At 44.0% G+C, this 144,179-nt stretch overlaps 1 protein-coding gene across 1 annotated transcript; it reads left to right on the top strand.

Annotated features, from left to right (window-relative positions):
• Positions 1–35,328: 35,328 nt before the first annotated feature.
• TSPAN33 (tetraspanin 33) lies at positions 35,329–109,077 on the top strand. Its single transcript, XM_069765417.1, has 8 exons — positions 35,329–35,625; positions 52,634–52,691; positions 56,717–56,844; positions 83,778–83,852; positions 95,619–95,714; positions 96,871–96,999; positions 98,525–98,686; positions 106,172–109,077. Exons 1-8 carry the CDS (start codon positions 35,536–35,538, stop codon positions 106,271–106,273), a joined length of 840 nt encoding a protein of 279 aa, XP_069621518.1. The 5' UTR covers positions 35,329–35,535; the 3' UTR covers positions 106,274–109,077.
• The last annotated feature ends 35,102 nt before the right edge of the window (positions 109,078–144,179 follow it).

Raw genomic sequence — 144,179 nt, 5'->3', positions numbered from 1 at the left:
AGGGTTAGGGCTAGGGTTAGGTTAGGGGTAGGGTTACGGCTAGGGTTAGGTTAGGGGTAGGGTTAGGTTAGGGTTAGGGGTAGGGTTACGGCTAGGGTTAGGTTAGGGGTAGGGTTAGGTTAGGGTTAGGTTAGGGTTAGGGTTAGGGGTAGGGTTAGGTTAGGGGTAGGGTTAGGTTAGGGGTAGGGGTAGGGCTAGGGGTAGGGTTAGGGCTAGGGTTGGGGCTAAATTTAGGGTTAGGGTTGGGGCTAAATTTAGGGTTAGGGTTGGGGCTAAATTTAGGGTTAGGCTTCTTTCACACTTACGTCGGTACGGGGCCGTCGCAATGCGTCGGCCCGACATACCGACGCACGTTGTGAAAATTGTGCACAACGTGGGCAGCAGCTGTAGTTTTTCAACGCATCCGCTGCCCAATCTATGTCCTGGGGAGGAGGGGGCGGAGTTACGGCCACGCATGCGCGGTCAGAAATGGCGGATGCGACGTACAAAAAAACGTTTCATTGAACGTTTTTTTGTGCCGACGCTCCGCCAAAACACAACTGATCCAGTGCACGACGGACGCGACGTGTGGCCATCCGTCACGATCCGTCGGCAATACTATGGGCAAAAAACGCATCTTGCGGGCACATTTGCAGGATCCGTTTCTTGTCCAAAACGACGGATTGCGACGGAATGCCAAACAACGCAAGTGTGAAAGTAGCCTTAGGGCTAGGGTTAGGGTTGGGGCTAAAGTTAGGGCTAGGGTTGGGGCTAAAGTTAGGGTTAGAGCTGGGATTAGGTTTAGGGTTTGGATTAGGGTTGGTATTAGGGTTAGGGTTGGCATTAGGGTTACGCTTGGGATTAGGGTTAGGTTTGGGATTAGGGTTAAGGTTAGGGTTGTGATTAGGGGTGTATTGGGATTAGGGTTAGGTTTGAGGTTAGGGTTGAGATTAGGATTAGGGGTGTGTTGGATTTAGGGTTTTGATTAGGGTTATGGTTAGGGTTGACATTAGGGTTGTTTTGGGGTAAGGGTTGTGATTATGGTTAGGGTTAGTGATTAGGATTATGGATCAGGTTGGGATTAGGGTTAGGGGTTGGAGCTAGAATTGGGGGGTTTCCACTGTTTAGGTACATCAGGGGGTCTCCAAACACGACAGCCAATTTTGCGCTCAAAAAGTCAAATGGTGCTCCCTCCCTTCTGAGCTCTGCCGTGCGCCCAAACAGTGGGTTACCCCCACATATGGGGCATCAGCGTACTCGGGATAAATTGGACAACAACTTCTGGGGTCCAATTTCTCTTGTTACCCTTGTGAAAATAAAAACTTGGGGGCTACAAAATCTTTTTTGTGAAAAAAAAAAATATTTTTTATTTTCACGACTCTGCATTCTAAACTTCTGTGAAGCACTTGGGCATTCAAAGTTCTCACCACACATCTAGATAAGTTCCTTGGGGGGTCTAGTTTCCAAAATGGGGTCACTTGTGGGGGGTTACTACAGTTTAGGTATATCAGGGGCTCTGCAATCGCAACATAATGCCCACAGACCATTCTATCAAAGTCTGCATTCCAAAAAGGCGCTCCTTCCCTTCCGAGCTCTGCCGTGCGCCCAAACAGTGGTTTACCCCCACATATGGCACATTAGCGTACTCGGGATAAATTGGACAACAACTATTGCAGTCCAATTTCTCCTGTTACCCTTGTGAAAATAAAAACTTGGGGGCTACAAAATCTTTTTTGTGAAAAAAAAAATATTTTTTATTTTCACGACTCTGCATTCTAAACTTCTGTGAAGCACTTGGGCATTCAAAGTTCTCACCACACATCTAGATAAGTTCCTTGGGGGTCTAGTTTCCAAAATGGGGTCACTTGTGGAGGGTTTCTACTGGTTAGGTACATCATGGGCTCTGCAAATGCAACATAATACCCGCAGACCATTCTATCAAAGTCTGCATTCCAAAACGGCGCTCCTTCCTTCCGAGCTCTGCCGTGCGCCCAAACAGTGGTTTACCCCCACATATGGGGTACCAGCATACTCAAGACAAATTGGACAACAACTTTTGGGGTCCAATTTCTCTTGTTACCCTTGTAAAAATAAAAACTTGGGGGCTACAATATCTTTTTTGTGGAAAAAAAAAATATTTTTTATTTTCACGGCTCTGCATTATAAACTTCTGTGAAGCACTTGGGCATTCAAGGTTCTCACCACACATCTAGATAAGTTCCATGGGGGGTCTAGTTTCCAAAATGGGGTCACTTGTGGGGGATTTCTACTGTTTAGGCACATTAGGGGCTCTCCAAACGCGACATGGCGTCCGATCTCAATTCCAGCCAATTCTACATTGAAAAAGTAAAACGGCACTCCTTCTCTTCCAAGCTCTGCGGTGCGCCCTAATAGTGGTTTACCCCCACATATTGGGTATCAGCATACTCAGGAGAAATTGCACAACAACTTTTGTGGTCTAATTTCTCCTGTTACCCTTGTGAAAATAAAAATTTGTGGGCAAAAAGATCATTTTTGTAGAAAAAATGCGATTTTTTTTTTTCACGGCTCTACGTTATAAACTTCTGTGAAGCACATGGGGGTTCAAAGTGCTCGCCACACATCTAGATAAGTTCCTTAAGGGGTCTAGTTTCCAAAATGGTGTCACTTGTGGGGGGTTTCCACTGTTTAGGCACATCAGGGGCTCTCCAAACGCGACATGGCGTCCAATCTCAATTCCAGCCAATTCTACATTGAAAAAGTAAAACGGCGCTCCTTCACTTCCAAGCTCTGCGGTGCGCCCAAACAGTGGTTTACCCTCACATATGGGGTATCGACGTATTCAGGAGAAATCGCACAACAACTTTTGTGGTCTAATTTCTCCTGTTACCCTTGTGAAAATAAGAATTTGTGGGCAAAAAGATCATTTTTGTGTAAACAAAAGCGATTTTTTTATTTTCACGGCTCTACGTTATAAACTTCTGTGAAGCACTTGGGGGTTCAAAGTGCTCACCACACATCTAGATAAGTTCCTTAAGGGGTCTAGTTTCCAAAATGGTGTCACTTGTGGGGGGTTTCCACTGTTTAGGCACATCAGGGGCTCTCCAAACGCGACATGGCATCCAATCTCATTTCCAGCCAATTCAACATTGAAAAAGTAAAACGGCGCTCCTTCACTTCTAAGTTCTGCGGTGCGCCCTAACAGTGGTTTACCCCCACATATGGGGTATTGGAGTATTCAGGAGAAATTGCATAACAAAATTTATGGTTACATTTCTGTTTTTACACTTGTGAAAATAAAAAAAATGGTTCTGAATTAAGATGTTTGCAAAAAAAAGTTAAATGTTCATTTTTTCCTTCCACATTGCTTCAGTTCCTGTGAAGCACGTAAAGGGTTAATAAACTTCTTGAATGTGGTTTTGAGAACCTTGAGGGGTGTAGTTTTTAGAATGGTGTCACACTTCATTATTTTCTATCATATAGACCCCTCAAAATGACTTCAAATGTGATGTGGTCCCTAAAAAAAAATGGTGTTGTAAAAATGAGAAATTGCTGGTCAACTTTTAACCCTTATAACTCCCTAACAAAAAAAAATTTTGTTTCCAAAATTGTGCTGATGTAAAGTAGACATGTGGGAAATGTTATTTATTAACTATTTTTCGTGACATATCTCTCTGATTTAAGGGCATAAAAATACAAAGTTTGAAAATTGCAAAATTTTAAAAATTTTCGCCATATTTCCGTTTTTTTCATAAATAATCGCAAGTAATATCGAAGAAATGTTACCACTAACATGAAGTACAATATGTCACGAAAAAACAATCTCAGAATCAGCGGGATCCGTTGAAGCGTTCCAGAGTTATAACCTCATAAAGTGACAGTGGTCAGAATTGCAAAAATTGGCTCGGTCATTAAGTACCAAATTGGCTCTGTCACTAAGGGGTTAAATGAAAAAACACAAACAAGAATGAAGCAAAAAGCAAAACATTGATCATTTCACACAAAATTCCAAAAATGGGCCAGACAAAAGTATTGCACCCTCAGCCTAATACTTGGTTGCAGAACGTTTAGCCAAAATAACTGCGACCAACCTCTTCCGGTAACCATCAATGAGTTTCTTACAATGCTCTGCTGGAATTTTAGACCATTCTTCTTTGGCAAACTGCTCCAGCGCCCTGATATTTGAAGGGGGCCTTCTCCAAACTGCGATTTTTAGATCTCTCCACAGGTGTTCTATGGGATTCAGGTCTGGACTCAATGCTGGCCACCTTAGAAGTCTCCAGTGCTTTCTCTCAAACCATTTTCTAGTGCTTTTTGAAGGGTGTTTTGGGTCATTGTGCTGGAAGACCCATGACCTCTGAGGGAGACCCAGCTTTTTCACACTGGGCCCTACATTATGCTGCAAAATTTGTTGGTAGTCTTCAGACTTCATAATGCCATGCACACGGTCAAGCAGTCCAGTGCCAGAGGCAGCAAAGCAACCCCAAAACATCAGGGAACCTCCGCCATGTTTGACTGTAGGGACTGTGTTCTTTTCTTTGAATGCCTCTTTTTTTCTCATGTAAACTCTATGTTGATGCCTTTGCCCAAAAAGCTCTACTTTTGTCTCATCTGACCAGAGAACATTCTTCCAAAACGTTTTAGGCTTTTTCAGGTAAGTTTTGGCAAACTTCAGCCTGGCTTTTTTATGTCTCGGGGTAAGAAGTGGGGTCTTCCTGGGTCTCCTACCATACAGTCCCTTTTCATTCAGACGCCGACGGATAGTACGGGTTGACACCGTTGTACCCTCGGACTGCAGGGCAGCTTGAACTTGTTTAGATGTTAGTCGAGGTTCTTTATCCAACATCCACACAATCTTGCGTTGAAATCTCTTGTCAATTTTTCTTTTCCATCCACATCTAGGGAGGTTAGCCACAGTGCCATGTTCTTTAAACTTCTTGATGACACTGCGCATGGTAGACACAGGAACATTCAGGTCTTTGGAGATGGACTTGTAGCCTCGAGATTGCTCATGCTTCCTCACAATTTGGTTTCTCAAGTCCTCAGACAGTTCTTTGGTCTTCTTTCTTTTCTCCATGCTCAATGTGGTACACACAAGGACACAGGACAGAGGTTGAGTCAACTTTAATCCATGTCAACTGGCTGCAAGTGTGATTTAGTTACTGCCAACACCTCTTAGGTGCCACAGGTAAGTTACAGGTGCTGTTAATTACACAAATTAGAGAAGCATCACATGATTTTTCGAACAGTGCCAATACTTTTGTCCACCCCTTTTTTATGTTTGGTGTTGAATTATATCCAATTTGGCTTTAGGACAATTCTTTTTGTGTTTTTTCATTTAAGACAAATTAAATGAAGATAATAATGCCAAACAGTTTGTGTTTGCAATCATTTTCAGGAAGAAAATGAGTATTATCTGACAGAATTGCAGGGGTGTCAATACTTTTGGCCATGACTGTAGAATACATAGCTATATAGATGTCAGTGACACACACATAAATATATATATGTGTATATATTACATAGATAGCTAGCTAGAAGAAAAGCCGGCAATTTAGCAGCCACATAGTGTAAAAGAACAGCAGGAGCTGACAGGATAGAAGCCATTAACATCCAGAAACTTATGTAGAAGTTGCAGTTATCACTGGCCCCTATCTCCTCCCTCTCATGTCCTGATTCTGCACTGAAGCATTACAATGAAACACTGCAACGTGCCCTGGATGAAAGTGCACCTCCTATACATAGATCAACACGGCACAGATGGTGGCAACCATGGCACACGCTGCCAACATGTTTCCTGAAGCGGTACGGCAGATGCGCCGAGCGTCTGTGGGGAAAATCCAATCTACCTGAAGATTTCATCCATTATAAGTTTATGCTTAAAACATACAATACTGCCCTTCACCTCTCCTAGTTCAACACCCTCATCACCTCACTACCCAAGAACCCAAAACGTCTCTTTGACACTTTTCATTCCCTACTCAACCCAAGAGTGCAGGCCCCAACCACGGTTCTCCACGCTGACAATCTGGCCAATTATTTCAAAGAAATAATTGATCATATCCGACAGGAAATTATCTCCCAATCCCCTCATACTATGCACTATCCTCCCTCCTCCATTGCAACTAGCTCACTCTCTGACTTTGAACCAGTCACAGAAGAAGTAATCAGGCTCCTTGCATCTTCTCGCCCGACCACTTGCACCAGTGACCCCATTCCGTCACATCTCCTCCAGTCCCTTTCCCCTGCTACCACCACTCACCTAACAAAAATATTCAACCTCTCTCTTCTGGTATCTTTCCCTCCTCATTTAAGTATGCCATCATAAATCCATTACTTAAAAACCCATCCCTCGATCAAAAGTGTGCCGCTAACTATAGACCTGTTTCTAATCTTCCCTTCATCTCTAAACTCCTGGAATGCCTGGTCCACTCCCTTCTTATCCGCTATCTCTCAGATAACTCTCTTCTCTACCCTCTACAATCTGGTTACCGCTCTTTACACTCTACCGAAACTGCCCTTACTAAAGTCTCTAATGATCTACTAACAGCTAAATCTAATGGTCACTGCTCCCTGCTAATTTTCTTGGATCTCTCTGCAGCATTCGACACTGTGGATCATCAGCTCCTCCTCACTATGCCCGCTCCATTGGCCTCAAAGACATCGTTCTCTCCTGGTTATTATCCTATCTTTCTGACCGCTCCTTCATTTTATCTTTTGCTGGCTCCTTCTCCTCTCCCCCTTACTGTTGGGGTTCCTCCAGGATCGGTCCTAGACCCCTTCCCCTTCTCTTTGTATACTGCCCCTATTGGTCAAACAATCAGTAAATTTGACTTCCAGTACCTTCTCTATGCTGATGACACCCAATTATACACTCCTCCTGATATCACGCCTGCCTTTTTAGAAAACACCACTAATTGTCTTACCGCTGTCTCTAACATCATGTCCTTCCTCTATCTGAAACTAGACCTGTCAAAAACTGAACTCATTGTGTTTCCTCCCTTTACTAATGCACCTATGCCCGACATTTCCATTTCCGTGTGTTGTTCCACCATTACTCCCCAGCAACATGCCCGCTGACTTGGGGTCATACTTGATTCCGAGCTTTCATTCACCTCCCACATCTGATCACGGGCTCGCTCTTGTTATCTGCACCTCAAAAACATTTCTAGAATTCGACCCTTTCTTACTTTCGACTCTGCAAAAACTCTCACTGTTTCCTTTATTCTTTCTTGTCTGGACTATTGTAACTCTCTACTAATCGGTCTCCCTCTTACCAAACCTTCCCCTCTCCAAACTGTCTTAAATGCAGGAGCCAGGATCATATTGCTCACCAATCATTACACCGATGCCTCTACCTTCTGCCAGTCATTACACTGGTTACCCATCCACTCCAGAATCCAGTAAAAATGTATTACCCTCACCCACAAAGCACTCCATGGCTCAGCACCACCCTACATCTCCTCCCTCGTCTCAGTCTACCACCCTACCTGTGCCCTCTATTCTGCTAATGACCTGAGGTTAGCATCCTCAATAATTAGAACCTGTCACTCCCGTCTCAAAGACTTTTCACGTGCTGCGCCAATTCTTTGCAATGCAATACCCAGGTGCATACGATTAATCCCCACTCCCCACAGTTTTAAGCGTGCCCTAAAAACATACTTGTTCAGACAGGCCTACCATCTCAACGCATTAACCTAACTATCCCTGTGTTGCCCATTCAAAAATGTTACCATAACCAGGTTCCTCGCATCATGTTTTCACATGCTTTATGCATTTAGTAGCCCTTTGTGTCTGTACTGTTGCATACTTAAGCTGATAATCGGTTCATGCAGCTTTACATGAACACCCGATTCTTACACTTTGGCTGGTCCGAACAACAAAAGCAATTGTTACCATCCACCTTTTGTGTCTCCCTTTTTCCTCATTTACTATATAATTGTCTAAGGGTCACTTCCGTCTGTCTGTCCTTCTGTCACGGTTATTCATTTGCTGATTGGTCTCGCCAGCTGCCTGTCATGGCTGCCGCGACCAATCAGCGACGGGCACAGTCTAGAAGAAAATGGCCGCTCCTTACTCCCCGCAGTCAGTGTCCCCGGCGATCCGTTCCATACTCCCCGCAGTCAGTGTCCCTGGCGCTCCGCTCCATACTCCCCGCAGTGTCCCCGGCGCTCCGCTTTATACTCCCCGCAGTTAGTGTCCCCGGCGTTCCGCTCTATACTCCCCGCAGGGTCCCCGGTGCTCTGCTCCATGCTTCCCGCAGTCATTGTCCCCGGCGCTCCGCTCCATACTCCCCGCAATCAGTGTCCCTGGCACTCCGGTACATACTCCCCGCAGTGTCCCCGGCGCTCCGCTCCATACTCCCCGCAGTCAGTGTCCCCGGCGCTCCAGTCCATACTCCCCGCAGTGTCCCCGGCGCTCCGCTCAATGCTCCCCGCAGTCACTGTCCCTGGCGCCCGCTCCATACTCCCCTCTGGTCACCGCTAACACAGGGTTAATGCCGGCGGTAATGGACCGCGTTATGCCGCAGGTAACGCACTCCATTACCGCCGCTATTAACCCTTTGTGTCCCCAACCTTTTACTATTGATGCTGCCTATGCGGCATCAATATTAAAAAAAGTAATGTTAAAAATAGTAAAAAAACAAAAAACCTGCTATACTCACCCTCCGTTGTCTGCTCGCACCTGCCGCCATCTTCCTTTCCCAGCGATGCATTGCGAAATTACCCAGAAGACCTAGCGGTCTTGTGAGACCGCTAAGTCAACTGGGTAATTTCGCAAAGCATCCTGGGAACTGAAGATGGCAGCAGCCGCGCGCCCATTGGCACAGCGCCGTTGGATCCCAGGAGGCAGAGAGACGGGACGCTGAGGAGCAGCGACAAGAATGGTGAGTATGTTAAACTATAAGGGGCCCTCGTATCGTTAGGTGAGAATGTTTATTTTTTATTTTTTAACCTGTGACATACGTGACTGGGTAATATACTACGTCGCTGGGCAATATACTACGTCACTGGGCAATATACTACGTGGCTCTGTGCTGTATACTACGTCGCTGTGCAATATACTACGTGGCTCTGTGCTGTATACTACATCGCTGTGCAATATACTATGTGGCTCTGTGCTGTATACTACGTGACTGGGCAATATACTACGTGACTGGGCAATATACTATGTCACTGGGCAATATACTACGTGGCTGGACAATATACTACGTGGCTGGGCAATATACTACGTGGCTGGGCAATATACTATGTCACTGGGCAACATACTACGTCACTGGGCAATATACTACGTGGGCTGGGCAATATACTACGTCGCTGGGCAATATACTACGTCGCAGGGCAATATACTATGTGGACATGCATATTCTAGAATACCCGATGCGTTAGAATCGGGCCACCATCTAGTAGATTATAAGCTTGCGAGCAGGGCCCTCATTCCTCTTGGCATCTGTTTTGATCTATGTGTTTATTGTTATGCTGTAATGTCTATTGTATGTACCCTCTAAAATGTAAAGTGCTGCGGAATATGTTGGTGCTATATAAAATTATTATTATTATTATTAATAAGAGATTAATTACATACAGTAAATACATATACGGCTCTGGCAAAAATTAAGAGACCACTGCAAAATGTTCAGTTTGTCTGATTTTTCTCTTTATAAGTATATTTTTGAGTAAAATGTAAATTGTTCATTTCTAATATATAATTGCCTAGAATACTACTTCCTGCAATTTGTGCCAACTTCCGTGGCTTTGTCCGGAGCTAATGTCCGGAGCTAATGTCCGGAGATAAGTGACGTCAACAGTGTCCAGTGTCTGATTGGTTGCCGCCTGCTGCGAGCGACCAATCAGAAACGTGCCGTACTGTGACACACTCCGCCCGCCATTTTGGTGTGATTTTTGAATTTTTACCTCACAGCAAGTTTCTACTGCGTGGAGGCGGGCCCAGTGACGTTGCTCTTCAAGCTCCTGCCGAATTTCGTAAAAAAAATGATACCATTTACCAAAACTATATATATTTAGTTGTGAAGTGGTTCAGTGACATTTTCACACCAATTTTGAACTTTTGTTTGGTGTTTTCTCCATATACTGCCTCCCCTCATAAGCATGTTCATGGATCCTGTGTAACTGTACCTTAAATAACAAGAATTGTCAAGAGCTGGTGAGTGCAGCCATTTTTTGTTCTTTCTTACTATTATTTATTAATTGTATTATTCTTACATTTGAATAAATAAAGTATATATGGATTCTAGACTCCCGATTCTTTAGAATCGGGCTGCCATCTAGTATTCTATAAACTTCTGACAGCATGTCTCCGAATTTCTAAGCAATACATTTTGTATTTTTTCCGAAAAGGAGAAATGGTCAAAATAAAAAAAAAAACAGTGCTTTCAGACCTCAAATAATGCAAAGAAAACAAGTTCATAATCATTTAGAAACAACAATACTAATGTTTTAACTCAGGAAGAGTTCAGAAATCAATATTTTGTGAAATAACCATGATTTTTAATCACAGATTTCATGCGTTTGGGCATGCTTTCCACCAGTCTTTCACACTTCTCCTGGCGCAAAGCAGTTCTTCTTTGTTTGATAGCTTGTGACTATCCATCATCCTCTTGATTACATTACAGAGGTTTTCAATGGGGTTCAGGTCTGGAGATTGATTTGCCCATGACAGGGTTTTGATGATAATTTTTGCCAGAGCTGTAGAATAGATATATATATATATATATATATATATATATATATATATATATATATATATATATATATATATATATATACAGATAGATATACAGGGGTCAGTGACAAATACAATTAGTACAGTGTGTGTGCAAATTACTGTACATGTATTTAACTCATTAGTGACAGAGACAATTTTGTACTTAATGACCAAGCGAGTTTTTACAATTCTGACCACTGTCACTTTATGTGGTTATAACTCTGGAATGATTTAACGGATCCCACTGATTCTGAGACTATTTTTTTCGTGACATATTGTACTTCATGTTAGTGGAAAAATTTCTTCGATATTACTTGCATTTATTTAGGAAAAAAATGGAAATATGGTGAAAATTTAGCAATTTTCAAATTTTGAATTTTTATGTCCTTAAATAAGAGAGCGATGTCACACAAAATGTAATATATAAAGCTGAATGTGTGTATGTGTGTATGTATGTGTGCATGTCCGGGATTGGCATCTGCACCGTCGCAGCTACAGCCACAAAATTTTGCACAGTCACATGTCTGGACCCTGAGAGCGTCATAGGCTATGTTGTGAGGCGAAATTTTAACCCCGTGCATTACAATTCACCAAACAATTTTGCCCCTATCTACATAATGGGGAAAAAGTGAAAGGAAAAGTGTTGGAGGCAAATTGACAGCTGTCAGATGTGAACAAGGGGGACTTAAAGAGTGAGAGTGATGGCGCCAAAGAGTATATACCGTACAGTTGCTAAGGTGGGACCCCGACATGGGATACTCACCACACACGGGGATATGAACACACACACAAAATGCGCCACACACTACCACGTGCTTGAACACATATACCACCTTCAGCACACATTTTACCACACATACACCAACCTCGCCACATAAAAGTCGAAACACAAAAGTCGGCGCTCAAAACTCCCCACGTGCAAAACCTGCCACATGGAAAACTTGCCACACGCGAAATTTCCACACGCGGAAAAATTGCCACATGCACAAAAGTTGCAAAACATGCAAAAGTTGCCTCACACAAAACTTGCACATACTCAAAACGCACCACACATAAAACTCGCCACGAGCAAATCTCACCATGCGCAAAACTTGCTGCACACAACTTGCTACACTAACCTGTCACATGCAACTCGACACACAAAAAGTTGCTACACACATGTCGCCACACAAAACTCATCTCACAAAAGTCGGTACATGCATGTCGCCACACACAACTCAACACACACAACTTGACACATGAAACTCGTCCTAAAACACACACAAGTCTGGTATTATCCTTCAAAAATTTAAATCTGATTAATAAGCAGACAAACTACAAGAGCAACAAATGTACCATATAGGAAATACGGCAGCTGTCAGTCACATGACCTGTCTATTAAGTGTATGTGTGAGCTAATATATTCTGCCAGGGGGGAGGGCTTCCTGTTGGCTGGGGATTTATCAGGCTGCCAATTTAGCTTACAAATACTGAGGTAAAAATACTGACCAAGTAACGTGTGAACGAGGTCTAATACAGGAGGAGATGACATACAGGTACATACTATATACAGGGGAGATGATACACAGATATATACTACATACAGGAGAGATGACACACAGGTATATACTATATACAGGAGGAGATGACATACAGATATATACTATATACAGGGGAGATGACACACAGGTATATACTATATACAAGAGGAGATGACGTACAGGTACATACTATATACAGGAGGAGATCACACACACACATATACTATATACAGGGGAGATGACACACAGGTGTATACTATATACAGGAGGAGATGACATACAGGTATATACTATATACAGGGGAGATGACACACAGGTATATACTAAATACAGGAGGAGATGACATACAGGTATATACTATATAAACAGGAGGAGATGACACACATATATATTATATACAGGGGAGATGACACACAGGTATATACTATATACAGGAGGAGATGACACACAGGTATATACTATATACAGGGGAGATGACACACGTATATACTATATACAGGAGCAGATGACACACAGGTATATACTACAGGAGATGACACACAGGTATATACTACAGTTAGGGCCAGAAATATTTGGACAGTGATACAAGTTTTGTTATTTTAGCTGTTTACAAAAACATGTTCAGAAATACAATTATATATATAATATGGGCTGAAAGTGCACACTCCCAGCTGCAATATGATAGTTTCCACATCCAAATCAGAGAAAGGGTTTAGGAATCATAGCTCTGTAATGCATAGCGTCCTCTTTTTCAAGGGACCAAAAGTAATTGGACAATGGACTCTAAGGGCTGCAATTAACTCAGAAGGCGTCTCCCTCGTTAACCTGTAATCAATGAAGTAGTTAAAAGGTCAGGGGTGGATTCTAGATGTGTGGTTTTGCATTTGGAAGCTGTTGCTGTGAGCAGACAACATGCGGTCAAAGGAACTCTCAATTGAGGTGAAGCAGAACATCCTGAGGCTGAAAAAAAAGAAAAAATCCATCAGAGAGATAGCAGACATGCTTGGAGTAGCAAAATCAACAGTTGGGTACATTCTGAGAAAAAAGGAATTGACTGGTGAGCTTGGGAACTCAAAAAGGCCTGTGCGTCCACGGATGACAACAGTGGTGGATGATCGCCGCATACTTAATTTGGTGAAGAAGAACCCGTTCACAACATCAACTGAAGTCCAGAACACTCTCAGTGAAGTAGGTGTATCTGTCTCTAAGTCAACAGTAAAGAGAAGACTCCATGACAGTAAATACAAAGGGTTCACATCTAGATGCAAACCATTCATCAATACCAAAAATAGACAGGAGACAGGCCAGAGTTAAATTTGCAGAAAAACACCTCAAGAAGCCAGCTCAGTTCTGGAAAAGTATTCTATGGACAGATGAGACAAAGATCAACCTGTACCAGAATGATGGGAAGAAAAATGTTTGGAGAAGAAAGGGAACGGCACATGATCCAAGGCACACCACATCCTCTGTAAAACATGGTGGAGGCAACGTGATGGCATGGGCATGCATGGCTTTCAATGGCACTGGGTCACTTGTGTTTATTGATGACATAAGAGCAGACAAGAGTAGCCGGATGAATTCTGAAGTGTACCGGGATATACTTTCAGCCCAGATTCAGCCAAATGCTGCAAAGTTGATTGGACGGCGCTTCATAGTACAGATGGACAATGACCCCAAGCATACAGCCAAAGCTACCCAGGAGTTCATGAGTGCCAAAAAGTGGAACATTCTGCAATGGCCAAGTCAATCTCCAGATCTAAACCCAATTGAGCATGCATTTCACTTGCTCAAATCCAGACTTAAGACGGAAAGACCCACAAACAAGCAAGACCTGAAGGCTGCGGCTGTAAAGGCCTGGCAAAGCATTAAGAAGGAGGAAACCCAGCGTTTGGTGATGTCCATGGGTTCCAGACTTAAGGCAGTGATTGCCTCCAAAGGATTTGCAACAAAATATTGAAAATAAAAATATTTTGTTTGGGTTATGTTTATTTGTCCAATTACTTTTGACCTCCTAAAATGTGGAGTGTTTGTAAAGAAATGTGTACAATTCCTACATTTTCGATCAGATATTTTTGTTCAACCCTTCAAATTAAACGTTACAATCTGCACTTGAATTCTGTTGTAGAGGTTTCATTTCAAATCCAATGTGGTGGCATGCAGAGCCCAACTCGCGAAAATTGTGTCACTGTCCAAATATTTCTGGCCCTAACTGTATATACAGGAGGAGATGACACACAGGTATATACTATATACAGGAGCAGATGACACACAGGTATATACTATATACAGGAGGAGATGACTTACAGGTATATACTATATACAGGAGAAGATGACACACGTATATACTATATACAGGAGGAGATGACATACAGGTATATACAATATAAAAGAGATGACACATAGGTATATAGAGGAGGAGATGACACAGCAGGTATATACTATATACAGGAGATGACATACAGGTATATACTATATATAGGAGGAGATGACACAAAGCTCCTGAGTCCTATAGTATCTATGGAGTCTGAATCGCTCTTCATGTGTTGGGCTTCTACTTAGTACCCTCACTCAATGGCATCTATTATGCACCTGGGTTCGTTTGTATACATATGTGTATATATATAGGAGGAGATGACATACAGGTATATAGTATATACAGAAGAGATGACATACAGGTATATACTATATACAGGAGGAGATGACACATAGGTATATACAATATACAGGAGATGACATACAGCAGGTATATACTATTTAGAGGGGAGATGACATACAGGTATATACTATATAGAGATGACATACTACTATATACAGGAGATGACATACAGGTGTACACTATATATAAGGGAAATGACAAACGTGTATATACTGAGGGGAAAATGAGAGGTGTGAGGTGAAAATGAGGGGTGTGAGGTGAAAATGAATAGGTGTGAGTGCAAAATGAGAGGAGTGAGGGAAAATAGTGGAGTGATCGGAAAATGAGAGATGTGAGGTCGAAATGACAAGTGTTAGGGGGGAATGAGAGGAGTGAGGGGGAAAATAAGAGGTGTGAGGTGGAAAATGAGAGGTGTAAGGGAGAAAATGAGAGATGTGAGGGGGAAAATGAGAGGCGTGATGGGAAAATAAGAGAACTGAGGTGCTATAACTAACCACAGATATTTACTATGCCCAGGCAACGCCGGGCTCTTCAGCTAGTACTTAATAAATAACATTTCCCACATGTCTACTTTACATTAGCCCAATTTTGGAAAGAAATTTTTTTTGTTAGGATGTTATAAGGGTTAAAAGTTGACCAGCGATTTCTCATTTTTCCAATAAAATTTAATAACCACTTTTCTTAGGGACCACCTCACATTTGAAGTGACTTTGAGGGGTCAATATAACAGAAAATACCCAAAAGTGACACCATTCTAAAAACTGCACCCCTCAAGGTGCGTAAAACCGCATTCAAGAAGTCTATTAACCCTTCAGGTGCTTCACAAGAACTAAAGCAATGTGGAAGGAAAAAATGAACATTCTACTTTTTTTTCACAAAAAATTAATTTTAGACTAAATTTTTTTAATTTTCATAAGGGTATCAGGAGAAAATGGACCACAAAATTTGTTGGGTAATTTTTTTTTTTTTTTGCTGTCCCTGTTATACCGTTAATAACTGCGATCACAACACCGGGGTTGGTGTCTCAGCTACCCCCAGTAGCCAAGACCAGGAGAAATTCCGACTCTGGGGGGCACTCAGGGCTGCCACTAGAAATTTCGGGGCCCCATACTGGCAAAATTTTCGGGGCCCCCTTGAAACTCCGCCCAGGTTCCACCCCAGCCCCGCCTCCAGGCTCCACCCCACGAACTGTCCACAGTACCACCGCTCTCTCTTGGAAAATCTCCACTTCTCACCTATCACACATTGACAGTTCCCATCACCAGATCACACATATAGCCGGCAGCATTTGTTTTGGCCAAAAGATTTTTTAAGCCGCCACCACAACAAGGTAGACACTTTTGGCCGGGCCCTACTCTACTGTAACCTACTAAATATTTGTTAAAATATGCAATACAATTTAGGTATATTTTTATTTATTTTTCAATTTTTAAAATGACCTATAATACTACATACAAGGAACAAATACCGCTACACCATGACCAGACCACATATTACCACCAATGACTGAATACTACAATACTGATCAGTAATTAAAAAAAAACCCACAATACTATCACCATCAGTGCCATTATACACAGGAGATCTGTAATTAGTAAGCAGTGTCTGTGTACAGGTAATACAGTGATCACCGGTGACATTACACACAGGAGCTCTGTATATAATGTATAGGTAATACAGTGATCACTGGTGACATTGTACACAGGACCTCTGTATATAGTATACAGTGTATAGTGTCAGTGTATAGGTAACACTGACTCACCAGTGACGTCTCTAGGTGAAGTCCTTCATCTTTCATCCAGCACAGACCGCCATCACTTCATCCAGCCAGGACTCGTCTCTGCAGGAAATAAAACAGTTATCTCGAGTTCCGCTTGTAGAACACATTACTTAATTCTCCCAACTTCTACATTACACCACATGAAGAAGGCAACATAGTATCACTCTACACAGTAACAGGACCGCCCCCCCATTTAAAACAGTATACTCAAAAAATAAAATAAATACATCACTGCAATAATAATATCCCTTAATTAGCCCCTATGGTAATATTCGCCATCCTAGCCCCCGTGTGTCTCATTCCAGGCTCCAGCCATATGTTCTCCCATCCTGCCCTCATGAGTATCCATTCTGCCCCATATGATCTCCCCATCCTGCCCCATCTGTCTCCATCGTATCCATCCTGCCCCATCTGTCTCCAATCTTGCCCCATCTGTCTCCATTCTGCCCCATCTGTTTCCAATCCTGCCCCATTTATGTCCAGCACTCTGCCCCATCTGTGTCCAGCACTCTGCCCCATCTCTGTCCAGCACTCTGCCCCATCTCTGTCCAGCACTCTGCCCCATCTCTGTCCAGCACTCTGCCCCATCTCTGTCCAGCACTCTGCCCCATCTCTGTCCAGCACTCTGCCCCATCTCTGTCCAGTACTCTGCCCCATCTCTGTCCAGCTTTCTGCCCCCCATGTGTCCAGCTTTCTGCCCCCCATGTGTCCAGCTTTCTGCCCCCCCCCCTGTGTCCAGCTTTCTGCCCCCCCCCTGTGTCCAGCTTTCTGCCCCCCCTGTGTCCAGCTTTACTGCCCCCTCTGTGTCCAGCCTTCTGCCCCCCTGTGTCCAGCTTTACTGCCCCCTCTGTGTCCAGCCTTCTGCCGCCCCTGTGTCCAGCTTTACTGCCCCGTGTCCAGCCTTCTGCCCCCCGTGTCCAGCTTTACTGCCCCCCTGTGTCCAGCGGCCTTCTGCCCCCCCTGTGTCCAGCTTTACTGCCCCCTCTGTGTCCAGCTTTACTGCCCCCTCTGTGTCCAGCCTTCTGCCCCCCCTGTGTCCAGCTTTACTGCCCCCTCTGTGTCCAGCCTTCTGCCCCCCGTGTCCAGCTTTACTGCCCCCCTGTGTCCAGCGGCCTTCTGCCCCCCGTGTCCAGCTTTACTGCCCCCCTTGTGTCCAGCTTTACTGCCCCCTCTGTGTCCAGCCTTCTGCCCCCCGTGTCCAGCGGCCTTCTGCCCCCTCTGTGTCCAGCTTTACTGCCCCCTCTGTGTCCAGCGGCCTTCTGCCCCCTCTGTGTCCAGCTTTACTGCCCCCTCTGTGTCCAGCCTTCTGCCCCCCGTGTCCAGCTTTACTGCCCCCCTGTGTCCAGCAGCCTTCTGCCCCCCGTGTCCAGCTTTACTGCCCCCTCTGTGTCCAGCCTTATCCCCCCCTGTGTCCAGCTTTACTGCCCCCGTGTCCAGCCTTCTGCCCCCCGTGTCCAGCTTTACTGCCCCCCTGTGTCCAGCGGCCTTCTGCCCCCCCTGTGTCCAGCTTTACTGCCCCCTCTGTGTCCAGCTTTACTGCCCCCTCTGTGTCCAGCCTTCTGCCCCCTGTTGTAAATTCTGTGGCTGAGTTCACTTCTGTGGTCACAAGTGGTATTGCAGTCTCTGGGCTTCCTCCCTCAGGTGTTTTGGTGAGCTCGTTGGCTGCCTTGCTATTTAGCTCCACCTGAGTCTGTCTTCCTTGCTCCTTGTCAATGTTCCAGTGTTGGATCTGAGCTACTGCATCTTTCCTTGGGCCTGCTGCTCTGCTAGATAAGTGCTTCTAGTTTGTTTTCTGTTTTTTCTGTCCAGCTTGCTATTAACTTTTGCTGGAAGCTCTGAGAAGCAAAGGGGTGCACCGCCGTGCTGTTAGTTCGGCACGGTGGGTCTTTTTGCCCCTTTGCGTGGTTTTCGTTTTAGGGTTTTTTGTAGACTGCATAGTTCTCTTTGCTATCCTCGCTCTGTCTAGAATATCGGGCCTCACTTTGCTGAATCTATTTCATTCCTACGTTTGTCTTTTCATCTTGCTAACAGTCATTATATGTGGGGGGCTGCCTATTCCTTTGGGGTATTTCTCTGAGGTAAGTCAGGCTTGTATTTCTATCTTCAGGCTAGTCAGCTCCTCAGGCAGTGCCGAGTTGCATAGGTAGTGATAGGCGCAATCCACTGCTGCTTATAGTTGTGTGAGGATAGATCAGGTACTGCAGTCTACAGAGATTCCACGTCTCAGAGCTCGTCTTATTGTTTTTGGTTATTGCCAGATCTCTGTATGTGCGCTGATTACTGCACGCTGTGTTGCCTGATTGCCAGCCATAACAGTACAAGGAGCCACACCAATGATTCCCAATAGAGGGAAAAAAGAAATCCTGACATCATTTTTTTTTTCTTAGCTCTGTCTTCAGTCTTTTTTTTCCCCTAGACATTAGAGTGCTTCAGGACACAGCTGTGGACATGGATATTCAGGCTCTGTGCTCCTCAATGGATAATCTCGTTGTAAATGTACAAAAGATTCAAGATACTATTGATCAGAAATCGATGCTAGAACCAAGAATTCCGATTCCTGATTTGTTTTTTGGTGACAGAACTAAGTTCCTGAGCTTCAGAAATAATTGTAAGCTATTTTTGGCCTTGAAACCTCATTCTTCTGGTAATCCTATTCAACAGGTTTTGATTATTATTTCTTTTTTGCGCGGCGACCCACAGGACTGGGCGTTTTCTCTTGCACCAGGAGATTCTGCATTGAGTAATGTTGATGCATTTTTCCAGGCGCTGGGATTGCTTTACGATGAGCCTAATTCAGTGGATCAGGCTGAGAAAAATCTGCTGGCTTTATGCCAGGGTCAGGATGATGTAGAAGTATATTGTCAGAAATTTAGGAAGTGGTCAGTACTCACTCTGTGGAATGAATCTGCACTAGCGGCTTTGTTCAGAAAGGGTCTCTCTGAAGCTCTTAAGGATGTAATGGTGGGATTTCCTATGCCTGCTGGTTTGAATGAGTCTATGTCCTTGGCCATTCAGATCGGTCGTCGCTTGCGCGAGCGTAAATCTGTGCACCATCTGGCGGTATTGTCTGAGAGTAAACCTGAGCCTATGCAGTGCGACAGGACTATGACTAAAGTAGAACGGTAAGAACACAGACGTCTGAACAGACTGTGTTTCTATTGTGGTGATTCTACTCATGCTATTTCTAATTGTCCTAAACGCACTAGGCGGTTCGATAGCTCTGCCGTTATTGGTACTGTACAGTCCAAATTCCTTTTGTCCATTACCTTAATGTGCTCTTTGTCATCGTATTCTGTCATGGCGTTTGTGGATTCAGGCGCTGCCCTGAATCTGATGGATTTGGATTATGCTAAACGTTGTGGATTTTTCTTGGAGCCTTTGCGGTGTCCTATTCCGTTGAGAGGAATTGATGCTACACCTTTGGCCAAGAATAAGCCTCAGTACTGGGCCCAGCTGACCATGTGCATGGCTCCTGCACATCAGGAAGTTATTCGCTTTCTGGTACTGCATAATTTGCATGATGTGGTCGTGTTGGGGTTGCCATGGCTACAAACCCATAATCCAGTATTGGATTGGAACTCTATGTCGGTGACCAGCTGGGGTTGTCAGGGAGTACATGGTGATGTTCCATTTTTGTCTATTTCGTCATCCATTCCTTCTGACATCCCAGAGTTCTTGTCTGACTTTCAGGATGTATTTGAAGAGTCCAAGTCTGATGCCCTACCTCCGCATAGGAATTGTGATTGTGCTATCGATTTGATTCCTGGTAGTAAATTCCCTAAGGGTCGTTTATTTAATTTGTCCGTACCTGAACACACCGCTATGCGCAGTTATGTGAAGGAGTCCCTGGAGAAGGGACATATTCGCCCATCGTCGTCACCATTGGGAGCAGGGTTCTTTTTTGTAGCCAAGAAGGATGGTTCGCTAAGACCGTGTATTGATTACCGCCTTCTTAATAAGATCACTGTTAAGTTTCAGTATCCCTTGCCATTGATTTCTGACTTGTTTGCTCGGATTAAGGGGGCTAGTTGGTTTACTAAGATTGATCTTCGTGGTGCGTATAATCTGGTGAGAATCAGGCAGGGAGATGAATGGAAAACGGCATTTAATACGCCCGAGGGTCATTTTGAGTATCTGGTGATGCCGTTCGGACTTGCCAATGCTCCATCTGTTTTTCAGTCTTTTATGCATGACATTTTCCGTGAGTATCTGGATAAATTCTTGATTGTTTACTTGGATGACATATTGATCTTTTCAGATGATTGGGAGTCTCATGTGAAGCAAGTCAGAATGGTTTTCCAGGTACTGCGTGCTAATTCCTTGTTCGTGAAGGGATCAAAGTGTCTCTTCGGTGTGCAGAAAGTTTCATTTTTGGGGTTCATCTTTTCCCCTTCTACTATCGAGATGGATCCGGTTAAGGTTCAGGCCATCCAGGATTGGACTCAGCCGACATCTCTAAAAAGTCTGCAGAAATTCCTGGGCTTTGCTAATTTTTATCGTCGCTTCATCTGTAATTTTTCTAGCATTGCCAGACCATTGACCGATTTGACCAAGAAGGGTGCTGATTTGGTTAATTGGTCTTCTGCTGCCGTGGAAGCTTTTCAGGAGTTGAAGCGTCGTTTTTGCTGTGTCCCTGTGTTGTGTCAACCTGATGTTTCTCTTCCGTTCCAGGTCGAGGTTGATGCTTCTGAGATTGGTGCAGGGGCGGTTTTGTCACAGAGAGGTTCTGGTTGCTCAGTGTTCAAACCATGTGCTTTCTTTTCCAGGAAATTTTCTGCTGCTGAGCGTAATTATGATGTGGGCAACCGAGAGTTGCTGGCCATGAAGTGGGCATTCGAGGAGTGGCGTCATTGGCTTGAGGGTGCTAAGCATCGCGTGGTGGTATTGACTGATCATAAGAACCTTACTTATCTTGAGTCTGCCAAGCGCTTGAATCCTAGACAGGCCCGTTGGTCGTTATTTTTTGCTCGTTTTGATTTTGTGATTTCATACCTTCCGGGCTCTAAAAATGTGAAGGCGGATGCTCTGTCTAGGAGTTTTGTGCCCGACTCTCCGGGGTTATCTGAGCCGGCGAGTATCCTCAAGGAAGGAGTCATTGTGTCTGCCATCTCCCCTGATTTGCGGAGAGTGTTGCAGAAATTTCAGGCTAATAAACCTGATCGTTGTCCGGCCGAGAAACTGTTCGTCCCTGATAGGTGGACTAGTAAAGTTATCTCTGAACTTCATTGTTCGGTGCTGGCCGGTCATCCAGGAATCTTTGGTACCAGGGAGTTGGTTGCTAGATCCTTCTGGTGGCCATCTCTGTCACGGGATGTGCGTGCTTTTGTGCAGTCCTGTGGAATTTGTGCTAGGGCTAAGCCCTGCTGTTCACGTGCCAGTGGGTTGCTTTTGCCCTTGCCGGTCCTGAAGAGGCCTTGGACACATATTTCGATGGATTTCATTTCTGACCTTCCCGTTTCTCAAAAAATGTCGGTCATTTGGGTGGTCTGTGATCGCTTTTCTAAAATGGTCCATCTGGTGCCCTTGGTTAAATTGCCTTCCTCCTCTGATTTGGTGCCTTTGTTCTTCCAGCATGTGGTTCGTTTACATGGCATTCCTGAGAATATTGTTTCTGACAGAGGTTCCCAGTTTGTCTCGAGGTTCTGGCGAGCCTTTTGTGGTAGGATGGGCATTGACCTATCTTTCTCCTCGGCCTTCCATCCTCAGACTAATGGCCAGACCGAACGAACCAATCAGACCTTGGAAACATATCTGAGATGTTTTGTTTCCGCTGACCAGGATGATTGGGTGTCATTTTTGCCGTTGGCTGAGTTCGCCCTTAATAATCGGGCCAGCTCGGCTACCTTGGTCTCTCCATTTTTCTGCAATTCTGGGTTCCATCCTCGTTTCTCTTCAGGACAGGTTGAGTCTTCGGACTGTCCTGGTGTGGATTCTGTGGTGGACAGGTTGCAGCAGATCTGGACTCAGGTAGTGGACAATTTGACCTTGTCCCAGGAGAAGGCTCAGCTTTTCGCTAATCGCAGACGCCGTGTGGGACCCCGACTTCGTGTTGGGGATCTGGTTTGGTTATCTTCTCGTTATATTCCTATGAAGGTTTCCTCTCCTAAATTTAAACCTCGTTTTATTGGTCCGTATAGGATTTCTGAGATTCTCAATCCGGTGTCTTTTCGTCTGACCCTCCCAGACTCCTTTTCCATACATAATGTATTCCATAGGTCGTTGTTGAGGAGATACGTGGCACCTATGGTTCCATCTGTGGAGCCTCCTGCCCCTGTTTTGGTGGAGGGGGAATTGGAGTATATTGTGGAGAAGATTTTGGATTCTCGTGTCTCTAGACGGAAACTCCAGTATCTGGTCAAATGGAAGGGTTATGCTCAGGAAGATAATTCCTGGGTTTTTGCCTCTGATGTCCATGCCCCAGATCTTGTTCGTGCCTTTCATGTGGCTCATCCTGGTCGGCCTGGGGGTTCTGGTGAGGGTTCGGTGACCCCTCCTCAAGGGGGGGGTACTGTTGTGAATTCTGTGGCTGAGTTCACTTCTGTGGTCACAAGTGGTATTGCAGTCTCTGGGCTTCCTCCCTCAGGTGTTTTGGTGAGCTCGTTGGCTGCCTTGCTATTTAGCTCCACCTGAGTCTGTCTTCCTTGCTCCTTGTCAATGTTCCAGTGTTGGATCTGAGCTACTGCATCTTTCCTTGGGCCTGCTGCTCTGCTAGATAAGTGCTTCTAGTTTGTTTTCTGTTTTTTCTGTCCAGCTTGCTATTAACTTTTGCTGGAAGCTCTGAGAAGCAAAGGGGTGCACCACCGTGCTGTTAGTTCGGCACGGTGGGTCTTTTTGCCCCTTTGCGTGGTTTTCGTTTTAGGGTTTTTTGTAGACTGCATAGTTCTCTTTGCTATCCTCGCTCTGTCTAGAATATCGGGCCTCACTTTGCTGAATCTATTTCATTCCTACGTTTGTCTTTTCATCTTCCTAACAGTCATTATATGTGGGGGGCTGCCTATTCCTTTGGGGTATTTCTCTGAGGTAAGTCAGGCTTGTATTTCTATCTTCAGGCTAGTCAGCTCCTCAGGCAGTGCCGAGTTGCATAGGTAGTGATAGGCGCAATCCACTGCTGCTTATAGTTGTGTGAGGATAGATCAGGTACTGCAGTCTACAGAGATTCCACGTCTCAGAGCTCGTCTTATTGTTTTTGGTTATTGCCAGATCTCTGTATGTGCGCTGATTACTGCACGCTGTGTTGCCTGATTGCCAGCCATAACAGCCCCCCCTGTGTCCAGCTTTACTGCCCCCTCTGTGTCCAGCCTTCTGCCCCCCGTGTCCAGCTTTACTGCCCCCCTGTGTCCAGCGGCCTTCTGCCCCCCGTGTCCAGCTTTACTGCCCCCCCTGTGTCCAGCTTTACTGCCCCCTCTGTGTCCAGCCTTCTGCCCCCCGTTTCCAGCGGCCTTCTGCCCCCTCTGTGTCCCGCTTTACTGCCCCCTCTGTGTCCAGCGGCCTTCTGCCCCCTCTGTGTCCAGCTTTACTGCCCCCTCTGTGTCCAGCCTTCTGCCCCCCGTGTCCAGCTTTACTGCCCCCCTGTGTCCAGCGGCCTTCTGCCCCCTCTGTGTCCAGCTTTACTGCCCCCTCTGTGTCCAGCCTTCTGCCCCCCGTGTCCAGCGGCCTTCTGCCCCCTCTGTGTCCAGCTTTACTGCCCCCTCTGTGTCCAGCCTTCTGCCCCCCCCCCCCCCCCCGTGTCCAGCTTTACTGCCCCCCTGTGTCCAGCGGCCTTCTGCCCCCTCTGTGTCCAGCTTTACTGCCCCCTCTGTGTCCAGCCTTCTGCCCCCCGTGTCCAGCTTTACTGCCCCCCTGTGTCCAGCGGCCTTCTGCCCCCTCTGTGTCCAGCTTTACTGCCCCCTCTGTGTCCAGCCTTCTGTCCCCCCCCCTCGGATCGCCGCTCTCAATAGAAAAAAAAAAAAAGTTCTGCTTACCTGCCGCGCTCCTGATCTCTCCACGCAGCTGCACTGTGCACTCGCCGGCGACTGACAATGACGTCAGACGCCGGCGACCTGCACGCTGCGGCTGTTAACTATTGACGTGCGGGCGCGGGCCCGCATGTCAATAGCGTACAGCTGTAGCGCCGGCCGCCGCTAAGGGCCCGGTTTAGCCTGCGGCTGCCGGCAGGGGCCCGGTGAGCAGGTAAGAGGGGGCCCGATACGGGCCCCCTCTGCTCACCGGGCCCCATACGCCAGTCACGGCTGTAATGCCCTGATGGCGGCCCTGGGGGCACTATACCCTTAAACCTCAGTGCCGTTAAAAAGCGGCGCTGTGGTTTAAGTACCCTTAACTACCACCGTTAAAAGGCGTATTGGCAGTGGTTAATAAAATATTATTTTTCTGAAAAAAAAATGGTGTGGGATCCCGCATATTTTTAACCAGCAGAGGGAAAGCCGACGATTGGGGGCTGATGTTTATAGCAGGGGGTAATATCCATGCAGCTTCCCAGACTATTAACCCCTTAGTGACAGAGCCAATTTGGTACTTAATGACCAGGCCAATTTTTGCAATTCTGACCACTGTCACTTTATGAGGTTATAACTCTGGAACGCTTCAACGGATCCCGCTGATTCTGAGATTGTTTTTTCGTGACATATTGTACTTCATGTTAGTGGTAACATTTCTTCGATATTACTTGCGATTATTTATGAAAAAAACGGAAATATGGCGAAAATTTTTAAAATTTTGCAATTTTCAAACTTTGTATTTTTATGCCCTTAAATCAGAGAGATATGTCACGAAAAATAGTTAATAAATAACATTTCCCACATGTCTACTTTACATCAGCACAATTTTAGAAACAAAATTTTTTTTTGTTAGGGCGTTATAAGGGTTAAAAGTTGACCAGCAATTTCTCATTTTTACAACACCATTTTTTTTTAGGGACCACATCACATTTGAAGTCATTTTGAGGGGTCTATATGATAGAAAATAATGAAGTGTGACACCATTCTAAAAACTACACCCCTCAAGGTTCTCAAAACCACATTCAAGAAGTTTATTAACCCTTTACGTGCTTCACAGGAACTGAAACAATGTGGAAGGAAAAAATGAACATTTAACTTTTTTTTGCAAACATCTTAATTCAGAACCAACAGAAATGTAACCATAAATTTTGTTATGCAATTTCTCCTGAATACGCCAATACCCCATATGTGGGGGTAAACCACTGTTAGGGCGCACCGCAGAACTTAGAAGTGAAGGAGCGCCGTTTGACTTTTTCAATGCAGAATTGGCTGGAATTGAGATCGGACGCCATGTCACGTTTAGAGAGCCCCTGATGTGCCTAAACAGTGGAAACCCCCCACAAGTGACACCATTTTGGAAACTAGACCCCTTAAGAAACTTATCTAGATGTGTGGTGAGCACTTTGAACCCCCAAGTGCTTCACAGAAGTTTATAACGTAGAGCCGTGAAAATAAAAAATCGCTTTTGTTTACACAAAAATGATCTTTTCGCCCACAAATTCTTATTTTCACAAGGGTAACAGGAGAAATTAGACCACAAAAGTTGTTGTGCGATTTCTCCTGAATACGTCGATACCCCATATGTGAGGGTAAACCACTGTTTGGGCGCACCGCAGAGCTTGGAAGTGAAGGAGCCCCGTTTTACTTTTTCAATGTAGAATTGGCTGGAATTTAGATTGGACGCCATGTCGCGTTTGGAGAGCCTCTGATGTGCCTAAACAGTGGAAACCCCCCACAAGTGACCCCATTTTGGAAACTAGACCCCTTAAGGAACATATCTAGATGTGTGGTGAGCACTTTGAACCCCCATGTGCTTCACAGAAGTTTATAATGTAGAGCCGTGAAAAAAAAAATCGCATTTTTTCTACAAAAATGATCTTTTTGCCCACAAATTTTTATTTTCACAAGGGTAACAGGAGAAATTAGACCACAAAAGTTGTTGTGCAATTTCTCCTGAGTATGCTGATACCCAATATGTGGGGGTAAACCACTGTTAGGGCGCACCGCAGAGCTTGGAAGAGAAGGAGTGCCGTTTTACTTTTTCAATGTAGAATTGGCTGGAATTGAGATTGGACGCCATGTCGCGTTTGGAGAGCCCCTGATGTGCCTAAACAGTGGAAAACCCCCACAAGTGACACCATTTTGGAAACTAGACCCCTTAAGGAACTTATCTAGATGTGTGGCGAGCACTTTGAACCCCCATGTGCTTCACAGAAGTTTATAACGTAGAGCCGTGAAAAAAAAAATTGCATTTTTTCTACAAAAATGATCTTTTTGCCCACAAATTTTTATTTTCACAAGGGTAACAGGAGAAATTAGACAACTAAAGTTGTTGTGCAATTTCTCCTGAGTACGTCGATACCCAATATGTGGGGGTAAACCACTGTTTGGGCGCACCGCAGAGCTTGGAAGAGAAAGAGTGCCGTTTTACTTTTTCAATGTAGAATTGGCTGGAATTGAGATCGGACACCATGTCGCGTTTGGAGAGCCCCTGATGTGCCTAAACAGTAGAAATCCCCCAGAAGTGACCCCATTTTGGAAACTAGACCCCCCATGGAACTTATCTAGATGTGTGGTGAGAACCTTGAATGCCCAAGTGCTTCACAGAAGTTTATAATGCAGAGCCGTGAAAATAAAAAATATTTTTTTTTTCCACAAAAAAGATTTTTTAGCCCCCAAGTTTTTATTTTCACAAGGGTAACAAGAGAAATTGGACCCCAAAAGTTGTTGTCCAATTTGTCCTGAGTATGCTGGTACCCCATATGTGGGGGTAAACCACTGTTTGGGCGCACAGCAGAGCTCGGAAGGAAGGAGCGCTGTTTTGGAATGCAGACTTTGATAGAATGGTCTGCGGGTATTATGTTGCGTTTGCAGAGCCCCTGATGTACCTAACCAGTAGAAACCCTCCACAAGTGACCCCATTTTGGAAACTAGACCCCCCAAGGAACTTATCTAGATGTGTGGTGAGAACTTTGAATGCCCAAGTGCTTCACAGAAGTTTAGAATGCAGAGTCGTGAAAATAAAAAATATTTTTTTTTCCACAAAAAAGATATTGTAGCCCCCAAGTTTTTATTTTCACAAGGGAAACAGGAGAAATTGGACTGCAATAGTTGTTGTCCAATTTATCCCGAGTACGCTGATGCGCCATATGTGGGGGTAAACCACTGTTTGGGCGCACGGCAGAGCTCGGAAGGGAAGGAGCGCCTTTTTGGAATGCAGACTTTGATAGAATGGTCTGTGGGCATTATGTTGCGATTGCAGAGCTCCTGACAGGGGCTGACTGGCAAATTTTAGCCTGGGGGGCAAGCACATAGCAGTGGCCCATGAGTAGCGGCTCATCCTTAAAGGGGTTGTCGGATCTTATGCTACATGTCTACAGACACTATGTGTGAATCCTCATATCATGCGCTATGAAGATTCTCTGGTGCCGGCAACAGGTGGTCTTGTGACTGCAAGCATGCGATATATATATTCCCAGCCACATTTCGACTAGACTGTTTTGGGCCTTGTTCAATACAGTTGCATTAGGCCATGCAAGTCTGGTCGGCATGTGACCGCATTACAGCCACACACCCGCCAAATGACCACAGCACTGCCAGCAATGTGAGAAGCACAAGTCTGCAGTCCAAAGAATGACAGAGTGAATGCACCAATGGCACACACACACACACACACAGCCCCACTGTATAATGACAGACACATGCACAGCCCCACTGTATAATGACACACACACACAGCTACACTGTATAATGACACACAGCCCCACTGTATAATGACACACACACACAGCCACACTGTATAATGACACACACACACAGCCACACTGTATAATGACACACACACACAGCCACACTGTATAATGACACACAGCCCCACTGTATAATGACACACACACACAGCCACACTGTATAATGACACACACACACAGCCACACTGTATAATGACACACAGCCCCACTGTATAATGACACACACACACAGCCACACTGTATAATGACACACACACACAGCCACACTGTATAATGACACACAGCCCCACTGTATAATGACACACACACACAGCCACACTGTATAATGACACACACACACAGCCACACTGTATAATGACACACAGCCCCACTGTATAATGACACACACACACAGCTACACTGTATAATGACACACACACACAGCCACACTGTATAATGACACACACATAGCCCCACTGTATGACACACAGCCCCACTGTATAATGACACCCACAGCCCCACTGTATAATGACACCCACACAGCCCCACTGTATGACACACACAGCCCCACTGTATAATGACACCCACACACGCACAGCCCCACTGTATAATGTCACACACACAGCCCCACTGTATGACAGGCACATGCACAGCCTCACTGTATAATGACAGGCACACGCACAGCCCCACTGTATAATGACAGACACATGCACAGCCCCACTGTATAATGACACACACACACAGCTACACTGTATAATGACACACAGCCCCACTGTATAATGACACACACACACAGCCACACTGTATAATGACACACACACACAGCCACACTGTATAATGACACACACACACAGCCACACTGTATAATGACACACAGCCCCACTGTATAATGACACACACACACAGCCACACTGTATAATGACACACACACACAGCCACACTGTATAATGACACACAGCCCCACTGTATAATGACACACACACACAGCCACACTGTATAATGACACACACACACAGCCACACTGTATAATGACACACAGCCCCACTGTATAATGACACACACACACAGCCACACTGTATAATGACACACACACACAGCCACACTGTATAATGACACACAGCCCCACTGTATAATGACACACACACACAGCTACACTGTATAATGACACACACACACAGCCACACTGTATAATGACACACAGCCCCACTGTATAATGACACACACACACAGCTACACTGTATAATGACACACAGCCCCACTGTATAATGACACACACAGCCCCACTGTATAATGACACACACACACAGCCACACTGTATAATGACACACACATAGCCCCACTGTATGACACACAGCCCCACTGTATAATGACACCCACAGCCCCACTGTATAATGACACCCACAGCCCCACTGTATGACACACACAGCCCCACTGTATAATGACACCCACACACGCACAGCCCCACTGTATAATGTCACACACACAGCCCCACTGTATGACAGGCACATGCACAGCCTCACTGTATAATGACAGGCACACGCACAGCCCCACTGTATAATGACAGGCACACGCACAGCCCCACTGTATAATGACAGGCACACGCACAGCCCCACTGTATAATGACACACAGACAGCCCCACTGTATAATGACACACACACAGCCCCACTGTATGACACACACACGCACAGCCCCACTGTATGACACACACACGCACAGCCCCACTGTATAATGACACACACACGCACAGCCCCACTGTATAATGGCATACACACACAGCCCCACTGTATAATGGCATACACACACGCACAGCCCCACTGTATAATGACACACACGCACAACCCCACTGTATAATGACACACACACGCACAGCCCCACTGTATAATGACACATGCACAGCCCCACTGTATGACAGGCACACGCACAGCCCCACTGTATAATGACAAACACACACCCACAGCCCCACTGTATAATGACACACACGCACAACCCCACTATATAATGACAGGCACACGCACAGCCCTACTGTATGACACGCACAGCCCCACTCTATAATGACACACACACGCACAGCCCCACTGTATAATGACACACACACAGCCCCACTATATAATGACATACACACACACACATGTACAGCCCCACTGTATAATGACACACACACGCACAGCCCGACTGTATAATGACACACACACACACACGCGCAACAGCACCACTCTATAATGACAGGCACACGCACGGCCCCACTGTATGACAGGCACACGCACGGCCCCACTGTGTAATGACAGGCAAACGCACGGCCCCACTGTATAATGACAGGCACACGCACGGCCCCACTGTATAATGACACACATGCACAGCCCCACTGTATAATGACAAACACACACAGCCCCACTGTATAATGACAGGCACACGCACGGCCCCAATGTATAATGACAGGCACACGCACGGCCCCACTGTATAATGACACACACACACACAGCCCCCCTCTGTATAATGACAGGCACACGCACAGCCCCACTATATAATGACAGGCACACGCACGGCCCCACTATATAATGACAGGCACACGCACAGCCCCACTATATAATGACAGGCACACGCACAGCCCCACTATATAATGACAGGCACACGCACGGCCCCACTGTATAATGACACGCACACGCATGGCCCCACTGTATAATGACAGGCACATGCACGGCCCCACTGTATAATGACACACACACACACACCCATTGTATAATGACAGGCACACGCACGGCCCCACTATATAATGACAGGCACACGCACGGCCCCACTGTATAATGACACGCACACGCACGGCCCCACTGTATAATGACACACATGCAGCTCACAGATGCACGCAGCACACACACGCACGCAGCTCACACACACGCACGCAGCTCACACACACACATGCACGCAGCTCACACGCACACACGCACGCAGCTCACACACACACACACACACGCATGCACGCAGCCCACACACACGCACGCAGCTCACACACACACGCAGCTCACACACGCACGCACGCACGCACGCAGCTCACACACACACACACACTCTCCTCATACACACACACACTCTCTCCTCATACACACACAGACACTCTCCTCTGTGGTGCAGGGGCGGCTGATGTCCATGTGCAGCTCTTCAGTTTCTCCTGCTCACAGCTCTGCACTGTCCCGGCACCTCCCCCATCTCTTCTTCTCTGCCGGGATAGCAGATAAGAGCAGGAGAAGCCGGAGCTCCGTGCACACACAGGCCGGTATGCCGGTATTCTGACCTTTCATCTTGGCTGCTGGCTCTCTCCCTCAGAGTGGCAGTGGCGCATAGGAGCTTGCTCATCACATACCCCTGCAGCTTGCATGTTAGGGCTGCTGGCGGGATGACACCATCGCGCACTACAGGTGCGCTATGTATTAGTCACTGCCAGTCCTCCAGCGGCCCTGTGCAGCTGCTTAGACACCGGCCCGGGGGGCATATGCATTTCTGCCACCTGGGCCAGCCCGCGCCTGGCTCCTGATATACCTAAACTGTAGTAACCCCCAAGTGACCCCATTTTGGAAACTAGACCCCCCAAGGAACTTATATAGATGTGTGGTGAGAACTTTGAATGCCCAAGTGCTTCACAGAAGTTTAGAATGCAGAGTCGTGAAAATAAAAAATATTTTTTTTTTTCACAAAAAAGATTTTGTAGCCCCCAAGTTTTTATTTTCACAAGGGTAACAAGAGAAATTGGACCCCAGAAGTTGTTGTCCAATTTATCCCGAGTACGCTGATGCCCCATATGTGGGGGTAACCCACTGTTTGGGCGCACGGCAGAGCTCAGAAGGGAGGGAGCACCATTTGACTTTTTGAGCGCAAAATTGGCTGTCGTGTTTGGAGACCCCCTGATGTACCTAAACAGTGGAAACCCCCCAATTCTAGCTCCAACCCTAACCCCAACACACCCCTAACCCTAATCCCAACCTGATCCATAATCCTAATCACTAACCCTAACCATAATCACAACCCTTACCCCAAAACAACCCTAATGTCAACCCTAACCATAACCCTAATCAAAACCCTAAATCCAACACACCCCTAATCCTAATCTCAACCCTAACCTCAAACCTAACCCTAATCCCAATACACCCCTAATCACAACCCTAACCTTAACCCTAATCCCAAACCTAACCCTAATCCCAAGCGTAATCCTAATGCCAACCCTAACCCTAATACCAACCCTAATCCAAACCCTTACCCTAATCCCAGCTCTAACCCTAACTTTAGCCCCAACCCTAGCCCTAACTTTAGCCCCAACCCTAACCCTAGCCCTAAGGCTACTTTCACACTTGCGTCGTTTGGCATTCCGTCGCAATCCGTCGTTTTGGACAAGAAACGGATCCTGCAAATGTGCCCGCAGGATGCGTTTTTTGCCCATAGACTTGTATTGCCGACGGATTGTGACGGATGGCCACACGTCGCGTCCGTCGTGCACTGGATCAGTTGTGTTTTGGCGGAGCGTCGGCACAAAAAAACGTTCAATGAAACGTTTTTTTGTACGTCGCATCCGCCATTTCTGACTGCGCATGCGTGGCCGTAACTCCGCCCCCTCCTCCCCAGGACATAGATTGGGCAGCGGATGCGTTGAAAAACTACAGCTTTTCACACAATTTTCACAACGTGCGTCGGTATGTCGGGCCGACGCATTGCGACGGCCCCGTACCGACGTAAGTGTGAAAGAAGCCTAACCCTAAATTTAGCCCCAACCCTAACCCTAAATTTAGCCCCAACCCTAACCCTAAATTTAGCCCCAACCATAGCCCTAACCCTAGCCCTAACCCTACCCCTAACCCTACCCCTAACCCTACCCCTACCCCTAACCCTAATTTTAGCCCCAACTGCTGTTCTCCTGCCGGCCGGCAGATGGAGACAGATGGCGGGCGCACTGGGCATGCGTCCGCCGTGTTCTTCTGCCGGCGGCCAGGAGGAGCAGCAAGAGGATCCAGGGACCTAGGTGAGTATGCTAGGGTCCCCGAATCCCCCTATTTCTCTGTCGTCTGATGTGCGATCACATCAGAGGACAGAGAATTACACTTTACTTTTTTTTTTTTGCGGTCGCCGGTAAACAGTTAATTACCGGCGATCGCAAAACAGGGGTCAGTAATACCGACCCCGATCATGCTCTTTGGGGTCTCGGCTACCCCCGGCAGCCAAGACCCCAAAGATTCTCCCGGTGCCGGCCGGCGGGCGCACTGCGCATGCGCCCGCCATTTTGAAGATGGCGGCGCCCACCGGGAGACACGAGGAGCACCGGGGGAGATAGGTGAGTATTGGGGGGCCACCTGGGACCCCTTTTCTCTGTCCTCCGATGTGCGATCACATCGGAGGACAGAGAAATTAAAAAGAGATCGCTTTTTTTTTTTTTTGCGATCGCCGGTAAACGGTTAATTACCGGCGATCGCAAATGCGGGGTGGGTTAAAACCCCCCCGAATCATGTTCTCTGGGGTCTCGGCTACCCTCGGCAGCCGAGACCCCGGAGAAAATCGGCCTCTGGGGGGCGCTATGGACTTTTTCCACAGCGCCGTTAATTAACGGCGCTGTGGTTTAAGTACCCTTAGCGGCCGCCGTTAAAAGGCGTATCGGCGGTCGCTAAGGGGTTAATATCAGCTCACAGCTCTTTGGTCTTCACCATAGTGGAGTTTGGAGTGTGACTGGTTGAGGTTGTGGACAGGTGTCTTTTAGGCTATATTCACACTTAGCGGTTTTTACCGCGGAACCGCCGCGATTTTGATGCTGCGGGTCCGCAGCAGTTTCCATAGCGTTTACAGTAACATGTAAACCCTATGGAAACCGCAAACCGCTGTGCACATGCTGCGGGAAAAACCGCGCGGGAACGCAGCGGTTTACAACCCGCAGCATGTCACTTCTTTGTGCAGAATCGCTGCGATTCTGCACCCATAGGAATACATTGAACCGCTTACTTCCCGCATGGGGCTGTGCCCACGTTGCGGGAAGTAAGCGGATAATGTGCGGGTGGTACCCGGGGTGGAGGAGAGGAGACTCTCCTCCAGGCCCTGGGAACCATATTTGGGGTTAAAAAATAAAAAATCTGGTTATACTCACCCTCTGATGTCCGGAGCTCCTGGGCGCTGCACGCGGCCGTCCGGTCAGAGTTGCTGTGCGACCAGGACCTGCGGTGACGTCGCGGTCACATGACCGTGACGTCACGAAGGGTCCTTCTCCCACAGCATCTTAGGAACCGGACCGCCGGGTGCAGCGCCCAGGAGATCCGGACATCAGAGGGTGAGTATAACCAATTTTTATTATTTTTAACATTACTATTGATGCTGCATATTGCTGCATATGCAGCATCAATAGTATAGGCGGAAACCCGCAGCGGAAAACGCGGAACAAACCGCGATAAATCTGCAGGGAGAACCGCAGTTGTTTTGCCCTGCAGATTTATCAAATCCGCTGCGGGAGAACCCGCAGGGACCCGACGCAAGGTGTGCACATAGCCTTATACTGATAACAAGTTCAAACATGTGCCTCAAAAATGCGTAAAAACCGCAGGTGACTTGCGTCAAAGCCTGAACAAACACTGGGCCATTCCTGATCGTGTGCACATACCCTAAGGCTAGACAGCGAGTCTGGGACAGTTGCCCATGGCAACCAACAACAGCTGCTGTCATTTTCCAATAACAGCTGTGACAGCCCATTGGTTGTTATGGACAACGGCGCAGACGAGAACACAGAAAGTCTCTTCCCATGACCAGAGAGAAGCCTCCTCAGCTTTCACACCGTCACGTCTGACGTTATACACCCATGTTGTTGTTCGTCTCCGTCCCTGCTGCTCGCTCCTGACCAGCCACTACCTCATTCAGGTGTCCGTGTCTTCAGCTTGTGATAGACAGCTGAAAAGACCAATCAGCAGGCAGCTGGCAGAGCAGAGCGCCAATCAGCGACAGGTAAACGCTGTGGTGGAATGATAAGCCGCGGGAGCGGGTGGCTGCTGGCAGTGCGGGCGCGTTGTCCGACCGCGGATCATTCAGAAATACCTGCGTCTGATCAATGAGCCTGGCGACCGGCAACGCTAGGGGGCGCTGTGCCCTTATTTAATTAGCTCCCTCCCCGGTACTCGTGTGCTAGGGTCTCTGGTACAAGAAGCTGCAGAGAATACAGCCATGGCGAGGAGAGCGGGCACCGGGAAGGATTTCTCCTTCGTCAGTCCCGTGGTGAAGTATCTCCTCTTCTTCTTCAACACGCTCTTCTGGGTGAGTTGTTATTCTGCTCTGGACTTGTGTATGGCCCCACATGGGAGCACCCACATTCCTGGGCACAGCTCGGGCACTACAAGTCCTAGAAAAGCTCTGCCGTGTGACTGTGCCCAGGGGTGTGGGCAGTGGGGTGGCCACTGTCTATTCAGTGACACTGCTGCCAGTTCCCAGGAGAGCTGTCTATAATGTACGATCTGCCTGTAATCTACACTATCTCTACTGTACGATCTGCCTGTACTGTACGATCTGCCTGTAATCTACAATCTCTCTACTGTACAATCTACCTGTACTGTACGATCTGCCTGTAATCTACAATCTATCTCTACTGTACGATCTGCCTGTACTGTACGATCTGCCTGTACTAAATCTGCCTGTAATCTACAATATCTCTACTGTACGATCTGCCTGTACTAAATCTGCCTGTAATCTACAATCTCTCTACTGTACGATCTGCCTGTACTGTACGATCTGTCTGTAATCTGCAATATCTCTACTGTACGATCTGCCTGTACTGTACGATCTGCCTGTAATCTACAATCTATCTCTACTGTACAATCTACCTGTACTGTACGATCTGTCTGTAATCTACAATATCTCTACTGTACGATCTGCCTGTACTGTGCGATCTGCCTGTACTCTACAATCTCTCTACTGTACAATCTACCTGTACTGTACGATCTGCCTGTAATCTACAATCTCTCTACTGTACGATCTGCCTGTACTGTACAATCTGCCTGTAATCTACAATCTACCTCTACTGTACGATCTGCCTGTACTGTACGATCTGTCTGTAATCTACAATATCTCTACTGTACGATCTGCCTGTACTAAATCTGCCTGTAATCTACAATATCTCTACTGAACGATCTGCCTGTACTGTACGATCTGTCTGTAATCTACAATATCTCTACTGTACGATCTGCCTGTACTAAATCTGCCTGTAATCTACAATCTATCTCTACTGTATGATCTGCCTGTACTGTACGATCTGTCTGTAATCTACAATATCTCTACTGTACGATCTGCCTGTACTTAATCTGCTTGTAATCTACAATCTATCTCTACTGTACGATCTGCCTGTACTGTACGATCTGTCTGTAATCTACAATATCTTTACTGTACGATCTGCCTGTAATCTACAATATCTCTACTGTACGATCTGCCTGTACGATCTGCCTGTAATCTACAATATCTCTACTGTACGATCTGCCTGTACTAAATCTGCCTGTAATCTACAATCTATCTCTACTGTATGATCTGCCTTTACTGTACGATCTGTCTGTAATCTACAATATCTCTACTGTACGATCTGCCTGTACTGTACGATCTGCCTGTAATCTACAATATCTCTACTGTACGATCTGCCTGTACTAAATCTGCCTGTAATCTACAATCTCTCTACTGTACGATCTGCCTGTACTGTACGATCTGTCTGTAATCTACAATATCTCTACTGTACGATCTGCCTGTACTAAATCTGCCTGTAATCTACAATCTATCTCTACTGTACGATCTGCCTGTACTGTACGATCTGCCTGTAATCTACAATATCTCTACTGTACGATCTGCCTGTACTAAATCTGCCTGTAATCTACACTCTCTACTGTACGGTCTGCCTGTAATCTACAATATCTCTACTGTACGATCTGCCTGTACTAAATCTGCCTGTAATCTACAATCTATCTCTACTGTACGATCTGCCTGCACTGTACGATCTGTCTGTAATCTACAATCTATCTCTACTGTACAATCTACCTGTACTGTACGATCTGCCTGTAATCTACAATCTCTCTACTGTACAATCTACCTGTACTGTACGATCTGCCTGTAATCTACAATCTCTCTACTGTACAATCTACCTGTACTGTACGATCTGCCTGTAATCTACAATCTCTCTACTGTACAATCTACCTGTACTGTACGATCTGCCTGTAATCTACAATCTCTCTACTGTACAATCTACCTGTACTGTACGATCTGCCTGTAATCTACAATCTCTCTACTGTACAATCTACCTGTACTGTACGATCTGCCTGTAATCTACAATCTCTCTACTGTACAATCTACCTGTACTGTACGATCTGCCTGTAATCTACAATCTCTCTACTGTACAATCTACCTGTACTGTACGATCTGCCTGTAATCTACAATCTCTCTACTGTACAATCTACCTGTACTGTACGATCTGCCTGTAATCTACAATCTCTCTACTGTACAATCTACCTGTACTGTACGATCTGCCTGTAATCTACAATCTCTCTACTGTACAATCTACCTGTACTGTACGATCTGCATGTAATCTACAATCTCTCTACTGTACAATCTACCTGTACTGTACGATCTGCCTGTAATCTACAATCTCTCTACTGTACAATCTACCTGTACTGTACGATCTGCCTGTAATCTACAATCTCTCTACTGTACAATCTACCTGTACTGTACGATCTGCCTGTAATCTACAATCTCTCTACTGTACAATCTACCTGTACTGTACGATCTGCCTGTAATCTACAATCTCTCTACTGTACAATCTACCTGTACTGTACGATCTGCCTGTAATCTACAATCTCTCTACTGTACAATCTACCTGTACTGTACGATCTGTCTGTAATCTACAATCTATCTCTACTGTACAATCTGCCTGTACTGTACGATCTGTCTGTAATCACCCACTCCTGGTTTTGGCTACAAATACTGATGTAAAATACTGACCAAATCCTGCTAGTGTGACGGCAGCCTAAGATGGGAGGGCACCCACTGACCTCTCAGGGCTCCATCCTGTGGCGTGTGCCCCACTGCGCCCAGGGTCGCCGGTGATGAGCATGTGTGATAGATGGACTGCATGCAACTCTGACTATCCTTTCACAATGGAACCTGATGGACCTCAATGTAATCCAGCGGGTCTATTGGGCACTAGTTATATCTGTCATCCAAGTCTTACCTTACAATTCCTTTTGCAGATTCTCACAAGTATGCTTGTTGTAATTTTTCCAATCTTATTACTGGAAATCTTATATATAATTGCCTAGAATACTACTTCCTGCAATTTGTGCCAACTTCCGTGGCTTTGTCCGGAGCTAATGTCCGGAGATAATGTCCGGAGCTAATGTCCGGAGATAAGTGACGTCAACAGTGTCCAGTGTCTGATTGGTTGCCGCCTGCTGCGAGCGACCAATCAGAAACGTGCCGTACTGTGACACACTCCGCCCGCCATTTTGGTGTGATTTTTGAATTTTTACCTCACAGCAAGTTTCTACTGCGTGGAGGCGGGCCCAGTGACGTTGCTCTTCAAGCTCCTGCCGTATTTCAAGTATATATGGATTCTAGACTCCCGATTCTTTAGAATCGGGCTGCCATCTAGTATCATATAATATCCTTTAGTTATAAAGTGTGTAATATTACTATAGTGATCAACACTGACAAATAGCAATACTATGCTCTTCAGGGCATGAAGGAATGTGCAGAGACAGATTGTCGTTTTCAAACAGCCTTTACCTCTACTCCAGAGAGACAGCTCCTCTGCCCCTCATCATCCTTGGCACCCAGGATTAGTAGACCCAGTGTCACCGTTGTGGCATGACACACACATGACACTGTACCAGGCCTACTAACCAGAAGAGGCGCCAGGAAAGCTGGCCGGTAGTAGGAGGGCTATGGTCCAGCAGTCACGGACTATTGACATGGCCACTGAACTCAACTCTAGGGGTAAGTTCACACAGGGCGTTTTTGCTGCGTTTTTTATGCTAATTTTCAGCAGCTTTTTACAATACCAGCAAAGCCTATGAGATTTCAGAAATCTCATGCACACACATTGGATTTTTGTGTGATCAGTATTTTGTGCTTTGCTGCGTTTTTTGGACATAGAACATGTCACTTCTTTCAGCATTTTTGCTGCATTTTTTCACCCATTGACTTGAATGGGTGTTGAAAAAAAATGCAGCAAAAACGCAGGTATCATTATTTGCTGCATTTTTGCTGCTGAAAATCCAAGGACATTAGCATGGACAAAGAAAGAAATACGCATGTAAAAACGCATGCAAACGCCGCAGGTTTTTTGTCGTCATGCGTAAGCTGGTGCAGATAAAAAACCGCTGCGTTATCATGCGTTTGCAGTTGCGGACGATGACGATACGCTGCGGACTCAACCGCAAAGGTGAACATAGCCTAAGAACACCACTATTTTCATGAGCTATGTGACCCAATGTTTTCATATATTCTATGCTTAATGAACGTGTATAGTATGTACTCCTGATGAGCCAGTTGTGAAGAAAACCGCTTAGCACGCTTCGTATTTTTCTTGTGAGTTTAGTATCATTTGCTCATCTATTGTGGATCTATTGTGTTTTATTACGAGATGTCACTTTGTGATACCTATCTCACACAATATAGTTCTACCAGTGTTATTTATTCAGCACATATATTACTTTGCAACAAGATGATTTTGGTATTGTTACCTTAGTATAACTTGCTACATCATTGAATACTGAATAACCGGTATGTAGAAAAACCTATGGTTACCAGCCTTCTGGGGTATACCATTCAACGCTGTATATCAAATGTAGCTTTGTTGCAATTGTTTTACCATCAGCTGTATACATGCCGTACATTTTGTATAGTGGCATGATTTTGGTGCTGAATTTTAGTCTGTTTATCTAGATCATTGTCCAGAATCAATGTTTGGCTATTTAGCATCCTCGTATAACATGTATACAAGTGTTCTTTACTCTCCCTGATGTGTCATTCTAATAGGGTCTCATAGTATCCTTCAGGGAGCGGGGGTGCCATTTCCGTTTCAAGAGGGTACTAACCTCCGCTGACAGGTAGGGCGAGGTTAGTGGACAGTATAGGGTGACAGCCCCTCTCGAACTACCTGCCTTTTTTTATCATCGCTTTGCATATGGTCAAATTTTTGGGGGGAATTTTTTATTTCTGTATATTTTTATATTGATACCAATAAATATTGATTTTATGTGTATGATCTGTGAACATATCAGCGTTTCTCTATAACGGCCCCTGGATGGGTCCTAGCACTGTTGATTCTTCTTTCCATGGAGGTGAGAACAATATCAGATGACCATGTATTCCAGCTGTGTAAGTGATACACATGGGATCATTGGGTTATGGCCTCATTTTTTTTTCATTGCATTGTTCTTATGTACCAGTTGCTAAATATTTTAAATGAAGTTTACTCCATCATATTCCTAAGGCCGGTTTCACACGTCAGTGGCTCCGGTACGTGAGGTGCCCGTTTCCTCACGTACCGGAGCCACTGACACACGTAGACGCATTAAAATCAATGCATCTGTGCAGATGTCATTGATTTTTTGCGGACCGTGTCTCCGTGTGCCAAACACGGAGACATGTCAGTGTTCGTGGGAGCGCACATATTACACGGACCCATTAAAGTCAATGGGTCCGTGTAAAACATGTACCGCACACGGACGTTGTCCGTGTGCAGTCCGTGTGCCGTGCAGGAGACAGCGCTTCAGTAAGCGCTGTCCCCCCCCACATGGTGCTGAATCCGCGATTCATATCTTCTGTGCAGCAGCGTTTGCTGTAAAGAAGATATGAATAATCCATTTTTTTTTTTAAGTTTATCGTGTATAAAATAAAGGTCCATGTCCCCCACCCCCTGTGCACCCCCCCGCTGTTCTGAAAATACTCACCCAGCTCCCTCGTTGGCTGTCGCTGCTTCCTCTCCTGGCCGCACCTTCTACTGTATGCGGTCATGTGGGGCCGCCGATTAGTCATGAATATGCGGCTCCACCTCCCATAGGGGTTGAGCCGCATATTCATTACTGTAAATGAGCGGCCCCACGTGACCGCATACAGTAGAAGGTGCGGCCAGGAGAGGAAGCAGCGACAGCCAACGAGGGAGCTGGGTGAGTATTTTCAGAACAGCGGGGGGGGGGGGGGGCGCACAGGGGGTGGGGACATGGACCTTTATTTTATACACGATAAACTTTAAAAAAAATGGATTATTCATATCTTCTCTGCAGCAAACGCTGCTGCACAGAAGATATGAATCGCGGTTTCAGCACGATGCAGGGGACAGCACTAAACTTTAGCGCTGTCTCCTGCATGCTCCATGTGGTACCCAGTGGGCACACGGGCGGCACACGTGTGCCACACTGATGTGCCACATAAACGCAGGGGCACACGGACACGGATAATTCCGGTACCGATTTTTTTTTTTTTTTTATTTTTTTTTTTTTCCGGTACCGGAATTATCTAGACGTGTGGGACTGCCCTAAGAAGTAGCCTTAGGCCGGGGTCACATTGGCCTGTGTGAGAGAATCGGGGACGACTATGCAAATGACACTTGGCTCAAGCTCTGTCAGAGTCTGATCCGAGTGTCAGTGCTCTGTGCGCCGACCCTCTCGCATGAGAGAATCGCAACACAGGTGCGGAGGAGACGAAGAAAGTAATTTCTCCATCTCCTCCACTGTCGGCATCCACGGTAATCTGACTGTACTCAGATAACATCCAAGTGCAGTCCAATGTGTCACGCACACCCATGGACTTGCATGGGTGCCTGTGATCCAATTCTCAGAGGCAAGCGCAGCATGAGAAAATAATCGCAAATCTGAGCTTCCCCATAGAATAGCACTGGTCTGCGTGCGATCCAACAAAACATCTCATAGCACTCAGCGGTGTTATACTCTTATGTGAGCGAGTCCTCAAGGCCGGCATCACACTGGCGTATTGCATCCGATGCGAGATCATCGGATGCGATAGGCTAATGAAACTCTGCTCCTTCTCGCAGCAGAGGAGGAACCGAGTGTCATGCGTCTGTGCTCCGATTCTCTCGCACAGGGAGGATCGGAGCACAGCTGCGGAGGAGGCGGAGAAATGAATTTCTCCATCTCCTCCATTGCTGGTGTCCGCTTATAACGCACATCACTCGGATGATATCCGAGTGGTGTGCGCTGTCTCGCTCGCACCCATAGGCTTATATGGTTGCGAGTGAGCTGAAAGTTTTCCTCGGTCCGAGACAATCACAGCATGCTGCGATTGTCTCGGACTGAGGAAAACGGCCGACAAAAAGTCGGCTGCTGGGAGCTGCCCCATAGCTTCACATTGGTCCGAGTGCAATGCAATTTTTTTTTTTTTTCCATCGCATTGCACTCGGCCGTTTAAAACGCCAGTGTGACGCCGGTCTTAAACTGTAAACTATTTAAGGTAAATCCAGAGAGTTAAATTCCCCTAATTACAATGGCGATCTATATCTCTTGAATGTAATGGTGTTTCTGCAACAGGAAAAATCTGGGCAAATATTTGACCTCGTCACAAATCAAAAATAGATGCAACTTACAGTGTTTTGAAAAGTATTCATACTAGTGATGAGCGAGTGTACTCGTTGCTCAGGTTTTCCGGAGCACGCTTGGGTGATCTCCGAGTATTTATGACTACTCGGAGATTGTTTTTTATTGATTCAGCTGCTTGATTTACAGCTATTAGCCAGCCTGAGTACATGTGGGGGTTGCCTGGTTGCTAGGGAATCCCCACATGTAATCAAGCTGTCTATTAGTCGCAAATCATCTAGCTGAGGCAAGGAAAACAAAATCTCCAAACACTAACAAATACTCAGAGACCACCCGAGCGTGCTCGGGAAAACCCGAGCAACGAGTATATTCGCTCATCACTAATTCATACCCTTTGAACTTTTTCAATTTTTTTTTTCACTTTACACCCGCAAAGTTAAATGTATTTTATTGTGATTTTATGAGATATACCAACACAAAGGAGTGAGTATTTGTGAAGTGTAGAGGAAATGATACTGTACATGGGTTTTCTAATGCATTTGTATCTATCCCCTGTAGTTTGATACCCCTAAGTAGTGACCTGTTGCCTCCAGAAGTCACATAATTAGTAAATTGAGTCCAACTGTGTGTCATTTGTTCTCTGTATAACTACAGCTCGTCTGCGAAGGCCTACGAGGTTTGTTTAAGAACATTACTTATTGGTGTGTCCTACCAATACATGGCTATCCACCTAAACTTACATCCCAAGCAAGAAGAACACTAATTAGAGAAGCAAATGAGAGGTCCATGGTCACTCTGGAGGAGCTGCCGAGATCTACAGTTCGGGTTGTAGTATCTGGACAAGATAACTACTAGTCATGTTCCCCACAAATCTGACCTTCATGGAAGAATGGCAAAAAGAAAACTGATTTTAAAAGCATTTGCAGTTTGTAAAAAGCCAGCTAGCATGTGCAAGAAAGTGCTCTGGTCACATGAGACCAAAGTAGATCTTTTTGATCTAAATGCAAAATGCTGTATGTGTGTAGGAAAACTAACCATGGAAACAATATCCCCACAGTCAGACATGGTGGCAGCATCATGCTGTTGGGTGCTTTTCTACAAAAGGGACAGAGAAGCTGATATGAGGTAATGGGAAGATGGAGCAAAATACGGACAATCCTGGAAGAATACCTGTTAGAGGCTTCGAAAGACTTAAAGGGAACCTGTCACCCCTCCCAGGCATTTGTAACTAAAAGAGCCACCTTATGCAGCTCAAATGCTGCATTCTGACAAGGTGGCTCTTTTAGTTATGATGCCTGCACATGCTGAAATAGGCGTTTATAAAATGTGCCCCCTCATACCCTGAAATTGCCAGGGAGACAGGACTTTCCTTCCTAATCAGACGCAGCACAGCCGTCACTCCGAGCCTGTGGGCGCCGGGCCCGCCTCCTCTTGCTGTATTATCGTCCTTGGCGCCTGCGCTGTAAGTACAAAGGGCAGCGCAACTGCGCACGCCCCCCCAAAAAAAACTTAATGCACAGGCGCTGCGGACGATAATGATGCAAGAGGAGGCGGCGCGCACAGGCCCAGAGTGACGGCTGTGCTGCGTCTGATTTGGAAGGAAAGTCCCGTCTCCCTGGCGATTTCAGGGTATGAGGGGGTACATTTTATAAACGTTTATTTCAGCGTTTGCAGGCATCATAACTAAAAGAGCCACCTTGTCAGAAAGCATTTGTGCTGCACAAGGTGGCTCTTTTAGTTACAAACGCCTGGGGTAGGGGGGGGGGGGGAGTGACAGGTTCCCTTTAAGACTGGAGCATAGGTTCACTTTCCAGCATGACCCTAGATATACTGCCCGAGCTACAATGGAAGGGTTTGGATTAAGGCTGTGTGCACACGATGCAGATTTGGTGCAGAATTTTCTGCATAAAATCTGCATCTCCTGGCAGAATCCGCAGGTGCGTTTTTTGTGCATTTTTGATGCGTTTTTGATGCGTTTTTTTACCAATGGATTTCTATTATGGAGGGGTGCAGAAACGCTGCAGAACTGCACAAAAGAAGTGACATGCACTTCTTTGAAATCTGCAGCGTTTCTGCGCAGATTTTTCTGCACCATGTGCACAGATTTTTTTTCACATTGATTTACATTGTACTGTACATCACAGTGCAGTTCTGCAGCGTTTCTGCTGCAGAAAAATCTGCTGCAGTTCTGCACTAAATCTGCATCGTGTGCACATACCCTAAAGCATATTCATGTGTTTGAATGGGCCTGTCACAGTCTAGAACTAAATCCTGTTGAGAATCTGATATAAGATGGTCCAATAAAGTATTGACTCTGGAGAGGGGGAGTGGACAGAAGGGGGAACGGAATAAAAATGCATGTCACAATTTTCAGATATATATTTTAAAATTTAGAAAACCATGTATCATTTAATTTACACTTCACAAATACTTGGTACTTTGTGTTGGTTTATCACATAAAATCCCAATAAAATACCGTACATTTAAGTTTGTGGGTTTAACATGAAAAAAATGTGGAAAAGTTCACTGAATATGAATACTTTCTCAAAGCAATGTATTTGCACTGGTTCTTCTCAGAAATATTGAAGGTTACAAAAACATGGCAGTAGTTTTAGGTAACTTTTCAGAATAGGAGGGGATAGGGGTTTTGCATCCATGTCTGCTGAAACTAAAAACAGTGTCTGCAAATTGAGATTCTGGTGTGGCTTTTATCCTAAGTCATGTGACAAGGCTCGTTAAAGGGTCGACATTGACTGTTAGAATTGTTACTTCCAGTAGGTGGCACTGGAGTTCTAGTCCTCTTCCTCTTCTAGAGACAATTTGCATATTTCTGGCATATTTTAATGGCTAACAGAAAAGATGGTAATAAATAACAAAATTTCAAGACTCAAGGCTTAGTATAAACACCAAATCTGAAGTACCACATTTATACACAACAGGACCTCTATGACACTGCCACTCAGGAACATTATATAAACACTAGATGGTGGCCCGATTCTAACGCATCGAGTATTCTAGAATATGCATGTCCACGTAGTATATTGCACAGCCCACGTAGTATATTGCCCAGTGACGTAGTATATTGCCCAGTTACGTAGTATATTGCCCAGTGACGTAGTATATTGCACAGCGACGTAGTATACAGCACAGCGACGTAGTATACAGCACAGCGACGTAGTATATTGCCCAGCCACGTAGTATATTGCCCAGCCACGTAGTATATTGCACAGCGATGTAGTATACAGCACAGCGACGTAGTATACAGCACAGCCACGTAGTATATTGCCCAGTGACGTAGTATATTGCCCAGTGACGTAGTATATTGCCCAGTGACGTAGTATATTGCCCAGTGACGTAGTATATTGCCCAGTCACATAGTATACAGCACAGCCACGTAGTATATTGCCCAGTGACGTAGTATATTGCCCAGTGACGTAGTATATTGCCCAGCGACGTAGTATATTGCACAGCGACGTAGTATACAGCACAGTCACGTAGTATATTGCCCAGACACGTAGTGTATTGCCCAGTGACGTAGTATATTGCCCAGTGACGTAGTATATTGCCCAGTGACGTAGTATATTGCCCAGTCACGTAGCATATTGCCCAGTCACGTAGCATATTGCCCAGTCACGTAGTATATTGCCCAGTCACGTAGTATACTGCCCAGTCACGTAGTATACTGCCCAGTCACGTAGTATACTGCCCAGTCACGTAGTATATTGCCCAGTCACGTAGTATATTGCCCAGTCACGTAGTATATTGCCCAGTCACGTAGTATATAGCACAGCCCACGCATTATAGAACAGTGGCCTTGTAATATATAGCACAGCCCACGGAGTATATCACACAGCCCACATAGTATATAACACTGCCTATGTAGTATACAGCACAGAGCCACGCGGTATGTAACACAGCCCACGTAGTATACAGCAGTGTGGGCACCAGATCCCTGTTAATAAAAAATAGTTATATACTCACATCCTGGGATCCAGCGGAGCTCCGGCGATAGGCGCGCGGCTGCCGCCATCTTCCGTTCCCAGGATGCATTGCGAAATTACCCAGATGACTTAGCAGTCGCGAGACCGCTAAGTCTTCTGGGTAATTTCGCAATGCATCGCTGGGAACGGAAGATGGCGGCAGGCGCGAGCGGCTCAGCGGACAACAGAGGGTGAGTATAGCAGGTTTTTTTGTTATTTTTTTATTATTATTTTTAACATTACATTGTTTTTACTATTGATACCGCACAGGCAGCATCAATAGTAAACGGTTGGGGACACACAGGGTTAATAGCGGCGGTAACGGAGTGCGTTACCCGCGGCATCACACGGTCCGTTACCGCCGTCATTAACCCTGTGTGAGCGGTGAGGGGAGTATGCGGGCGCCGGGCACTGACTGCGGGGGAGTAAGGAGCGGCCACTTTCTTCCGGACTGTACTCGTTGCTGATTGGTCGTGGCTGTTTTGCCAGACAGAGGCCGCGACCAATGAATACGATATGATACGATACGATACACTTTATTGATCCCGTGGGAAATTATGGTATCACAGCAGCACAACTTAAATCATAAAAATCATAAAGGAATTACATAGTTGACATGACAGTTTGTTGACAGAAGAACATTATACATTATACATTAGAATAGGACATACACAACGAGTGAACTGAAATGTAGAGAAATAAGTAGACTTTCACCTTGGTGGTTTAACCCTAATGTTGTTATTGTACATTCCCATGGCAGTTGGCACAAACGATTTCCTATATTTTTCCTTCTTACACCTCAGAAGTATTAGCCGGTTACTGAAGGTGCTCTTCTGTCTCATGAATAGCTCATATAATGGATCTGCATTATTGTTCATAATTGCCATACACTTTCTCAGAGTTCTTCTCTCCACTACCTCCCCAAAAGAGTCCAGATTGCAGCCCACAGCAGAACTTGCCTTCTTGATAATCTTATTCAGCTTATTAGCATCAGAGGCCCGCACACTACTACCCCAGCACGTGATTGCAAAAAAGATGGCACTTGCCACCACAGATTGGTAGAACATTTCTAACATTTTGCTGCACACATTAAAAGACCTCAGTTTCCTTAGGAAATACAATCTGCTCATCCCCTTCTTGTAGACAAACTCTGAGTGGCATCTCCAGTCCAGTTTGCTATCCAAATGGACCCCCAAATATTTGTGAATATCCGTGACAGACAGAAAGACAGACAGACAGACAGACGGAAGTGACCCTTAGACAATTATATACTAGATTTCATCTTAAAAATATTTGTCTCAGAAAAGTCGAAAATGATCTTGCTCAATGTCACAGGATTAAAAAGAACTGGCTGTACCTTCAATAAGGACTAGAATTAATGCAGAGACCTCTGTGTACATGGGCTGAATGCTAATTAACTTTAGTAGTCACAGAGGGTTCTATCACATTTGGGAAGTAAGCTAAAGGTTTGGAAACATCCAGTCACAAGTCCCTGGTTAATGATTTGCAGCTTGGCCTGTGCTTTGGTGCATTGCTGAGCTCTGGATTTTGCACAAAAATCTATATTAAATGGGTATGCTGACGTTGTCCCTTGAGCTGCTCAGAGCCATCCAGTCTCCTTAGTGTTTTTTTAGGTTCTATAGCAGGGCGGGCACTCCTCCTCGAGTGACAGTTTTGGTGATTATTAATATTAGTAGAACTGTAAAGCTCCGTACAAGTTGTTCTGTAAGACATGCAGCTGGCAGTGGTTTGTTCTTAGTCTATCACTGCATTTCCATATGTAGCAGTGCAGGTAAACAAGCACCCATCTCCGGACAGTGAGAGCAGTGATGACGTAGGGTGCTGGGATCACAATTCTACACTGGATTGATAAGGGCAAGATTTATAAGAGCAGCTCAGTTAGCTGAGGGGGATGGAGGTGAGCAGCTAACTACTGTATAAATCCATGTCTTGGAGAGAGCTGACGGGGATATTAAAAGTTAATGGCAACCTGACAGCTGATACATACTCTGTGACCAACCTGCAGTGTGTATCAGACACTGTATGATTTCCACCAGATAGGTTTCACTCTGAAAAACATAATTAGCGGCTGAGGACCTAGCGGTCATATTGGATGGAAGGTCCTTGAAAGGATTTTAAGGATCTAAGCTGTTAGTTGAAGGACAGTTAAGTTAGTAGTCACTGAAATATTACCTTTGCTACACCAGAAAGAACGCAAGAGATAAGGGAGAGAAATAAGTGTCTCCGGAATCTGTGTGTATATAAATATAAAGAATAATACAATACTGATTGGGGCTTGATGTAAGTATCCAAATGTAATAGAAGTGGCAGAAAATATCCTCAGAAAGCAAATACTGTAGACGAGGGAGCAAATCAGGTAGAATCAATTATTATGGGGACTTAAACTACCATGCTATAAATTGAGAAGCAGAAACCTGCAGGTCCATCAAATGAAACAGGTTATTAATAATAATAGAACCTGTGCTCAATATACACCCTGTGGAAATAAGAAAAGCTAGAAATAGGAGGAAAATGATGTCTAAAAGTAGAGCTGTAAGGGGCGCAATAAATGACAGAAAGAAAGCATTTAGATAAGTATAGCAAGAGGTTAGTGGCGGAGTATTAAATAAGTATATAGACAAGAATAAATTGTGTATATATAAAAAAAAAAGTCAAGGCAGCAAATATTGAGACAGTGAGACTCATTGTCAAAGAAAGTAAAAAGAATTACAAAATATTCTTGAGGGGACTCAATAAGTATAGTGTTGTGGCCCCCTCAAAAATAATATGGGTAACATGGTGGAAGACGGAAAGACCATCTTCTAAATGACTTTTCTCTACAGTATTTGTACAAGAAAATTCCATGACAGATGAAATGATCAAGGGTACCATAATTTACCCATTGATTGTCATCTGCTTAACCCAACTGAAAGTACGTAAAGTACGACGTCGTATAAAAAAACACCAAAGTAGGAAAATCACCTGGAATTCATAATAGGTTCTGTACTACAGGACTGGCAAATTTGGTGCCAATATTCAAAAAGGGGTAAAAAAAATTGAACCGTAAACTGTAGACCTGTAAGTTTAACCTTTATTGTGGGCAAAATCTTTTGAGTTTTTGTTAAGAGATGCTATCCAGGAGTATCTCACTAAAAATAATTAAAAATAATAATTTTATTTATATAGCGCCAACATATTCCGCAGCGCTTTACAAATTCTATAGGGGACTTGTACAGACAATAGACGTTGCAGCATAACAAAAATCACAGTTCAAAATACCGTAGATACCAAGAGGAGTGAGGGCCCTGCTCGCAAGCTTACAAACTATGAGGAAAAGGGGAGACACGAGAGGTGGATGGTAACAATTGCTTTAGTTGTTCGGACCAGCCATAGTGTAAGGCTCGGGTGTTCATGTACAGCTGCATGAACCAGTTAACTGCCTAAGTATGTAGCAGTACAGACACAGAGGCTATTAATTGCATGAAGTGTATGAGAACATGATGCGAGGAACCTGATTATGGTTTAAGGTTTTTTTTGTTTGTCTTTTTTTTTTTTTTTTTTTTAATGGGCCACACAGGGATAGTTAGGTTAATGCGTCGAGGCGGTAGGCCAATCTGAACAAATGAGTTTTTAGGGCACGCTTAAAACTGGGGGGCCGCAGCAGAACACACGGGCGACTGCTGCATGTTCACTTCTTCAAAGTGGTCGCTGTTGCTGCTGCTGCTCTGACCGCGGAAGGTCGTCTGGGAAGCGAGGGACGCACCATGGTGGTCACTGACAAGGCGGTAAATCCGGGAGCCCCCGTGTGAGACGCTAATGAAGGCAGAGGAGGCGGAGCCCGACATGCAAAGGCCCTGAGTGACGGCTGGGAGGCGTTTCTGTCTGGGGGAAAAGACATGCCCCCAGGTCTATTTCAAGGCATCAGGGACAAATTATAAAAGCGATTATTTCAGCAGTGGCAGGGACCCGAACTAAAAGAGCCACCTTGACAAAATTCAGCATTAGTGCTGCACGAGGTGGCTCTTTTAGTTACAAAAGCCTGGGGGGTGACGGGTTCCCTTTAATGTAGATATATGTAAAGTTACGCACTAGGTGCAATTAAATAAAATACATAATCATGTAGTAAATTGTAAAACTCTGGGTAAAACTGACCCTGAAAAAGCCTAGGGTATACTGGTTTACAGTAAGCTCAACTTCAGTGACCAGTACCAGACCAGCATATGTAATCATGAGTCGTGTTAGAAGAGGCATAGATGCTACTGACAAAAATATAGTTTTATGGAGCTCTCTACCACATGAAGTTGTAATGATTGATGTACTGAAAAAGTACAAGTAGGGCTGGAAAATACCTTTGTCGAAAAGTAGAATATTAAGCGTTCTGGGTACTAGATTCTGTGATTGGACATTGATCTTAATCCAGGAAACTAGTCTGATTGCCACATGTACAGTCATGAAGTAATTTTCGCTTAATTTGGGGCAATTATCTTTCTCACAGGGCTTTTGCTTTCCTCTGGATCAATATGTTAGATATAGATTATACTCGATGGCCTTCTGTCTCATTTCAACCTTACAACTTTTAAATATACACACATTATTATTAATGACACACTCGCTTCATAAGAATACTCTTTGGAGCTTTTTATAATGAAAATGACTGTTTCTGTAGACAATGTACTGGCTGCCAGGAACTACAGGGTGGAGCGCGGTAATTTGCTGATTTGGGAATGAAATAAAAAAATTATGATCATTAGAAAAATTTATTTTATATTTTAATTATACTGAACAGTAATGGAATTTTTAAATTACATGGTTTTAAATAGTGTATCTGGCAAATGTCGACCTTCGCTATCCACACACTGCTGCATACGTTTTCTGAAGTTTTCATGAACTCTAACAAGCATGTCCACTGGTATTCTGCCAATTTCAGCTTCAATATTGTTCCTTAGGTCTTCCAAGGTGTTGGGACGGTTGATATACACCTTAGACTTCAGGTAACCCCAAAGGAAAAAATCCCATGGGGCTAAATCTGGTGAGCGTGCTGGCCAGTTCACATCTCCCCTCAAAGAGATAAGCCGTCCAGGAAACATTTGCCTCAAACAATTCATGGTAACCCTCGCTGTGTGTGCAGTGGCACCATCCTGTTGGGATATCGGGGTATCGTTGCTAACATGTCTTCACAAGAGGTCCGCCGTGTCAAATAGTCCCATGCTGACAAATGTTGGACCACGCACATTTTATACGGGTGAAAATTCAGTTCATCATGAAGAATCCGGTGGAGAGAACGTCTTGAAATGCCAAGAGCAAATGATTGCTTCCGAGTAGAGCGTTTCAGAGATTGCAGTACTGCTGCTCTAACTCTCTCGATGTTTTGTGGTGTTGTAATCCTTCTCTCGGGTCCCCTTCGTACACATGACACATTCCCTGCTGTTCTGAATGCATTCACCCAATTTACAATTGATTGCCGTCCAGGAACACGTCCGCGTGGAGGAACAGCGAATTGTAAACGAAAAGCACGCTGCACTGCAATGATCGAGTGGGCATTTGAAAAATACGTTTCAACACAAAATGACCTCTCCTCACGTGTCCACTGCATGATGGCAACTGAAAGGCAGAGGAATACAAATCTCCCATCAGCCACTGTAAGCCACACCCACTCTCCCCTCTCTTCGACCGACAGTGCCGCCACAGCATGCAGTGCAAAAAAGCAAATTACCGCGCTCCACCCTGTATATTTCATTAATCTATTTTATGTCTTTCCAGGTAATTTCCATGGTGATGGTGGCTATTGGAGTCTATGCACGGCTAATGAAACATGCCGGTAAGCTCATTATGTGCTCTTCCTTGCTTCCTAACAGAATGTGAAGAATAAAATACACATACTCTAAGACGGGAAACTAGCTAAAGACTGTTGAGCACTACTGACGTAAGATATATTAGATGGTGGCCCGATTCTAACGCATTGGGTATTCTAGAATATGTATGTACGTTTAGCTTAACACAGCCACGTAGTATATAGCACAGCCACGTAGTATATAGCACAGCCACGTAGTATATAGCACAGCCACATAGTATAAAGCACAACCACATAGTATATAGCACCGCGACGTAGTACATAGCAGCCACGTAGTATATAGCACAGCCACGTAGTATATAGCAGCCACGTAGTATATAGCACAGCCCATGCAGTATATAACACAGCCCATGCAGTATATAACACAGCCCATGCAGTATATAACACAGCCCATGCAGTATATAACACAGCCCACGTAGTATGTAGCACAGCCCACGTAGTATGTAGCACAGCCCACGTAGTATATAGCACAGCCAAGTAGTATATAGCACAGCCATGTAGTATATAACACAGCCCATGTAATATATAACGCAGGCCACGCAGTATATAACGCAGGCCACGCAGTATATAACGCAGGCCACGCAGTATATAACGCAGGCCACACAGTATATAACAGCCCACGCAGTATATAACACAGGCCACGTAGTATATAGCAGCCACGCAGTATATAACACAGCCCACGCAGTATATAACACAGCCCACATAGTACATAGCAGTGTGGGCACCATATCCCTGTTAAAAAAATTAAATAAAAAATAGTTATATACTCACCCTCCGGCGTCCAGCGAAGCTGTGCCGATGCGCGCGATGCTGCCGCCAGCTTCCACTCGCAGTGATGCATTGCAAAATTACCCAGATGACTTAGCAGTCTCGCGAGACCGCTAAGTCATCTGGGTAATTTCGTAATGCATCACTGGGAGCGGAAGCTGGCGACAGTATCGCGCGCATCGGTGGACTGCGGAAGGTGAGACTAGCACAATTTTTTAATTTTTTTTAATTATTTTTAACATTATATCTTTTTACTATTGATGCTGCATAGGCAGCATCAATAGTAAAAAGTTGGTCCAGGATGGGGCGACACACTGGCGCTGACTGGAGGAAAGTAGGAAGGGGGCACTGACTGGAGGAGAGTAGGGAGGGGCCAATTCGCGGCCGGACTAAGCCTGTTGATGCCGGATTTCCGTTACAGAAGTTGCAGACAGACAAACAGACAGAAGTACCCCTTGGAGTAGACAATTATATATATATAGTGGCTAACTATTGGCGCAAAACCAGCAATAAAAGGGAGAAAATCAAGTTAGGCTGGCCATAAACATGACATAGAAAATGAGAGGATGGCCAACAGCTGTCTGTACGGACTTCCCCATTCACATGAATATACGGCACAACTGGATATTCATGTGTTCTGAATGGAGAGAGGAGAGCGCCACTGTATACAGCTCTGGTGGATTATCTCCTCTGAAAATGAAAAGATTGGGCGTATAAATTTCACCTACCCGACCTTCACCTCGCCCAACAACATGCATTGAAGGACAGTCATTAGGCCTATTAGATGGTTGGCTGGTCCCTCTGAAGTTGGCAGGTTCAGACTACTTTAATCCAATGTGTACAGTTGTGCTCAAAAGTTTGCATACCCCGACAGAATTTTTGTTTTCTTGTCCTTTTTCAGGGAATCTACTATATAATTGTCTAAGGGTCACTTCCGTCTTTCTGTCTGTCTGTCATTCTGTCTGTCAAGGATATTCATTGGTCGCGGCCTCTGTCTGTCATGGAATCCAAGTCGCTGATTGGTCGTGGCAAAACGCCCACGACCATTGCCACGACCAATCAGCGACGGGCGCAGTCCGGTGGCAACATGGCCGCTCCATCCTCCCCGCAGTCAGTGCCCGCTCCGTACTCCCCTCCAGTCAGCGCTCACACAGGGTTAATGGCAGCGCTAATGGACCGCGTTATGCCGCGGTGTAATGTAACGCACTCCATTAACGCTGCTATTAACCCTGTGTGACCAACTTTTTTACTATTGAGGCTGCCTATGCACCATCATCGGCTAATGCTGTCACTGTAGCAAACATAGCCGGATGGGACAAGTAGTCCCATCGGACGATGCCTGCCTATGCACGAAACACACCAGCAGACCCCCCGCAGACACAGCACACACCAGCAGACCCCCTGCAGACACACACAGATGCATACAGACACCCGTACACTGACACACACATCTTTTCCCCTCACACATAGTCTCCGCCCACACACTCTTCCTCCTCCCTATCTGCAGCGTTATTTGCAAGCAACTCCGCAGTAAAACTGCAAATCTTTTTACACCTGCGGTTTTGCTGCGGATTTGACTGACTCAATGGAAGTCAAAGGGTGCAGAAACGCTGCAGATCCGCAAAAAGAATTGACATGCTGCGGAAAATAAAACGCTGCGAATCCGAACAGATTTTTCCGCAGCATGTGCACACCAATTCTTGATTTCCCATTGACTAACATTGGTAGTGCACTGCATTGCGGATTTGATGCAATTCCGCTGGTCCAAAAACACTGCGGATCCACATCAAAATCCGCAATTCGTGCACATAGCCTTATACTATCTAGCTGGTCAACTCTGTTATTTTAAAGAGTTGGTTAAGTGGTGACAATACGACTAAGGACTCCTTTTCACTTGCGAGAAATACGTCCGAGGCTCGCAGGTTAGAACCTTGCTCTGGCGCCGGCACTTCAGAGCGGAGCATGTGGCCGCATAGGAATACATGGAGCTGCACTCTCCACTCTGGAGTGCTGGCGCCTTTGCAGGGTTTTAATCTGCGAGACTCGGACGTATTTCTCGCAAGTGAGAAGGGGCCCTAATGGAGAAGCTTGTATTTTGTAGTTTTTGAATGGGAATTCAGTATAGGCAATACTGGAAGGGTCCTATAAACCACCACAAGGCTTATTGCTTGCGCATAGATTTGTGATACAGATTTGGAAGGAAAGTAAACATATTTTGACATTCACTGATCAATTAGGTGGGATAATCCCGAGCTTCCACACCTTAAAATATTACAAGATCCAACATTCTAGAAAAGTTATTACATAACAACATTTGATAAAGTTTTAGAAAATTAAACTTTATTAACATCCGATCAGATTCATACAAAATATGGTGTTCCTCACAGAGACTTTTATAGATGACTGCAAATGAGACATGCTATGACGTACCAGTTTCCACATCCTCGGATGCAAATATCGAGATACCCGCTAATAGGTGTACTCACTACCCAGGGCCCCGTAGGTGTGATATCAACACTTTACACCTTTTTACTGAACTCCAAAATTGCATCAACTCAACGTCCGGTGGAGGACAACTTGCAACAACTGATACCATCAATGACTGAAGAACACTGGAGTGATGCTTTGGAGGCCCACATGGTGGTATCACCAACCGCGGATAACAAATTAATATAATTATATATCTTTCACGAGTCTTACCTAACCCCATATAAATTATGTAAATATGGCAGATTAGCTTTTGATGGGTGTCACAGATGCTGAGAATAATTGGGACACTGATTGTGTGCCAGAGCTCTGTGTATTGGGAATTGTGGATGAGGAAATGTGGCCACACTACGATAGAATACTTCTCTGTGAGACTTTATTCCTTGCCAGGAAGGCAATATCACTGAGCTGGATGGGGGGGAATGGCACCTACTGGCAATCAATGGAGGAAACTTGTGAATAATATAATACCGTATGAAAACATAGTGTCACAACACAGCTGTCTGGTGACCTGGGACCAGGGGATCCTTCCCTGTCCCTAACACTAGGGGGCGCCCTATCTCACCCTGGGATACTTCTGAAGGTGAAGACGCTGGGCCTCCTCCCTTGCCTTATCTCCTGAGTTGACCCTCCATCTGTTCTCTTCCACCACCACCACCAGTTGTTATTTTTCAATAAAAAGAGTTTAAAAAAAATTATGTTCCTATGCTAATACTGTGTTTGTAACTCCTCTACAGAGGCTGCTATGGCATGTCTTGCTGTGGACCCTGCTTTACTCCTCATAGCGGTTGGCGTTTTAATGTTCCTTATTACATTTTGTGGATGCATTGGGTCTCTACGGGAAAACATCTGCCTTTTGCAAACGGTGAGTTACACTGACCAAGAATTTCATTTTAAAATGCACAGCCTATAAGAAGCAATCAACCTTCTATAGGCCACAGACTAGTGTGGTTTATTGCTTTTCTTTCTTTCTTTTTTTTTTTTGCTTCTATATTGTCAACCTTTCTTCTATAAGTAATGTTTTAAGAGGGATTTTCCTAAGGTTGCCAGTTATTCCCTATCCATAGAATGGCAAATAACTTACTGATTATGGGGGGTTTCGTCACTGCAATCCCAGTGATCCTGAAAATAGTGACTCGGCAGAACCTCAATTTAATGGAGCAGAGGCTGAGCATCCGTAGTACAGTTTTGGCTATTTCCAGCAGACACATGCAGTAGATAAAGAATTGAGCAGAGGCCGAGCATATGTAGAACAGTGTTGGCTATTTCCAGCAGACACATAAAGAATTGAGCAGAGGCCGAGCATGCATAGTACAATGTTGGGTATTTCCAGCAGACACATTGATAATTAATTGAGCAGAGGTGTGCATGCTTGACCTCCCTACATTCAGCCCAGCTTTCAAATCTCCGCTCGGGATTTCTGGGTCAGACCCCCAGCAAACAGAAAGTTATTCTAAGTTTACTCTGAAGCTTCATTTACGCTATTTTATACCTCTTATTAGAGACAAATTCTACAATTTAATGGGCCCTGTACTCCAGCGGTAGCACCCTATGCAGTGATGAGGCAGTGACCCAGCAAAGTTCCAACACAAAAGTCTCTTTAATGTTCAACTCTCAATAACACAGCACACGATATCCTCAGGATCACAGCCGGGAACCATATCCCCTGATTACAGTCACTAAACACGCCAGTCTACCTCTGACTAGTTACCGTGGGCGACTGCACCACTGTGTATGCTGTGGGTGCCAGGCTTCTCAGCTGCCTTGGCTGTTTGGCTCCCCTGGCCTGTGTTGCCTCACACAGGTGGAGCGCTTCAAAACCTTCAGCTCTGTACTCCTCCAAACACCAGACAGACACTTAACCTGACACACCCAAACCCTATACTGCAGAGTTTTTAACTAGCAACCTATGGCCTTCAGCCACATGGAAAATTCAGCCAGGAATGAAACGGACTACACAACTACCATCCTGTAGTCCGTTTCAAAACACAAAAGCCCAGAGCAGGTTTTCCCTACATCTGCCTTGGCCAAATAGCATGTCCAAGACCTATACTTACTTTATTTAGCCTGCTTTGCAACCTCTGCCTCACGTGCGACTACAATGCACTCTCATGGCCTCAATACGCCTCCTTGCGCATTCTGGGGGGAACACACAGCAAGCCCTACATGTAACACCAGTCATTGCCTCACAGCCCTTTAAATATATAACATGCACAAGGATCTTTAATCCTGTTTATAAATTCAATTTATATTAAATTAATAGTATCACCTATATTGTATTTAAAGGGGTTGTCCACTATTCTGATATGCCCACCTCAATCCCTACGTTTCTGACCAGTAAAGTAATAACTCTTATCTTTACCTCCAGTGCCACACTGTCACGCGATCCCTGAGGCCAAGTAGCGCTGGCTTCACTTTTCTCTCCTTCAGACAAATCTGACATCCGGAGGAAGTGATAGAGTATCCACAGCTACTAGCTAATAGTTTTTTTTCAGGTGACAGGTTCCCTTTTAGGTAAGTATATTGATGTCACATTATAGTAATGGACCCGTAGTGACAAACCCCAATACTATACAGACGTAGCTAAGTTAAACTTAAAACAGATAATACTGCAGTAGGTTATCACGGCGCAAAAAACATTATAATTTCACACCTAAACTGACACCATTCAATAACTTGTGCAATGTTGAATTATCTTAACCTTCTGTGACACGTTATGAAGATTATCTAACTCATCAAGATGGTGCACTATGTGTCAAGGTAAACTTTTCTACATCTCTATATAAAATAAATACAACAGATATCAAGAAAAACAAGATCATAATAATACTGCAGATATTCTTATTATGCAGACAGCCACCCCCACCTGAATCGCGTTTCGCATTTACTGCTTCATCTGGGGGAGGTTGCACCGATATACTTTTTTTTTTTTTTTTTTTTAAATAGATTTTTATTGAAAGCGAATATGAACAATACAATTTATGCATTTTCCAGTATATTACAAAATTTTACATTTTCCAAACCCCCAACAATCCCAACAAAACCCAAACCTCCCCCTCCCCTGACAGCTCATACCCAGTTATACTTTGTTACCAGTATTGATGGCTCTTTGAGCCATTTGAATCACTTATGTCCGCTTGTTCTTTAGCACTCTCTTCCTTTCAGAGGCCCTCATCCTCCCATTACCCATACCTACTATCCCAGCTCGAGCCACGGAGACCACATTTTATCAAACGTTTCTATTTTCCCACGTCTTTTGTATACCCCCTTTTCCAAATTGAGACCATGTTTAACATATTTCAGGAATTCACCCCTTGTAGGCGGCTCATCCTTGATCCAGTTCCTTGCTATTACCTTCCTTGCCATATATAATAGCCTAGCTATTGCTATCTTCCAGGTGTTATCCACTCTAATTTCCTCTACATGTCCCAGTATACACACTATCGGATCTCTCGGCACTCTGCATTTATACGCCCCTTCCACACGGCTCATTACCACCAACCAGAAAGCAACCAGTCTTGGACATGTCCACATCATGTGATATATTCCTGCATTCTCAGTCCTACATCTCGGGCATTCAGAGTCAGCACGCAACCCCGCTCTGTGCAACACTTCCGGTGATTTATAGACTCTGTGCAAGATGTACAGCTGCGATAGTCTATACGGCTCGCTCAGTGACACTCGTGGAACCCACTCCAACACCGACTCCCAGGTTTCATCCTCCATTGGGCCTAAATCTCTTTCCCATTTCGCTCTCGCTTTTAGAGGGAAGTCTAGTAAATATGCATGTAGAAGGTCCTTATAAAGGGTGGTAATGACTCCCCTTGTGGACCCTTCCCCACATACGTATTCCAGAACTATGTCCTCCTGGATCTCAATACCACCGCCCTTGTTTTGCGCTTTAAAGGCATGTTTCATCTGAGCATATTGATACTCCCCAGTCGGTCTCAATCCAAACTCCCCCTGCAGCTGCGAAAAGGACTTTAATCCTTGTTGTTGAATTATCTGAGCCACCAAGTGGATTCCTTTGGCCTGCCACTCCGCCAGCACTCCAAGAGCCGCAAACTCAACCAAATTATTATTAAGCCATATCGGTGTAAATTTAGTCAGCCCCGTAACCCCCCGAATATGTCGCAGTCTGGTCCATAATTTATGTATCAAAAACATAGTTGGGTATAATTTCCCCAATACTCCCAAGGAGCCATCCTCCAGACACTGCGCCACCGGTCTTCGGTTTGTCACCCTCTCCATCAAGTGTTGTACCGCACTGGTAGACGCTCCCCGCGCCCAGCCCTTCAAATGCTGGCTCTGGGCTGCAAGAAAATATAACTCAGGATTGGGTAAAGCCAATCCTCCATCTTCCTTGGGTCGCTGAAGCGTCTCCAGGCGAATACGTGGGTACCGCCTCCCCCATATCAGGCTTCTAAAAAGAGCATTAATCTGCCGGAATTTCCCACGTGGAATCCAAACTGGCGCATTATGTAGGACGTAAAGTAATTTGGGCATCAGAACCATTTTAATGAGATTAACCCTACCCACCACCGATAGGTGTAATTTATTCCACGCATCCACTTTTGCTTTAAGGGCGCCCATGAGAGGAGTCAAATTCCTATACAAAAACTCTGTAACTGGGATCGAGATCCATATTCCCAGGTATTTGAAAAGGGATGCCACCTTAAGCCGCCCCTCTCCCAATGGCTCACTTCTGCTCTCCTCCACCCCATCCACCTCGAAGAGGACCGATTTATCCCAATTTATCCTCAATCCCGACAAGGCTCCAAATTTCCCAATGATCTCGATAGCCCCATTCAAGGCTTCATCCGGGTCCGCCAGGAACAGTAAGATGTCATCTGCATATAACGCGATCTTCTCCTCAACACTCCCATATCTGAACCCAGGAACCTCATCCGATTGTCGGATCTTAGCGGCCAGTGGCTCCACAGCTAAGGCAAACAGAAGGGGCGACAGTGGGCAACCCTGCCTCGTACCTCTGGCCAACTTTATAGGCTGAGAAAGTTCCCCATTCACTCTAATTCTAGCTGTTGGTAGTGAATATAACAGTTGAGTCCATGCCACAAATTGCGGACCAATACCCATACACTTCAACACCCGCCAGAGATATCCCCACTCCACACTGTCAAACGCCTTATGGGCATCCAAGGATGCAATAACCCTTCGGCCACAGTTGTCAGACTTCAGCTGTAGGTTCATATGCAGCCTCCGCAGATTAACCGCTGTAGACCTGTCAGGCATAAAACCAGACTGATCCGGATGTACAAGGCTAGCAATGACGCTGGACAAACGGGTAGCTAACACCTTGGCCAAGAGCTTGACATCGATGGTTAACAGAGAGATTGGTCGATATGACTCAGGCTTCCCCAGATCCTTATCCTCCTTCGGAATAACCACTATAATAGCCTCCCTCATAGATGCTGGGAGATACCCTTGGCATCCAGCCTCCTCCAGTACTAACTTTAATCTGGGAATCAGCACTTCCTCCAAACTTTTATAGATTTCGGCTGGTAACCCATCAACCCCAGGTGCCTTCCCATTAGCCATAGACTTCAGCGCCCGACTCAGTTCCTCCTCGGTGATAGGGGCATCGAGGCTCACCCTATCCTCCTCACTCAATTTCGGAAGACCCAGACTCTCAAGGAAAGTCTCCGTATCTCCGGCTGACTCATTGACCCTGGAGGAATATAAGTCCGCGTAAAAGTCCGCAAAGACCTTTATAATTTCAGGTGTTTCAGATACCCTGCTCCCCCCATCTGAAACCAACGAATGTACATACGAGGTACCACGCTGAGCCGCGGCTACCACCGATAGCATGTGTCCCACTGTTTCTCCCTCCTGAAAATAAGCCACCCTCTGAAACTCCCGCTTCCTTTCAGCTTTTCCCAGCAGAATCTTTTCCATACAATTTTGCGCTGTTCTCAACCTTTTCTCTGCCTCAGAAGTCCCCAGCACTACCATCTCGTCCTCTGCGGCTTTCAGCTCCTCCATCGCCACTCTCTCCGCCTCCCTTGTCCTCCTCTTACACCTACTAATGTCTCTAAATAGTAACCCTCTCAGGTACGCTTTCATTGCATCCCAAACAGTTAGAGCATCTGTACTCCCATCATTTAAAGCAAAGAATTCCGTCACCTCCTTCCCTATACCGTCCAAATCAATACTCTGTAACCAGTTAGGATGGATCTTCCATTCTCTCCCACTTGCGGTCCGTGTCCCCAACAACCTAACCTCCACCTCAATTGGACTGTGATCCGAAAAGGCCCTCGGCAGATAACGCACCTCTCCCACCATTGTGTCCAACAGGCGGTTACCCAACGCCATATCAATTCTGGATAGCGTAGCATGAGCCGGCGAGTAGCACGAGTACCCTCTCTCCCCAACATGTCTAACTCTCCATAGATCAATCATGCCTATTTCACGCACATAGGTACCAAATGTTGTAGTGTGCCCCTCCGACCTGTTCTGGGTGTTCTTATTTTTATCCCAAAAGTCATCACAGATATTGTTCAAATCCCCAATAATTAAGAGTGGTAGTGGTTCCCATCGTTGCACCCTCTCCAACACCTCCCTGATCTTCTTACTTGAATATGGAGGTGGAATATACATTGCCGCCACACACAATCTCACTCCATACAATATACATTGTATCACCACATACTGACCCTCAGCATCCACGCATACTTTCACCTCTTCATACTGCACTCCCACCGGCACCAACACTGACACACCTCTTGAGTACGTCGAAAAGGTAGAATGATACCCTTTCTGTATCCAACGTCTATTCAGTACGTCCACTTTCTCCTGTATCAAGTGCGTCTCTAGCAAGCATATCATAGAAGCCCGCTGATCCTTCGCATACTGCAAGCTCGCAGCTCTCCTAGATTTATCCGCCAGACCTCTCACATTCCAACTCAAAATCTTAAAGCGGTCCCCTATTATGTGACTCATCATCCTTAGTTATGTCAATACTCCCGGTTCTGAGCTGTCTAACTTCCCTCCCCACCCTCACCCCTACCCCCCCTCCCCCACACCCCCCAATACTATACATTCTGCCTCTTATCAAGAGTGGGGCACCATCACCCATTGCGAACACTCTTGTTAACGTAACCTTCTCCTTCCGCCTCCCGCTACCGTTTATAACAGAATTCGGCGCAATTCTTAGAAGAACAATATAATTCAACCTGTATTAAATTACAACTGCAAGAAACTAAATAAACTTTTAGTACGCTGCACACCCTTCCTCCCTCGTACTTCTCCGCCGCATCAGCACACCCAGTACATTCCCTGAATAATACCCAGCTCCACCCTCCAACCTTCACATTTCAATTACCAATGTACTGTCAGTCCATCTCTTTTTCCCCTTTTTGAAAGAATTAAAATACCTCCCGACTAACCCACCCCACATTTTCAATCTCCTTTCCCTTTAAGCTTTTTAGCGTTAAGATCTATCCACTGGGTAGCGTCCTCCGGCGTCTGGAAAAAATGAATCTTATCCAGCGCTACCACTCTCAGTCGTGCCGGAAACATCATGGAGTATTGCACTCCCAGTTCTCTCAGCCGTCTCTTGATACCCGTGAACATCATCCGTTGTTTCTGTACCAGGGCGGAATAGTCAGGGTAAATAGCAACTCTTTGACCTCCAATTGTCAGATCCGTCATGTCTCTAGCTTTCCTCAGGATAATGTCTCTGTCTCTGTAGTTTAGGATTTTGGCAAGCATGGTACGGGGATTTGCTCCAGGGACAGGTGGTTTCGGTGGGACCCTGTGGGCTCTTTCTACCGCAAATACTTTTGTCAGTGCTGCATCACCAAAGGTCTCAAGGAGCCAGCTTTCAATATACTCCGTGGGATTCCTCCCCTCAATTTTTTCAGGGACACCCACTATACGAATGTTATTTCTTCTGGACCTATTCTCCAGATCCTCATTTTTTGCAGCCAGCTCCGATATTGCCTGAGTAAACTTCGTCTCCGCTTTCTGCAGCTGCACTATATGGTCTTCTGCCGTGCTCACTCTTTCCTCCACAGCCCCCACACGTTTGTCAATCTTCTGCAGGGCTGCATTTATCTGGGCTGTATCCCCCTTGACCTCCTGTAGCTGCTGGGTGAGGGATTGTTTGCATGCTGATACCAGTGCAAAAACATCTCTAAGAGTGGGCTCTGCTCCTGACTCCTTATCTTCAGATCCCCCTACTACCACTGCCATGTCACCATCCCTGCTCCCCTGTTGTACCTCCTGCTCCTCTGCTGGGCTTTCCTCCTCTCCTTCTGTGTCTGTGTCTGCTCCGGCATCCTCCTCTGCTTTTCCTGTGTTCCCTGCGGCCTCCACTCTAGCAAACTGCTGGAGCTTTGCCGCCGCCATTCTCTTCTGGCATGCCGCGTTGTCCTTCTCCGCCTTCTCTCTGGCGTCGGCGCCATCTTGGCTGATCCCAGCCTCGCCGGCTCCTGCATCTCTTTGCCTCCTCCTGGTCATATTTGTTGACCTCGAGGCCGCCTCTATTCACCGCCGCACTCCCGGGACTTTCCTGCAGCCGGTAAGCGCCTTGAATCGCCGCTCAGCTGCGGCTTATAAGGATAAATTGAGCGTTAGCAGCGGGAGCGCTCTGTCACACGTCCGCTCACATGGACGTTCAGGCCACGCCCCTTGCACCGATATACTTACCTACTTTACAATCCATATGTACAGTGCTCTCATTATTAATATACTCAAACTCACAAGAAAAATATGGGTCCTACGTAATGAGAAATAATATCGAAATGATTTCTTAAGTCTACCCATAAAGTAACCAGATAGTGAGTGTATACTCCTGATACACAATTTAAACACAGAAAAAAATTGGAGTTCCATACACATAGAATTGATTAAAAAAATTTATGTACGTTTTATTGCAAATACTGTTTACATAATAAATAACAAAATAGCACAATGATAGAACTAAAAAGAGACCCTAGTTTAGAGACAAATAAGTCCCGAGGCATGAGAAGTAATTCATATAGATCAACACCATGGTGCTAATATAACACACCGTAAGTAAAATTTAGCCATACTTATTTCTGGCACCCAATACAAATGTCATTCACACAACATCAGTGTTAATCTAAGTATTGGATACTAATCAAATAGTGCGTGCCACACAAATTGTCACAGTGACCAACAACCTCCACAGGGGAGAGAGAGGCAATTGCCGTGTATCTAATAGCCAAATAGCTTACCCATGGTGAGTATAGTCAGATGCCCAGGGACTGGATCCACCCCCACTCTCATTATGCAGGTAGGGGCTCTTTCTGACGTCTGTGTGATCAGTATGAGTGATGACAGTTTTCACACATACCGGAGACACATGCACACATAGACCCATTCAAGTGAATGGGTCTGTGCACATGTCAGTGTGTTTCCACGGACCGTGTTTTCGTGGGCAAAACACGCTGACTGTCAGTTTTTTAGTCAGCATGGGTCGTAAAACATCCTGCACATGTGCACACGGAGAACACAGACGGATGTAATCTGCGTGACGTGCCCTGGCACCAGGGAAGAAGCGCTACAGTAAGCACTGTTGACAGGCATCGGGTGCTGAAGACGGCGCTCATCATTCTCCCCTGCTCTGCCGGCGATCAGGGGAGAATGATGAGCGTTGTATTCAATGTGGTCACAATGACAGCAGGCAGCGGCTGATGGCACTATTACTCCCATCAGCCTACGCCTGCTGCCGCTAATAACAATGACAGTAGAAGCGGCTGATGGGAGAATTCATCAGTCGCAGCTTGCACGATAAATAAATAAATGGAAAACCCAGCGTGGCTTCCCCTCTATTTTCTATAACCAGCCAAGCAAAACTCACAGCTGGGGGCTGCAAGGCTAGTTATCAAGAATAGAGTGGTCCCCACGCTGTTTTTTTAAACTATTTATAGAAATTAAAAAAAACGCTGTGGGTCCCTCACCCATTTTTGACAACCAGCCTTGCTACAGCTGACAGTTGGGGGCTGGTATTCTTAGGCTGGTAAGGGGCCATTGTATAGGCCCCCCCCACCTAAAAATAGCAGTCTGCAGCTGCCCAGAAAAGGCACATCTACTGTTCCTACTTACCCTGTAGCGGTGGCAAGTGGGGTTCATATTTGTTGTTTGATGTCACCTTTGTATTGTCAGGTGACATCAAGCCCACGGTTTAGTAATGGAGAGGTGTCTGTAAGACACCTCTCCATTACTAATCCTATAGTTGTACGATAAATACACAGCCAGAATAAAGTCTTTCATTAGAAATGAGCCAAAACACACAGTTTTCCAGGTTTATTTAAAAATAATAAACAGTTATACTCACCTAACGCCTAATTCCACTGAAGCCCTCGTCTCCTGTAGTAAAACTAAAATAAAAAAACAGCAATATCCCTCACCTGTCCATTGTTTGTTCTGTCCCACATCGTAATCCATGTCTAGGGTATAAATAGTTTTCAACCTTGAAGGTGCCCAGATGCAACCGTCCAGGCTGAGAAGCTGCTGCAACACAGCATCATTGACTAGCGGTGACATCATCGAGGTTACCGCCGGTAAGTGAGGCTGCGTTCCCAGCAGGGCTGAGCTGTGGTGACCTCAGCACCGTGGGAAAAAGCCAGGGATGAGGTCACGGCAGTTCAAGCTCGGTGACTACGTAGCAGATCACCGTGGAAGGAGGGGTTGCTGGCGAAGATGAAAATCAAAACAACACTAGTTTGCTTCATTCTTTTTTTTTATGAAGATAAGATATGGAAAATTAGAAATGAATAAAAATTGTAAACAATAGCGTAAATAACAAAATAAAAACTGAAGTTAAACAATAGATTACAGACATTCTGGGATAATGATTTGTTTTACTTGGAGATTATTCAACCAAGCTCTATATCATAACAACATAGAGGATTACAGGAAGAACAAAACATTATCTTCTGCCTGCTAAAGATAGCCCCTCCACAGTATAAGACTGTTCTTGTATAGTGTTGAGCCACCCCCCTAGTGTTCGAGTTTGGTTCGATTCGTCGAACTGGGACGTGTTCGATAAATGTTTGTCGAACGTTCGACGAACACCGTCGAACCCCATTGAAACCAATGGCAGGCAAACACAAACACATAGAAAACACCTTAAACCCTTCAAGTCGCAGCCCTTTTTCGTTTTTGCGTTTTCATTTTTCACTTCCCTCCTTCTCAGAGCCATAACTTTTTTATTTTTCCGTCAATATGGTCATGTGAGGGCTTATTTTTTTGCGGGACGAGTTGTACTTTTGAACAACTCCATTGGTTTTACCATGTCTTTTACTAGAAAACGGGAAAAAAATTCCAAGTGTGGTGAAATTGCAAAAAAAGTGCAATCCCACACTTGTTTTTTGTTTGGCTTTTTTGCTAGGTTCATTAAATGCTAAAACTAACCTGCCATTGTGATTCTCTAGGTCATTACGAGTTCATAGACATCTAACATATCTAGGTTATTTTTTATCCAAGTGGTGAAAAAAAAATTCCAAACTTTGCTTAAAAAAAAAAAGTGCCATTTTTCGATAACCGAAGCGTCTCCATTTTTCGTGATCTGGGGTCAGGTGAGGGCTTATTTTTTGCGTGCCGAGCTGACGTTTTTAATGATACCATTTCGGTGCAGATGCGTTCTTTTGATCGCCTGTTATTGCATTTTAATGCAATGTCGCGGTGACCAAAAAAACGTTATTCTGGCGTGTCGGATTTTTCTCTCGCTACGCTGTTTAGCGATCAGGTTAATGCTTTTTTTTATTGATAGATCGGGTGATTCTGAACGCGACAATACCAAATACGTGTAGGTTTTTTTTTTTTTTTAATTGTTTTATTTAGGATGGGGCGAAAGGGGGGTGATTTAAACTTTTATATTTTTTTTCATATTTTTAAAAACATTTTTTTTTTTACTTGTGCCATGCTTCAATAGCCTCCATGGGAGGCTATAACTGGCATAGCCTGATCGGCTCTGATACATAGCAGCGATCATCAGATCGCTGCTATGTAGCAGAAATGCAGGTGTGCTGTGAGCGCCGACCACAGGGGGGCGCTCACAGCAGGCCTGCATCAGTAACCATAGAGGTCTCAAGGACCTCTATGGTTACCTTCCTGATGCATCGCCGACCCCCGATCCTGTGACGGGGGTCGGCGATGACATCATTTCCGGCTGCCCGGCCGGAAGCTCCGGTTAAATGCCGCTGTCTGCGTTTGACAGCGGCATTTAACAGGTTAATAGCGGCAGGTGAATAGCGATTTCACCCGCCGCTATTGCGCGCACATGTCAGCTGTACAAAACAGCTGACATGTCGCGACTTTGATGTGGGCTCACCGCCGGAGCCCACATCAAAGGGGGAGACACGACATGCGCCGTACTATTACTGCGCATGTCATGAAAGGGTTAAAAGGTGTCCAAAAGCTGACAAACTGCTCAGAAGACACAACAAACACATGGAAAAGTCACAACTACCTATAGTCATACGAAAAGAAAAGAGGTGGAGGAATAAAAGGAGGAGGGGACACCGATATAGGCATGTCATGCCCTTCTAAAATCAAGAAAGGCTGGAGTAAAAATCTAAAATCACCCTACCAACACCCAGACGTCGTTAAAAAAAACAAAACTTTAGATAGAATGGCGGCAGGTCCATTCAGAACACTTTCCTTAGAAGACGTAGTGGTACCCCTGTTGGGAGTTGTGCCCAAAAAGGAACCCAATACATTCAGACTAATCCACCATTTTTCATATCCAAGGGGCAGGTCAGTAAATGACAACATCGACGCGGAACCAAGTACAGTACTATGTACTGTACCTCCTTTGACGAGGCAATCAGGCGGATCAAGAAGTTGGGAAGGGGCACCCTAATGGCCAAAACAGACATTGAGGGGGCGTTCCGGTTATTACCTGTGCCTCCGAATAGTGTCCTTCCATTGGGCTGCTTCTGTGAAGGAGCATACTACATACATCGCTGTTTGCCCATGGGGTGCTCCATATCCTGCTCACTATTTGAGGCGTTTAGTTGCTTCCTCGAATGTGTCGTCATGGACGTTTGTAAGGCAGCACATATTATCCATTACCTCGACGACTTCTTATGCCTGGGCCCAAAAGATTCGCCACAGTGTGAATACACGCGGTAGTCCACCTGGGGGAAGGAGAGCTGGAGGGAGAGTGGACACCCCAGAGCCGAGGGGTTAGATTGAGAAAGGAAGAAGGCGGTGTAGCTTGCTTCATAAGTGAGGTACTCTTCTGAGTAGCAGAAATTGCTAGTAGGCCCAAAAGGATTTCCTGGGTCAGATGCTGTTAAAAAATAGAACTTAGGTAAACAGGCGGTGTAGCTTGCTTCATGGGTGGGGTACTCTGCTGAGTAGCACAAAATGCTATTGGGTACAAAATGATTTCCTGGGCTAGATGCAGTTAAAAATTAGTAATTAGATCAACAGGCGGTGTTGGTTGCTTCATGGGTGGGGTACTCTGCTGAGTAGCAGAAATTGCTACTAGGCCCAAAAGGATTTCCTGGGCTAGATGCCGTTAAAAAATAGTACTTAGGTAAACAGGAGGTGTAGCTTGCTTCATGGGTGGGGTACTCTGCTGAGTAGCAGAAATTGCTACTAGGCCCAAAAGGATTTCCTGGGCCAGATGCTGTTAATACTTAGGTGGTGTAGCTTGCTTCGTGGGTGGGGTACGCTGCTCAGTAGCACCAAATTTTACTAGGCCCCAAAATATTTCCTGGCCTAGATGCCGTTAAAAAATAGTACTTAGGTAAACAGGCGGTGTAGCTTGCTTCATGGGTGGGGTACGCTGTTGAGTAGCACCAAATTCTACTAGGCCCAAAAGGATTTCCTGGGCTAGATGCCGTTAAAAAATAGTACTTAGGTAAACAGGCAGTGGGTGGGTGGGCTACTCTGCTGACTAGCAGACACTGATGCTTTGGAGCAGACCTCTGAATCCCAGGCCATAGTATGAGTAAACAACTCTTCAGACGACCCCACCCACCTGGAATTGACGATGGCAACATCATGTAAAACACAGCAAGGGGACTCAATAAAGAGTCTCCATTTTTTCCAAAAATTCGGCCACAGACACCATTTAAGTGGCATCAATTTCGCCAGAGTTTTTTAAAACGGTTGGTGAGGTGATTTTCAAAAATCATCAAGCTTTTAGTCTCCCCAGGATGACACGGGTAGAAAAGTCCTTGCGGATCCAGGATTTGTTAATCTTGATGAACGTTAGTCTGTCTACATTGTCCCTGGACAGCCGCGTGCGCTTATCTGTCAGCACACCACCAGCAGCGCTGAACACACGTTCAGGGAGAACGCTGGTTGCGGGGCACGACAAGATCTCCAAGGCGTGAGTGGCGAGCTCAGGCCATTTTTCAAGATTGGAAGCCCAAAATGAGCAAGGATCCAGTTCCACAGTCATGGCATCGATGTTAACTTAGAGATACTCTTGTACCATCCTCTCTAGGCGTTGGCTGTGCGTCAGACTTCTTGTCTCCTGTGGCCTTGCAAAGATGGTCTAACAAAAATCTTGAAACGATTGAAAAAAATTGCTGTTACCACCAGATACGATGTTACTGTTACGGTTTGAGTGATGACTCGATAGTCCCACGGTTGGCAAGTTAGAACTCAGAGATTCACTTTGTGCACCACTGGTGTTTTGTGGAAAAGCAGATGTTAGATTCTGTAACAGTCTCTGCTGGTACTCCTGCATGCGAGAATCCCTTTCTATGGCAGGAATTATTTCGCCAAATTTACTTTTTTACCGGGGATCTAAGAGTGTGGCAACCCAGTAGTCGGCATTACTTTGGATTGTGACAATCCGAGGGTCATGTTGCAGGTAGTGCAGCAAGAAGGCACTCATGTGTCTTGCGCATCCAGGAGGACCAAGTACTTGTTGTCTTGGTGGCGGCGAGGTGAGAATCATGCTTCCTTCCTCTGCCCTCTCCCCCAACCTCGCACAACAGAAATTTGATCAAGGTCTCCCTCATCTGATGAGTCTTCCATGCCCAGCGCCAGTTCGTCCTCCACTTCTTCCTCACCTCTTGCACCTTCCTCAACAGTTTGGCTGCTACCATGTGCCCTCGGTAATCCCTCTCCCCCAGCCTCCAATGCCAGCCGCCTTGGTGCTGCCGACCGTCTGGACCTTGGAGATATTATCCCTTCCGCATACGACTCCTCCTGTTCCTCCTCCTCTTGTTCCACCACCTGACTCCTAATACTATATAAGGTGTGCTCCAGCATGTAAATGACCAGAATAGTCATGCTGATAATGGCATCATCAGCACTAAACATCTTTGTCGCTATTTCAATACTGTGCAGAAGGGTGCATAGCTCCCTGATCTGAGACCACTCCTGCAGCATGATTTGCCCCACCTCTGGAACTCGTTGGCCCAGGCTATACGTCATAACATATTGCACCAGGGCTTGTCGGTGCTGCCACAGTCGCTGCAACATGTGCAGAGTTGAATTCCACCGTGTGGGCACATCGCATTTCAGCCGGTGAAGTGGCAGGCCCAACAACTTCTGTAGAGATGTAAGTCGTTGAGCTGCGGGATGCGAACGGCGGAAGTGAGCACGCAGCGACCGTGCCCTCTGCAGAAGCGCATCTAGTCCGGGATAGTGGGATAAAAATTGCTGGACAACCAGGTTCAAAATGTGAGCCATACAAGGCACGTGTGTGACATTGCCCCGGCGAAGGGCCGCACCCAGGTTTGCAGCATTGCCGCACACGGCCTTCCCTGGCTGCAGGTTGAGTGGAGACAACCATTGATGGAACTCGGTCTCCAGAGCTGACCACAACTCCTCAGCTGTGTGACTCACATTTCCCAGACATTTCAATGTAAACACCGCCTGATGCCGTTGAGCCCTGTTGACAGCATAGTAAGGAGGTGTGCAGGATTCCTTCTGTGCAGTTACAACGCGGGTGGCATTACCAGACAGGCTTTGGGTGCAGGTGGAGGACCGAGAGGAGGTTGAGGAGGCAGAAGCAGTGGAGAAATTTTTAGATACAGGGGATTGACGAGCAACTCGTGGGGACGGCAAGACTTGGACAGCAGCCCCGTCTCCTGATGTCACCATAGTTACCCAGTGCACAGTCACCGACATGTAACGCCCCTGTCCATGTCTACTCGTCCAAGTGTCTGGTGAAATGCACCCTGTCACACACAGAAGTTCTCAAGGAAGCGGTGATGTTGTGTGCGACATGCTGATGTAGCACAGGCACAGCTTTCTTTTAGAAGTAGTGGCAACTGGGCATCTGGTACTGGGGCACTGCGACGGACATAAGGTCTCGAAAATCCTCTGTGTTCACCAGGCGGAAAGGCAGCATTTCTGTAGGCAACAGCTTGCAGATGGTGAAATTCAACCTCTTAGCTTTGTCATGGCTAGGAGGAAATGGTCTTTTACTTGTCCACATCTGAGGGACTGAGGGCTGGCTGCCGTGCTTAGACGGAGTTGAGTAGGGTGTCCCTGGCAAACTGCTGGTCTGTGAGGAAGGTGCAGGCGGAGATGTTATGTTGCCTTGATCAAAATGTGGTGTCGGGGAGCGCTCAACACCAGCAGGTGTTTCCACTTGCAAATGTCCTGACGACCTGCCAATCAGACTGGCTGTTGCGGGTAAAGAGGTGGAAGGTCTGCGTCCCAAACCATGTGCGACTGCTGTCTCCACAGTCTCAGAGGATGAAGAGGACGCGGATGCACTTGATGGGGCAGACGGTGGTTGACCTGGCCCACTAGGCCGCATTGTAGCACAGGTAGCTTCCCACTGCAACTTATGCCTCATATCCATGTGACGGTTCATGCATGAAGTACTCAAGCTAGTCATTTTTTGGCCTCTACTGAGATTTTGTTGACAAATCTTACAGACAACATGAGTTGGGTCATCCTTTGCGATGTCAAAAAATGCCCAGACTATGCAAGGCTTAGAGCCGTGCGACCTGAAAAGCCACCACGGCATTATACTGCCTCTGTACAAATCCCTAGTTAGACTGCACATGGAGTACTGTGTCCAGTTTTGGGCACCGGTGCTCAGGAAGGATATAATGGAACTAGAGAGAGTACAAAGGAGGGCAACAAAATTAATAAAGGGGATGGGAGAACTAGAATACCCAGATAGATTAGCGAAATTAGGATTATTTAGTCTAGAAAAAAGACGACTGAGGGGCGATCTAATAACCATGTATAAGTATATAAGGGGACAATACAAATATCTCGCTAAGGATCTCTTTATACCAAGGAAGGTGACGGGCACAAGGGGGCATTCTTTGTGTCTGGAGGAGAGAAGGTTTTTCCACCAACATAGAAGAGGATTCCTTACTGTTAGGGCAGTGAGAATCTGGAATTGCTTGCCTGAGGAGGTGGTGATGGCGAACTCAGTCGAGGGGTTCAAGAGAGGCCTGGATGTCTTCCTGGAGCAGAACAATATTGTATCATACAATTATTAGGTTCTGTAGAGGGACGAAAGATCTGGGATTTATTATGATGGAATATAGGCTGAACTGGATGGACAAATGTCTTTTTTCGGCCTTACTAACTATGTTACTATGACTTCAGCTCAGAGGCACAGTTGGGGTTGAGGATGCAGTTGTTGACGTGCTTCCAGTACTCCGTCTCTGGCGCAACCTAACCTCATCGTCAGACTCGTCACTAGCATCCTCCTCTGCTGACCTCATGGACTGGCGGACTGTGGGTTGACTGTAAGTGGTGTCTCCAACCTCGTCATCATCATCCTGTGTGTTCTCACACCTGTTGTCCTCAGAGCCAACCTCTTCCTCCCCTGACCGAAAAGTCAAGTTTTCGTTCCAATCAGGTATCTCAGTCTCCTCATCATCTTCCTCATTGTCTCCACCAACAGGAGTTACAGTTTGGGAACGAGGGTCTACATTATGCTCAGAACCTTCTTCATCTGGGCCTAGATCCGACTCACAAAGATTCTGGGCATCAGTGCAGATCATTTCCTCATCTGGATTCACAGAAGCTCTGGAGCAAACCTCTGATTCCCAGGCTATAGTATGAGTAAACAGCTCTGCAGACTCAACCGTCTGTGTTACCCCATGCTCAGACGGGCAGCTGAAGACTTGGGAGCAGGGCCGGCTCCAGGTTTTTGAGGGCCCTGGGCGAAAGAGTCTCAGTGGGCCCCCCCTTTAACACATACCCCGATTCATGATCGCATATAAACACAGCCATGTAGTATATAACACTGCCCACGTAGTATATAGCAGCCCACGTAGCATATAGCAGCCCACGTAGCATATAGCAGCCCATGTAGTATATAGCACAGCCCACGTAGTATATAGCAGCGCAGCCCACGTAGTATATAGCAGCCCACGTAGTATATAGCAGCGCAGCCGAGCCCACGTAGTATATAGCAGCGCAGCCGAGCCCACGTAGTATATAGCAGCGCAGCCCACGTAGTATATAGCAGCGCAGCCCACGTAGTATATAAAGAAAAAAAAAGACACAAAAGAGAATAGTAAAACCAAAAACACTCAGTTTGAAAAAATGTTGCAGTAATCCGCAAGTGCTAGTAAAAGATGTAAAAAACAGGGTATTTGGTTGATACGTTTTTTGCAAAAAATGTATACTAAGCTGCTCTACCAATCTTCACGGTATACCCTTATCAGAGCAGTCCTAACTAATGTATGCAATCCCTATCTGATGTATTTAAAAACCTGATCATCTGTATATAACCTGTGTGAACAGGGTTCAGAGAGGAAAAATCCATGTGTGCATACAGGGTAGAACAGCTTTTGTGCAGATAGCCCAAGAGGAGTGGTGGAACTCCCCAGTCTTGTAGACACAAGAGAACAATTATGGAAACAGGAACACATGGGCTACTTGCACAGTGAACAAGTCTGTATGATCATGTTCACACACCACCAAGAAACCTGAAGACACAAAAGAGAATAGTAAAACCAAAAACACTCAGTTTGAAAAAATGTTGCAGTAATCCGCAAGTGCTAGTAAAAGATGTAAAAAACAGGGTATTTGGTTGATACGTTTTTTGCAAAAAATGTATACTAAGCTGCTCTACCAATCTTCACGGTATACCCTTATCAGAGCAGTCCTAACTAATGTATGCAATCCCTATCTGATGTATTTAAAAACCTGATCATCTGTATATAACCTGTGTGAACAGGGTTCAGAGAGGAAAAATCCATGTGTGCATACAGGGTAGAACAGCTTTTGTGCAGATAGCCCAAGAGGAGTGGTGGAACTCCCCAGTCTTGTAGACACAAGAGAACAATTATGGAAACAGGAACACATGGGCTACTTGCACAGTGAACAAGTCTGTATGATCATGTTCACACACCACCAAGAAACCTGAAGACACAAAAGAGAATAGTAAAACCAAAAACACTCAGTTTGAAAAAATGTTGCAGTAATCCGCAAGTGCTAGTAAAAGATGTAAAAAACAGGGTATTTGGTTGATACGTTTTTTGCAAAAAATGTATACTAAGCTGCTCTACCAATCTTCACGGTATACCCTTATCAGAGCAGTCCTAACTAATGTATGCAATCCCTATCTGATGTATTTAAAAACCTGATCATCTGTATATAACCTGTGTGAACAGGGTTCAGAGAGGAAAAATCCATGTGTGCATACAGGGTAGAACAGCTTTTGTGCAGATAGCCCAAGAGGAGTGGTGAAACTCCCCAGTCTTGTAGACACAAGAGAACAATTATGGAAACAGGAACACATGGGCTACTTGCACAGTGAACAAGTCTGTATGATCATGTTCACACACCACCAAGAAACCTGAAGACACAAAAGAGAATGGTAAAACCAAAAACACTCAGTTTGAAAAAATGTTGCAGTAATCCGCAAGTGCTAGTAAAAGATGTAAAAAACAGGGTATTTGGTTGATGCGTTTTTTGCAAAAAATGTATACTAAGCTGCTCTACCAATCTTCACGGTATACCCTTATCAGAGCAGTCCTAACTAATGTATGCAATCCCTATCTGATGTATTTAAAAACCTGATCATCTGTATATAACCTGTGTGAACAGGGTTCAGAGAGGAAAAATCCATGTGTGCATACAGGGTAGAACAGCTTTTGTGCAGATAGCCCAAGAGGAGTGGTGGAACTCCCCAGTCTTGTAGACACAAGAGAACAATTATGGAAACAGGAACACATGGGCTACTTGCACAGTGAACAAGTCTGTATGATCATGTTCACACACCACCAAGAAACCTGAAGACACAAAAGAGAATAGTAAAACCAAAAACACTCAGTTTGAAAAAATGTTGCAGTAATCCGCAAGTGCTAGTAAAAGATGTAAAAAACAGGGTATTTGGTTGATACGTTTTTTGCAAAAAATGTATACTAAGCTGCTCTACCAATCTTCACGGTATACCCTTATCAGAGCAGTCCTAACTAATGTATGCAATCCCTATCTGATGTATTTAAAAACCTGATCATCTGTATATAACCTGTGTGAACAGGGTTCAGAGAGGAAAAATCCATGTGTGCATACAGGGTAGAACAGCTTTTGTGCAGATAGCCCAAGAGGAGTGGTGGAACTCCCCAGTCTTGTAGACACAAGAGAACAATTATGGAAACAGGAACACATGGGCTACTTGCACAGTGAACAAGTCTGTATGATCATGTTCACACACCACCAAGAAACCTGAAGACACAAAAGAGAATAGTAAAACCAAAAACACTCAGTTTGAAAAAATGTTGCAGTAATCCGCAACATGGATTGCATACATTAGTTAGGACTGCTCTGATAAGGGTATACCGTGAAGATTGGTAGAGCAGCTTAGTATACATTTTTTGCAAAAAACGTATCAACCAAATACCCTGTTTTTTACATCTTTTACTAGCACTTGCGGATTACTGCAACATTTTTTCAAACTGAGTGTTTTTGGTTTTACTATTCTCTTTTGTGTCTTCAGGTTTCTTGGTGGTGTGTGAACATGATCATACAGACTTGTTCACTGTGCAAGTAGCCCATGTGTTCCTGTTTCCACGTAGTATATAGCAGCGCAGCCCACGTAGTATATAGCAGCCCACGTAGTATATAGCAGCGCAGCCCACGTAGTATATAGCAGCGCCACTCACTCAGGCACTGGTAGGACTAGGAGCTTCTCCTGAATCTGCCTCATAACTTCAGCAGCACTGCAGCCAGCCAGGGGCGGAGATCAGAGCAGAGAATGTGCTCTCTCCGCCCACAAACAATGTCACACTGGCTGCCTTCTCTTAACCCCTATGTGTGCCTGCCTGGCTGCACTCACTGAGTGAGAAGATGCTTGTGTCAGAGCTGGCACATAGGGGTTAAGAGAACGCAGCCAGCAGTGACTTTGTGGGCGGAGAGAGCACGTTATCTCCTGCTCTGCTCTCCCAGCTGTATCTATGACGTGAGTGGGCCCCCCTCTCTCCCCAGGGCCCCGGCATTTGCCCGGTGTGCCGGGTGCTGACGCCGGTCCTGCTGGGGAGCTGTGAGGAAGCAAGTGCGATTGGGGTGACACCTCTGAGGACTGGAGTAGTTGTGATGTTGAAGTTGACATGGAGGAGAGCCCACTTGAACGAGCACTTGATATCGGTTCAAGCACTTGCTGTTTTTGTGCCTCATCTGGAATTTTTGGCGATACTCGTAGCGATGGTCGTAAGAAAGGGATCATATCAGATTGTCCATGAAAAGAAGTAGACATCTTACTTTGGCTGGAAGATGGTCTTTCTTCTGCAGATGTTACTGTTGCTTTACCACCTACCCCACGGACACAACCTTTTTTTCCCTTTCCAACACGCCTATTCCCCTTTCCACCAGCAGCAGGCCTTTTGCCACTCATTTTGGTACTTAACTAATTGGCAACTCTGTATCTGTAGTTGTTGGCACAACAACCGATGGATGAAAACCGAGCAGAACTGAGTGGCCAAACTGTGGTACTAGGCCCAAAAGGATTTACTGGGTTAGATGCAGTAAAAATTTAAATACACAGGCGGTGTAGTTAGCTTCACAGGCGGGCTACTCCGCTGACGTGCAGACACTGCTCCTAGGCCCAAAACAATTTACTGGGTTAGATGCAGTAAAAATTTAGATACACAGGCGGTGTAGCTAGCTTCACCGTCGGGCTACTCCACTGACGTGCAGACACTGCTACTAAGCCCTAAAAGATTTACTGGGTTAGATGCAGTAAAAATTTAGATACACAGGTGGTGTAGCTAGCTTCATAGGCGGGCTACTCCACTAACGTGCAGACACTGCTCCTAGGCCCAAAACGATTTCCTGGGTTAGATGCAGTTAAAATTTAGATACACAGGCGGTGTAGCTAGCTTCATAGGCGGGCTACTCCACTAACTTGCAGACACTGCTACTAAGCCCAAAATGATTTATTGGGTTAGATGCAGTAAAAATTTAGATACACAGGCGGTGTAGCAAGCTTCACAGGTGGGCTGCTCTGCTGACTACCAGACAATGCTACTAGCCCAAAAGGATTGGCTGAGCTATATTACACCAAATGCTGTGACAAACACTTGCACAGCACTGGCACAGACCTGCCTGGCAAAAAGTGCTAGGAACTGCTGTAACCTACCCTGAAAAGGGCTGATATTACAACTAGTCCCAACTCCTCCCGACTCCCTAAACCTATCTCTCTGAAAATTTGCTCCAAAAAAACACTCTTAGACTGTATAGCGCCCACAGCAGCAGCGGTGCCATCTAACACTAAGCTGCAGCAGTGAGGAAATGGTGGCGACGGGCAAATGGCTGGTTCTTATAGGGCAAGGACATGTGACATACACAGCCAATGACACATGCCCTTGCTTGTGTGCATCACATGCACATTGCTGTGTGCGTGTGCACTGCTGATAGGATGAGAGAATGCACCGCCCCACTGTAAATGCGGGAAAGAAAAAAAAAATGTAGATCGGCATTATTTCAGCACAGATCTATCCCCCACCCACTATACACTGAAACAGTCTATTAATAATGATAAACAGTTTTAATGTGCAAATCAAGTTAAGCAAATTGTTCGAGTTCGACGAACGACTCGATCACCGCCCAAAACAGCTCGAATTTGAAATTGGCGAACAGTTCGACTCGAACACCGCTCATCTATATTCTTGTATACTCCAACTCCCTTTCTCACCAGGTTAGTCCAATTTCTCAGCCTCTTGATCAGCCGAGATTATCTGTTTCTGCAGTTGCTTTGCAAAAATACCCATAATGACTTCTCTAAGTTCTCCAATCTTCACCTTCAGGGCATTCTTTTCTATGATCATCATGCCCATTTTAAGTTCCTTATTTTCTTCTTTAGCCTGAGCAAGTCCTAAAACTTTCTGTCTCAAGATGTTTTGCTCTTCTTCATGCATCTTGATCTCCAGATTTTTATCTATCTAGCATTGTGTTCCTTCAAGAGTTTAATCAGCTTTTCCATGCCTTCCGATTCTTTTTTTCAACTGATATCTTTAGTTTGAGTTCTTTATTGTTTATGGTAGTCTTTTCATTATCATCAGCTTTTATGCATTTATGTTAACTCATATACACTTTGAGTGACGTTTAGGTGGTTTACCTTTTTTTCTCTTGTTGAACACTTTGGTTCTGCATCTGGGTTTTGTTTTATTGGCTAATGTGTAGTTTTCAGGCTTACACTAACTTTGGTTATTTTCACAGAAGTAATCTGAGCACTTTCAGTTTTCTCTACTGTTTTTTATATCCAGAGATGTCAGCACATCATCTTTTGGATCCTTTGTGAGGTTCTGTTTCTGCAGATCCATAACTCATCCTGGATGTTTGTTCCTCTGACATCATTGTCATCTGTGGATATAGTTAGTCATTGCGTCTATATGAGTAGTGTCTCACCCGTTCCCTTATTGTGTTGAAAAGATATAAATGTTTATCACCTTGGGATTTAACAGTGAGTCCTTTTACCTGACATTCGCATTTCTGATAGCTGTTGTTCTTCTAGACTGAGAACATATATATTATACTGATATGGATCAATTCTATTTTTGCTGTGTTGGGGCACCATCCGAGAATTTCCAGCCAGTGCCGGTAACAGCTGATCGGCAGGAGTTATTGATGGCCTATATTCCCCCATAGATCTCAGTTGGGTGATCACTTCCAGCTTACCTTTTTTGTGGCCTGCATCTCCTTTTCTTTACTAAGTCTCGTTTTGTACCGTTGCGTTGGCAGAAATACTTCGTTGTTTAGGCTGGATCTCCCATGCAGCTTTTGCAGTAATCCCACATACTTTTAGCAGTGTTCCCATGACTTATAATGGATCTTATCAGTGTATTTTTCTTGTCCTATTCCTGGTTATTAATTTGTAGTACCAAAAACAAGTCATCTCTGGACCGTAATATTTCCACTTTAAACTACCATGGCAGATACGGTAATTGTCATTATTCATTTTGGCTGTTGTACGTTTCAGCTCTGAGCTGCTACCCTCTTTTCCTTTTTTACTTATAGTATAAAAGAAATATATTGTATATTAATACTGAGTTCTTTACTTGATATAAGAAATGAGAAGCTGTAGAAGATGGCTCCAGTCTGATCCCCGTGCTGTGCTGTGCTGTCCTGTCTGCACTGTGCAATAATGAATTTCTGTATTTGGGACATACCTGTATATTGAAACCATTATTCCATTATACTTTTTTCTGTTCATGTTTGACTCATGATTTTGACTTCTAAATACTGATGCTAAATACTGCAAAACAGAATAAAGTAATTACTGTGTTTTTAAAATATGCACATATTATATTCGCCCAGAAAACAGAAGTTCAATTAAGTTCACATAAGTATGACAAAAAAAAATCTAGAAAAAAAGCAAATTATTTTTCTTATGCAATCTGAATGCAATCCTTATGTCCGTATTTTACATCTGCATAAAATATCTTATAATATCTAAAAATCAGATCCCATACAAAACATCCATATTGTATCCGGTTTTTATAATACATTGCCATTATTATTGTAGAAACTGTCATTGATCATGGCCATGTTGATGTATAAACACGGATGCCACATGGATTTCATACTAACCTAAAATACTGATGTCCAAAAGCAAAAGAAAAAAGTGAGCTGCACAGCCTTCCTTCTTCCGGCAGATCAGCAGCAGTGAGTGGTGACAGACTGACTTCAGTATAGGGGGTGCTCGCATGGAAGATAGATGCAAACATGTAGATAAGAACAGAAAATGCGGCAGCACTCACCCATCTGTGGTCCAATTCTTTATTCAAAACATGAAAAAATACAGCCTTGCGGTCCGAGGGAGTGCAGATGGACGGGAGGTGAGCAGGTGAACGACGACGGCAAGGCTGTATTTTTTCATGTTTTGAATAAAGAATTGGACCACAGATGGGTGCGTGCTGCCGCATTTTCTGTTCTTATCTAAAATACTGATGTACTGTACAGATTTTACATGGATGGAATACAGATTACAATACGTTGAAAATCATCCAAGGTTGTTGTATGAAAATCAATCAAATTTTCATATGCTCGTTTGCCCTCGGCCTAAGGGCTTATTCACATCACTGTATGTTCGGTCCATGTGCTGTCTGTGAAATATGCTAATTATACTAATTGTCTCAACTGACGGCGTGCGGTGTGCGCACTTTGATGACTAAGAAATCTGTAATTGCATAGAGTGACTAGGTTTTTAGCAAAAAAAAAAAAAGCCAACCCGTTTAAAAGTTGCAGTGGACAGGAGATGAAAAGCCGCATGAAAACCAAAAACACGTTGTTTTACCACAATCTGCCTTGGTAAATTACCAATTTGCAAAACTATGTAATTTTACAGATGAAATACTCTTATTTTACGTGTTTCATCTGTAAGCAACACATGGCCTATTAGGCTATGTGCACACGTTGCGGATTAGGCTTAGGAATTTCTGGTGCGGATTCTGCCTCTCCTGGCAGAAAACGCACCTGCGGTTCCGCAGCGTTTTTGCTGCGTTTTTCTTGCGGATTTGCTACGGTTTTTACCCTTGCAGTTTTCTATAATTCACAGATTCACAAAAAAGAAGTGACATGCTACTTCTTTTAAACCGCAGCGTTTCCGCAAAGTGTGCACAACATTTTTTTTTCTCATTGATTTACATTGTACTGTAAATCAATTGCGGATCTGCAGCGTTTCTGCACCTCAAAAACGCTGCGGATCCGCAGAGAATCCGCAATGTGTGCACATACCCTTACTGCATCATAAAACCTCTGCAAGTCTCAGTAATGCCACATACATTTTTTTTTTTTTACTTTAGATGCTGTTTTTAACTGCACCTCTAGAAGCAATGTCTGAATGCCTCCTCACACTGTCTAAGTAAAGTTGGCAGTGACACACTGTAGGAACACTATTCATCTCTTGACAATTGGAATAGTGTCAGCCAGTTGTAATTTTTTTCATACATTAAGGCTATGTGCACACGTTCAGGATTTCTTGCAGAAATTTCCTGAGCAAAACCGGACATTTTCTGCAAGAAATCCGCATGTGTTTTTGACACATTTTTGACAGGTTTTTTCTGGAGCTTCCCAATGCATTAAATACCTGGAATAACGCAAAAAATCCGCAAAATTAATGAACATGCTGCGGGGTTTTTTTCGCAGAAAAAAACGCATCATGTGCACAAAAATTGCGGAATGCATTCTAAATGATGAGATGCATAATGTATGCGTTTTTATAGTGAAAAAACACAAAAAAAGCAACGTGTGCACAGTAGGAATAACTGAGGAGCAGCAGAACGTTCTGTAACCTAAGGCTGTGTGCGCACGTTCCGGATTTTTCGGGTTTTTTTCGCTATAAAAACGCGAAAATAAAAGCTCACATTAAGCATCCTATTTAAAAGAATGCAATCCGCATTTTGTATGCACATGCTGCGTTTTTTTCCTGAGCAGAAACGCATACTGGAAAAAAACGCTGCATGTTCATTAATTTGCGGAATCGCGGGGATTCCGCACACATAGGAATGCATTGATCCGCTTACTTCCCGCATGGGGCTATGCCCACCATGCGGGAAGTAAGCGGATCATGTGCGGATGGTACCCAGGGTGGAGGAGAGGAGATTCTCCTCCACGGACTGGGCACCATATAATTGTTAAAAAAAAAGAGAGTTAAAATTTAAAAATCGTGATATACTCACCTTCTGATGGCCCCGGAGTCCTCCCGCCTCTCAGCGGTGCATGCAGTGGCTCCCGTTCCCCAGGATACTGTGTGCGAAGGACCTGCGATGTCACGGTCACGTGACTGACGTCATCCCAGGTCCTTCACACACAGCATCCCAGGGAACTGAAGGCGCCGCGTGCACCGCTGAGGAGATCAGGACGCCGGAAGGTGAGAATAACCTTTTTTTTTTTTTTTATTATTATTTTTAACACTCTATCTTTTACTATTGATGCTGCGTAGGCAGCATCAATAGTAAAAAGTTGGTCACACTTGTCAAATACTATGTTTGATAAGAGTGACCAACCTATCAATCAGTTTTCCAAGCGATGCTACAGATGTCTTGGAAAACGCTAGCATTCTGCAAGCTAATTACGCTGCAAAACGCTAGTGTTTAGCGGGAATACGCATGCTGAATACGCATGCCAATTCCGCATGCGTTTTACCCGCGGCACAGTTGCGGAATTGCCACGGAAATGTCCGCGGCAATTCTGCAATGTGTGCACTTAGCCTAATTGTTTATTTTCATAGGGACTAAATGTATTGACTAACACAGACATGTCAGGACAATATCGCCTCCATGTAATACTGGATTTACACGTCCTATTTTATGTTTGTATTCACATTACTTTTTGTTTGCCTTGATAACATATTCTAAGTATTTTTTTGCACATAATTATAAATAAATGTTATTTGTTGACTTTTCTCTACAGTTTTCTATATGTCTGACATTGGTGTTTCTACTGCAGCTGTCCGCGGGCATAGTAGGCTTCGTCTATTCTGACAAGGTGATGTTTAAAAGTAAATATATTTAATTGCTTTGGAATTTATATTGTTAAATTGTTGTTATTGGTAATTAAACCAATGAATCTCTTCTATTCTTGAAGAAATATCCTCAGGAAAGTTTATCAGATGGGTGATCAAAGGTGCCATGGCACTCAGGAACTAGCACAGCTCCTTACATTGTGTAGTGGCCATGAAGGCTACTGTAAGCTTTCTCCCATTCACTAATATGAGAGGGAGCTTGCAGTACCATTCACGGCCACTACACAAGGATGGAGCTGTGCCACTTCCAGTTGGCCTTCAGTTAGCTGACTGTTGTGGGCGCTGGGATGTTGCGCCCCCCCCCCCCCACACTGATCTGATATTAATGACTTATTCTAACGTTAGGTCATCAATATTTCAGTCCTAGAAAACCTTTTAATTCTCCATATTCTGGCCTAGTTTATGTCTACAATTGAACTAAACAAGTAAAATACTTGTTAAATTGCTAAAAGTAGTCATAAATCATAATTGTGCAGAATTCAGATCACAATTTCCTGAGAGCTAAACAAAAACTCCCCATGACTCACTTGGCATAGGATTGCCTCCATCTGGTCCTTGGCTGTAAGGTGTGTGATCAGAGAGATGCTGATTATTTGGCAAAGGTGCTTGTCCTTCACCAACATTATAAATACGGTAACTACCGTATTTCATAGAAAGACTTTATTATTCTATAGGTTGGTGAACCCTCTTACCTGCCGCTTTAAGACATGTGAACGTATACAATCCCTGGCAAAAATATGGAATCACCAGCCTTGGAGAATGTTCATTCAGTTGTTTAATTTTGTGGAAAAAAAGCAGATCACAGACATGGCACAAAACTAAAGTCATTTCAAATGGCAACTTTCTGGCTTTAAACACTAAAAGAAATCAAGAACAAAAAATGTGGTAGTCAGTAATAGTTTTTTTTTTTTAACCAAGCATATGGGAAAAATTATGGAATCACTCAATTCTGAGGAAAAAATAATGGAATCATGAAAAACAAACAAACAAACAAACAAAAAAAACACTCCAAAACATCAATAGTATTTTGTTGCACCACGTCTGGCTTTTATAACCGCTTGCAGTCTCTGAGGCATGGACGTAATGAGTGTCAAACAGTACTCTTCACCAATCTGGCTCCAACTTTCTCTGGTTGCTGTTGCCAGATCAGCTTTGCAGGTTGGAGCCTTGTCATGGACCATTTTCTTCAACTTCCACCAAAGATTTTCAATTGGATTGAGATCCGGACTATTTGCAGGCCATGACATTGACCTTATGTGTCTTTTTCAAGGAATGTTTTCACAGTTTTTGCTCTATGGTAGGATGCATTATCATCTTGAAAAATGATTTCATCATCCCCAAACATCCTTTTAATTGACGGGATAAGAAAAGTGTCCAAAATATCAACATAAACTTGTGCATTTATTGGAGATTTAATGACAGCCATCTCCTCAGTGCCTTTACCTGACATGCAGCCCCATATCATCAATGACTGTGGAAATTTGCATGTTCTCTTCAGGCAGTCATCTTTATAAATCTCATTGGAACTGCACCAAACAAAAGTTCCAGCATCATCACCTTGCCCAATGCAGATTCGCGATTAATCACTGAATATGACTTTCATCCAGTCATCCACAGTCCACGATTGCTTTTCCTTAGCCCATTGTAACCTTGTTTTTTTCTGTTTAGGTGTTAATGATGGCTTTCGTTTAGCTTTTCTGTATGTAAATCCTATTTCCTTTAAGCGGTTTCTTACAGTTCGGTCAAAGATGTTGACTCCATTTCCCACCCATTCGTTCCTCATTTGTTTTGTTGTGCATTTCCGGATTTGGAGACATATTGCTTTAAGTTTCCGGTCTTGACGCTTTGCGTCTTCCTTGGTCTACCAGTATGTTTGCCTTTAACAACCTTCCCATGTTGTTTGTATTTGGTCCAGATTTTAGACACAGCTGAAGGAACAGCCAACATCTTTTGCAACATTGTGTGATGATTTACCCTCTTTTAATAGTTTGATAATCCTCTCCTTTGTTTCAATTGACATCTCTCGTGTTGGAGCCATGATTCATGTCAGTCCACTTGGTGCAACAGATCTCCAAGGTATGATCACTCCGTTTTACATGCAGACTAACGAACAGATCTAATTTGATGCAGGTGTTAGTTTTGGTTATGAAAATTTACAGGGTGACTCCATAATTTTTCCCCTATGCTTAGTTAAAAAAAAGTAACCATTACTGACTACCACATTTTTTCTGCTTTATTTTTTTTTTTTAGTGTTTCTTTAAAGCCAGAAAGTTGCCATTTGAAATGACCATAGTTTTGTGCCATGTCTGTGATCTGCTTTTTTTTCTACAAAATTAAACAACTGAATGAACATCCTCCAAGGCCGGTGACTCCATAATTTTTGCCAGGGGTTGTATTAATGTGCAAAACTTGGAGGCACGTCTTGAGTAGATTGTGGGCCAAATGATAAAGTTCAAATTATCATCACTTTTGATTACATTATTTTTAGTTTTTGTTAAAAGTGCGATATTTTGTGATAACACACCAAATTTTGTCCCAGATACATTGAGACTGGCATTTTGTAAGCAAAAACACTTTGCAACTTTTCAAAGCATTTTATGCCAGTTTTCTGGTGGAACTTGCGGGGCTGGAAATAAGTGGGTACATATCCATGCTGCCGATGGTTGAGAAAGGGAGAGAACTTTTTTTTTTTTTTTTTTTAGTCAACATGTTTCAAAGTAAGCATAATTCTTCATCAGGACAATCCACAATGATAAAGTACAGCTTACAAGTTGTGGATATAGCACTCAATATCAGTTGTCCATATATACCCACACTTATTTCCAGCCTCGCAAGTACCCAGTACCCTACTTTCCAAGCTGATATAGGGGTTGTGACTCTTCTAACCCCCAAAGATGAGCATAAACCGCTTTTTATCTCCCCTTATTCCACCCATATAAGACGCTACTGCGCTTATTGTCTATCCAGTTTTGTACTCATTCATAAATACTTTGATGAATCTGGGCCTTTGTTCTAACAGTGGAAACTACGGTGGAGGATTGTGGGATCCTGCACAGCATGACGGGATCCCATAACCTGGAATTTCAAAGTAGACTTTTGCTAGTCTCTACTTTTTAGAGAATTTTTTTAAATCTTATACTTGTGCCATTGCTGTGTAATGGGGGTGTCTGACCGTACAGGAATATGGACTGATCACACCACAGCTCCTGGGCAGGGGGTGAAGCATAAGAGTATACAGAGATTACAGCATGAGATCACAGCTGATTCTTTCTGTGAGGTAAAACACGTTCCTGCCTGTTTTTAAACAAGGTTTTACTTCAAAGAAAGACTCATTTGCGATCCCGTGCTATAATGTCTGTATACTTTTTTTTTTTAGCCACAGATTTTTATTTTTTTTCTACCAATTTGAACGTACCCTTAAATACTGTGTATTGACTTTTATATCTTCACTAAGTACTGGAATATTCTGAGAATTTATTAAGAGTATATTTAGAATTGGCTTTGAAGCGACCCTAGAGCTGAACGTGGCTACATTTCTTATGTGTAGTCACCCTGCCTGATGACTTCCATCTGCCTCCCTTTGCCTCCTCTGCACAGATTGGGGTTTCAATTCTCCTGCTTTCCTATGGCCACCGCAGTGGTAAATGTAAGCCATGCAAATGTAAGATTGGAGAGGCAGGGGAGGCATGGTTTACATTTACCACTTCACTCCACATATCACTAGTGAGCGGAGGTCATCAGGCAAGGTGACAACACATGAGAAATCTATAGTCACTTTTCAGTCCCAGGTTGGAGGGTCACTTACGGTAAGTTTGCTAAACAGGCTTTCCCATATTGTACATCTATGTCATGTCCACAACATCTATCTAAAAAAACGGAGCCATTGCCAGTGGAGAGATGGGCGGAATTCTCATTAATTTCTTACGGAACTTCGATGAGCTCTCTACTAACAGCAGCGGGCGATGAAACCCCATTGTGAGGATAGATGTCATAAATGTATGTTGCATAGTCATTTACAGCTTCATTACCAGTAACATATTAATGTTTTCCACTTATATATACATTTTTGTCCAAAAACTTTGTCTAACACTGATATGATAACATCCCAACATGCAGCATATTAGTTCACAATTATTTTCCCAAAAATGAATATTTGTCTATTCCATATTAAACATCTCCTATGTGACTTGTTCTATTTTGTGAAAAGCAAATATGAATTTTTGACTTAAAGCTAGGCCCCTTCTTCATGCATACAGTTCATGGATAAACACAGCTGTGGAGTGGATATTCTGTGCACAAAGAACAGATGTGCAATATCCAAAATACCCTCTGTGTCATTTAATGGGGTGTTTTGTGTACAAGCTAAAATTTATAGCTACAGAATGGTCTCCTCAATTATCAACCTCATGTAAACAAAAGTGGGCGAGAGACAAAGATGTCAACTTTTGGGCCAGAATATCCCCTCAGAAGTGAGGGGAAACAACTGAATACACTTAGTTTCTCTCATTTCTGTTTAGGTTGTGTTCATGTTGTGGTTTAACCTTCTGTAACTCTGTCGAGATTTAAGTCTCTTACATCTATAACCCTGGAAAATGGGATGCTGGATGTTTGTTCTGATGGGGCCATTGACTTTAATGTTGCAAACTGATTCACTGTGCTCTGTCGGACATTTTCAGCAGTACCCACCTATTTCAGGCAGGCACCAAAACTTGTTTGACTGCATTTTGATGCTCACCTGACAAATTATATCCAACAGAGTACATAATGACCCCATCAGCACAAACATCCAAAACCCATTTTCCAGGGCTTCAGACATAACCCCTAACAGGGCCATTGACATTAGGCTAAAGCACAATGTGGACATAGACTGAATAAAAGCAACTATTTGTAATCTATGTGAAATTATCTGTAGTCCAATTCTAAGGTTTGAAAATAAATTAGCGCTTACCTTTGAACCTTATTCTTATGATTTACAGGTGCTTCTCACAAAATTAGAATATCATCAAAAAGTTAATTTATTTCAGTTCTTCAATATAAAAAGTGAAACTCATATATTATAGAGTCATTACAAACAGAGTGATCGATTTCAAGTGTTTTATTTCTGTTAATGTTGATGACTATGGCTTACAACCAATGAAAACCCAAAAGTCATTATCTCAGTAAATTATAACACCAGCTTGAAAAATGATTTCAAAAATCCGAAATGTTGGCCTACTGAAATGTATAAAACAACTCAGAGAAGAACCAGTATAAAGTGCCAGTATCAATAAACTTTTTTATTAAATAATTAATAAAGATAAAATAGCAAAAATCCAAGGTAACTGCTAAGAAGCAGGGACATCCACTATAAGTGTATACATGAATAAGGATCCAACAGAGTGCCTGCATAAATATTTAACAAAAGAAAACTAGTGAACACGATGCACATCAACTACTCAGTGTAGGGGCAAAGAGGAACGCCCTAAGGAATTAATGATGGCAGTGAAACAAAAGCAATAATGAGCAGCACTTACATGAGATCTGTCTGTGTATGTGGCGTCCCTGCCGCCCCAACGCACGTTTCGCTTCTTCGTCAGGAGGCGAAATGTATGTTCAGTAAATGCACTCAATACTTGGTCAGGGCTCCTTTGCTTCAATTACTGCATCAATGCAGCATGGCATGGAGGTGATCAGCCTGTGGCACTGCTGAGGTGTTATGGAAGCCCAGGCTGCTTTGATAGTAGCCTTCAGCTCGTCTGCATTGTTGGGTCTGGTGTTTCTCATCTTCCTCCTGACAATACCCCATAGATTCTTAAGGCCAGGCGAGTTTGTTAGCCAATGAAGCACTGTGATACTGTTGTTTTTAAACCAGGTATTGGTACTTTCTGCAGTGTGGACCGGTGCTAAGTCCTGCTGGAGAATGAAATTTCCATCTCCAAAAAGCTTGACGGCAGAGGGAAGCTTGAAGTGCTCTACAATTTCCTGGCTGACTTTGGTCTTGATTAAACACAGTGGACTGTTATGATCAGGTGGCCTTGGAGCAGCATGAAAACCTTCACTGGAGTAGGTGGTAACTTATACTGACCGCAAACCCTGATCTTATCACCGCAACTAGAAGTAGCCGTGGGGTGTGCCTAACAAAACCTAGACACCTCGACACAGCCGGAGGACTAAATACCCCTAAAGATGGAAATAGGAAAACTATCTTGCCTCAGAGTAGACCCCCAAAGGATAGGCAGCCCCCCACAAATATTGACTGTGAGTTGGAGAGGAATAGACACACGCAGGCAGAAAACAGGCTTAGCAAAGGAGGCCACTTCTAGCTAAATAGAAAAGGATAGGACAGGATACTAAGCGGTCAGCATAAAAATACTACAAAAATATCCACAGCAGAAAATACAAAACTCCACCACCTAACTAAAGATGTGGAGAGTATAACTGCAACTCCAGAGAATCCAATCAGACTGAGAAAAACAACTGACAGTCTAAGCTGGACAAATAGAAACAAAAGATCAGCACTGAAAATAAGCACACAGCAAGTGTGCTTCAGAAAAAGAAACAGACACTTATCTTTGCTGAACTGGCAGCTAAGCAGGTGAGGCCAGGCAGAGATCCAATACTTCCAAAGAAACATTGACAACTGGCAAGGGCTAATGAATCCTGCACACTTAAATTTCCCAGTCAGAACAGCAATTAGCAGATACACCTGGCCAGGACTGTGACTCAGAGACAACTGCATTCCCACCTACAACCACTGGAGGGAACCCAAGAGCAGAATTCACAACAGTGGACCTACACAATCAAATGACATGGGTCCCCATGTGTCAATGACTGCCTTCTAGACATCTCTCAAGTCAGCAGTCTTCCCCATGATTGTGGAGCCTACTAAAACAGACTAAGGTGCCTTTTTAAAAGCTTAGGAAGCATTTTCAGGTGTTTTTTGTCAATTATTCTAATTTACTGAATTGATGACTTTTGGGTTTTCATTGGCTGTAAGCCATAGTCCTCAACATTAACAGAAATAAATACTTGAAATAGATCACTATGTAATGATTCTATATAATATGAGTTTCACTTTTTGTATTGAAGAACTGAAATAAATGACCTTTTTGATGATATTCTAATCTTGTGAGAATCACCTGTACTTCTAGATATAAGACTGTTTGCTTCTTTAGTCACAGCAGGTATTACATGTATGAGATAATGAAAGTAAATATGAAACTAGAAAAGAACCCTGCAGGTATGACAAACACAACATTAGGCCCAAATTCACCTGACATACACTGTAGAGCAAAAGGGTAACAAATAGTGATGAGCGAGTGAACTCATTGCTCGGGTTTTCTCGAGCACGCTCGGGTGTTCTCCGAGTATTTGTAATTGCTCGGAGGTTTAGTTTTTGTTACCTCAGCTGCATGATTTACAGCTGATAGACAGCTTGAATACATGTGGGGATTCTCTAGCAACCAGGCAACCTCCACATTACTAAGGCTGGCTAACAGCCGTAAATCATGCAGCTGCGTCAACAAAAACTAAATCTCCGAGCAGTTACAAATACTCGGAGACAACCCGAGTGTACTTGGGAAAACCCGAACAACGAGTATACTCGCTCATCACTAGTAACAATGTTTTAAACTTTTGACTTTCAGGCTCCATATCTCACCATATACTACAGCTTCAAATGTGAGACTACCATCATTTTATAGACAATCATCTTGGCTAGGTCACAGATTTGAATGGAGGAGAAGCCATGGAGAAGACTTTCCAACAAAAGAGAAACCAGCTTATAATTAGCAGTCTCTTGGTTAACAAAATTTTGAAATTGCATCTTGTGAGCACCATGACAGTAGGAAAAATATAAAATAATGTCCATCCAGTCACAATTCAAGAGGTGAACGTCCAGGCAAAATATCGGAGTCAACTAGTCGGCTCATCACAAGGTCTATCAGATGGATCGTGAGATCGCAGACGTCTATGCAAAGACCGTGCCATGCATGTTACACAAGTCTGGAATAGTGGTTTGGAAAAAGGTGAGGAAGCTTTGACTTCATATTAATAAGAAGTGTCAGCTTGAGTTTGCAAAAAAAGTACAAAAAGTGGACAGCAGCATATTGGAAACAGGTGATTTGGAGCGATGAGATGAAAGTTAATAGGCTAGGCTCTGATGGGTGCAAATGGGTCTGAATAGCTACGGCCTGTATGAGAAAACAGCCCTGTATATACCCTCAGGAAAATAGTAGGAGTAGCTATGGAGGATATCCACTAAATTAAAACAACCTTTAATAAATATATATGCATAAAAAACTCGGATCCTAACAAGACACAAATATAAACCATACAAACGTGCTCAAGTGAACCAGTGCTCGAGATAAAAAATTGGATCAGTCTTACCAATTTAGACGGACATATAGAAGGAATCCCTCAAAATCCATGAGGGTGGTGGTTCCAGATGTAAAGGGCCAAGGGTAGGGAAAGGTACACCGCCACTGTGTTCTCTTACTTAGGACTTACCTAAGCTGCGGACACAGCCAGCATCCTTGACATCCTTAGGGGACCTCCCAGCCACTGCGGGACCCACCTAATACGGATTAATACGGACTGTATGGAATTATTTCTGGACTGTCCTGTTTAGGACTTTTGAGGGGACCCACTGGTACCTCTTATCTATATAACTCCCCTGATGATGCTCCCCTATTGGAGTTGAAACGCATAGGGAGAAGAGAGACATTTAGGGTTACATTTTGGTTGGTGGATTCCCATAGCAGGGCACACTTGGGGCCTGTCCTTGTAAGGACAGGAGTTCTTCTAAGGGATTACAGGGAAGACACTGGCGGTGTACCTTTCCCTACCCTTGGCCCTTTACATCTGGAACCACCACCCTCATGGATTTTGAGGGATTCCTTCTATATGTCCATCTAAATTGGTAAGATTGATCCAATTTTTTATCTCGAGCACTGGTTCACTTGAGCATGTTTGTATGGTTTATATTTGTGTCTTGTTAGGATCCGAGTTTTTTATGCATATATATTTATTAAAGGTTATGTTTTAATTTAGTGGATATCTTCCATAGCTACTCCTGCAAATGGGTCTGGAAGAAACAAGGGTAAAAGGGGCTAATGGATCGATATGCAGTTGTTTCACAGCCAAATGTATTGAATACTTGACCAGGATCGATGGTGGTTTCAATAATGAGCTATATGTGAGTATCCTCATAAAGCCCCATGGATTCCAGTAACACTTCTATGCTGATGACACTCAGATCTACCTCTCTGGCCCAGACATCACCGCTCTACTGTCCAGAATCCCAGAGTGTCTATCAGCCATATCCTCCTTCTCCTCTCGCTTCCTCAAACTCAGTGTAGACAAATGTGAACTCATCATCTTTCCTCCATCCCATAAATCTTCCTTACCTGACCTATCTATCGCAATCAATGACATCATGCTTTCCCCCGTACCGGAAGTCCGCTGCCTCGGAGTAACTTTTGACTCTGCCCTGTCCTTCAAACCGCACATCCAATCTCTGTCCACCTCTTGTCGCCTCCAGCTCAAAAATATCTCCAGAAACCGTCCTTTCCTCAACCGTAAATCTACTAAAATGCTTGTGCATGCCCTCATCATCTCCCGCCTTGACTACTGCAACATCCTTTTCTGTGGCCTCCCTGCTAACACCCTTTCACTTCTCCAGTCTATCCTTAACTCTGCTGCCCGACTAATTCATCTCTCTCCTCGCTACTCCTCCGCTTCCCCTCTCTGCAAATCTCTTCATTGGCTCCCATTCCCTCAGCGTATCCAGGAGTCCGCGTTGATGTTCACCTCCTACCTATCTTATACCGGAACAGATCCTCAGCGCACCTTCCCTATGAGACTTGCCTTTTGAAGCCTTCTTACAAAGCCCTGTGCATTAGATTTTCACCGCGTCTCCGGTACTCTGTGCCTATATGTACCACCCTTTTGGCCAGGATTATATAACTCCAGGCCATTCAGTTGGACATTTCTCCATATCCCGTGCTTCTTGGCAGTATTCCAGTACCTCTTAAGTTATTTATACTAGCTTATTATCTTTCAAGCCTATTTGGAACGGAAATACGCACACGTTCTATTTACTTGGATAATTGCTTCAATCTTAGAGGTCCTGCAAAAACTCCACCATAGGACCCTATCTACATATATCAGTGCCCTATACTCTCCATTATACCAGCAGTCGGTTTACTGGAGAAGGTCTAAATGTTTGACCGAAACGTTTATGCTGGGCTGCTATTCAAGTAATAAAATTATTTTTCTTTATTATCACGATCCACTAAGTTGAGTGCCAAGTTATTTACTAACTATATGATTGCTGGTGTGGGAAACCTTTCTTGAGCACCGACAGAGCTGTGCCACGATATACTTCACAAATTACTAATACTGACCTACAAAGCCATCCACAACCTGTCTCCTCCATATATCTCTGAACTAATCTCCCGATATCTTCCCTCATGTAATCTCCGGTCCTCCCAAGACCTCCTTCTCTCCTCCACGCTTATTCGCTCCTCATCCAACTGCCTCCAAGACTTCTCCAGAATATCCCCCATCCTCTGGAATTCCCTGCCCCAACACGTCCAACTATCAACCACATTCGGATCCTTCAGACGGAACCTGAAAACCCATCTCTTCAGGAAAGCCTACAGCCTGCACTGACCCCGCTGCCTCCTCATCACTACCGGAGATACTGCCTCACCAACACCAGAGCTCCTGCAACCTTCAACCTATTGTCTCCTTCCCCACCATCCTGTAGACTGTAAGCCCGCAAGTGCAGGGTCCTCGCCCCTCTGTATCAGTCTGTCATTGTTAGTTTGTTTACTGTAAGTGATATCTGTAACTTGTATGTGACCCATTCTCATGTACAGCACCATGGAATCAATGGTGCTATATAAATAAATAATAATAATATCATACGAGACAAGTTACTTTGTACACTTGAGTACAATGGGTATAAAAAGGATGACATAGTATTTCAGCAGGACAACGACCCGAAGCATACATCAAGATTGGCAAAGAAATGGTTCAGTGACAATGAAGTAGAGGTGCTGGATTGGCCCCCACTGTCCCCAGACCCCAACCCATTCGAATGCGAAGGAAAAGCTGTATACATTCCCAAGTGAGTCGACCAGTATGCACCATCTTTGGGAAAGTATAGAAGAGATCTGGGTTCAGATTTTGGTCGAGACATGCTTGAGTCCAATCAAGAGCATGTCCAGAAGGATTCTGGTAGTGTTGAGATACAAAAGGTGGATTTACAAAATAATAATAAAAAATAATTTTTTTTATTTTTTAGGAGCAAAACAGTAGCAATGCAGTGACATAACAAGAATCTAATCATATGCTAAATAGTTTCACGTCAAATCTATGTATGAGATATCCAAGTTGATTGTCTATAAAATGATGGTAGTCTCACATTCCAAGCAGTATTTGATGGTGAGATATGGAGCCTGAAATTCAAAAGTTCAAAACTTTGTTACCCTTTTGCTCGTTAGTGTAGGCCAAAAAAGTATTCCTCAGACTTGTACACTTCGTCATTACTTCTGCATTCTTTTTTTTTACTGTATATAAAAGCACAATATACTGTGCTTGTCTATACTACGGACCACCATGAAAAACCGTATAACATTTTTTTAATTTACCGTTGGGGCCTATGGGTGCCGTGGGCCACTATGAGTCCCTAAGTTTATAGTGATTGCATATTGACGCATTGGTAATTTTTTGCTCTCTTGAAGGCTCGTGGTAAAGTGAGTGAAGTGATTAGTAACGCAATTGTTCACTACAGGGATGACATGGACCTACAAAATCTCATAGACTTTGGGCAAAGGGAGGTAAGAAATTTTTATAGAGACAAGCATAAATGATTGTCAAAAATATTGATCTTATACATGTCTCTGGTTCAGACTTTTCATATGTAAATGGTTCCTTTATGTAAACCAATGCTATTCACCTGTAGATATCATGATAAAATTCAGGTTAATAGCTTTCAAAATCCACACCGCTGCCACACTGAAAACCCAGCGGCCAGGTGGAAGTGTATTTCTCTTGGCAGTCTTCGGTTTTCAGTCATAGAGGAGCAGCTGCTGTCACTGCTTATTACATGGTGAGCGGTGGCTGACTGACAGCCAGCTGAGCACTGATGCACTGTCGAGCCGGTTGTCAGTCAGTGCCTGGGCGGGATTTCGGCTGCCAAACACCGTTATTTTACCCCAGGTAAGGGCCAATCAGACTTAGTGGCTTTCACTGGGGTGCCAGTCCCTATTGTTCACACCAGGGAGCCAGCACTTTGTGTTAGATCTTTCGCGAACGACTCCTCACTAGTACTGAGCGGTGGCTGAAGAAGCACCGAACGCGCCTCCATGACTGGAAGCAAGAGGCTGCCGGGAGAAATAAACTTCATTTTTCTCCTGGCATTCGAGCTTTCAATGCTTTAGAATGCTATTAACCTGCAGATTAATACTGTTTACATGACCGGTTCCCTTTAAATATAGTATGATAAAATAGAATATAAAACATTCTGCTAAATCAACAAAATTATTTTATATATAGAGAGGATATTATAGTGGCTGTCCACCTTTACAACCATGTTTAATTGTTCTAAAGCCTATAAAAAAAAATTAGCAAAAATGTAGTCTTGAGTAAAAATGGTTCTGTTTTTTGTGTATACAGCTCCAATGCAGACGTATGTCACTACTTATAGACGGCATGTAAACCATGTGTAATCTGCTCCTGTAGGCTTGTGTTACTTTCTTCCACCTGTCCCCACTCCTCCATACAGAGTAGAGCAGGGAGTAGATGCAAAGACACAAGACATAACTGCAGGGAAAGTAGAATATCCCATGACTCCCATTACAATACATGGGTTGTTTGTTTAATTGGTGTCCCCCAAATGGAGAATAAAGATCCAAGCTAACTACTCCCTTTATATGCAGATACCTAAAGCTTTTTTAGTTGGTGATCTTGACTTATATTTTCCCTTTCTATCAGTTTAATTGTTGTGGGGGAATCTCTTATAAGGACTGGTCCCAGAACATATACTTCAACTGTACCTCTGAAAACCGAAGTCGAGAACGTTGTTCTGTACCCTACTCCTGCTGCCTCTACAGTGAAGATGAGGTAGGAATTTCCCAAAGTAAATCGGGAGGAATGTTTGAATTATATTTGTTACAAAAAATATAAATACACTATGGACCTGATTCACGAATGTGTTTACGTCAGTCTACTAGCGTAAAACGCCTTCATTTGTCGCATCTTTTTTGTGGCATTCTAAGTGGCTAAGCCCGCCCATCTAAGCCATTAAAATTAACACTGTCTGAGTGGCGTAAATGTTAACAGTAATTCGCCCCAGTTCATCACTGGAGTACAGTACGTTTCTGGCATAGGTGCTCGCCATGTAAGTGATGAACCCAATTCATTACGTGAATGGCGCTTCAGTAAGCCCATGTATTAAGACTAGTGATATATTCTAGGAATTCACTCTCACTCACTCAGGCAGCGCTTGAGGAAGGCACAGGCACCATGTTCTTCATCAGATGGGAAGATTTATTTTAGTCCATAAGTGCAATGATTCTCCCAGCAAAACAGAACCACACTGGGTCAGTTTCTTCCAAAGTCCGAAAGGTGTTTCCACCTCTACACTCAGGCCACTATGGAGCAGCTCAGCTGTCAGGCCTAGATTGGAGATATGGTAGCAGCCAGTCCCACCGAGCTCTCCCAGCTGCTCCTAAAACCTGGACCCAAATCCGGGCTCATTAAATAAACCTCTCAGCACTGTCAGTGCTGTAGCCTTGTCTCTGGGTTGTACCTCACCTCGGTGACATATACTCCATCCAGGACTTATCCAGCTGCCATCTTACAATATACTAATATTTACCTAGTAAATGATTTAAAATGCAGTTCTGCAGAACATCTTTGTCTTAGAGGTCACATCTAGTGGACAGTATAACTACAGTTGCTATATAAGGCTACGTTCACATTTGCGGTGCGTCGGGCGCAACCGCGGCGACGCATGCGTTATGCGCCCATATATTTAACATGGGGGGCGCATGGACATGAGTTTTGTTGCGTTTTGTGACGCATGCGTTTTTTGGGCGCAAGCGTCAGGGCGCAGAGGACGCTGCTTGTTGCATTTTTTTTGCGTTATAAAAATGAACACATGCGTCACAAAACGCATTTTGCTGCGTTTTGCATGCGTTTTTGCGTGCATTGTGCGTTGCGTCGCCGACGCAGCACACAACAACGCAATTGTGAACGTAGCCTAACATACTACACATAGTGTGCAAGGAGCAGATAATATGTGCTCATGGTTGTCTTAGTGAAGCTTCATGAGAACTTTTTTATTTTTCTGAAAATTTCCACGTAACCATTTTGCAAGTTTACCTGCATATCCCATAGGCAGCATGTACAAATGTATGTAAATTATGTAATATCTACCTATTTGTAGCCATACTGCCTTCCCTTTAATACATTATGCAGACATCTTGATCATCTCCTATTTCCAGTAAGCAATAGGCTGATAGCGCTACATACTTCTAGATGTGAGAGCAATAAACAACCTATTCTGGTACTGCGCACGCGGAGGAAGTCATTCATCTGTTAAGTATCATGTCCTGCTGTAATACTTATATATAATCTCTTGTAGGCTGTCGTGAACACCATGTGTGGCTTTGGCGTGCAGACGCTCAATTATTTAGAAGCAGGAGAGTTTATACACACAAATGGCTGCATTGACAAACTGGTTAACTGGCTGCATAGTAACCTTTTCTTGCTTGGAGGGGTTGCACTAGGTCTTGCTATCCCACAGGTACATTATATACATTATATTACACTTATGTAAGACCTTGTACTTATATTCTCTACTGTTATAATCCCGTATTACTAGAAACTTGATATAATGATTTCTGAGCATCACAATGCACATTTTGTCTTAATGTAAAATAACCCTTAACATGAAATATTTGTGGTTCACGAGGTCATTTTTAAGTGCGATTAATGTAACATTCCACCTCTACCTAGACAGATACTACTGCAATTTTAAAACATAGGCACATTGTGATCTTAAAGAATATCTGTCGCCAGGTTTCTGAGAGCAGCATAATGCAGAGACCCTAGTTCCATTGATGTGTTACTTACTGGGCTGCTGGCTGTAGATTTAATAAAGTAATTTTTATCCCCAGGAGATTAACACCAGAGGACTAGTAAACCTGCTGCCAAGTAGTCCTCTAAATTCATGAGTTCTGTATAACACCATACCCATCATTGATTGACACATGACAGCTTTCTGCCTATGCACAGTGGACAACAAAAGCTGTCAATCAGTGGTGTTGGCGGTGTTATACAGAGCTCAGAATTGAGAGAACTGCTAAATCTGCAGCATCGAAAACATTGATTTTATGACAATGACAGCCTATTGGTGGAGGAACATCTGAATACCTCAATTACAGGGACAAACTGAATAATTAAAAATGCAATGTACCCCAGAGATCTTTTATGACATTTTTGGTAAATAAAAGTAAATACAGTACTGTGCAAACGTTTGACAGGTGTGGAAAAATGATGTAGAATAAGATGCGTTAAAAAATTGAAGTGTTAGTAGTTTATTTGTATCAATTAACAAAAGGCAAAAGAGAAATATAAATAAAATCAATATTTGATGTGACCACACTTGAAAACAGAATTCATTCTTCTAGGTACACATTCTCAAAGTCAGCGATTTTGAACGATTATAGTCCAATGTATAAGTAACCGATTATACCAAGCAGGTGATAATTAATAATGCTTAATAACAAGATTTTCAAAGCAGAGTCAGGTTTTCAGATATGCTGTTCTAGCTCCTTTAACCCCTTAATGACCGCCAATACGTCTTTTAACTGACCTGAGATATAAGAGAATAGCCTCCCCATACAGATGACAATCCAGCATCTGTTGGTTGTACACTATAGCTGACAACTTGCTGTACCAGCCACGATCAGTATTTGCACCATCTAAATCTGTTTAACCCCTTAGATGCTGCTGTCAATAGTGACTACATCATTATAAAAGGTTAACAGAGTGTGGGGGCTTCTTCTTTGTCACAATTGGTGCCCTCAGATCATGATTTTGTTGTCCTGATGTTTGCCATGGCAATTCATGACCAAATAGCGGCCTTAGAGTCTGACGGCTGTTGTAATCTGTTTAGAAGTTAGCAACATTTAGGTGGTAAAAATACACATTTTCATTTCTGTCATACCACTTTGCATTAATTCCTGTAAAGCACCTGAAGGGTTAATAAACTACCTGACAGCAGTTTTCAATATGTTTAGGGGTGCTGTTTTTAAAATGGTATCATGTGTGTGGGTTTCCCAATATATGGGACCCCTAAAATCACTTCAAACATGGATACGTCCCTAAAAAAATAAATTTTGTAAATTTCTGTGAAAAAATGAAAAATTGCTGCTACATTTTTAAACCTCCTAAAATGCTAACAAAATAAAATAACATTTTACAAATGGTGCTGATGTAAAGCAGACATGTGGGAAATGTTATTTATTAATGGTTTGCTGTTGTATGACTATCTGGATTAAAGGGATAATCATTCAAATTTAGAAAATTGCTAATTTTTTAACATTTTTCTCAAATTTTTGATATTTTTTATAAATAAACACAAAAAATGTTGAACAAAATTTACCATTATCATAAAGTATAATGTGTCACGAAAAAACATTCTCAAAATCACTGGGATTTGTTGAAGCGTTGCAGAGTTATTACCACATAAAGTGACACTGGTCAGATTTCAAAAATTTGGCTCCGTCACTAAGGGGTTAATGAAGCACCAAGAAATGGGTAACATTGAGGACCAAGAAGAATTTGGGCCAAAAAGCCATACCCTCGACATGGAAACAACGCTAATCTATGCCTGAAAACTTAGGAACTGTGTTGCAGAAAAACAGCAGCAGCTGCTCTGTACTGATAAGTCAAAATGTGAAATATTTGGCTGTAATAGAAAGCAGTTTGTTCCCGAAGGACTGAAAAGCAATATAATAGAGTGTCTGCAGGCAACAGTGAAGCATGGGGAGGTTCTTAGCAAGTTTGGGGGTGCATTTCAGCAAATAGAGTTGGGAATTTGGTAAAGGTTAGTGGTGTCATTAATGTTGAAAAATGCAGGCAGATACTTATCCATCATGCAATACCATCAGGTAGACGTCTGATCGGCTCCAAATGTATTTTTCAGTTGTTAGTTTACTTCAAACTTACAGCCAATGTTATAAAGAACTATCAGCGCAAAGAAAAATAAGACTTCTCGAAGTGATGATACGACTTCCACAGAGTCCTGATCTTGACATCATTGAGTCTGTCTTGAAGTGCATGTCGAGACAAGGATTTGCGCAAGCCTACATCCTTAGAAGATCTGTGGTTAGTTCTCCAAGATGTTTGGAATAACTTACCTGCCAAGGTCCTTCAAAAATTGTGTACAAATGTACCTAGAAGAATTGATGCTATTGTGAAGGCAAAAAGGAACAGTGTTCACGCCAAATATTGATTTGATTTAGATTTCTCTTTTGCTCATTTGCTTTGCGATTTCATTCATGTTTCATTCCGTATGCATGTTCATTAGCTTTCCTTCTTTAAAAAAAATTGATAAAAATAAACTAAAACACTAGATATATATTACATATGTTTTTTTTAATTATAAGTAAGAGAAAAATAAAAAATCCAAAATAAATTTAAAAAAAAAATTGAACAGCAACGTCAAAATACAATATTTTCAACAAAAAATAAAACCTCAAAGCCATGTCAATAAAAATGTAAAAAAAAAAAAAGTTATGGTTGTAAAAAAAAAGTTGTAATTCATTTTAAGCTTTTTCAGACCTGGTCATTAATGGGTTGAAACAGAAGTTCAGAAGTGTCTGGATGCAGATTGTGTATTCCATTCACGTAAAGGGATTATTGTTTTTTGGCCTCCTTCAGTTTCTCACATACAGTGCCTTGCGAAAGTATTCAGCTCCCTGGAACTTTTCAACCTTTTCCCACATATCATGCTTCAAACGTAAAGATACCAAATGTAAATTTTTGGTGAAGAATCAACAACAAGTGGAACACAATTGTGAAGTTGAACGAAATTTATTGGTTATTTTACATTTTTGTGAAAAATCAAAAACTGAAAAGTGGGGCATGCAATATTATTTGGCCCCTTTAACTTAAATTAGGGCGTTGATCCAGGGAACTAGTCTGATTGCCGTATGTGGAGTCGGGAAGGAATTTTTTTTTTTCCCGAATGTGGAGCTTACTCTTTGCCACATGGGTTTTTTTGCCTTCCTCTGGATCAACATCTTAGGGCATGTTAGCTTAGGCTATGGTTTGAACTAGATGGACTTAAAGTCTTCCTTCAACCTTAATAACTACCGTATGTTAATACTTTGTTGCGCCACCTTTTGCTGTGATTACAGCTGCAAGTGGCTTGGGGTATGTCTCTATCAGTTTTGTACATCGACAGACTGAAATTCTTGCCCATTCCTTGGCAAACAGCTTGAACTTAGTGAGTTTTGATGGAGATCATTTGTGAACAGCAGTTTTCAGCTCTCTCCACAAATTCTTGATTGGATTAAGGTCTGGACTTTGACTTGGCCATTCTAACACCTGGAAACGTTTATTTGTGAACCATTCCATTGTAGATTTTGCTTTATGTTTGGTATCATTGTCTTGTTGGAAGACAAATCTCCGTCCCGGTCTCGAGTATTTTGCAGACTCCAACAGGTTTTCTTCAAGAATAGTCCTGTATTTGGCTCCATCCATCTTCCCATCAATTTTAACCATCTTTCCTGTCCCTGCTGAAGAAAAGCAGGCCCAAACCATGATACTGCCACCACCATGTTTGACAGTGTGGATGGCGTGTTCAGGGTGATGAGCTGTGTTGCCTTAACGCCAAACATATAGTTTGGCATTGTTGCCAAAAAGTTCGATTTTGGTTTCATCTGACCAGAGCACCTTCTTCCACATGTTTGGTGTGTCTTCCAGGTGGCTTGTTGCAAACTTTAAATTACACTTTTTATGGATATCTTTGAGAAATGGCTTTCTTCTTGCCACTCTTCCATAAAGACCAGATTTTTTCAGTGTATGACTGATTGTTGTCCTATGGACAGACTGTCCCACCTCAGCTGTAGATTTCTGCAGTTCATCCAGAGTGATCATGGGCCTCTTGGCTGCATCTCTGATCAGTCTTCTCCTTGTTTGAGATGAAAGTTTAGAGGGACGGCCGGGTCTTGGTAGATTTGCAGTGGTATAATACTCCTTCCATTTCAATATGATCGCTTGCACAGTGCTCCTTGGGATGTTTAAAGTTTTGGAAATCATTTTGTATCCAAATCCAGCTTTAAACTTCTCCACAACAGTATCATGGACCTGCCTGTTGTGTTCCTTGGTCTTCATGATGCTCTCTGTGCTTCAAACAGAACCCTGAGACTATCACAGAGCAGGTGCATTCATACGGAGACTTGATTGCACACTGGTGGATTATATTTATCATCATTAGGCGTTTAGGACAATATTGGATCATTTAGAGATCCACAATGAACTTCTGTAGTGAGTTTGCTGCACTGAAAGTAAAGGGGCCGAATAATATTGCACGCCCCACTTTTCAGTTTTTGAATTTCCACAAAAATATTAAATAACCAATAAATTTGGTTCAACTTCACAATTGTGTTCCACTTGTTGTTGATTCTTCACCAAAAATTTACATTTGGTATCTTTATGTATGAAGCATGATATGTGGGAAAAGGTTGAAAAGTTCCAGGGAGCCGAATACTTTCGCAAGGCACTGTATGTGTTCTGTCTGTTTCTTCTGTATCTTTTCACTGATAGAACACGTACCATTATAATCTACTGGTGAACTACAGTCTGTGATCAAAGATGTCTTAATGAGCCTGTTAGAGTAAGAAAGGAGTTAATGTCTTAAGGCCTACCAAAAGCTAATATCGTGTGGCATAGAATCCTGAAGGTTCTTTAAGAAATCCCGTACTAACCTCCCAAATTTGAATGGAATAGCTCTCTGAAGAAGAGAACAAATGTAAGACAAAGGCTTACCGAATATACTTGAGTATAAGCCGAGCCCCCTAATTTTGCCACAAAATACTGGGAAAACTTATTGACTCGAGTATAAGCCTAGGGTGGGAAATGCAGCAGCTACTGGTAAATTTCAAAAATAAAAATAGATACCAATAAAAGTAAAATTGATTGAGACATCAGTAGGTTAAGTGTTTTTGAATATCCATATTAAATCAGGAGCCCCATATAATGCTCCATACAGTTCATGATGGGCCCCATAAGATGCTCCATATTAAAATATACCCCATATAATGCTGCATAAAAGGTTAATGATGGCCCCATAAGATGCTCCATAGAATATTATGCCCCATATAATGCTGCACAATGGTTGATGGCCCCATAAGATGCTCCATAGATTATGCACCATATAATGCTGCACAAAAGTTGATGGCCCCATAAGATGCTTCATAGAATATTATGCCCCATATAATGCTGCACAAAGGTTGCTGGCCCCATAAAATGCTCCATAGAATATTCCCCATATAATGCTGCAAAAAAGTTGATGGCCCAAAAGATGCTCCATAGCATATTATGCCCCATATGCTGCTGCGATTAAATAAAAAAATGATATACTCACCTCTCCTCGCTCAGGCCCCCGACACTTGCGATATTCACCTGTCCCCGTTCAACCGCCGCGTGCCGCTGTGTCTTCCGGGTCTCTGCAGTGACTGTTGGGCAGAGGGTGCGCACTAAACACGTCATCATGCCCTCTGACCTGAACGTCACAGCCAGAGGACGTGGAAGGCAGAGCCCGGCGGTGGAATGGGGACAGGTGAATATTGCATGGCTCACCCTCCCCCGTCATACTCACCCTCCTGCTGCTCCGATGGTCTCTGGCGCTGGCATCTAGTTTCTGTGTTCAGCGGTCACTAGTACCGCTCATTAAAGTAATGAATATGTGCTCCACACCTATGAGAGTGGAGTCGCGTCCATATTCATTACTTTAATGAGCGGTACCACGTGACCGCTTAACACAGGAACAAGCTGCCGGCGTCAGAGACCATTGCATCGGAGAAGCAGAGAACACGCCGGGAGCAGGTGAGTATGATGTGACAGCCGCCGCTCCCCCTCTCCCACCGACCCCTTGGGACAATGACTTGAATATACAGTAAGCCGAGAGGGGCACTTTTAGCGTAAAACAATGGGCTGAAAATCTCAGCTTATACGCGAGTATATACGGTACTTACTGCGTTTTTGTGTCTCTTCTTCAAAATTGTTCCCTTTTTCTGATCTTGAAACCTGTTTTGGGAACTCAGCAGTGCCTACACAAATGTGAGATCAATTTTAACTCTTCTTTGAAGTTTTTGGGATTCTATCAAAGCTGGTGAGATGGTTGGAAATCACATGCCTGGGCATTTCTTTTGACCTCACCAGCACTGATAAAAGTAATTAAACTTTCATTTTTTTTTTCATAATTTTGTCCAGCATGGAAAATTATGAGATGTTACAAATCATTTTTAATAGCATATTTTTCTTCATTCATTATTCTGCCTTTAGCGGCATTGATATCAGAAGATACTCATTTGGAGTACAAATGATGGCAATAAAAGGGTCGGATCAGCACTAGTGATGAGCAAATGTGCTGGGATAAGGAGTTATCCGAGCAAGCTTGGGTGCTAACCGAGCGTCTTTGGCGTGCTCGAAAAATATATCAAACAATATAACCTAACAAGCAGGCAATTCCTGCATGTGTTGCAGCTGTTGAACAGCCGCGAGACATGGAGCCGCGGGGATGGAACATACTGTTTGAGCTCACCGAAGACACTCAGCACCCGAGCATGCTCGGATAACACCTCATCCAGAGCACATTCACTCATCACTGTGTCTCACTAACTCTAGAGATAAGCTGCTGTAGGAGATTCTTCTGATAAAGCACAACACTATGAAGGATATGGGCAGGCAAATTGCTAGGAAGAGCTGAGGTTTGGAAGCCACTTGCAATTTTTTTTTCCAGGAATGAAGGCAAATCCCCAAATAAAGGGATTTGTAAAGTGTCAATGAACTTTGTCCAGAATGGAAAGTTATGAGTAAAAAAAAGTTGTTCTTTAAATCCGATATTTACAAATAACATAAAAATAATATCTTCAGTATTCTCAGGTTGTTTTAGAACCTTATTTCAATGCATCCCTTAGAAATGATACAGGAACTGGAAGCATGTTAAATACTCTTGGTCATTTTTCTCTGTTCTTTATTTTTTGTTTTGAAACAGCTGGTTGGAATTCTCCTATCTCAGGTTCTGATTAACCAGATCAGAGACCAAATTAAACTCCAAAGTTACAACCTTCAGCACCGGTCAGACCCTTGGTACTGACAGAAGGCTAGGCGTATGCGGCCAACACTGCTATGAACACAACAATGCAGCGGGCAAGGAAGATCCGCACAGGAACCTGAATACAGTGTGAGGAGCCGCCAGAACCATTGCGTAGAAGAAGCAGCAGCGGAAAATCGGTCAGCATCAGAAGCAGTGTTAATTGTTGTATTTCGTTGTCTTATATTAGAAGGACTTAAAATTACCGCTTGAAGCTGAAGCCAAGCCTTTATACTGTTACAGTGATCTCTTTGGCTAGATTATATATTTAACTCACAGACCATAGAGCTTATATATGGAAAGTGTTCTTGGCTTAGTTACAGTATTTCTGGTACTCAGATGTGAAATAGTATTAATGCTATACACATAATTGCCTTAAAACTCAATGAATTCTATTCTGCTAGGGACAGCATTCAATGAGCCCTGATCTACCAGTGAGAGATGGCGAACGACCACATATAATTTCAAAACCTTTTTGAATTAAGGTATGCGGTAATTGTGATGGGAGTAGGTGGTTAACAGTTGGGGCAACCTGTGCAGACACACAGGAGCCCAAGAGATAAGGTGGCCCACTGCCACCTCCATAGCAGAGAGCAGCTTCTGTCGCTGGCACATAAAGCACTGTAGTATGATGACTAGTGATGAGCGAGTGTACTCGTTGCTTGGGTTTTTGTTATGAACAGGTAATTCAGAACCACAATGGACCTTGAAGTTCAGAGCACACAAGGTGACTTGACATTTACCAAAAACATAGGACAAGCTCTGAGACGTGGAAACTCTGCTGACCGCAATCCCTAATCCTAACACACCACACTAGAGGTAGCCGTGGATTGCGCCTAACGCTCCCTATGCAACTTGGCACAGCCTGAGAAACTAACTAGCCCTGAAGATAGAAAAATAAGCCTACCTTGCCTCAGAGAAATTCCCCAAAGGAAAAGGCAGCCCCCCACATATAATGACTGTGAGTAAAGATGAAATACAAACACAGAGATGAAATAGATTTAGCAAAGTGAGGCCCGACTTACTGAATAGACCGAGGATAGGAAAGATAGCTTTGCGGTCAACACAAAAACCTACAAACAACCACGCAGAGGGGCAAAAAGACCCTCCGCACCGACTAACGGTACGGAGGTGCTCCCTCTGCGTCTCAGAGCTTCCAGCAAGCAAGAAAAAACCAATATAGCAAGCTGGACAGAAAATATAGCAAACAAAAATAACACAAGCAGAACTTAGCTTATGCAGGATAGAGAGGCCACAGGAACGATCCAGGAGGAAGCAAGACCAATACTAGAACATTGACTGGAGGCCAGGATCAAAGCACCAGGTGGAGTTAAATAGAGCAGCACCTAACGACTTCACCTCATCACCTGAGGAAGGAAACTCAGAAGCCGCAGTACCACTCTCATCCACCAAAGGAAGCTTATAGACAGAACCAGCCGCAGTACCACTCACGACCACAGGAGGGAGCTTGGCCACAGAATTCACAACAGGTTTTCCCGAGCACGCTCGGGTGGTCTCCGAGTATTAGTGCTCGGAGATTTAGTTTTCGTTGGTGCAGCTGCATGATTTACAGCTGCAGGACAGGCTGAATACATGTGAGAAATGCCGAAATGCCTGTTTGTTAGGAAATTCCCACATGAGTCCAGGCTGTCCAGCACCCGTAAATCATGCAGCTGAGGCCAAGAAAATTAAATCTCCAAGCACTACAAAATACTCGGAGACCACCCGAGCGTGCTCAGGAAAACCCGAGCAACGAGTATACTCGATCATCACTCATGATGACCTGTTGACTAGTCAGACTACTGACGGTTCTTGCACAGAGGCTCTCTCCTGTCTGTCTGCCCCTGACTGTGATGTTACCTCATTAAAAGTTACCATTATATTAAAATTTATGATTTCCACAAGATAATCCAATCATATCATGCATATGGGGGGCTCCTAATTTCCCCCAACAAATGATAGTAAGGTAGAAAAGGCTAAGGCAGTTTGAATTGAAACACTTGAACCATTTCTACTCATGTTAGACAGGTCACTGCCAAAGGTGTTCGCTGAGCTGAAATTTCATGTGCATGGGGATGTCGCAAGAAATGACTGTTGACCTAATGAGCCCAAATCCCGACAATAGATGGCTGGCGGCCGAAGCATCGGCACCTATCTCACCTGACTGTCCCATACACAGCTTCTGTTTTCTGCCAGACATCTCTAATGGTGGCTTATATCAGGGAGAACAAAAGGATTTACAGTCTGAAAATTGGACATATGTGATCTTAATCCCCTTATCTGTTGAAGGCCTCTATCATTGGACTGTTGGCTGAGTCCATCGATATCGGCAAAATCAGCAAACTTTAGTCTGATGTGTATGGGGCCTTTAGACTGACAGCAATTTCATGTGTGTGATCTTTATATGCAAGCTTTCCTCTTGCCTCATTGTGAACTCTAGGAAATTACATATGCAACTGCTCTGCATAGAAGGAGTATAAAATGGTGAAGAGATGTTATCTACTCTTCTGCTTTGTCATTTTTCTACCAGTGCCCCCACAGCTGGTGTCACCATTTCTGGAATAGTGCCTAATCACAGTAGCCATACCCAGGCCTGGAGGTTAGATTGAATCAATATCTAATTGATTAGAGGGACAACTATAAATTCTATATTCTCCTGTTACAATAGCAAGACATCGTATTACCATTGATTGTAATTTGATATGATCATACCTATCAGAAATTTGTTTTATTGTTGTTTCTTAAGTGTTAAATTATTTTTTATGTGTACAATAATCTGAGATTAAAGTAAAATCTTTATACATTGTATAAAAAGTGGATCATATATACGGACATCAAGGACGACCAATTTGTAGTTACAGATGTTTACAGTAGAAAAATGTTTCCTGCAGACTTCATGATTATCAACATTTGTCACCATAGTATTTTCCGCATAAATTCGCAAAGTGTGTGCCTTTTGCTAAAAAATACACATTTCCAGTAGGTGTAGGTGCTCTGTATTTGTCAGGGTAAGCAGTAAGATTCTGGAGAGCTTAAAGGATCCAGATAGCCCTACACAGAAAACCTCTGAATCGCTGCATCCCTGCTCTTCACACCACTTTCCGACTTTGTTAAGCGAACCACATTTCTGATGTTATTAGGTTGGGGAATTAACTGAGGAATAAAATGTTTGCTACAGCAACTTGTCATTTTGGTGAGATGAGAGGATTGTTGGCAGGGGTAGAGGATTGAGAGTAATTAATTTCTTGTTACATATAAATATAAATTGTGTGTGATTATACATGTACATAGAATTAAATGTGAAAGTAAAGGTACCGTCACACATAACGATATCGTTAACGATATCGTTGCTTTTTGTGACGTAGCAATGATATCGTTAAGGAAATCGTTATGTGTGACAGCGACCAACGATCAGGCCCCTGCTGGGAGATCGTTGGTCGCTGAGGAAAGTCCAGAACTTTATTTCGTCGCTGGATCTCCCGCTGACATCGCTGGATCGGCGTGTGTGACGCCGACCCAGCGATGTCTTCACTGGTAACCAGGGTAAATATCGGGTTACTAAGCGCAGGGCCATGCTTAGTAACCCGATGTTTACCCTGGTTACCAGCGTAAACGTTAAAAAAGCAAACACTACATACTTACCTTCAGCTGTCTGTCCCCGGCGCTCTGCTTCTCTGCACTCCTCCTGCATCCTGTGTCAGCGCCGGCCAGCCGGAAAGCACAGCGGTGACGTCACCGCTCTGCTTTCCGGCTGACCGGCGCTGACAGTGCAGAGGAAAGCAGAGCGCCGGAGGACAGACAGCGGAAGGTAAGTATGCAGACAGCAGAAGGTAAGTATGTAGTGTTTGTTTTTTTAACGTTTACGCTGGTAACCATGGTAAACATCGGGTTACTAAGCGCGGCCCTGCGCTTAGTAACCTGATGTTTACCCTGGTTACCGGGGACCTCGGGATCGTTGGTCGCTGGAGAGCTGTCTGTGTGACAGCTCTCCAGCGACCAAACAGCGAAGCTGCAGCGATCGGCATCGTTGTCGGTATCGCTGCAGCGTCACTGAGTGTGAAGGTACCTTAAGTGACTGCAGGCAGATTTGTACATTCTATATACAGTTCAATCATGATCTGTCTTATCCCATTATTGTGAGATCTTATCATAAGAAAGGTAATGGATTTCCTTTGGAATAATTTGATAATGGTACTCCTGTGTGTCTTGCCATAGTGCCCCCGGCTGTTCTTTTGATTCCCTTATGGGAATCCCAGTTCTGCTGATAGAGCTTTTTGGTTGCACATGCTCATTGGTTCTGTCCCAACCGTCAGACCTTTACACCGTCAGCATCCTGAATCCTGCTATTGCAGGCATCTGCAGACTAGGAGTGGTTTCTTACACCAGTACTGGACACATTATCTGGACATTCTGTAAGAGAAAATAATGAACAGCAGGGGGCGCCATGACAAACATGTAATTACATTATCCCAAAATAAGAGCATTTTGTTATTTTTTTAATCCTAGGACAAGCCCTTTAAGGGGAACCTGTCTTTGCATTCATACTATCTGAACGACCGGCAAATTTCATCAAGACGCTGTCTGCATGATTGCAGACTGGTATGTTTTACTCTGAAGTGCTCCAGCGCCTCGGAGAGAACAGACATGGAAAATCTTCTCTTGTACACACATGGCGAGAGACCTATCAGTCTTGGGGAGCGGGTCAGGGAGAAGCTTGTTGGGGATTTTATCGGACTTGTCAGTGAAGAAAGATAGTCTCTGGACAGCTATACAAAGTATGTGTGATGTGGCTGCAGTGCAGTATAGCGCAACTTCCACCAGGGGGTGCTGGCGAGGGAAGAGAGACTTCACATTCACAGTGCAGCAACACTGAGCAGCCGCACAGGTGTCACAGGTAACGAAAGAGTGGTCAGACAAGCTGAGTCAGAATCTGACAGGAGCAGACGTACCGGAAGTAACAGCAAAAGCACGTAGTCAGAGACAAGCCAGAAGTCAGAGCCAAACGGGAGCGCGGGATCCAAAACATGAGACGTAAGACGATGTCGGGGTTCAAGCCATAGAGTCAAAGCCGGTCGGGGAACGTGCTATCAGAGATGGAAAACAAGAGGTGGGGGTAAGAGATCAGGCCAAGTCATACACTGTAGGGAAACCACCAGACGAACACTAAATCAGGGATAGGGAACGGGTCTAATACAAATACGAGAAGTCAGAGGCAGAAGGATCACCAGGGTATACGGGTCAGCTGCACTAGCCTGGAAGCATGAACTATCACTAACACTGGCCTGCAGACTGCAGAGGACTTAAAAAGCCCAGCCAGCTCCAAAACGAGGCCGAGGGGATTAACCCCCGAATGACCAGTCCAGAGCGAGGATAGCAGAAAACAAATCCCGAGCTGGATCATGACAGTATGTCTGAAATGCTGCTGCATCTCAGAGTAAAATATACCTGGCTACAATTGTTCGGGCAACATCAATCTGAAGAAAGGTTCCATTTAACAATAAAACTGTCTATAAATATTAGATATTTTGGGGAGATCCTGGTGATTTGAATGGATCTGTCTTCAACCTTATGTCTGTGGAGACTCCATACCATCTTCACCTTCAAACTTAACCTGTTATCTAGGGATGAACGAAGCTAAGATACGAGAGCATGGTCTTCATCCTGTAGAGCTGCTAATTACAAAAAAATCCTAATATCTATTGTTTTGTTAGTGTCAGTATTTTTCTTTTCAAATAAAAAAAGTATATTGTCTTACAGAAACAAACAGCCCTACAGTCTGAAGAATGACCAAAACAAAAAGCTTTCTGTGTGTATGAGCTAGGAATATTAACGTTTAACATCAGTCACACCTGCAGAAGTCTAAAGGGGCTTTCTAGCAAATAAAAAGTGGCCTTGACACGGGATCAAACAGCTCTGTTTGATGAGACGTGACATTAACATCTGACTCCCATAGGTGTAAGCTCCCATAGATGGCATTCCTTATGGTGGAAGGCAGTCCTCCCCATTTTAGCTACTTACCGGCCATTCCTCCTGGACCCAACTACTGCATAGCAGGGGGTGACCTACTAAATAGAAGATTACGATTCTGCAGTGATTGCTAACTGAGCTGTGCAAGAATAATGTGTATAGAGGACTGCCTCCCCTCAAGGAAGAGTGTCAAGCGGGGAGTGGGACCTATGGGGGCCAGGTCAACTGCTGCTTTAATGTCTTAATATAGATGTCCTCCACTTATCATATAAATACCATAGTTATAATAAAGATGTATTCTTATGTGGCAGAGAAGCCTTTAGGCCCCCACCAGTGTGTGGATACCCCTCTAGGTCCATAGTACACCACCTCTGTGAAACTGCATGCTCAGTTGAGTGGAGTCTGCCATAAATGCTGACCTATAGACGTAGACTGAATTACGGTATATTCGTAATGAGCTGAACTGAAGAATCCTAGTTTTCAAAATAAGCATCTCATTATTTAATGGTTAGTGTGCCTTGACATTTTCTAATGTAATGCTTCCATGAAGCAAGTGCCTATCCAAAGTTAATACAAAATGTGCATATAATTTCAACTGAAGGGCTCCACTCACAGCTCTGACCTTTTTATGTCATGTACTTAACTGTGTATTTTTGTATGTTGTAAAATAACTTATTTTCGGATGCTTTTGTAATCTTTTGTTTGTAATTTGGAACATTAATGTTTAAATATTAATTGAATGTGGACTGTATGTATTACCGTACTTGTAATAAGTGCATTGTAGAAATAGAATTATTGTAGGGTAAAGTATAATATAATATCATGTAGTAACATTATTTGTCTCACTAGGATATTTTAAGACACTTGAAAATATTTGCCGTACAATAATTTGAGCTAACGTGTGAATATTTTTTAAAATGAGGAATAAAAAAAAATATTACATTATTATGATTTATTTTTGGAGCACTACTGATTCCATGGTGCTGTACATGAGAAGGGAATACATACAAGACACAAATAGAAATTACAGTCAAACTACAGATTGGTACAGAAAGGAGAGGACCAGGCTCTGGCGGAAAGGATATAGACACCTTTTGGGGGCTTTTTTTTTTTTTTCACCTACATATATGGCTTTTTTTTAATAAAAATTTCCGGAATTGCGTTTTCTAACCCAAAAAATTAGCTTTTCTTCAAAATATGCTTTTTGCCTTCTGTAGCCTGGTTCTTCTGATCTCCTATCAGCAGATTTTTGAGCACTTGAAGGTTGAACAAGCTGAGAAGAGCGTAGAAGAAAGAAGATAAGGGTTATTAACTTTGTTAAATCATTTTGAAGCCAGAAATAAATAATGCAACAAAGAGGCTATAAAAGACAAATGGCACATTTTTAATGAAAGACAGATGTCTAATGAAAACCAATCACAACATTTTTTTTTTAAGGCAAAAATGCATGCAGGCAAATTAAAAAAATCGCCTTGAAGGTGTCCATGTCTTTTAACCCCTTTACCCCCAAGGGTGGTTTGCACGTTAATGACCAGGCCAATTTTTACAATTCTGACCACTGTCCCTTTATGAGGTTATAACTCCGAAACGCTTCAACGGATCCTGGTGATTCTGACATTGTTTTCTCGTGACATATTGTACTTCATGATAGTGGTAAAATTTCTTTGATAGTACCTGCGTTTATTTGTGAAAAAAACGGAAATTTGGCGAAAATTTTGAAAATTTCGCAATTTTCAAACTTTGAATTTTTATGCAATTAAATCACAGAGATATGTCACACAAAATACTTGGAGTTATAAGGGTTAAAAGTTGACCAGCAATTTCTCATTTTTACAACACCATTTTTTTTTTAGGGACCACGTCTCATTTGAAGTCATTTTGAGGGGTCTATATGATAGAAAATGCCCAAGTGTGACACCATTCTAAAAACTGCACCCCTCAAGGTGCTCAAAACCACATTCAAGAAGTTTATTAACCCTTCAGGTGTTTAATAGGAATTTTTGGAATGTTTAAATAAAAATGAACATTTAACTTTTTTACACAAAAAATTTACTTCAGCTCCAATTTGTTTTATTTTACCAAGGGTAACAGGAGAAATTGGACCCAAAAAGTTGTTGTCCAATTTGTCCTGAGTACGCTGATACCCCATATGTGGCAGTAAACCACTGTTTGGGCGCATGGGAGAGCTCGGAAGGGAAGGAGCGCTATTTGACTTTTCAATGCAAAATTGACAGGAATTGAGATGGGACGCCATGTTGTGTTTGGAGAGCCACTGATGTGCCTAAACATTGAAACCCCCCACAAGTGACACCATTTTGGAAAGTAGACCCCCTAAGGAACTTATCTGGATGTGTGGTGAGCACTTTGACCCACCAAGTGCTTCACAGATGTTTATAATGCAGAACCGTAAAAATAAAAAATCATATTTTTTCACAAAAATTATATTTTTGCCCCCAATTTTTTATTTTTCCAAGGGTAAGAGAAGAAATTGGACCTCAAAAGTTGTTGTCCAATTTGTCCCGAGTACGCTGATACCCCATATGTGGCAGTAAACCACTGTTTGGGCGCATGGGAGAGCTCGGAAGGGAAGGAGCGCCGTTTGACTTTTCAATGCAAAATTGACAGGAATTGAGATGGGACGCCATGTTGCGTTTGGAGAGCCACTGATGTGCCTAAACATTGAAACCCCCCACAAGTGACACCATTTTGGAAAGTAGACCCCCTAAGGAACTTATCTGGATGTGTGGTGAGCACTTTGACCCACCAAGGGCTTCACAGAAGTTTATAATGCAGAGCCATAAAAATAAAACAAAATTTTTTTCCCACAAAAATTATTTTTTAGCCCCCAGTTTTGTATTTTCCCTAGGGTAACAGGAGAAATTGGACCCCAAAAGTTGTTGTCCAATTTGTCCTGAGTACGCTGATACCCCATATGTGGGGGGGAACCACCGTTTGGGCGCATGGGAGGGTTCGGAAGGGAAGGAGCGCCATTTGGAATGCAGACTTAGATGGAATGGTCTGCAGGCGTCACATTGCGTTTGCAGAGCCCCTAATGTACCTAAACAGTAGAAACCCCCCACAAGTGACACCATTTTGGAAAGTAGACCCCCTAAGGAACTCATCTTGATGTGTTGTGAGAGCTTTGAACCCCCAAGTATTTCACTACAGTTTATAACGCAGAGCCATGCAAATAAAAAATATTTTTTTTTCCACAAAAATTATATTTTAGCCCCCAGTTTTGTATTTTTCCAAGGTTAGCAGGAGAAATTGGACCCTAAATGTTGTTGTCCAATTTGTCCTGAGTACGCTGATACCCGATATGTGGGGGGGAACCACCGTTTGGGCGCATGGGAGGGCTCGGAAGGGAAGGAGCATCATTTGGAATGCAGACTTAGATGGATTGGTCTGCAGGCGTCACATTGCGTTTGCAGAGCCCCTAATGTACCTAAACAGTAGAAACCCCCCACAAGTGACCCCATATTGGAAACTAGACCCCTCAATGAACTTATCTAGATGTGTTGTGAGAACTTTGAACCCCCAAGTGTTTCACTACAGTTTATAACGCAGAGCCGTGAAAATAAAATATCTTTTTGTTTTCCCACAAAAATTATTTTTTAGCCCCCAGTTTTGTATTTTCCCAAGGGTAACAGGAGAAATTGGTCCACAAAAGTTGTTGTCCAATTTGTCCTGAGTATGCTGATACCCCATATGTTGGGGTAAACCCCTGTTTGGGCACACAGGAGAGCTCGGAAGGGAAGGAGCACTGTTTTACTTTTTCAACGCAGAATTGGCTGGAATTGAGATCGGACGCCATGTCGTGTTTGGAGAGCCCCTGATGTGCCGAAACAGTGGAAACCCCCCAATTATAACTGAAACCCTAATCTAAACACACCCCTAACCCTAATTCCAACGGTAACCCTAACCACACCTCTAACCCTGACACACCCCTAACCCTAATCCCAACCCTATTCCCAACTGTAAATGTAATCTTAACCCTAACTTTAGCCCCAACCCTAACTGTAGCCCCAACCCTAACCCTAGCCCTAACCCTAACCCTAGCCCTAACCCTAACCCTAGCCCTAACCCTAGCCCTAACCCTAGCCCTAACCCTAACCCTAGCCCTAACCCTAGCCCTAACCCTAGCCCTAGCCCTAACCCTAGCCCTAACCCTAGCCCTAACCCTAATCCTAGCCCTAACCCTAGCCCTAATGGGAAAATGGAAATAAATACATTTTTTTTTATTTTTCCCTAACTAAGGGGGTGATGAAGGGGGGTTTGATTTACTTTTAGAGCGAGTTTTTTAGCGGATTTTTATGATTGGCAGCCGTCACACACTGAAAGACCCTTTTTATTGCAAAAAATATTTTTTGCAATACCACATTTTGAGAGCTATAATTTTTCCATATTTTGGTCCACAGAGTCATGTGAGGTCTTGTTTTTTGCGGGATGAGTTGACGTTTTTATTGAAAACATTTTTGGGCACGTGACATTTTTTTATCGCTTTTTATTCCGATTTTTGTGAGGAAGAATGACCAAAAGCCAGCTATTCATGAATTTCTATTGGGGGAGGCGTTTATACCGTTCCGCGTTTGGTAAAATTGATAAATCAGTTTTATTCTTCGGGTCAGTACGATTACAGCGATACCTCATTTATATCATTTTTTTATGGTTTGGTGCTTTTATACGATAAAAACTATTTTACAGAAAAAATAATTATTTTTGCATCGCTTTATTCTCAGGACTATAACTTTTTTATTTTTTTGCTGATGATGCTGTATGGCGGCTCTTTTTTTGCGGGACAATATGACGCTTTCAGCGGTACCATGGTTATTTATATCTGTCCTTTTGATCGCGTGTTATTCCACTTTTTGTTCGGCGGTATGATAATAAAGCGTTGTTTTTTGCCTCGTTTTTTTTTTTTTTTTCTTACGGTGTTTACTGAAGGGGTTAACTAGTGGGACAGTTTTATAGGTCGGGTCGTTACGGACGCGGCGATACTAAATATGTGTACTTTTATTGTTTTTTTTTTTTTATTTAGATGAAGAAATGTATTTATGGGAATAATATTTTTTTTTTTTTTTCATTATTTTGGAATATTTTTTTTTATTTTTTTTACACATTTGGAAAATTTTTTTTTTACTTTTTTACTTTGTCCCAGGGGGGGACATCACAGATCAGTGATCTGACAGTTTGCACAGCACTCTGTCAGATCACTGATCTGACATGCAGCGCTGCAGCCTTCACAGTGCCTGCTCTAAGCAGGCTCTGTGAAGCCACCTCCCTCCCTGCAGGACCCGGATCCGCGGCCATCTTGGATCCGGGGCTCGAGCAGGGAGGGAGGTGAGGAGACCCTCGCAGCAACGCGATCACATCGCGTTGCTGCGGGGGGCTCAGGGAAGCCCGCAGGGAGCCCCCTCCCTGCGCGGTGCTTCCCTGCACCGCCGGCACATCGCGATCATCTTTGATCGCGGTGTGCCAGGGGTTAATGTGCCGGGGGCGGTCCGTGACCGCTCCTGGCACATAGTGCCGGATGTCAGCTGCGATAAGCAGCTGACACCCGGCCGCGATCGGCCGCGCTCCCCCCGTGAGCGCGGCCGATCGGCTATGACGTACTATCCCGTCCAGGGTCAGATAAGCCCAGGGCACCTCGACGGGATAGTACGTCTAAGGTCACAGAGGGGTTAAGAGTTAGACTAAAAAAGTCTCTACTTGGACATTCTTCTTTAGTCATGATGAACCTAAACGAATTTGCTATGTGGTGAACTAAGCTTGATTCACTAGAACACGAGGAGGACGGAACGTTATTACCATAAAAAAACATTCTAGTGTATGGTAGAACTGATTTATTAGGGTGTCATAGGTAACATTTTTATCTGAACTAAACTTTTTATCTGAACTGGTTGATATGAGACCTTCAATCTGCAAATTCCGAATTGACAGCCCAAGCCACTTTTGATAATCTCACATGCTCAAGAACATTAATGCCTTTCTGAACAGTAATGCTACTGGCTCACACATCTGGGGGGATCGTTCCACTACAGATGGAGAAATAGTAGTCACCATTATTCAGTGTATTAGGAGAGTTATTCCTTCATAATCAACAATGTTTTGGCTTAAAATGCCATTCATTTCCTTATTGGTGGTTTGGGATTTTCTAATTCTTAGAATGAAGGGAGCAAAGCACTAATTAAAACCTGTGCCCCCTCCACAAGTTTTTCTTCCACAGCAATGCTCATGTGATATTCAGAAAATTGCAACCCAGATGGCTAGGAGTGCCACTATGTGGCAGAAATATTGACGGGACCTTGACTCTTGAGTTAAACTCCACAACAGGTCCGAACAGCAGCCAGCAAGGAGAGGTTAGTATTTAATTTTTTCTTAATGTTTGAAGCATTATATGAGGTCCATCATATATTGGAGCATTATGTGTCCCAGCATATAATGGAGCATTATATGGGACCCATAATATACTGGAGCAATATATAGGGCCCATCATATACTGTTTGGAGCATTATATGGGGCCTATTATGTACTGAGGAATATGTGGGGCCCATTATTCTGTATGGAGCAATATATGGAGCTCATTCTTCTGTATGGGGCAATATATGGGGTCCATTATACTGTACGGAGAAATATATAAGGCTCATTATACTGTATGGAGCAATATATAGGGCTCATTATACTGTATGGAACATTATGTGGGGCTCATTATACTATATGGAGCACTATGTGGTACCAATAATACTGTATGGAGCACTATACTGTCCGGTTTCTGAGCTATTGTAGAATTTACAATAGATATCACTCATGTAATGTAAGAAGTGAAATCTTTGGCATTGTACTATACTTATATTTCTCTGCTGTATCTGTACATCATGAATCGTGGTATGTGTTAAAGGGGCTCACTGAGACTCTTTCGCCCGGAGCCCACAAAAACCTGGAGCCAGCCCTGGTTAGGCATATCAATTTGTGGGACTTTGGTTTGTTGGCTAGGTCAGTAGTCCCTGGCCGCTAGACGAGAGACTCAAAAATCTATTACGTTCTGTGATCCACAGCATGGTTTTTGACTAGCGAGGCTGGCGCAATGTCATCTGTGCGATAGGCTACAATTATGATGTCCATTACTCCCATTGTGGTGAGACAGGAGTCAGTAGGACAAGCTTTGTTCCCCTCAAACCCTGCTGATTCCTGTCTCACCCTAATTTTAGGTAATATACTCTTTCTTTTCATGTACAACAACTTTGCCATGTGTGTCAGGCTATTTGATTCTTGTAGGAATGCTATTTTATGTGAAGTGATAAAATGCCAGCCTAAAATTTATGCAGACATATGCACTGGCACTTATGCTCTTCACTCCGCTTTCTTTTACTCAGCCTATGAATGGGACCTTATATAATTGCCACTCTCACACATTAACCAGCCATTATTTAATAATTAGCTTTTACTAATGTATTTGGAACATTCCTAATTATACATTACTATGTAGGCTATAGCCCTTTTGCTGGTTGTTTTATATAATTGATTACAGGTCTGGTTATTTTGACACCTCCACTAGGCTATTTGTATATTAATGCTGTGTTTTCTCCCTCTTATTTTGGAGGTCTTTGCCCTTTCTTTTAATATTATATGTTTTTATGTTTGTAATTTAAAAAATATGATGTTTTATATACTTTTGGCTGGAATCTCTTCTCAGCTAATGGTTATGTGATGTAAAGGGTCATGGCTAGCGCAATGTCATCTGTGCATGAAGTCATCTCAGCCCATCTAATCAAAAGGTGCAAAGAGGATGTCAGAAGGTATAAGATTTGAGTCTAGAGTATCAGCAAATACTGGAGGCAAATTTGCATTCATCAGCCCGGAAGCTGCGCATGGGACGTACTTGGACTTTCCAACATGACAATGATCCAAAACACAAGGCCAAGTCGACCTGTCATCGGCTACAGCAGAACAAAGTGAAGGTTCTGGCGTGGCCATCTCAGGCTGCTACACTGGTTCCCTAGGTGATGAATATGGGTAAGGGTACTTTTTGGTGCATTTAAAATGTTAATTGTTCCCTTAAAGAGACTCTGTCACCTGAATTTGGAGGGAACAATTTTCAGCCATAGGGGCGGGGTTTTCGGGTGTTTGATTCACCCTTTCCTTACCCGCTGGCTGCATGCTGGCTGCAATATTGGATTGAAGTTCATTCTCTGTCCTCCATAGTACACGCCTGCGCAAGGCAAGATTGCAAGATCTCGCACTCACTCTCTTTCCTCACCCAGAATACAGACGGAAATGTGAAAGAACAATCTTCCGTCGGTACATCGCGCTGACGCTTTGTGACGGGCGACTACCGAGCGAAATGTGACAGCCTTAGTGAACATGGTAAATTTAAAAAAAAAAAAAAAACAATTGTGGAATTGCACTTTTTTTGCAATTTTAACAAACTTGATTTTTTCACATTTTCCAGTAAATTATATAGTAAAATAAACAAGCAAAAGCAAGCCCTCATATGGCTGTATTGATGGAACAAAAAGTTATAACTGGGATGAAAAAACAAAATAGAAAAAAAAAAACGGAAAATCGCCGCATATTGAAGGGGTTAAGTATACTTTTTTCCCCATTAGAGGGATTGGCGATGACAGTCATACAACTTTTCAGCAACATGGATATTTTATTATTGATGGTAGACCAAGGAAAAAAATCCTAAGAAGGTACAGTACGGAGTTGCTGTAAATTCATTTATTGTAGTAGCAGTTCTGTGTATTGAACGTCTAGAGGGCACTAGCACTTCACAGAGAGACAAAGTGCAGTTTTTATCCTGGAATTGAGGCCAGCGCTTCCGCCCTTTCCTGTAGCCTGATACTACAGGTTTAAAGAACCGTTTATATGTGAGTCACACAAGATGAGACCAGAGAAAAAGCAGGTAGCTGGCAGCAAAGTCTAAGGGCATGGCAGGACAGGTTTAAGCTACACTAATGCACACTGCCGTCTGTTTTCAGCTCCGGTGGCTTCTTACAATCTAATTTTCTCAGTTTTTATCAATTTTATAATGCTTTATTTTTTTAACTTTTCTTGTAAACAGTAGCACAGGCCCATAGGCGCTCCAGATACTGCTCACTTGGACTTCTTATAAAATCAGGAGGCATGCGGAGGTACAGTGTCTATCCATATTAGGTTATGGCTGCAGTACTGAGGATCTGTACAAGACCCATAATGCAGCAACGCTGCTGAGGCTTTGAATATCAACTGCATAGATTGGGGATCCCCAACCTGTAGCTTGGGAGCCACATGTGGCTCGCGGGTCCATATTATGTGGCTCGCGTCTGTCAGTTTGATGCAGTGACACCAGGTCTAGTAAGTTGCTCAGAGGACGTCTCCAGATGGTGATTCAGAATGCTGATATGGATGCACATATACAGGCAGTGGGAATAAATATGACAGGCAGGAGATTGGATTATACTGGTTAGAATGGTGATTGAAACTTCATTCAATAGTGTTGGGAGTGTGCTTGATGCAAGAATATGAAATGGGGGTAAAGTGCAAACACTTGGGTGCAAACATACCACCTGTAATGGATGGGGGTACATGGTCTTGGTGTGCTTTCTGTGGGTAAGTTTTGTTTTTTTATTATACTATCAGTAGGGGACCACTAGATGTGACTTGTGACTATCTCTCAGAGTTGAATGTGGCTCTCAAGGTAAGAAAGGATGGGGACCACTGGCATAGATCATCAACTGAACAGCAGATTTTTGATCTTTACAGAGAATCTGTCACCAGAAAAAATGCTATTAACCTGCAGATATGGGGTCAATCTGCAGGTTAATAGCATTACTAACCTGCCCAGCACCTGCACTTAGCCGAATGCCCTGGGGAGAAAATGAACTTTATTCCCCTGGCAGCATTCAGGTTTCAGTCACAGGGGTGGCACTGGTTCAGCCACCGCTCTGTGTATATATAGCGGCGGCTGTAACCACACCACCAGCACTGACTGACACTGGCTCTGCATTACCGTCAGCTGTCAGTCAGGAACAGGGGCGCAGTGAATGAACCCACACCAGCGCTCCTCTAAGACTGGAACCCCAACTCGGCCAGGAACGAATCAAGTTAATTTTCTCCCTGCAGTATTTGGCTACATATGTGCTCCGGGCAGGTTAGTAATGCTATTACCATGCAGCGTAACCCTATATCTGCAGGTTAGTAATGTTTTTCTGGTGACAGGTTCCTTTTAACCCTTAAAGCAGGTTTTCCTAAGGCACTGCAACAATTTCTATGTTACGTTAAGCCACTTCTGTAACCTCGCCTAGTTCTATATATGTGCCCACACAGAATGTTGCTACTACTGAAGCCTATTAGGTATGTTTCCACAGTCAGTAAACGCTGCGGGTTTGAAGCTGCATTCATCTCCACTATGCGTGCAAGAATGCCTCTGGCTACCCTGCGGAGATGGACATGCAGCATGTCTTTCGAGACCGCAGCATGTCAATTTATCTTGTGGAGACGCTCGGTCTCCGCAAGATAAGTTTCCCGTCCAATGTATTAGGCGCTTTGATTCCTCACGGTTCAGTGAACATATGCGGAATCACCTGCGTTCAAAAGCCAGAAGCGCTTTGGACAGAGCGGACATGTGCTGCGTCCAAAGCGCTGCCGGTTCCTGACCATGGAAACATACCCTTAGTGCTCCCACACAAGACCGTGCCACTTTCATGACGCCCACAATGCATAGTATGATGCCACCATAGTACATTCCCCTATACAGCATGATGTCCCACAGCTCACATTATAATGCTTTCAGAGCCCTCATAAGCCGTTCCTTAGAACTCCGCACACAGTATGCTGCTTCCCACAGTTCACCACAACCAGACAGTATGATGCATATCTTGGAGTGCCACAACATTTTTTTTTACTTATAGAGTGCCATTTATTCCACATCGCTTTGCAGACATCATCACTATCCTCATTGGGTCTTACAATCTAAATTCCCAATGAGTATGTATTTGGAGTGTGGGAGGAAACTGGAGCACCCGGAAGAAACCCACACAAATGAGATTCCCACTTAACATCTAATATTGTCCCAAGTTCCCTAATGTACAGCTGCTTTATATCAATTATGATGGGCCCACAGCTCCCTATACACAGTATAATTCACCAACAGCTCCTCTATAAACAATATGTTCCCAAAACTGCCCTCAACACAGTGAAATGGAATCACAGTTCCCCTATGCACAGTACAGTGGGCCCACAGCTGCTCTACACATACTGTAGTATGAGGTCTCCACCGCTCACCCTAAACACTGTAGCCCTTAGACTGTATAATGGCCCTCACATTGGCTCACAAACTGTATAATGGTCCCCACAATAGCCCCCAAGCTATAAAATGACCACCACACGTTGGACCCACACTGTATAATGGGCTCTGTATTAGACCGGTTTCCTCACGTACCGGAGACACTGACTCACGTAGACACATTAAAATCAATGTGTCTCTGCACATGTCAGTGTGTTTTCACAGACCGTGTGTCCGTTTGAAAAACACGGAGACATGTCAGTGTTCGTGGGAGCGCACGTATTACACGGACCCATTAGTCAATGGGTCCGTGTAAAACACGTACCGCACACGGATGATGTCCGTGTGCAGACCATGTGCCGTGCAGGAGACAGCGCTACAGTAAGCGCTGTCCCCCCAGTGTGGTGCTGAAGCCGCCATTCATTTCTTCTCTCCAACAGCGTTCGCTGGAGAGAAGATATGAAAAATCTTTTTTTTTTTTTGTGTTTTTAAAAAAAAAAGATTTCTGTCCCCAACCCCCTCCCACCCCCTGTGTGCCTCCCCGCTGTTAATAAAATACTTACCCGGCTCCCTTGCTGCTTCCTCTCCTCGCCGCAGCTTCCTCTCCTCGGCGCAGCTTCTCCTTTATGAGCGGTCACGTGGTGCCGCCTATTACAGTGATGAATATGTGGCTCCACCTCCCATAGGGGTGGAGCCGCATATTCATCACTGTAATGAGTGGTACCACGTGACCGCTCATACAGGAGAAGCTGCGGCGAGGAGAGGAAGCAGCGAGGGAGCCGGCTAAGTATTTTATTAACAGCGGAGGGGGGGGGGGGCAAACAGGGGGGGAGGGGGTTGGGGACAGGGATCTTTTTTTTAAACACCAAAAAAAAAAAAAAGATTTTTCATATCTTCTCTCCAGCGAACACTGTTGGAGAGAAGAAATGAATGGCGGCCTCAGCACCAGATGCAGGGGTCAGCGCTTACTGTAGCGCTGTCCCCTGCACGGTGCGTGTGGTACCCAGTCGGCACACGGATGCCGCACGTGTGCCACACTGATGTGCCACGTGAGCACACGGACATATGGACACAGATAATTCTGGTACCAATTTTTCCGGTACCAGAATTATCTGGACGTGTGGGACAGGCCTTAGGCTACTGTCACACTAGCAGTATTTGGTCAGTATTTTACATCAGTATTTGTAAGCCAAAACCAGGAGTGGAACAAATAGAGGAAAAGTATAATAGAAACATATGCACCACTTCTGCATTTATCACCCACTCCTGGTTTTGGCTGAGAAATACTGATGTAAAATACTGACCAACTACTGCTAGTGTGAACGTGGCTTTAGGCCAAGATCACACATGCGAGAAATACGGCCGAGTCTTGCATGTTTATACCCTGCATTGCCGCCGTCGCTCAGGAGCAGAGCGTGCGTACGCATAGCAATACATGCAGCCGCACGCTCCGCTCCTGAGTGACGGTCGGCAATGCGGGGTATTTACATGCGAGACTTGGCCATATTTCTTGCATGTGTGATCCTGGCCTTAGTCCCCAAACTGTATAATGGCCCTCACATTAGTCCATAAGCTGTATAATGGCCCCTGCATTAGTCCTTAAACTATATAATGGCCCCTGTATTATTATTATTATTATTATTCATTTTTATAGCACCATTTATTCCATGGCGCTTTACATGTGAACGGGGCAAATATAGACAAGTACAATAAACATGAGTAATACAAGGCACACACAAGTACAAGAAGAGATATTTATTAGTCCCCAATCCATATAATGGCCCCTGCAGTAGTCCTCAAGGTGTATGATTGATGACCCCCGAATTAGTTCTCAAGCTGCATAATGGCCCTTGTATTAGTTGCTATAATGTTTGAGGGTCCCCCATACTATGTATAAGGGTCCCCTTTGTTTATGATGCACCACTAGACACAATAAATTTAATAAAAAATATCAAATACTAACCTAACCCAGGATCTTGACAAGCTCAGAGGCAAGACAATGCACGGTCATAGCATTGATGCACACACAGAACATCAAAGTCCTGGTGCGACCTGCAGTCTACGGAATGGAGAGCGGTAGTGCGGGGGAGACTATGTCTTCCTGCACTACCGCAGGGCTTATCTATAATGGCAAGCTAGGTAGTTTAGCTCCATTTGGGCCCCTCTTAGTGTGGGGTCTGGGGAAGCCGCTACCTCTGTCCTCCCAGTAGCTACACTACTAGACATAACCATCAGTTCATTACACAACAAATAAGCCCTTGTCCAGCTCACTCAACTGAAAAATAAAAATGTTATGGGTGTGGGAAAATGGTGACACAAACCAAATTTTAATTTTTTTTTTACACATTTATGATTTTTTTTTCTCCATACAATGAAAAAGAATATATGCACATTCAGTGTCGGACTGGGGTGCCAAGGGCCCACCAGTAACATTAACTTTGGGGGGGCCCACTTTTCACCTGCATGCAAATATTACACTACCCTCTTTCACAAATTTATCTACACCTCTATATAAAAATAAACTGGGGAGTAAGGTAAATGACTGAGATGCTGCTTTTTTTCTCTACTGAGTGTATCAAGTGAATTATACCAAGTACTACCCATATAGTGGGGTTGGGGGCCCGTGTCTGCACAGGGGCCCACCGGCGGATTCCCCTGTTCCCCTATGGGGCAGTCCGAGCCTGTACACGTCTGGTATTTCCGTAATTGTACTAACCTGGAGAATCATAATTCATAGTAATTTCTACCACAGAATGTATGCTAAAAAAAACAAAAATTGCAGAATTGCATTGCTTTTCACAATTTCATAGCACTTTAATTTTATTTCTCTTTTCCAGTACATTTAATGTTGAAATAAGTTGTGTTATTCAAAACTATAGTTTTTTTTTTATACAGAACAAGTTAAACAAAAGCCCTCATATTGTTTTGTCAGCGGAAAAGTAAAAAAGTTATGGTTCTTGAAAGAAGGTGAGCAAAAAAAAAAAACTACGAAAAAGCAAAATTAAAACTTGGCTGTGGAAGGAAGGAGTTAATCATCAGTAGGGTTTGTAATTTAGCTTGGGCCTTGTCCTGTCCTATCACTTCTAACCATCTCACCTGGATTAACATACCACAGAGGCAAAAGGGAAATTCTCATACAGGGATGAGTATTATTATTACTTATTGTTATAGCGCCATTTATTCCATGGCGCTTTACATGTGAGGAGGGTTATACATAATAAAAACAAGTACAATAATCTTGAACAATACAAGTCATAACTGGTACAGGAGGAGTGAGGACCCTGCCCGTGAAGGCTCACAATCTACAAGTTCGAGTATCTTGATCAATTTCTTAGAATGCCTCAGGGCAAGCAGAATGACATGTCTACATGTGCCGAATAGAAGCAATAGTTGAGGAAAACTATAAAACTGGGTAATATATAAAGTTTCTTACTTAACAAAGAGTTAAAATATTGCAGCATGAACTAAACTGTGAGGGTGGGCACTGGGCCTCTGAGATGGAGGAGGTACTAGGAAGGGATGCAGAGGAGACCACACACAGCCTCCTGCTCTTGGTCCTAATCCTCTATGTTTGGAGCAAGCAGGGCAGAAAGCAGCCAAAAGAAGGAAAAAGAAAAACACCCATGTTACCCCACACTGCCAGTGCTGAAGAAATGCTTTTTTGGGCTGACTTTCACCCTTGCAAATAGCAAAAATGTAAGGAATTCTGCAAAGAGAACAGAAAAACAGCCAGGCATTATTATAGACGAATGTTTCTTAGCACCAGGTACACAGCACTTTGCTGAGCGCCAGAAAACACAGATTTAACATTATAGCTTTTTATAGCATTATAGCCTCTTACTTTACTGAGGAAATTACATTCTGGATATTTTCCACTATGTGTTCAAATCTCCTTCACGTGGTGGAAACTATGCCTTCATGTGTGCCCCTTTTCTAATGAACGAAAATCTCGACATGCTTTATTGTACATGTAAATGCCAAATAATCTGATTAACATAACGAGTACCTATGTTTGGCAGTCTTGTGTTAATGAACATGGTAATGGACGTTGTAGCGGCATTGCTGGCACCAGGGCCGCCATCATGGCATTATTGCCCTGACTGTCGCATGGGGACCTGTGAGCAGAGGGGTGCAGGATGGAGACAGATGGGGCAGGATGGGACATCACATGGGGGCAGAATGGATACTCATGAGGGCAGGATGGGAGAACATATGGCTAGAGCCAGTAATGAGACACAAGGGGGCCAGGATGGGGGATATTATTACTGCAGTGATGTATTTTATTTTTTGAGGATACTGTTTTCAATGGGGGTCCTGTTACTGTGCAGAGCGACATTATGTTGACTTTTTTTCTTCATTTGGTGTAGTATAGAAGTTGGGAATAAATTAATGTGCTCTGCAAGCGGTGCTCTGAATAACTTATTTCCTGTAGAGCTGAATCCTGGCTGAAAGAAGTGATGGCGGTCTGTGCTGGATGAAGATGAAAAGCGAAGATGAATTACTTTACTTAGAGACATCATTGGTGAGCCAGAGTATTACATGTACATGCACACTATACACTGAATAATATATACAGAGCTCCTGTGTATAATGTCGCTGGTGATCAATGTATTATCTTACACGGACACTGTATACTAAGTACAGATCTCCTGTGTATAATGGCACTTATGGTGATATTAGTATTGTGGGGGGGGGGTTATTAACCCCTTCATGACCCAGCCTATTTTGACCTTAATGACCTGGCCATTTTTTGCAATTCTTGCCAGTGTCCCTTTATGAGGTAATAACTCAAGAACGCTTTAACGGATCACAGTGATTCTGAGACTTTTCTTTCATGACATATTGGGCTTCATGTTACACTACGTTCACATTAGCGTTGCGCGCCGGTACGTCGGTGACGCAACGGTGACGCAACGCACGACGCACAAAAAACGCGCGCAAACGCACGCAAAAACGCTGCGTTTTGCGACGCGTGCGTCGTTTTTTGACGAAAATCGGACGCACGAAAAATGCAACTTGTTGCATTTTCTTGCGTCCGACGCTAGCGTCGGAAACGACGCACGTGTCGGAAAACGCGACAAAAAAACGCACGCGTCCCCCATGTTAAACATAGGGGCGCGTCGCCGCTGCGTCGCCAACGCAACAGCGACGCACATTAGCGGACCGCTAATGTGAACGTAGCCTTAGTGGTAAATTGTTGCGTTTATTTGTGAAAAAATGGAAATTTGGTGAAAATGTTTAAAATTTTGCATTTTTCAAATTTTGAATGTTTATTCTGTTAAACCAGAGAGTTATGTGACATAAAATAGTTAATAACTAACATCACCCACATGTCTACTTTATATCAGCACAATTTTGGAAACAAATTTTTTTTTTTGCTAGGAAGTTATAAGGGTTAAAATTTGACCAGCAATTTCTCATTTTTTACAACAAAATTTACAATACCATCTTTTTTAGTGACTACCTCACATTTGAAGTCATTTTGTGGGGTCTATATGGCTGAAAATACCGAAAAATGACACCATTCTATAAACTGCACCTCTCAAGGTGCTCAAAACCACATTCAAGAAGTTTATTAACCCTTCAGGTGTTTCACAGCAGAAGCAACATGTAAGGAAAAAATTAACATTTAACTTTTTAGTCACAAAAATGAACTTTCAGCAACAATTTTTTTATTTTCCCAAGGGTAAAAGGAGAAAATGGACCCCAAACGTTGTTGTACAATTTGTCCTGAGTACGCCGATACCCCATATGTGGGGGGGAATCACTGTTTGGGTGCATGACATGGCTCGGAAGGGAAGGAGCGTCATTTGACTTTATGAATTAAAAATTAGCTCCAATCTTTAGCGGACACGATGTCGCGTTTGGAGAGCCCCTGTATGCCTAAACATTGGAGCTCCCCCACAAGTGACACCATTTTGGAAACTAGACCCCCCGAGGAACTCATCTAGATGTGTGGTGAGCACTTTGAACCCCCAAGTGCTTCACAGAAGTTTATAACGCAGAGCCATGAAGATAAAAAATCATTTTTCTTTTCTCAAAAAATATTTTTTAGCCCGCAATTTTTTATTTTCACAAGGGTAACAGGAGAAATTGGACCCCAAAAGTTGTCCAGTTTGTCCTGAGTACGCTGATACCCCATATGTGGGGGTAAACCACTGTTTGGGCGCATGGCAAAGCTCGGAAGGGAAGTAGTGATGTTTTGGAATGCAGATTTTGATGGAATGGTCTGTGGGTGTCATGTTAGGTTTGCAGAGCCCCTGATGTACCTAAACAGTAGAAACCCCCAACTATTGACCACATTTTGGAAATTAGAGCCCACAAGGAACTTATCTAGATGTGTGGTGAGCACTTTGAATCCCCAAGTGCTTCAAACGTTTATAATGTCTCAAAAAAACTAAACCCCAATAGTTGTTATCCAGTTTGTCCTGAGTACGCTGATACTCCATATGTGGGGGTAAACCACTGTTTGGGCACACGTCAAGACTCGGAAGGGAGGTAGTGACGTTTTGAAATGCAGACTTTGATGGAATGGTCTGCGGGCGTCACATTGCGTTTGCAGAGCCCCTGATATACCTAAACAGTAGAAACCCACCACAAGTGACCACATTTTGGAAACTAGGCCCCCCAAGGAACTTATCTAGATGTGTGGTGAGCACTTTGAACCCCAAGTGCTTCACAGAATTTTACAATGCAGAGCCGTGAAAATAAAAAATCATTTTTTTTCCCACAAAAATAATTTTTTAGCCCCCATTTTTTATTTTTCCAAGGGTAACAGGAGAAATTAGACCCCCAAAGTTGTTGTACAATTTTTCCTGAGTACGCTTATGCTCTATATGTTTGGGTAAACCACTGTTTTGGCGCACATCGGGGCTTGGAAGGGAGGGAGCACCATTTGACTTTTTGAATGCAAGATTGGCTGGAATCAATGGTGGCGCCATGTCGCGATTGGAGACCCCCTGATGTGCCTAAACAGTGGAAACCCCTCAATTCTAACTCCAACACTAACCCCAACACACCCCTAGCCCTAATCCCAACCCTAACCACAACCCTAATTCCAACTCTAACCATAACCCTAACCACAAGCTTAACCCTAACCCCAACACACCCCTAACCCTAATCTTAAACCTAATTCCAACCCTAACCCTAATTCCAACCCTAACTCTACTTCAACCCTAACCCTAAGGCTATGTGCCCACGTTGTAGATTCGTGTGCGGATTTTTTCGCATCGTTTTTGAAAAATCCGCAGGTAAAACCCACTGTGTTTTACTTGCCGATTTACCTTGGATTTCCAGTGTTTTTGTGCGGCTTTCACCTGCAGATTCCTATTGAGGAACAGGTGTAACACGCTGCAAAATCCGCACAAAGAATTGACATGCTGCAGAAAATACAACGCAGCGTTTCCGCACGGTATTTTCCGCACCATGGGCACAGCGGATTTGGTTTTCCATAGGTTTACATGGTACTGTAAACCTGATGGAAAACTGCCACGAATCCGCAGCGGCCAATCCGCACTGTGTGCACATAGCCTAATTCTAACCCTCATTGCAACCCTAACCCTAACTGCAACTCGAACCCTAATTCTAACACTAACCCTAATTGCAACCCCAACTCTAATTCTAACCCTAATTGCAACCCTAACCCTAGTGGAAAAATACAAATATTTTTTCTTTATTTCATTATTTTCCCTACCTATGGTGGTGATAAGGGGGGGCTTTATTTACTATTTTTTTATTTTGATCACTGTGATAGGTTCTATCACAATGATCAAAATGTGCCTGGAATGAATCTGCCGGCCGGCAGTTTCGGTGGGCGCACTGCGCATGCACCCGCCATTTTGGAAGATTCCGGCGCCCATCGCTGAAGATGGACGGACACCGAGAGGGACACCGGGACTCAGTAAATATGGGGGAGGATCAGACAGCGGAGAGGATGCCGGGGGCAGGCAGAGGGGAGAGGAGGGCAGCAGAGGACCGGACGGAGAGGATGAAAGACTGACAGCGGCGGCAGATCGCCGCTGTCAGTCGATGGTGGGGCAGATCGTGGTCTCCAGCCTTGGCCGATGGTATTGCAGTATCGGCCATGGCTGGATTGAAATATTTCAGCAAGTTTTATAGGTAAAATATTGCAAATTGCTTTGATTGGCTGTTTCACTTTCAACAGCCAATCAGAGCGATCGTAGCCACATAGGGGCAAACCAATCCCCCCTGGGCTGAAGTACCACTCGCCCTGTCCCTGCAGGTCAGGTGAAATTTTAGTTAACCCTTTCACCCTATCTGCAGGAACGCGATCCTGCCATGACGCCACATAGGCGTCAGATCGGATTGGCAACGACTTTCATGACGCCTACATGGCGTAACAGGTCGGGAAGAGGTTAATGATCAGTATTGCAGTATTCGGTCACTGTCGTGGTAATATGTGGTCCGGCCATGGTGCGGTGGTATTTGTCCCTTGTATGTGATATTATTGGTCATTTTAAAAATAAAATAAATAAAAATATATCTAAATTGTATTGGATATTTTAACTAATGTTTAATAAGTTACAGTAGAGTACGGCCCGGCCAAAAGAGTCTTACATTGTCGAGGTGGTGGATTAAAAAGTCTTTTGGCCAAAGCAAAAGCTGCTGGCTATGTATTTGATCTGGTGATGGGAACTGTTAATGTGTGATTGGTGAAGATGTGGTGCAGAAGTGGAGTTTTTCCAAGTGAGGGAGGTGGGACTGTGTACGGTTTGAGGGGTGGATTCTGGGCAGAGCCTCAATGGGACCCCGAAAATTTTGCCAGTATGAGGCCATGAAATTCCTAGTGGCAGCCCTGGCTGGCACCAGCCATCCTATCAGTAGTAATACCAAACCCAGGTCACACTTGCCTTTCTTTGCCTCTAGCAAGTATATTAGTGGGAAGTAAGTTGTGGGTGTAATGAAATATATGCCACATCACTCATCTCTGGCACAGCAGAATGATGTTACCTCTGACAATGATGTCATCAGCCAAAGCCAGTGTTCTGCACAGTTCACCTTTTCCACCTCCATATCATCAAATGTTATTCATAGCAGAATTTCACTTACAGGAATGACACTTGCATCTGTTCTGACTTTTAGTTCCCTAAACCGCAGCACTCTGGCGCTAACATAGAAGCTTCATTAAAACAACTTATGTCAGTTGATTTATTGGAAGAGATGAATAGTCAGCCATTGTATTTGTATGACATGGGGCTGGAGGACTGTGTTGCAGGTTCTGTGAGTAGTGTTGGTAGGAACACTAGCAATGGAATTGAACCAAGGTAAATCTTGAGTCCAGGATGAGTAGGAATTATCGTGAACAACATTGCCCATCTGTAGAGCAGACTATTTTGTGCAAAGTATCTTATGCTCCCTGCATAGCAAACATCCTGAGTTTAGTTGTACAATATTTCTTAAAGAAATATACTTACCTGTTTGAGGAACGTGGTGGCTTTGTTTAGATAAGCGTCTGCTCAGTTTAGAAATTTTCACCTGGCAATGCATACCCACCTAGCTTTGCCCGATTTGTGACGATACAACCCAGTGGAAATTGATTCTGCAAATGTTGTAATGAATGCATGTGCAACCTAAGGCAATGTCGCACTATATCATGCGTAAGCCAAACTAAAGGATAAGCTACTTTGAGATCCATCATTGGCAGCTCATGATGGGTGCGTGCAGCCTTCCTTCTGAAGCCCTTTGAAGAGGCTAAAAAATGTCAATAGGGACAATTGTGGCATCAAAGATGTCATCTTTCTTATACATGTTGCTTGCCAACCTGTGACTGTTGTTGATCCTCAAGGTTTAAGTTACTTGCAGCTTGATATAGAGGATTTGGAGAAGAAGAAAGAGGAGGCGCAGCAGCAGGTAGATGGTGGGGGACATTGAATGTCAGACTGTTCCCCCTCCTGGCCAACTCAGACTGAAAATAAGGACGATGCTAACTATGATGACCAACAAGCGGCCTGCTTCCCCTCTCGGCATCTTGACATCACCGCAGTTAATAAAATAGTGAAGGAGGGAACCGCTGTCTCCTACCATTCTACCATGTGTATGGGGGAGACAGCAGATGCAATGATGTCAGCAAATACGTCTGTTGTGGGGAGCATCAGTGCAAGGACCGGAGCAGAGCGCTGGGAGAACCCAAGCAAGGTTAGTGTAATAATAATCCAGTCTGGGTTTTGAGTCATGTCTACCCTTTTCCTGGGCTGATCATGTCAAGGGTTAACTTTGCTTTACCTCATTCTGGGTTCAGGTTTGCTGTTTAGCTCCATTGCATTCTGTCAGTTATATGTTCTGCCTTCGGCATGAGTACCTGACTCCGGTAGTACCTTGATTTGTCCTGCTGCACTTTCTGACCTTGCACGTGTCTATTCCGCCTTCCCTGCTTGTCTTGTCTAAGTGTTTCCTTATTACTTTTGGATTTCTGTGTTTGACTTGACTTTGCCTCTGGTCCTGGTACTTCTGCCTCTTGTCTGGTATTTGACCCTTTGGCTCTCCACTGACTCTGTTATTGGTTTTTCCCTTTGTACTGCGTGACGGTCTAGGTTTTGACTCGGCTTGTTTGACTATTCTGCTGCCACCTGGTGATAGCTTCGCTGCAGCACTGCAGATCTGCCCTTGCAGACTTGTTACTTTCCTTCCACTCTGTTGCCCTCTGGTGGAAGTTCCTGTTACCTGCATATCTGCAGCCTGACAGTTGGTATGTGTTTAGTTTTTTAATGCACTATATGTGTGAATGTGTGTGTATATGTGGGGACTCGGGCTGTATGTAGAAAGGCTATGTGGGGGCTCATACTGTATATGGCAGGGGTGGGGAACCTCAGGCCCAGAGCCATTTATGGCCCTCGATGACCTTTTATCTTGCCCCCCAGCAGATTTTCAGGGACCGCATTCTTGGGCAAGGAGCTGTATTTTGATTGCCACCAACTCAATAATTTCTTCTTGCTCTGTTAGCACACACATGCAGTGTTCACTAATGAACACTGAAGGGCATGCAATGAAAGATTACATCCTGAAACCAGTGCCAGAGTCAGGATGTACTTTGTGGGTGGAGATTGTACAGCCCTCGAAGGATGGTATAGATATCCAAATGGCCCTTGGCAGAAAAAAAATTCCCCACCCTTGGTATATAGGGACTGTGTGTGGGCTCATACTGTATGAGGGGGGCTATATGGGGGCTCATACTGTATATAGGGGCTATTTGTGGGCTCATATTGTATATAGGAGCACTGTGGAGCTCATACTGTATATAGGGAGGATATGTGGTATCTCATTCTGTATATAGGGGGACTGTATGGGGGCTCATGTATGTGGGGGCTTATAGTACAAATAAGGCTATGTGGGATCTCATACTGTATTTTGAGAGGGCTATATGTGGTCTCATACTGTATATAGGGGACTGTCTAAGGGCTCATACTGTATGTACGAGACTACATGGGGGCTCATAGTGTATATAGGGAGTATATGTGGGGGCTCATTCTGTATATAGGGGACTGCGTGGGGGTTTATACTGTATATAGGGGACTATATGAGGGCTCATACAGTATATAGGAAAGCTGTGTAGGTTCATACTGTATATAGGGAGGATATGTGGGAATACTATATATAGGGGGATTAAATGGAGGGTCATACTGCAGCTGAGGACACTGTGTGGGGGCTCATAGTGCACATAGGGAGGTTGTATGGGGGCTCATACTGTATATATGGTGGGCTATATGGGAGCTCATACTGTATATAGGGAAGCTATGTGGAGGCTCATACTGTATATAAGGATGCTATGCGGGATCTCAGACTGTGTAATGGGGGCTATTTGGGGCTCATGCACTGAGGGCTCATACTGGATATAGAGAGGATATGTGGGGGCCCATTCTATATATAAGGTGATTGTTGACTAATACTGTATATTGGGGGACTGTATGGGGGCTCATATTGTATACTGGGGGATATGTGGGGGCTCATATTGTAAATGTGGTTATGTTGGAGCTTATACTGTGTTACAGAACCCCCAGCACCAAGAATATGTTATGCTATATATATTCTGTATAATAGTTTCCATGTGAAATGCATCAGTCCACAGGCTGCGCCCCTGGACAAGATATTCTCTTTCTGACTTCCCCCACCTTTGTAATTCCCACAGTAAATACCAGCAGGCTCTGGCCCCCTGCGGCTATTGTAATGTAGGTCTGGCCTGTTTTTTCTATTGGCCTGCCCTGTGTATCTGTGTTATATATTCTGTGTGTTGTAAATAAAGTGTGTTCTTTTAGACTGGAAATACCTGGAGTAGCAGTCAGCTTTTATATGCTCCCATGTACTCAAGAAATTCTAGCCAGCGTCCTTCATTCAGAATCCAGCATAGCAGAGTGGACCTCCTGAAACACGGGGGGTGCCGTAAGAGGTACTACAGCACAGTAGACCCCGTTACATACTGTATGTGTAACATCCCTGCCAGCATCACTGCATGGCTCCCCATCTCCCATCTTACTCACCACTCCGGGCCATGCTGTGAGTTCTGTCCTCTGCCGGCTCCATGCTCTGGGCCTCATGTCCTTGCTTGCTGCATACTTCCTGGCTGTATGCCTAGAGCTGTGGCCCTGGCACTTCCTGGTTTCTATAGAGACAATGTGCACCTTCCTAAGGTGTTTCCAGACAATTGCCAAGAGGCCTCAGGTACTTAAGGCATCCTCACCAATGAGGGGATGCCTGAGCAACAAACTCTGTCAGTCTGTACTTTGTTGCTGAGTTGCCAGATCCTGCCCTGTTTTCCACCTTTCTGGGGGCTGCATACCCAGACCCGTTTCTATATACTGCCTCCCTGAGGGCTGCATACTCAGGCCTGAATCCTTGTCCTGTACGCGTTCCCGTGTCTGTCCTTGTCTAAACTTAGCCTATACCCGAACCTGTTTGTATTCTTGTTTTTAGCCTTCCTTACCTTGCTGTGTTTATCTTTGTTTGTACTCCTCTTGCTTGCAGATCCCATATTAGTACCTGCCTCTATCTGGTTGTCGCTGCACAACGATAGAGTCCCTGTTGTTCAATTTATACTTCATTGCAAGTACTTGTGTTTCTTGGTTCTGCTCTCTGTTAGCCTCTGTGGCTCTGCTCTGCTCTCCGCTCCACACCCTGCGGCTCCGCTCTACTCTGCTCCACAACATGTGGTTCTGCTCTTCTCCCGTTCCGCACCTTGTGATTCTGCTCTGATCCCTTTCCACACCTTGCCATTCTGCTCTGCTTCCGTTCTGCACCTTGCGGCCCAGCTCTGTTCTTGTTCCGCTACCTGCAGTTCCTGTCCCTTTAGTCTGTACTGGCTCCTACCGGTTCCAGTCTGAACAGGTTCCTACCTGCTCCCTTTTCCCAATTGTACCTGCCTGTATTCTTGTTCTACCCGAACCAGTTCCAGTCCTGCTAGCCGTGCCTGCCTGCCTGCCAAGAGTGCCAGCCGTGCCTGCCTGTCTTGCCCACCTGCCTGCCAAGAGTGCCAGTCGTGCCCGCTTGCCTAGTGTGTCAGCCGTGCCCGCCAGAGTACACATTGTGCCCATCTGTACTTGCCCGCACCTGTTATTAGGGTTCAGTCCCTCGGTGGGATCAGCTGCCACAGCCAGACATCAGCCTGGAGTGGCACCTGGCAGCTACCTGCCGCACAAGCCTGACCTCACCATCAGAGGCTCCAGTGAACACCAAAGTAGCTGCTTAGTCACACCCCTTCCAGGGTACTCTGGTTTGTGGCACAGTGGGGCCACAATCCCTTGCTCACGCCACCCAGTCAGGGCGCGAGCGATACAGTATGTAGGGTGGGATATATGGGAGCCCATACTGTAAATATGGTGGGCTACATGGGAGCTCATGCTGTGTATAGGGAGGCTATGTGAAGGCTCATACTGTATACAGGGGAACTGTGTGGGGGCTCAGTGTATAAAAAAGGCTGTGTATACTTTATATAGGGGCAGTGTGTTGGCTCATTATGTAGGGCAGGCTGTGTGGGATCATACTGTGTATGGGAGACTGTGCCTTGGCTTATTAAATAAGGGGCTGTGTTTGGACTCATACAGTAGATAAGGTGTGTCCGCATATTTAATTCTGCTCAATATTAAGTGATAATATTAATTGTATCAAATAATGATCATTAAAATGTTAATATTAATATTGAGCTGAAATACTTTCAGCCTATTGGTACGACCTCCACAATAGACAGTGAAGGTCTCTCAGGTGGTCGCTCGGGAAAAGTTCATTGATTAACTCTGCAATAGATCAATCCCTCAGAGTATATCATCTGATGGATCAATCTCTTTCAGAATACAACATCCAATGGACCAACCTTTCTTTCAGAGTATGACATCTGAAGAGAATTTTTCTTTTTTAAAGTATAGAATCTAAGGAAGCGATCTCAAAATCAAAGTATGGCAGCCGATTGAGCAATCTCTGTTTCAGAGTATAACATTTAGGCCGGGATCACAGATGCGAGAAACACGTCCGTGTCTCGCATGTGAAATCCAAGCTCTGGCGCCGGCACTCCAGAGCGGAGCGTGCGGCTCCATGTGTTGCTATGCGGCCGCACGCTCCGCTCCACAGTGCCGGCGCCAGAGCTTGGATTTCACATGCGAGACACGGACGTGTTTCTCGCATGTGTGATCCCGGCCTTAAGGGAAGAATCCGAGCATGCCAACTGATGAAGCAACCTCTTTCAGAGCATGGTTTCAGAAGAAGCAATCTTTTGCTCGTAGTATGGCTTCCAATGGAACATATCACTTTTTTTTCTGTGAGACAAAACTCTGCATGCCTTTGGGTGCTGTAGTAAAGTTCCGTAAAATCCACAGGTTCAATTGCGTTTTATGCCATTCATTTCCAGGTGCTCTTCAATGTGGAGCCAATGTTCATCTGATACTTATTTGAATGTTATCATGCTTCTTTCATTAAAGTTACGATATATGTTTTATATTGTTTGCTCATAGATCTGATTGTTTTCTATAAAACTTGTCATGTGGCATATAGTATATTGACGCTTTTCATGATATTCAAATTCAGTATGTGGAGTCCGGAGTGTGAGACATTCCATCACTCCTACACTTGGAACTAATATACACCGTGCATTGCATCTCTGATAGGTCTTTCAGGGTGTTCCTGGCAACTGAATTTATGACAGTTAGCTATGTCTTGGTTCCTGAACTTGCCAAGCAGCTTTATAGTGTTGGCCAGAAAACACAGCTCCTGATGTTCCTGGCATGTATGGGTGTGGTTAGTATTTTTAGGTGGTTAGTTGTCTTTTTTAAACTTGCTGAAGGCATCATTTCAAGATGAGACCTAAAAGTTGTAAATTTTGCATCTATGAGGCAAAGTTTTATGGCTGTATTTAGATAAGGGCAGGAGAAGTATTTTGCTGTCTTTGCTGAAACATTAATGAATGAATACATTTATGAAAAATATACTGCGTATTTATACACCTCTGGCAAAAATTAAGAGACCACGGCAACATTTTCAGTTTGTCTGACTTTTGTCTTTATAGGTATATTTTTGAGTAAAATGTAAATTGTTCTTTCATTCTATAAACTACTGACATGTCTCTGACAGGCGTTTCCTTTGTAGGGAATATGTTCTATTATATGGCATCCATTCACATGAACTGCTGGCAGAACAGGAGTAGCTCTACTAGAAAAATAAAGGGTGACATAAAACCCAGAACACTTAATACAACAGATACCAAAGTAAGATGTTTTCATCAGGAGCAGAGAATCCATTTTCCGTAATAGGTTTAATTTTTAACACCTATAGAACAATGAAATAAGGGTTGTGAAAGTGCGTAACAGTTCATAGACTACAGTATAAACATTTATTGATCAATTGTTGTTTAATGGCCTGTTTACACAGGCAGTAAATGATGTGCATTGACGATCTGTAATAGATCACTTACTACTCATAAGACGCCATTTTTCTCGGCAGCATGAGTCATGTTTACACAGGACAATGTGCTGCCGAGAACTATGATAATCGAGTGTTTTGCTCGTTCATTAGGTGATCAGCAGCCTGTTTACACTGAAACATTATCATTCATGATTATCTTTCAGTGTTTCACACAACGCTAATGTTTTCTGTGGATCTTCTTTTGAGCTGTGCTTTCCTGAAAGCCTGAGTGATGCACTCACCAGTGACCGTAATAAAGGGGAGTGCAGGCGTTCATATTAGTCCCTAAAAAGGTCATAGTTTCATTAAGAATATTAATGTAGATATAAACAGTCTGTAGAAAAAATATTCAAACTAACTACTTGTTTGTCCTGTTTAAAAACACACAGGACTTTCACAGAATTTCAAAGGGAGAGAGTAATCATGTTTTACATAGTATTAAGGGTCTATTCACACCACAATTTACAGTGTGCATTGGGAGTACTAGATTTTGTATGTTGGGAAGATGTCCTAACATATACCTGTGAAGGATGCCTCCAAGGTATTGTATTACATAGACAAATGTTTTATGTTTTCTTTTTAACTGTGACCTTTGATAGAACCATGTAGTCAGCTACTTAGTGTGCTCTTTCTAATGCAGAATAAAGCACTGACCTATAATTATTGAAGGTGTTATATATACTAAAACCAAGTTTGATACTAAATACAAAAGTCTCTTCTCGAAACGTTATCATATTTATAATATGTGTGATCTGAGACAAATTTTGGCATACAGTTCTCCAAAATTCTAAGCACCTTCTGAAAGTTCCACTGCTTTACTTCGTTAATATCTCTTCTGAAGCACCACGTTAAGGCTACGTTCACATTAGCGTCATGCGACGCAGCGTTGACGACGCAACGCACGACGCATCGAAAACGCACGCAAAAACGCACCTTTTTTGACGCAAGCGTCGGACGAATGCGTCGTGAAACGCAGCGTTTTTGTTGCGTTTTTGTTGCGTTTTTACAAAAAACGCAGCGTTTTACGACGCATGCGTTGTCAAACACTGATTAGATCTTTACACACAATTTAAGTGTCTAGACACTAGATAACACCACCAATGAATAGAAGAGGGTGGGTCTAGTGTCTAGACGATCGATAATGCCACCAATGGGTAAATGGGGGTGGGTATTAATGTAATAGTGGTATATATACCCCGGCATACATTATTTCCAACCATAGAGCATCAAGATGGATCGTTCCATGGAGAGTATCTACCTCAATTTTCAGCTGGAATTAGCCCTTGCTATTGCTTATGCTATTGCCTGTCATGAACAGAGGAAAAGAGACAAACTACGGAGAAGGAGTCGTCGGCGTTTTTGGCTACACCCTATAGTGGAAGTCCGAGAGAGTCGTGGAGCCTACCATTGTCTGTTTGGCGAATTAAATGAGAACCAGGACAAATACTTTGAGTACACCAGGATGTCAAAAGACAGCTTCCGATATCTGCTGCGTCTGGTGGAAGGAACCATTTCCAGGCAGGACACGCAGCTCCGTAAATCGATTTCCCCTGAGGAACGTCTGCTGGTGACTCTACGGTACGTAATGGAATGTGAAGGATTTATATGTTCTTGCCATTTTTTAAAGTACGTGCTTTTGTTTTGTGGGGTGGGGGGATTGTTATTAAAAATGAAAAATTCTTTCATAACAATTTTATTAATTATATTTATTTATTTATTTTTCTTCTTGTCAGTTTCCTGGCTACCGGAGAGACATTGAGATCACTGCATTTCCAGTTTCGGATTGGAGTCTCCACACTGTCTGGGATTATTGCCGACACTTGCCGCGCATTGTGGGACAACCTCCAGAAGGAATTTTTACCCATCCCTACAAGAGAAATATGGCTTGCCAACGCCCAAAAATTTGAACAAGTGTGTTCTTTCCCTAACTGTATTGGAGCCGTGGATGGGAAGCACATTAGGATTACCAAGCCTTCAAGAAGTGGATCTCTTTTTTTTAATTATAAAAAATACTTTTCCACCGTGTTGATGGCAATTGCAGGTGCGGACTGCAGGTTTCTCGCTGTGGACATTGGAGCTTTTGGTCGTGCAATACCAATAGAAGACATCACAGACGGTTGTGTAATCCTGGCATGATGGGTCACAGCAGCATTTTGTAAATACTTACGGAAACTAGTTTTGGCCTTTGGTGAAGCGCTGTCGAAGCCATCCCACAGCAATTGTGCCACCTCCAACCAGAGACGCCGCAATATGCCCTGGTCCGCGTGCCGGGGGTCACGGCTGTCCCACAACGGGCCCCGTGCTTCAATGGATGCCACCATGAGGTCTATGTCGAGTGGTTCATCCAGGGCCCGTTGTGAAACCTAGAAAAAATGGAAAATATTAATGTTTGAAAGATAAAAACAATGGTCCCTACCTCCTCCACCGCCACCTACTACACACAACACCACAACCTCCCACCACCCCCCATAACCGCAAAAACAAAAAAATTAAACAAAAAAAAAAATAGGTTTGAAATAAATACTTACTCTCCGTCCTGCAACCACAGCTTGGCCCCGTTGTCCCTGCTGCTGCTCCCTCTCTTCCTCCTGGTTCTCCTCCTCACTTGAAGAAGCCTGCAAAATAGTTTACCAAAAAGTTGAGTGACCCATCTACTAATGACAGCGAATATAAGCAATAGTAGATCATGTACTCACCGGACTCCTCAGCGGTGGGGTGTGACTTGAGTCGCTGCCGCTGGCCATAATGCAATTCTGAAATAAAGAACAAAATAACATTGAGTCATTTAAACCACAAAGAACATTGCACTCCAACTGAACTAACGCTGAGCAAACAACACTGCCACTTTGATTAAATGAAACAATAGAGACAACCCAATGCCAGAGTACAAAAGCCTAAAGATAAGAAAACTAATCTACAACAGACCCAATGTAGTAATCCCAAAAGAGTGTTTTTTTTTTTTTTTTAAAGTACAGTATGCACGGAGCAACCCAAAAAACACAATAGTTTATTGAAAGTAAAAAAAAACAACCCCCAAAAATTAAGGGCAGAAACATTAACACACCATACTTTACAATAAAACCGACAGGGACGGAGACAATAAAAGGCCACACAACGCCATACATCACAACCAGAAACATACAACAATGTCTTTACACAACCACAGTGCAGAACATAATACACAACTTGCAATAAAAAATTAATAAATGTAATATAAGGGCGCAGAATCATTCTATACTACCATACTTTACAATAAAACCAACAGGGCCGGAGACTATTAAACGCCATCATATAACGCAAGAATAAAACATCACAACTGAATACAAAAAACACCACCAAACCAAAAAATGGAAACGAAAAATCTATCCTGGAACAATAATCTAGGCCGCACACAATGAAACGCCATTCTACAACGCCATACATCCCAACCAGACTAAAAATACCACAATATCTTTAACCACAGTGCAGAATATAATACACAACTTGCAATAATAATTTTAAAAAACATGTAGAAAATGCACAGAATCATTCTATACTTACATCTCTGGACAGCGGATGAGAAGACAGTTGCTCTGCTTTTCTGGTGTGATGTAGACTGTTGTGTAGCCTGCTGCAGAAGTGACAAACAATCCAAAGATTTTCTTTATATATGGGGGATGTTTTTCTCACTGTTTGCACTGTCTAGACACTGTCTAGACACTTTTTTGTTTCATTTTATCTAACGACGCATGCGTCGCACAACGCACGCACGACGCACACCCGCGACGCAAGTGCGTTGTCAATAGGTTTCAATGGGAAATTGAACGCATTGACGACGCACGAGCGACGCAAGTGCGACGCGTGCGTTTTTTGGACGCTAGAAAAATGCAACAAGGTAGCGTCGCCAACGCCACCCAGGCGCGGTGAAACGACGCATGCGTCGTGCGTTTTACCGAAAACGCACGACAACGCAACGCATGCGTCCCCAATGATAAAGATAGGGGCGCATGACGCATGCGTTGTCGTGCGTCGGCGACGCTGCGTCGCATGACGCTAATGTGAACGTAGCCTAAAGCAGATCTATCACCAGAGTTTACAATGCAAGCTATATACATTACCACACAGACCTCTTAGACCCAATAAGCAGAATTGATTAAATATGTTTGGAATCTGTCGACGAATCTGAATTTGCCATATTTGTGCCATATTGGTACCCTGTCCGTGCCGAATTTATGTTGGATGATCATTTCCAAACATATTTGGTCATTTCTACTCCCATTGACTCCAATTACATTCAGCCGTGTTCAGCGAATATTGCATATACAATATTCAGTGCCGATCGTAATAGGTACCGAATTTTAAAAAATTCGCTCAACTCTACTAATAAATATTAACTTTATAGATTCATCTAAGGCTAAGTTCACACTCAGGGCCAGCGTTAGGTGCAGGTAGACCAGGCAGCTGCCTAGGGCCCCCACTTCCTCAGGGGCAAGAGCCAGTGGCCGCTATGGGGCCCTGCGCCACCCTCGGCCCAGTTGAAAGCAGTGATGGAGGAGAGAGCATCACATGATGCTCACTCTCCTATCACTCCCCCTCTGCTTGTGACTCAGCGGGCGTCATGATGACGTCATTTCACTGTGCACCATGCTGCGCCAGCAGTGGATCTGATGAGACTGGAGCAGCGTGGGAAAGGGGAGAGGTAAGTATTAAGTGTGTGTCTGCATTATACTGTGTGTGTGAGGGAGGCTGCATTATACTGTGTGTGTGTGTGGTGCAGTCTTCATTATTCTGTGTGTGTGT

Source organism: Ranitomeya imitator, chromosome 4 (genome assembly GCF_032444005.1).
Source record: "Ranitomeya imitator isolate aRanImi1 chromosome 4, aRanImi1.pri, whole genome shotgun sequence".
NCBI lineage: Eukaryota > Metazoa > Chordata > Amphibia > Anura > Dendrobatidae > Ranitomeya > Ranitomeya imitator.
The sequence above is the reverse complement of the archived record's forward strand: the minus strand, read 5'-3'. Positions and strand labels throughout refer to the sequence as shown.

What these genes read in the sequence shown, in the direction of transcription:
- TSPAN33 (XM_069765417.1), top strand. Translation starts at nt 35,536, where the DNA reads ATGGCGAGGAGAGCGGGCACCGGGAAGGATTTCTCCTTCGTCAGTCCC. An exon ending in GCCTCTACAGTGAAGATGAG is followed by an intron (nt 97,000 to 98,524) that starts GTAGGAATTTCC and finishes AATCTCTTGTAG; the next exon opens with GCTGTCGTGAACACCATGTG. An exon ending in TAGGTCTTGCTATCCCACAG is followed by an intron (nt 98,687 to 106,171) that starts GTACATTATATA and finishes GTTTTGAAACAG; the next exon opens with CTGGTTGGAATTCTCCTATC.